The sequence below is a fragment of the Dermacentor albipictus genome, chromosome 4, assembly GCF_038994185.2.
Source record: "Dermacentor albipictus isolate Rhodes 1998 colony chromosome 4, USDA_Dalb.pri_finalv2, whole genome shotgun sequence".
NCBI classification, from domain to species: Eukaryota; Metazoa; Arthropoda; class Arachnida; order Ixodida; family Ixodidae; genus Dermacentor; species Dermacentor albipictus.
In genome coordinates this window covers 105,648,582-105,792,760 of record NC_091824.1, presented here as the reverse complement: position 1 = coordinate 105,792,760, position 144,179 = coordinate 105,648,582, and the positions used below count along the sequence as shown (strand labels likewise).

Here is a 144,179-nt window from a genome sequence, read left to right as displayed (position 1 = left end):
CATTTTTCCGAGAAAATTATTCTGAGCTTAATCGGTTATTTATCGCGTAAATACGGGTTAGAGCGTGCGTGCGGAGCCCCGTACGCGAAGAACTAGCGCTTTAGAGATGACTTATTCGACATCGTTGAAACAATAAATTCATGGGCTATAGGCTTACCGTTTTTTTCATTTTTCCGAGAAAATTATTCTGAGCTTAATCGGTTATTTATCGCGTAAATACGGGTTAGAACGTGCGTTCGGAGTGACGTACGCGAAGAACTAGCGCTTTAGAGACGACTTATTCGACATCGTTGAAACAATAAATTCATGGGCTATAGGCTTACCGTTTTTTCATTTTTCCGAGAAAATTATTCTGAGCTCAATCGGTTATTTATCGCGTAAATACGGGTTAGAGCGTGCGTGCGGAGCGCCGTACGCGAAGAACTAGCGCTTTAGAGATGACTTATTCGACATCGTTGAAACAATAAATTCATGGGCTATAGGCTTACCGTTTTTTCATTTTTCCGAGAAAATTATTCTGAGCTCAATCGGTTATTTATCGCGTAAATACGGGTTAGAACGTGCGTGCGGAACGCCGTACGCGAAGAACTAGCGCTTTAGAGACGACTTATTTGACCTCGCTGAAACAATAAATTCATGGGCTATAGGCTTACTGTTTTTTCATTTTTCCGAGAAAATTATTCTGAGCTTAATCGGTTAGTTATCGCGTAAATACGGGTTAGAGCGTGCGTGCGGAGCCCCGTACGCGAAGAACTAGCGCTTCAGAGACGACTTATTCGACATCGCTGAAACAATAAATTCATGGGCTATAGGCTTACCGTTTTTTCATTTTTCCGAGAAAATTATTCTGAGCTTAATCGGTTATTTATCGCGTAAATACGGGTTAGAGCGTGCGTGCGGAGCCCCGTACGCGAAGAACTAGCGCTTTAGAGACGACTTATTCGACATCGCTGAAACAATAAATTCATGGGCTATAGGCTTACCGTTTTTTCATTTTTCCGAGAAAATTATTCTGAGCTCAATCGGTTATTTATCGCGTAAATACGGGTTAGAACGTGCGTTCGGAGTGACGTACGCGAAGAACTAGCGCTTTAGAGACGACTTATTCGACATCGTTGAAACAATAAATTCATGGGCTATAGGCTTACCGTTTTTTCATTTTTCCGAGAAAATTATTCTGAGCTCAATCGGTTATTTATCGCGTAAATACGGGTTAGAACGTGCGTGCGGAACGCCGTACGCGAAGAACTAGCGCTTTAGAGACGACTTATTTGACCTCGCTGAAACAATAAATTCATGGGCTATAGGCTTACTGTTTTTTCATTTTTCCGAGAAAATTATTCTGAGCTTAATCGGTTAGTTATCGCGTAAATACGGGTTAGAGCGTGCGTGCGGAGCCCCGTACGCGAAGAACTAGCGCTTCAGAGACGACTTATTCGACATCGCTGAAACAATAAATTCATGGGCTATAGGCTTACCGTTTTTTCATTTTTCCGAGAAAATTATTCTGAGCTTAATCGGTTATTTATCGCGTAAATACGGGTTAGAACGTGCGTTCGGAGTGACGTACGCGAAGAACTAGCGCTTTAGAGACGACTTATTCGACATCGTTGAAACAATAAATTCATGGGCTATAGGCTTACCGTTTTTTCATTTTTCCGAGAAAATTATTCTGAGCTCAATCGGTTATTTATCGCGTAAATACGGGTTAGAACGTGCGTGCGGAACGCCGTACGCGAAGAACTAGCGCTTTAGAGATGACTTATTCGACATCGTTGAAACAATAAATTCATGGGCTATAGGCTTACCGTTTTTTCATTTTTCCGAGAAAATTATTCTGAGCTCAATCGGTTATTTATCGCGTAAATACGGGTTAGAACGTGCGTTCGGAGTGACGTACGCGAAGAACTAGCGCTTTAGAGACGACTTATTCGACATCGTTGAAACAATAAATTCATGGGCTATAGGCTTACCGTTTTTTCATTTTTCCGAGAAAATTATTCTGAGCTCAATCGGTTATTTATCGCGTAAATACGGGTTAGAACGTGCGTGCGGAACGCCGTACGCGAAGAACTAGCGCTTTAGAGACGACTTATTTGACCTCGCTGAAACAATAAATTCATGGGCTATAGGCTTACTGTTTTTTCATTTTTCCGAGAAAATTATTCTGAGCTTAATCGGTTAGTTATCGCGTAAATACGGGTTAGAGCGTGCGTGCGGAGCCCCGTACGCGAAGAACTAGCGCTTCAGAGACGACTTATTCGACATCGCTGAAACAATAAATTCATGGGCTATAGGCTTACCGTTTTTTCATTTTTCCGAGAAAATTATTCTGAGCTTAATCGGTTATTTATCGCGTAAATACGGGTTAGAGCGTGCGTGCGGAGCCCCGTACGCGAAGAACTAGCGCTTTAGAGACGACTTATTCGACATCGCTGAAACAATAAATTCATGGGCTATAGGCTTACCGTTTTTTCATTTTTCCGAGAAAATTATTCTGAGCTCAATCGGTTATTTATCGCGTAAATACGGGTTAGAACGTGCGTTCGGAGTGACGTACGCGAAGAACTAGCGCTTTAGAGACGACTTATTCGACATCGTTGAAACAATAAATTCATGGGCTATAGGCTTACCGTTTTTTCATTTTTCCGAGAAAATTATTCTGAGCTCAATCGGTTATTTATCGCGTAAATACGGGTTAGAACGTGCGTTCGGAGTGACGTACGCGAAGAACTAGCGCTTTAGAGACGACTTATTCGACATCGTTGAAACAATAAATTCATGGGCTATAGGCTTACCGTTTTTTCATTTTTCCGAGAAAATTATTCTGAGCTCAATCGGTTATTTATCGCGTAAATACGGGTTAGAGCGTGCGTGCGGAGCGCCGTACGCGAAGAACTAGCGCTTTAGAGATGACTTATTCGACATCGTTGAAACAATAAATTCATGGGCTATAGGCTTACCGTTTTTTCATTTTTCCGAGAAAATTATTCTGAGCTCAATCGGTTATTTATCGCGTAAATACGGGTTAGAACGTGCGTGCGGAACGCCGTACGCGAAGAACTAGCGCTTTAGAGACGACTTATTCGACCTCGCTGAAACAATAAATTCATGCCCTATAGGCTTACCGTTTTTTCATTTTTCCGAGAAAATTATTCTGAGCTTAATCGGTTATTTATCGCGTAAATAACGGTGAGAACGTGCGTTCGGAGTGACGTACGCGAACAACTAGCGCTTTAGAGATGACTTATTCGACCTCGCTGAAACAACAAATTCATGGGCTATAGGCTTACGGTTTTTTTCATTTTTCCGAGAAAATTATTCTGAGCTTAATCGGTTATTTATCGCGTAAATACGGGTTAGAGCGTGCGTGCGGAGCCCCGTACGCGAAGAACTAGCGCTTTAGAGACGACTTATTCGACATCGCTGAAACAATAAATTCATGGGCTATAGGCTTACTGTGTTTTCATTTTTCCGAGAAAATTATTCTGAGCTTAATCAGTTATTTATCGCGTAAATACGGGTTAGAACGTGTGTGCGGAACGCCGTACGCGAAGAACTAGCGCTTTAGAGACGACTTATTCGACCTCGCTGAAACAATAAATTCATGCGCTATAGGCTTACCGTTTTTTCATTTTTCCGAGAAAATTATTCTGAGCTTAATCGGTTATTTATCGCGTAAATACGGGTTAGAGCGTGCGTGCGGAGCCCCGTACGCGAAGAACTAGCGCTTTAGAGACGACTTATTCGACATCGCTGAAACAATAAATTCATGGGCTATAGGCTTACCGTTTTTTTCATTTTTCCGAGAAAATTATTCTGAGCTCAATCGGTTATTTATCGCGTAAATACGGGTTAGAGCGTGCGTGCGGAGCCCCGTACGCGAAGAACTAGCGCTTTAGAGACGACTTATTCGACATCGCTGAAACAATAAATTCATGGGCTATAGGCTTACCGTTTTTTTCATTTTTCCGAGAAAATTATTCTGAGCTTAATCGGTTATTTATCGCGTAAATACGGGTTAGAACGTGCGTTCGGAGTGACGTACGCGAAGAACTAGCGCTTTAGAGACGACTTATTGGACATCGTTGAAACAATAAATTCATGGGCTATAGGCTTACCGTTTTTTTCATTTTTCCGAGAAAATTATTCTGAGCTTAATCGGTTATTTATCGCGTAAATACGGGTTAGAGCGTGCGTACGGAGCGCCGTACGCGAAGAACTAGCGCTTTAGAGACGACTTATTCGACATCGCTGAAACAATAAATTCATGGGCTATAGGCTTACCGTTTTTTCATTTTTCCGAGAAAATTATTCTGAGCTCAATCGGTTATTTATCGCGTAAATACGGGTTAGAGCGTGCGTTCGGAGTGACGTACGCGAAGAACTAGCGCTTTAGAGACGACTTATTCGACATCGTTGAAACAATAAATTCATGGGCTATAGGCTTACCGTTTTTTTCATTTTTCCGAGAAAATTATTCTGAGCTCAATGGGTTATTTATCGCGTAAATACGGATTAGAGCGTGCGTTCGGAGTGACGTACGCGAAGAACTAGCGCTTTAGAGACGACTTATTCGACATCGCTGAAACAATAAATTCATGGGCTATAGGCTTACCGTTTTTTTTCATTTTTCCGAGAAAATTATTCTGAGCTTAATCGGTTATTTATCGCGTAAATACGGGTTAGAACGTGCGTTCGGAGTGACGTACGCGAAGAACTAGCGCTTTAGAGACGACTTATTCGACATCGTTGAAACAATAAATTCATGGGCTATAGGCTTACCGTTTTTTTCATTTTTCCGAGAAAATTATTCTGAGCTTAATCGGTTATTTATCGCGTAAATACGGGTTAGAACGTGCGTTCGGAGTGACGTACGCGAAGAACTAGCGCTTTAGAGACGACTTATTCGACATCGTTGAAACAATAAATTCATGGGCTATAGGCTTACCGTTTTTTTCATTTTTCCGAGAAAATTATTCTGAGCTTAATCGGTTATTTATCGCGTAAATACGGGTTAGAACGTGCGTTCGGAGTGACGTACGCGAAGAACTAGCGCTTTAGAGACGACTTATTCGACATCGTTGAAACAATAAATTCATGGGCTATAGGCTTACCGTTTTTTTCATTTTTCCGAGAAAATTATTCTGAGCTCAATCGGTTATTTATCGCGTAAATACGGGTTAGAGCGTGCGTACGGAGCGCCGTACGCGAAGAACTAGCGCTTTAGAGACGACTTATTCGACATCGTTGAAACAATAAATTCATGGGCTATAGGCTTACAGTTTTTTCATTTTTCCGAGAAAATTATTCTGAGCTTAATCGGTTATTTATCGCGTAAATACGGGTTAGAACGTGCGTTCGGAGTGACGTACGCGAAGAACTAGCGCTTTAGAGACGACTTATTCGACATCGTTGAAACAATAAATTCATGGGCTATAGGCTTACCGTTTTTTCATTTTTCCGAGAAAATTATTCTGAGCTCAATCGGTTATTTATCGCGTAAATACGGGTTAGAGCGTGCGTGCGGAGCCCCGTACGCGAAGAACTAGCGCTTTAGAGACGACTTATTCGACATCGCTGAAACAATAAATTCATGGGCTATAGGCTTACCGTTTTTTCATTTTTCCGAGAAAATTATTCTGAGCTCAATCGGTTATTTATCGCGTAAATACGGGTTAGAGCGTGCGTGCGGAACCCCGTACGCGAAGAACTAGCGCTTTAGAGACGACTTATTCGACATCGCTGAAACAATAAATTCATGGGCTATAGGCTTACCGTTTTTTCATTTTTCCGAGAAAATTATTCTGAGCTTAATCGGTTATTTATCGCGTAAATACGGGTTAGAACGTGCGTGCGGAACGCCGTACGCGAAGAACTAGCCCTTTAGAGATGACTTATTCGACATCGTTGAAACAATAAATTCATGGGCTATAGGCTTACCGTTTTTTTCATTTTTCCGAGAAAATTATTCTGAGCTTAATCGGTTATTTATCGCGTAAATACGGGTTAGAACGTGCGTTCGGAGTGACGTACGCGAAGAACTAGCGCTTTAGAGACGACCTATTCGACATCGTTGAAACAATAAATTCATGGGCTATAGGCTTACCGTTTTTTCATTTTTCCGAGAAAATTATTCTGAGCTCAATCGGTTATTTATCGCGTAAATACGGGTTAGAGCGTGCGTGCGGAGCGCCGTACGCGAAGAACTAGCGCTTTAGAGATGACTTATTCGACATCGTTGAAACAATAAATTCATGGGCTATAGGCTTACCGTTTTTTCATTTTTCCGAGAAAATTATTCTGAGCTCAATCGGTTATTTATCGCGTAAATACGGGTTAGAACGTGCGTGCGGAACGCCGTACGCGAAGAACTAGCGCTTTAGAGACGACTTATTCGACCTCGCTGAAACAATAAATTCATGGGCTATAGGCTTACTGTTTTTTCATTTTTCCGAGAAAATTATTCTGAGCTTAATCGGTTATTTATCGCGTAAATACGGGTTAGAGCGTGCGTGCGGAGCCCCGTACGCGAAGAACTAGCGCTTCAGAGACGACTTATTCGACATCGCTGAAACAATAAATTCATGGGCTATAGGCTTACCGTTTTTTCATTTTTCCGAGAAAATTATTCTGAGCTTAATCGGTTACTTATCGCGTAAATACGGGTTAGAGCGTGCGTGCGGAGCCCCGTACGCGAAGAACTAGCGCTTTAGAGACGACTTATTCGACATCGCTGAAACAATAAATTCATGGGCTATAGGCTTACCGTTTTTTCATTTTTCCGAGAAAATTATTCTGAGCTCAATCGGTTATTTATCGCGTAAATACGGGTTAGAACGTGCGTTCGGAGTGACGTACGCGAAGAACTAGCGCTTTAGAGACGACTTATTCGACATCGTTGAAACAATAAATTCATGGGCTATAGGCTTACCGTTTTTTCATTTTTCCGAGAAAATTATTCTGAGCTCAATCGGTTATTTATCGCGTAAATACGGGTTAGAACGTGCGTTCGGAGTGACGTACGCGAAGAACTAGCGCTTTAGAGACGACTTATTCGACATCGTTGAAACAATAAATTCATGGGCTATAGGCTTACCGTTTTTTCATTTTTCCGAGAAAATTATTCTGAGCTCAATCGGTTATTTATCGCGTAAATACGGGTTAGAGCGTGCGTGCGGAGCGCCGTACGCGAATAACTAGCGCTTTAGAGATGACTTATTCGACATCGTTGAAACAATAAATTCATGGGCTATAGGCTTACCGTTTTTTCATTTTTCCGAGAAAATTATTCTGAGCTCAATCGGTTATTTATCGCGTAAATACGGGTTAGAGCGTGCGTGCGGAGCGCCGTACGCGAAGAACTAGCGCTTTAGAGATGACTTATTCGACATCGTTGAAACAATAAATTCATGGGCTATAGGCTTACCGTTTTTTCATTTTTCCGAGAAAATTATTCTGAGCTCAATCGGTTATTTATCGCGTAAATACGGGTTAGAACGTGCGTGCGGAACGCCGTACGCGAAGAACTAGCGCTTTAGAGACGACTTATTCGACCTCGCTGAAACAATAAATTCATGGGCTATAGGCTTACTGTTTTTTCATTTTTCCGAGAAAATTATTCTGAGCTTAATCGGTTATTTATCGCGTAAATACGGGTTAGAGCGTGCGTGCGGAGCCCCGTACGCGAAGAACTAGCGCTTTAGAGACGACTTATTCGACATCGCTGAAACAATAAATTCATGGGCTATAGGCTTACCGTTTTTTCATTTTTCCGAGAAAATTATTCTGAGCTTAATCGGTTATTTATCGCGTAAATAACGGTGAGAACGTGCGTTCGGAGTGACGTACGCGAACAACTAGCGCTTTAGAGATGACTTATTCGACATCGTTGAAACAATAAATTCATGGGCTATAGGCTTACCGTTTTTTCATTTTTCAGAGAAAATTATTCAGAGCTCAATCGGTTATTTATCGCGTAAATACGGGTTAGAACGTGCGTGCGGAACGCCGTACGCGAAGAACTAGCGCTTTAGAGACGACTTATTCGACCTCGCTGAAACAATAAATTCATGGGCTATAGGCTTACTGTTTTTTCATTTTTCCGAGAAAATTATTCTGAGCTTAATCGGTTATTTATCGCGTAAATACGGGTTAGAGCGTGCGTGCGGAGCGCCGTACGCGAAGAACTAGCGCTTTAGAGATGACTTATTCGACATCGTTGAAACAATAAATTCATGGGCTATAGGCTTACCGTTTTTTCATTTTTCCGAGAAAATTATTCTGAGCTTAATCGGTTATTTATCGCGTAAATAACGGTGAGAACGTGCGTGCGGAGCGCCGTACGCGAAGAACGAGCGCTTTAGAGATGACTTATTCGACATCGTTGAAACAATAAATTCATGGGCTATAGGCTTACCGTTTTTTCATTTTTCCGAGAAAATTATTCTGAGCTCAATCGGTTATTTATCGCGTAAATACGGGTTAGAACGTGCGTGCGGAACGCCGTACGCGAAGAACTAGCGCTTTAGAGACGACTTATTCGACCTCGCTGAAACAATAAATTCATGGGCTATGGGCTTACTGTTTTTTCATTTTTCCGAGAAAATTATTCTGACCTTAATCGGTTATTTATCGCGTAAATACGGGTTAGAGCGTGCGTGCGGAGCGCCGTACGCGAAGAACAACAATAAATTCATGGGCTATAGGCTTACCGTTTTTTCATTTTTCCTAGAAAATTATTCTGAGCTTAATCAGTTATTTATCGCGTAAATAACGGTGAGAACGTGCGTTCGGAGTGACGTACGTGAACAACTAGCGCATTAGAGACGACTTATTCGACATCGCTGAAACAATAAATTCATGGGCTATAGGCTTACCATTTTTTCATTTTTCCGACAAAATTATTCTGAGCTTAATCAGTTATTTATCGCGTAAATAACGGTGAGAACGTGCGTTTGGAGTGACGTACGTGAATAACTAGCGCTTTAGAGACGACTTATTCGACATCGCTGAAACAATAAATTCATGGGCTATAGGCTTACCGTTTTTTTCATTTTTCCGAGAAAATTATTCTGAGCTTAATCGGTTATTTATCGCGTAAATACGGGTTAGAACGTGCGTGCGGAGCGCCGTACGCGAAGAACTAGCGCTTTACAGATGACTTATTCAACCTCGCTGAAACAATAAATTCATGGGCTATAGGCTTACCGTTTTTTCATTTTTCCGAGAAAATTATTCTGAGCTTAATCGGTTATTTATCGCGTAAATAACGGTGAGAATGTGCGTTCGGAGTGACGTACGTGAACAACTAGCGCTTTAGAGACGACTTATTCGACATCGCTGAAACAATAAATTCATGGGCTATAGGCTTACCGTTTTTTTCATTTTTCCGAGAAAATTATTCTGAGCTTAATCGGTTATTTATCGCGTAAATACGGGTTAGAACGTGCGTGCGGAGCGCCGTACGCGAAGAACTAGCGCTTTAGAGACGACTTATTCGACCTCGCTGAAACAATAAATTCATGGGCTATAGGCTTACCGTTTTTTCATTTTTCCGAGAAAATTATTCTGTCCTTAATCGGTTATTTATCGCGTAAATACGGGTTAGAACGTGGGTGCGGAACGCCGTACGCGAAGAACTAGCGGATTAGAGACGACTTATTCGACATCGCTGAAACAATAAATTCGTGGGCTATAGGCTTACCGTTTTTTCATTTTTCCGAGAAAATTATTCTGAGCTTAATCGGTTATTTATCGCGTAAATAACGGTGAGAACGTGCGTTCTGAGTGACGTACGCGAACAACTAGCGCTTTAGAGATGACTTATTCGACCTCGCTGAAACAATAAATTCATGAGCTCTAGGCTTACCGCTTTTCATTTTTCCGAGAAAATTATTCTGAGCTTAATCGGTTAATTATCGCGTAAATAACGGTGAGAACGTGCGTTCGGAGTGACGTACGTGAACAACTAGCGCTTTAGAGACGACTTATTCGACATCGCTGAAACAATAAATTCGTGGGCAATAGGCTTACCGTTTTTTCATTTTTCCGAGAAAATTATTCTGAGCTTAATCGGTTATTTATCGCGTAAATAACGGTGAGAACGTGCGTTCGGAGTGACGTACGTGAACAACTAGCGCTTTAGAGACGACTCATTCGACATCGTTGAAACAATAAATTCGTGGGCTATAGGCTTACCGTTTTTTCATTTTTCCGAGAAAATTATTCTGAGCTTAATCGGTTATTTATCGCGTAAATAACGGTGAGAGCGTGCGTTCGGAGTGACGTACGTGAACATCTAGCGCTTTAGAGACGACTTATTCGACCTCGCTGAAACAATAAATTCATGGGCTATAGGCTTACCGTTTTTTCATTTTTCCGAGAAAATTATTCTGAGCTTAATCGGTTATTTATCGCGTAAATACGGGTTAGAACGTGCGTGCGGAACGCCGTACGCGAAGAACTAGCGCTTTAGAGACGACTTATTCCACCTCGCTGAAACAATAAATTCATGGGCCATAGGCTTACCGTTTTTTCATTTTTCCGAGAAAATTATTCTGAGCTTAATCGGTTATTTATCGCGTAAATAACGGTGAGAGCGTGCGTTCGGAGTGACGTACGTGAACAACTAGCGCTTTAGAGACGACTTATTCGACATCGCTGAAACAATAAATTCGTGGGCTATAGGCTTACCGTTTTCTCATTTTTCCGAGAAAATTATTCTGAGCTTAATCGGTTATTTATCGCGTAAATAACGGTGAGAACGTGCGTTCGGAGTGACGTACGCGAAGAACTAGCGCTATAGAGACGACTCATTCGACATCGTTGAAACAATAAATTCATGGGCTATAGGCTTACCGTTTTTTCATTTTTCCGAGAAAATTATTCTGAGCTTAATCAGTTATTTATCGCGTAAATAACGGTGCGAACGTGCGTTCGCAGTGACGTACGTCAACAACTAGCGCTTTAGAGACGTCTTATTCGACATCGCTGAAACAATAAATTCATGGGCTATAGGCTTACCGTTTTTTTATTTTTCCGAAAAAATTATTCTGAGCTTAATCGGTTATTTATCGCGTAAATAACGGTGAGAACGTGCGTTCGGAGTGACGTACGTGAACAACTAGCGCTTTAGAGACGACTTATTCGACATCGCTGAAACAATAAATTCGTGGGCTATAGGCTTACCGTTTTTTCATTTTTCCGAGAAAATTATTCTGAGCTTAATCGGTTATTTATCGCGTAAATAACGGTGAGAACGTGCGTTCGCAGTGACGTACGCGAACAACTAGCGCTTTAGAGATGACTTATTCGACATCGCTGAAACAATAAATTCATGGGCTATAGGCTTACCGTTTTTTCATTTGTCCGAGAAAATTATTCTGAGCCTAATCGGTTATTTATCGCGTAAATAACGGTGAGAACGTGCGTTCGCAGTGACGTACGTGAACAACTAGCGCTTTAGAGACGACTTATTCGACATCGCTGAAACAATAAATTCGTGGGCTATAGGCTTACCGTTTTTTCATTTTTCCGAAAAAATTATTCTGAGCTTAATCGGTTATTTATCGCGTAAATAACGGTGAGAGCGTGCGTTCGCAGTGACGTACGTGAACAACTAGCGCTTTAGAGACGACTTATTCGACATCGCTGAAACAATAAATTCATGGGCTATAGGCATACCGTTTTTCATTTTTCCGAGAAAATTATTCTGACCTTAATCGGTTATTTATCGCGTAAATAACGGTGAGAGCGTGCGTTCGGAGTGACGTACGTGAACAACTAGCGCTTTAGAGACGACTTATTCGACATCGCTGAAACAATAAATTCGTGGGCTATAGGCTTACCGTTTTTTCATTTTTCCGAAAAAATTATTCTGAGCTTAATCGGTTATTTATCGCGTAAATAACGGTGAGAACGTGCGTTCGCAGTGACGTACGTGAACAACTAGCGCTTTAGAGACGACTTTTTCGACATCGCTGAAACAATAAATTCGTGGGCTATAGGCTTACCGTTTTTTCATTTTTCCGAGAAAATAATTCTGAGCTCAATCGGTTATTTATCGCGTAAATACGGGTTAGAACGAGCATGCTGAACGCCGTACGCGAAGAACTAGCGCTTTAGAGACGACTTATTCGACCTCGCTGAAACAATAAATTCATGGGCTATAGGCATACCGTTTTTCATTTTTCCGAGAAAATTATTCTGAGCTTAATCGGTTATTTATCGCGTAAATACGGGTGAGAACGTGCGTGCGGAGGCCGTACGCTAAGAACTAGCGGTTTAGAGACGACTTATTCGACCTCGCTGAAACCATAAATTCATTGTTGGCTTACCGTTTTTTCATTTTTCCGAGAAAATTATTCTGACCTTAATCGGTTATTTATCGCGTAAATACGGGTTAGAACGAGCATGCTGAACGCCGTACGCGAAGAACTAGCGCTTTAGAGACCACTTATTCGACCTCGCTGAAACAATAAATTCATGGGCTATAGGCTTACCGTTTTTTTCATTTTTCCGAGAAAATTATTCCGAGCTTAATCGATTATTTATCGCGTAAATACGGGTTAGAACGTGCGTTCGGAGTGACGTACGTGAACAACTAGCGCATTAGAGACGACTTATTCGACATCGCTGAAACACAAAATTCATGGGCTATAGGCTTACCGTTTTTTCATTTTTGCGAGAAAATTATTCTGAGCTTAATCGCTTATTTATCGCGTAAATACGGGTGAGAACGTGCGTGCGGAGCGCCGTACGCGATGAACTAGCGCTTTAGAGACGACTTTCTGCAGCTCGCTAAAACAATAAATTCATGGGCTATAGGCTTACCGTTTTTCATTTTTCCGAGAAAATTCTTCTGAGCTTAATCGCTTATTTATCGCGTAAATACGGGTGAGAACGTGCGTGCGGAGGCCGTACGCGAAGAACTAGCGCTTTAGAGACGACTTATTCGGCATCGCTGAAACAATAAATTCATGGGCTATAGGCTTACCGTTTTTCATTTTTCCGAGGAAATTATTCTGAGCTTAATCGGTTATTTATCGCGTAAATAACGGTGAGAACGTGCGTTCGGAGTGACGTACGTGAACAACTAGCGCTTTAGAGATGACTTATTCTACATCGCTGAAACAATAAATTCATGGGCTATAGGCTTACCGTTTTTTCATTTTTGCGAGAAAATTATTCTGAGCTTAATCGCTTATTTATCGCGTAAATAACGGTGAGAACGTGCGTTCGCAGTGACGTACGTGAACAACTAGCGCTTTAGAGACGACTTATTGGACTTCGCTGAAGCAATAAATTCATAGGCTATACGCTTACCGTTTTTTCATTTTTCCGAGAATATTATTCTGAGCCTAATCGGTTATTTATCGCGTAAATACGGGTTAGAACGTGCGTGCGGAGCGCCGTACGCGAAGAACTAGCGCTTTAGAGATGACTTATTGGACCTCGCTGAAAAAATAAATTCATGGGCTATAGGCTTACCGTTTTTTCATTTTTGCGAGAAAATTATTCTGAGCTTAATCGCTTATTTATCGCGTAAATAACGGTGAGAACGTGCGTTCGCAGTGACGTACGTGAACAACTAGCGCTTTAGAGACGACTTATTCGACCTCGCTGAAACAATAAATTCATGGGCTATAGGCTTACCATTTTTTCATTTTTCCGAGAAAATTATTCTGAGCTTAATCAGTTATTTATCGCGTAAATAACGGTGAGAACGTGCGTTCGGAGTGACGTACGTGAATAACTAGCGCTTTAGAGAAGACTTATTCGACATCGCTGAAACAATAAATTCATGGGCTATAGGCTTACCGTTTTTTTTCATTTTTCCGAGAAAATTATTCTGAGCTTAATCGGTTATTTATCGCGTAAATACGGGTTAGAACGTGCGTGCGGAGCGCCGTACGCGAAGAACTAGCGCTTTACAGATGACTTATTCAACCTCGCTGAAACAATAAATTCATGGGCTATAGGCTTACCGTTTTTTCATTTTTCCGAGAAAATTATTCTGAGCTTAATCGGTTATTTATCGCGTAAATAACGGTGAGAACGTGCGTTCGGAGTGACGTACGTGAACAACTAGTGCTTTAGAGACGACTTATTCGACATCGCTGAAACAATAAATTCATGGGCTATAGGCTTACCGTTTTTTTCATTTTTCCGAGAAAATTATTCTGAGCTTAATCGGTTATTTATCGCGTAAATACGGGTTAGAACGTGCGTGCGGAGCGCCGTACGCGAAGAACTAGCGCTTTAGAGACGACTTATTCGACCTCGCTGAAACAATAAATTCATGGGCTATAGGCTTACCGTTTTTTCATTTTTCCGAGAAAATTATTCTGTCCTTAATCGGTTATTTATCGCGTAAATACGGGTTAGAACGTGGGTGCGGAACGCCGTACGCGAAGAACTAGCGCTTTAGAGACGACTTATTCGACATCGCTGAAACAATAAATTCGTGGGCTATAGGCTTACCGTTTTTTCATTTTTCCGAGAAAATTATTCTGAGCTTAATCGGTTATTTATCGCGTAAATAACGGTGAGAACGTGCGTTCTGAGTGACGTACGCGAACAACTAGCGCTTTAGAGATGACTTATTCGACCTCGCTGAAACAATAAATTCATGAGCTCTAGGCTTACCGCTTTTCATTTTTCCGAGAAAATTATTCTGAGCTTAATCGGTTAATTATCGCGTAAATAACGGTGAGAACGTGCGTTCGGAGTGACGTACGTGAACAACTAGCGCTTTAGAGACGACTTATTCGACATCGCTGAAACAATAAATTCGTGGGCTATAGGCTTACCGTTTTTTCATTTTTCCGAGAAAATTATTCTGAGCTTAATCGGTTATTTATCGCGTAAATAACGGTGAGAACGTGCGTTCGGAGTGACGTACGTGAACAACTAGCGCTTTAGAGACGACTCATTCGACATCGTTGAAACAATAAATTCATGGGCTATAGGCTTACCGTTTTTTCATTTTTCCGAGAAAATTATTCTGAGCTTAATCGGTTATTTATCGCGTAAATAACGGTGAGAACGTGCGTTCGGAGTGACGTACGTGAACAACTAGCGCTTTAGAGACGACTCATTCGACATCGTTGAAACAATAAATTCGTGGGCTATAGGCTTACCGTTTTTTCATTTTTCCGAGAAAATTATTCTGAGCTTAATCGGTTATTTATCGCGTAAATAACGGTGCGAACGTGCGTTCGGAGTGACGTACGCGAACAACTAGCGCTTTAGAGATGACTTATTCGACCTCGCTGAAACAATAAATTCATGGGCTTACCCATGAATTCGGCTTACCGTTTTTTCATTTTTCCGAGAAAATTATTCTGAGTTTAATCGGTTATTTATCGCGTAAATAACGGTGAGAGCGTGCGTTCGCAGTGACGTACGTGAACAACTAGCGCTTTAGAGACGACTTATTCGACATCGCTGAAACAATAAATTCGTGGGCTATAGGCTTACCGTTTTTTCATTTTTCCGAGAAAATTATTCTGAGCTCAATCGGTTATTTATCGCGTAAATACGGGTTAGAACGAGCATGCTGAACGCCGTACGCGAAGAACTAGCGCTTTAGAGACGACTTATTCGACCTCGCTGAAACAATAAATTCATGGGCTATAGGCATACCGTTTTTCATTTTTCCGAGAAAATTATTCTGAGCTTAATCGGTTATTTATCGCGTAAATACGGGTGAGAACGTGCGTGCGGAGGCCGTACGCTAAGAACTAGCGGTTTAGAGACGACTTATTCGACCTCGCTGAAACCATAAATTCATTGTTGGCTTACCGTTTTTTCATTTTTCCGAGAAAATTATTCTGACCTTAATCGGTTATTTATCGCGTAAATACGGGTTAGAACGTGCGTTCGGAGTGACGTACGTGAACAACTAGCGCTTTAGAGACGACTTATTCGACATCGCTGAAACACAAAATTCATGGGCTATAGGGTTACCGTTTTTTCATTTTTGCGAGAAAATTATTCTGAGCTTAATCGCTTATTTATCGCGTAAATACGGGTGAGAACGTGCGTGCGGAGCGCCGTACGCGATGAACTAGCGCTTTAGAGACGACTTTCTGCAGCTCGCTAAAACAATAAATTCATGGGCTATAGGCTTACCGTTTTTCATTTTTCCGAGAAAATTCTTCTGAGCTTAATCGCTTATTTATCGCGTAAATACGGGTGAGAACGTGCGTGCGGAGGCCGTACGCGAAGAACTAGCGCTTTAGAGACGACTTATTCGGCATCGCTGAAACAATAAATTCATGGGCTATAGGCTTACCGTTTTTCATTTTTCCGAGGAAATTATTCTGAGCTTAATCGGTTATTTATCGCGTAAATAACGGTGAGAACGTGCGTTCGGAGTGACGTACGTGAACAACTAGCGCTTTAGAGATGACTTATTCTACATCGCTGAAACAATAAATTCATGGGCTATAGGCTTACCGTTTTTTCATTTTTGCGAGAAAATTATTCTGAGCTTAATCGCTTATTTATCGCGTAAATAACGGTGAGAACGTGCGTTCGCAGTGACGTACGTGAACAACTAGCGCTTTAGAGACGACTTATTGGACTTCGCTGAAGCAATAAATTCATAGGCTATACGCTTACCGTTTTTTCATTTTTCCGAGAATATTATTCTGAGCCTAATCGGTTATTTATCGCGTAAATACGGGTTAGAACGTGCGTGCGGAGCGCCGTACGCGAAGAACTAGCGCTTTAGAGATGACTTATTGGACCTCGCTGAAAAAATAAATTCATGGGCTATAGGCTTACCGTTTTTTCATTTTTGCGAGAAAATTATTCTGAGCTTAATCGCTTATTTATCGCGTAAATAACGGTGAGAACGTGCGTTCGCAGTGACGTACGTGAACAACTAGCGCTTTAGAGACGACTTATTCGACCTCGCTGAAACAATAAATTCATGGGCTATAGGCTTACCATTTTTTCATTTTTCCGAGAAAATTATTCTGAGCTTAATCAGTTATTTATCGCGTAAATAACGGTGAGAACGTGCGTTCGGAGTGACGTACGTGAATAACTAGCGCTTTAGAGAAGACTTATTCGACATCGCTGAAACAATAAATTCATGGGCTATAGGCTTACCGTTTTTTTTCATTTTTCCGAGAAAATTATTCTGAGCTTAATCGGTTATTTATCGCGTAAATACGGGTTAGAACGTGCGTGCGGAGCCCCGTACGCGAAGAACTAGCGCTTTACAGATGACTTATTCAACCTCGCTGAAACAATAAATTCATGGGCTATAGGCTTACCGTTTTTTCATTTTTCCGAGAAAATTATTCTGAGCTTAATCGGTTATTTATCGCGTAAATAACGGTGAGAACGTGCGTTCGGAGTGACGTACGTGAACAACTAGCGCTTTAGAGACGACTTATTCGACATCGCTGAAACAATAAATTCATGGGCTATAGGCTTACCGTTTTTTTCATTTTTCGGAGAAAATTATTCTGAGCTTAATCGGTTATTTATCGCGTAAATACGGGTTAGAACGTGCGTGCGGAGCGCCGTACGCGAAGAACTAGCGCTTTAGAGACGACTTATTCGACCTCGCTGAAACAATAAATTCATGGGCTATAGGCTTACCGTTTTTTCATTTTTCCGAGAAAATTATTCTGTCCTTAATCGGTTATTTATCGCGTAAATACGGGTTAGAACGTGGGTGCGGAACGCCGTACGCGAAGAACTAGCGCTTTAGAGACGACTTATTCGACATCGCTGAAACAATAAATTCGTGGGCTATAGGCTTACCGTTTTTTCATTTTTCCGAGAAAATTATTCTGAGCTTAATCGGTTATTTATCGCGTAAATAACGGTGAGAACGTGCGTTCTGAGTGACGTACGCGAACAACTAGCGCTTTAGAGATGACTTATTCGACCTCGCTGAAACAATAAATTCATGAGCTCTAGGCTTACCGCTTTTCATTTTTCCGAGAAAATTATTCTGAGCTTAATCGGTTAATTATCGCGTAAATAACGGTGAGAACGTGCGTTCGGAGTGACGTACGTGAACAACTAGCGCTTTAGAGACGACTTATTCGACATCGCTGAAACAATAAATTCGTGGGCTATAGGCTTACCGTTTTTTCATTTTTCCGAGAAAATTATTCTGAGCTTAATCGGTTATTTATCGCGTAAATAACGGTGAGAACGTGCGTTCGGAGTGACGTACGTGAACAACTAGCGCTTTAGAGACGACTCATTCGACATCGTTGAAACAATAAATTCATGGGCTATAGGCTTACCGTTTTTTCATTTTTCCGAGAAAATTATTCTGAGCTTAATCGGTTATTTATCGCGTAAATAACGGTGAGAACGTGCGTTCGGAGTGACGTACGTGAACAACTAGCGCTTTAGAGACGACTCATTCGACATCGTTGAAACAATAAATTCGTGGGCTATAGGCTTACCGTTTTTTCATTTTTCCGAGAAAATTATTCTGAGCTTAATCGGTTATTTATCGCGTAAATAACGGTGCGAACGTGCGTTCGGAGTGACGTACGCGAACAACTAGCGCTTTAGAGATGACTTATTCGACCTCGCTGAAACAATAAATTCATGGGCTTACCCATGAATTCGGCTTACCGTTTTTTCATTTTTCCTAGAAAATTATTCTGAGTTTAATCGGTTATTTATCGCGTAAATAACGGTGAGAGCGTGCGTTCGGAGTGACGTACGTGAACATCTAGCGCTTTAGAGACGACTTATTCGACCTCGCTGAAACAATAAATTCATGGGCTATAGGCTTACCGTTTTTTCATTTTTCCGAGAAAATTATTCTGAGCTTAATCGGTTATTTATCGCGTAAATACGGGTTAGAACGTGCGTGCGGAACGCCGTACGCGAAGAACTAGCGCTTTAGAGACGACTTATTCCACCTCGCTGAAACAATAAATTCACGGGCTATAGGCTTACCGTTTTTTTCATTTTTCCGAGAAAATTATTCTGAGCTTAATCGGTTATTTATCGCGTAAATACGGGTTAGAACGTGCGTGCGGAACGCCGTACGCGAAGAACTAGCGCTTTAGAGACGACTTATTCCACCTCGCTGAAACAATAAATTCATGGGCTATAGGCTTACCGTTTTTTCATTTTTCCGAGAAAATTATTCTGAGCTTAATCGGTTATTTATCGCGTAAATAAAGGTGAGAGCGTGCGTTCGGAGTGACGTACGTGAACAACTAGCGCTTTAGAGACGACTTATTCGACATCGCTGAAACAATAAATTCGTGGGCTATAGGCTTACCGTTTTTTCATTTTTCCGAGAAAATTATTCTGAGCTTAATCGGTTATTTATCGCGTAAATAACGGTGAGAACGTGCGTTCGGAGTGACGTACGCGAAGAACTAGCGCTATAGAGACGACTCATTCGACATCGTTGAAACAATAAATTCATGGGCTATAGGCTTACCGTTTTTTCATTTTTCCGAGAAAATTATTCTGAGCTTAATCAGTTATTTATCGCGTAAATAACGGTGCGAACGTGCGTTCGCAGTGACGTACGTCAACAACTAGCGCTTTAGAGACGACTTATTCGACATCGTTGAAACAATAAATTAATGGGCTATAGGCTTACCGTTTTTTTATTTTTCCGAAAAAATTATTCTGAGCTTAATCGGTTATTTATCGCGTAAATAACGGTGAGAACGTGCGTTCGGAGTGACGTACGTGAACAACTAGCGCTTTAGAGACGACTTATTCGACATCGCTGAAACAATAAATTCGTGGGCTATAGGCTTACCGTTTTTTCATTTTTCCGAGAAAATTATTCTGAGCTTAATCGGTTATTTATCGCGTAAATAACGGTGAGAACGTGCGTTCGCAGTGACGTACGCGAACAACTAGCGCTTTAGAGATGACTTATTCGACATCGCTGAAACAATAAATTCATGGGCTATAGGCTTACCGTTTTTTCATTTGTCCGAGAAAATTATTCTGAGCCTAATCGGTTATTTATCGCGTAAATAACGGTGAGAACGTGCGTTCGCAGTGACGTACGTGAACAACTAGCGCTTTAGAGACGACTTATTCGACATCGCTGAAACAATAAATTCGTGGGCTATAGGCTTACCGTTTTTTCATTTTTCCGAAAAAATTATTCTGAGCTTAATCGGTTATTTATCGCGTAAATAACGGTGAGAGCGTGCGTTCGCAGTGACGTACGTGAACAACTAGCGCTTTAGAGACGACTTATTCGACATCGCTGAAACAATAAATTCATGGGCTATAGGCATACCGTTTTTCATTTTTCCGAGAAAATTATTCTGAGCCTAATCGGTTATTTATCGCGTAAATAACGGTGAGAGCGTGCGTTCGGAGTGACGTACGTGAACAACTAGCGCTTTAGAGACGACTTATTCGACATCGCTGAAACAATAAATTCGTGGGCTATAGGCTTACCGTTTTTTCATTTTTCCGAAAAAATTATTCTGAGCTCAATCGGTTATTTATCGCGTAAATACGGGTTAGAACGAGCATGCTGAACGCCGTACGCGAAGAACTAGCGCTTTAGAGACGACTTATTCGACCTCGCTGAAACAATAAATTCATGGGCTATAGGCATACCGTTTTTCATTTTTCCGAGAAAATTATTCTGAGCTTAATCGGTTATTTATCGCGTAAATACGGGTGAGAACGTGCGTGCGGAGGCCGTACGCTAAGAACTAGCGGTTTAGAGACGACTTATTCGACCTCGCTGAAACAATAAATTCATTGTTGGCTTACCGTTTTTTCATTTTTCCGAGAAAATTATTCTGACCTTAATCGGTTATTTATCGCGTAAATACGGGTTAGAACGAGCATGCTGAACGCCGTACGCGAAGAACTAGCGCTTTAGAGACCACTTATTCGACCTCGCTGAAACAATAAATTCATGGGCTATAGGCTTACCGTTTTTTTCATTTTTCCGAGAAAATTATTCCGAGCTTAATCGATTATTTATCGCGTAAATACGGGTTAGAACGTGCGTTCGGAGTGACGTACGTGAACAACTAGCGCTTTAGAGACGACTTATTCGACATCGCTGAAACACAAAATTCATGGGCTATAGGCTTACCGTTTTTTCATTTTTGCGAGAAAATTATTCTGAGCTTAATCGCTTATTTATCGCGTAAATACGGGTGAGAACGTGCGTGCGGAGCGCCGTACGCGATGAACTAGCGCTTTAGAGACGACTTTCTGCAGCTCGCTAAAACAATAAATTCATGGGCTATAGGCTTACCGTTTTTCATTTTTCCGAGAAAATTCTTCTGAGCTTAATCGCTTATTTATCGCGTAAATACGGGTGAGAACGTGCGTGCGGAGGCCGTACGCGAAGAACTAGCGCTTTAGAGACGACTTATTCGGCATCGCTGAAACAATAAATTCATTGGCTATAGGCTTACCGTTTTTCATTTTTCCGAGGAAATTATTCTGAGCTTAATCGGTTATTTATCGCGTAAATAACGGTGAGAACGTGCGTTCGGAGTGACGTACGTGAACAACTAGCGCTTTAGAGATGACTTATTCTACATCGCTGAAACAATAAATTCATGGGCTATAGGCTTACCGTTTTTTCATTTTTGCGAGAAAATTATTCTGAGCTTAATCGCTTATTTATCGCGTAAATAACGGTGAGAACGTGCGTTCGCAGTGACGTACGTGAACAACTAGCGCTTTAGAGACGACTTATTGGACTTCGCTGAAGCAATAAATTCATAGGCTATACGCTTACCGTTTTTTCATTTTTCCGAGAATATTATTCTGAGCCTAATCGGTTATTTATCGCGTAAATACGGGTTAGAACGTGCGTGCGGAGCGCCGTACGCGAAGAACTAGCGCTTTAGAGATGACTTATTGGACCTCGCTGAAAAAATAAATTCATGGGCTATAGGCTTACCGTTTTTTCATTTTTCCGAGAAAATTATTCTGAGCTTAATCAGTTATTTATCGCGTAAATAACGGTGAGAACGTGCGTTCGGAGTGACGTACGTGAACAACTAGCGCTTTAGAGACGACTTATTCGACATCGCTGTAACACAAAATTCATGGGCTATAGGCTTACCGTTTTTTCATTTTTACGAGAAAATTATTCTGAGCTTAATCGGTTATTTATCGCGTAAATACGGGTTAGAACGTGCGTGCGGAGCGCTGTACGCGAAGAACTAGCGCTTTAGAGACGACTTATTCGGCATCGCTGAAACAATAAATTCAGGGGCTATAGGCTTACCGTTTTTCATTTTTCCGAGGAAATTATTCTGAGCTTAATCGGTTATTTATCGCGTAAATAACGGTGAGAACGTGCGTTCGGAGTGACGTACGTGAACAACTAGCGCTTTAGAGACGACTTATTCGACATCGCTGTAACACAAAATTCATGGGCTATAGGCTTACCGTTTTTTCATTTTTACGAGAAAATTATTCTGAGCTTAATCGGTTATTTATCGCGTAAATACGGGTTAGAACGTGCGTGCGGAGCGCTGTACGCGAAGAACTAGCGCTTTAGAGACGACTTATTCGGCATCGCTGAAACAATAAATTCAGGGGCTATAGGCTTACCGTTTTTCATTTTTCCGAGGAAATTATTCTGAGCTTAATCGGTTATTTATCGCGTAAATAACGGTGAGAACGTGCGTTCGGAGTGACGTACGTGAACAACTAGCGCTTTAGAGACGACTTATTCGACATCGCTGTAACACAAAATTCATGGGCTATAGGCTTACCGTTTTTTCATTTTTCCGAGAAAATTATTCTGAGCTTAATCGGTTATTTATCGCGTAAATACGGGTTAGAACGTGCGTGCGGAGCGCTGTACGCGAAGAACTAGCGCTTTAGTGACGACTTATTCGACATTGCTGAAACAATAAATTCGTGGGCTATAGGCTTACCGTTTTTTCATTTTTCCGTGAAAATTATTCGGAGCTTAATCGTTTAATAATCGCGTGAATAGGCGTCAGCTTATGCGTGCGGAGTGAGGTCTGTAAAGAAACAGCGCTTTAGAGAGGACGCATGGAACCTGGCTGAGACAGGATTTTCGTGGGCTATGGGCTTAGCAATTTTTTGCTTTTTGCCGAAAAAGTTTATCTGAGGGTATTATTTGATTTATCTAGTTATTCGACTTTATAACTTGCATGGGGAGAGATCTATGCGAAAAACCAGCTCCTGAGCGAGAGCTCATAGGGCCTGGCTGAAACAATATTGTCCTAGGCAAGAGGCTTGACGTTTTTCTCAGATTTGTGAGAAAATTCATCTGAAGTTATTCGTTGATTTATCGCGAAAATCGGGGTCAGCATGTGCGCGGAGAGTGATGTATGCGGAAAGGTAGCGCTTTAGAGAAAAGTGCTGGGCCAACATATTTATGGGCTTACCTTTTCTCTTTTTCGGGCAGGTCGATCTGCGCGTATTCGTTCATTAATCGCACAAATCAGCGTGTGCACGTGCATAAAGTGTGAATTATGCGGCAGAAAAGTAATTGGACTTGGCTGGGCCAACATTTTCGTGGGCTATATGCTTAGCTTTTGTTTTTTTTCGGCCAAGCCAATCGTCGCGTGTCCGTTTATTAATCGCATAAATCAGCGCGTGCACGTGCTTGCGGAGTGATTAATGCGGCAAATCAGCGCTTTCGAGAAAAATGATTGGACAGGGCTGGGCCAACATTTTCGTGGGCTATAGGCTTAGCTTTTCTTTTTTTTCGGCCAAGCCAATAGTCGCGTGTCCGTTTATTCATCGCACAAATCAGCGCGTGCACGTGCTTGCGGAGTGATTAATGCGGCAAATCAGCGCTTTCGAGAAAAATGATTGGACAGGGCTGGGCCAACATTTTCGTGGGCTATAGGCTTAGCTTTTCTTTTTTTTCGGCCAAGCCAATAGTCGCGTGTCCGTTTATTAATCGCACAAATCAGCGCGTGCACGTGCTTGCGGAGTGATTAATGGGGCAAATCAGGGCTTTCGAGAAAAATGATTGGACAGGGCTGGGCCAACATTTTCGTGGGCTATAGGCTTAGCTTTTCTTTTTTTTCGGCCAAGCCAATCGTCGCGTGTCCGTTTATTAATCGCACAAATCAGCGCGTGCGCGTGCTTGCGGAGTGATTAATGCGGCAAATCAGCGCTTTCGAAAAAATGATTGGACAGGGCTGGGCCAACATTTTCGTCGGCTATAGGCTTACCTTTTCTTTTTTTTTCGGCAAAGCCAATCGTCGCGCGTCTGTTTATTAATCGCATAAATCAGTGCCTGCACGTCCTTGAGGAGTGATTTATGCGGCAAATCAGCGCTTTCGAGAAAAGCGATTGGACGGTGCTGGGCCAACATTTTCGTGGGCTATAGGCTTACCTTTTATTTTATTTTTCGGCCAAGCCAATCGTCGCATGTCCGTTTATTAATCGCATAAATCAGTGCCTGCACGTCCTTGAGGAGTGATTTATGCGGCAAATCAGGGCTTTCGAGAAAAGCGATTCGACGGTGCTGGGCCAACATTTTCGTGGGCTATAGGCTTACCTTTCCTTTTTTTTTCGGCCAAGCCAATCGTCGCGTGTCCGTTTATTAATCGCATAAATCAGTGCCTGCACGTCCTTGAGGAGTGATTTATGCGGCAAATCAGCGCTTTCGAGAAAAGCGATTGGACGGTGCTGGGCCAACATTTTCGTGGGCTATAGGCTTACCTTTCCTTTTTTTTTCGGCCAAGCCAATCGTCGTGTGTCCGTTTATTAATCGCATAAATCAGTGCCTGCACGTCCTTGAGGAGTGATTGATGCGGCAAATCAGCGCTTTCGAGAAAAGCGATTGGACGGTGCTGGGCCAACATTTTCGTGGGCTATAGGCTTACCTTTCCTTTTTTTTTCGGCCAAGCCAATCGTCGCGTGTCCGTTGATTAATAGTATAAATCAGCACCTGCAAGTGCTTGAGGAGTGATTTTTGCGGGAAATGAGCGCTTTCGAGAAAACTCCGTTTGCGTCAGCGAGATGTCCAAGGACGGTAATCTGGCGACGGCCGAATTAGCACTTGGATGCGTCGAGATGCAGACCGGCTCGACGAAAAACGTCCAGGACTGCCGAGAGGCGCTCGAGGTGCGTAGCGAACATTGGGAAGAATACTATAACGTCGTCCAAGTAGCACAGGCACGTGGACCATTCGAAACCATGAAGAAAGGAGTCCATCATACGTTCAAAAGTGGCAGGAGCGTTACGTAGACCGAACGGCATCAGTTTGAATTGCTAAATACTGCCGGGTGTTACCAAAGCAGTCTTCTTGCGGCTGAGATCATCCACAGCAATCTGCCAGTAGCCGGAGCGAAGGTCAATAGAGGAGAAATAGCGAGCACCGTGGAGGCAGTCAAGGGCGCCAATTCGAGGTAGGGGATACACATCCTTTTTGGTAACCCTGTTAAGGTGCCGATAATTCCCGCAAGAGTGCCATGAGCCATCCTTCTTTTTTACAAGTACAACAGGTGACGCCCATGGACTACATGACGGTTCAATGATGTTCTTGGCAAGCATTTTGCGAACTTCGGCGTGCATAACTTGATGCTCAGCCGGTGACACTCGATACGGGCAGCGATGAATAGGAGGGGCATCGCCGGTATTAATGCAGTATTAACAGCCGGTATTAACAGCCGTAGTGTGGCCCAAAGGACGATCGTTAAAGTAAAAGATATCGTAATAGGAAAATAGAACGTGGTAGAGCTCACGAGCATGCTCAGACGGCATGTCGGGCGCAATCATTTTCTGTAAGTCGGCGATGGTACAAGTTGCCCACTGCGATGGTAGAGGAGAATCGGCTGAACCGTTGTCTACTGCAATAGATGCTACTGAGTGATCCTGGAATGAGCTAAGCTGGGTCAGAGACATTCCTCGTGGCAGCACTTCTGTCGTAAAGCCAAAATTGACCACTGGCAGGCAGATGCAATTCGCCATAGTAGATAAAACTGTATGAGGTACTGTGATCCCGTGAGTAATGAGGACGTCTTGCATAGGAGCTGGAATGTAGTGACCGTCGGGGACTCGTGGGGACAACACTAAGTCAACGTAAATCAGTGCCGACGGTGGCAAGCGAACGAATTCGATGGAACTGAGGCGACTGGGGTGTGGTTCAGTGGTATTTAGAACAGACAGGTCAAGGCGGAGAGTAATGGCGGAACAATCGATGAGAGCAGAATGTACGGAGAGGAAGTCAAAGCCGAGGATGATGTCGTGGGGAATGTGGGGAATGTGGGCAATGACTGTGAATAGCACGATAACGGAGCGATCGGCGAAGGATACGTGGGCGGCACACATACCAATTACGGGGGCTGTTCCGCCATCGGCGACATCGACAACAGGCGTGGTGGCGGGCGTGATTATTTTCTTCGGCCGGTTACAAAGGTCAGCGCTCATTACTGTGACAAATGCGCCCAAGTGTCTGTAACAGCAGACACAGGAACACCGTCGACTTGTACGGCAAGAAGGTTCAGATGAGTGGGCAACGTTAGTAGAGGATTTGGCGGCGTAGGGGCAATGCAGCGTCACCTCGAGGCACTGCATCGTCTAGTTTTCTGGCTGGGAGCGGCGTCCGAAGGGAGTCGACGAATAGGAGCGACGGGGCTGGGGAGAGCGATTGTCGTCGCTGGGGCGAAGGTGAACGAGAATAGGGGCAGTTCGGCGCAGGAGAATCAGTGGCAGCATTATCGGAGCGTGCGACATAGGGACGACAAGGGCCACCGGGGGGGTGAGAGTAGGCAGTATATGTAGACCGGGTCGAAGAACTCCAGCGACTGCGATGGTGCCGAGAAATGTGCCCGATTTGATGGCAGTGAAAACAAATGGGCTTGTCGTCAGCAGTGTGCCATTCAGATGGGTTGCGGAAACGTGGTGGGTAAGAAGATGCAGGACGGAGCGGAATCGAAGAAGCCAGGTGGGTATCAGGGCGATGAGCCGAGCAGATGGTGTGAAGACTTATGTTTGCGAACTTTTGGAGGACAACTGCCTGGATCAGGGAAACCGTGACTGCAGGTGCGTTAGAGGGGCTGGACTCGAAAGCAGCCGGATAGGCGGCCTTGATTTCACGCCGGATGATCCTCACGCCAGAACCTCACCAGTGTTGTTTGGACAAGGAGCATCGGCACAGGAAGATGCCGCTGGGGTGTTGGACAGACGGGCAAACTGGTGGTCGATACGTCGGCTTTTAGCAAGTTCCAGGCGGTGGCACTCTTTTATAACTGCATCCACCGTCGCCACATTGTTGAAAACGAGCAAGTTGAAGGTGTCATCGCCAATGCCTTTGAGGATGTGGGAAACCTTGTCTCACTCAGTTATGTGTGCGTCAACTTTGCGGCACAGAGCCAAGACATCTTGAATGTATGTGACATAGGGCTCTGTTGATGTCTGCACACAGCTGGAAAGCGCCTTCTGCACAGCAATTTGGTGACCGTAGGAGTTGCCGAACAAGTCTCGGAGCTTTTGCTTAAGCAAATTCCAACTGGTGAGCTCATCTTCGTGCGTCCGAAACCGAACTCGAGGTGTGCCACCAAGGTAAAGGACTAGGTTGGCGAGCATGACAGTAGGGTCCCACCGGTTATTGCGGCTGACGTGTTCGTACAGGCTGATCCAGTCCTCAACGTCTTCCCCATCTTTGCCAGAGAATACACCAGTACCATGGGGAGCGGAGAGAGTGATATAGGAGTTTGAAGTGGTGTCGGAGCAGGCAGAGTCGAGTTGTCGTCGCCGGGAGCCATGAAGGAAGGCTCGACATACCGTCCACTGCAAAGCTCCGCGACGAGGTACAGGGAACGTCCACCTCCACCAGATATGTTACGTAGGAAGACACAGACTAAAAGCTATATACAAGTATATATACAATGAAATACGCTGCACTTGGTCAAGAGGCAACAGCTCGCGCTAGCCTCTAATCGTCGTCGTCGTTTTCACATTGCTCGCCTCTTCGTCATCGCAAATACTGTTTCGTAGCAATATCTCCTGCCTCCCCTAAATTCAAATCTTCTGCTGCAGCTGCCGTTTGTTCGAGTGGCATAGACTGTTCAGGCATTCTGCGACATAACATCGAAGTTGAATTCTCTGCTACTTGCAGTTTATGCAAGTTTCGCAAGCCAGCAAAACCAGCGCAGCATTCAAAACAAAACCTTTTGACCACCCGCATCGTTGTCAAGGCTAATTTCAATTTCTTTTTTTTTCTAAGAGTAGATAACTAGCATTTTATTTTGTCTTATAATACATACAATTATGTTTTTTGCACGAGTGGTTGAGTACTAGTGACAGAATTTAACTGAAGAGTGCTTTCGTCCTCAGGCAAGTGCTTGAATGTCCTGGGGGAGTCTGTAATCATGTCTTGCATTTACCTCAGTTTCTCAATTATTAAGGCCCTGTTCGCGATAATATTGACGCCTTAGAGATTCTCAAGCACTAACCTAACACTTTATCTTGACTTATTATTTGCCTTTAGTGTCCCTTTCAAGAATAGAAAAATTATAGGCCCATTAGCTTACCCATACCAAAACGAAGGGACTATGTCACATTTATGCCACGAGCCCCACCTCCATTTTTGGCACATTCCATTTTGCTGCACGTGACAGCTTTGTGTTTCTTGTGTGGCAGTTTTGCGACTTTTGAATCAGATTACTTACCACAGTCATGTGCCATAATTGGGGACATTTGAGGGAGTGCACCTAATGTAAAGGTGTTTATGGGTACGGCCTTGATTCTAGTGCAGGAAGCAGGGCTTCGTCGAGAGGGAGTGCACATTGTTTTGTTTGAAATTTTGGCAGTTTTCACACTGTGCAGTAGTTTGATACATTAAGGATCCAATCATCAGCACATGATCTACACACCGCACTTGTCTGTTTGCAATGCCCAAACCTGATGAGTGGTCCTTTGAAGAACCACTATGATAATACTGGCTACAGACATCATGAAATAAAAAAAGGCACTCTTAACAGATATCGCTATGGAAAACAAAGCATCCGAATTTGCTTAGCAGTAGGGCATGAATATCACCGACTTGAAGGCACGCACATTTTGTCAGCCTTGCTATGAATTAAAAGATCCTGACCCTCTTTTAGCAAAATAACCTACTAACAAGAAAATTGAAGTTACTGAGTCTTCTATCCTTGAAGCAGTTACACGCAGAGTAGGTGACCCGTGCTATCTAGCGGGCTATCACTACATTCACACAATGTTGCAATCTGCTTAACGACACTATGCTTGCAGAAAGTTCTAGTTTTGCAACTTCAGTGTTGCTAGATGTGAAATTATTCCGAGAACTTAAGGGATGACTGCGATTCCTTTAAACTATAATGGCATTTCGGACAATGCACAATATGTAAGGAACGTCGTATTTTGAGAGGCTACAAGGACAGTGTTTTTGCCTACGGGCAATACAAATGTGGCTGCAGACCCTAATTGCCCAAGCAGGCAGAGTACAAATGGTGGTCTGAATGGGCTGGCCATGTTTGCAGGCTAGTTAGTTACACACTGCTTAAGGCAACAATGCCCACTGCCTAGCACAGACTATGCATAGCTGTTAAGAAGGAGCGATTTCTATACCCTCAGGATAGCTGTGGCTCGCAGAGTGCTTATAATCAGTCACTTTGTGGACCTTCTATGCAGCAGAAAAGATCTTTCTCTACACTGCCCCAATCTGAGAAAACAGCTTCAACAACAACAAAAGACTGCACCAGAAATGTGCTTGTGAACTCATTTAATAGTAGTTCTTTAATAGTGGAGGCCTGGGCTCTGTTCTGTATGTGCACGGAAGAAAAGTTGTGGAAATGGCACTGCAAATTCCTTGAGCACTGGAAGGAGTCGAAATGAAAACATGTAACTTGAAATTCGAACCAATCTTGCCTTACGTGACTGTACAGCTTTCTGTGGGATATCTTCTTTGCATTCTTCGCCAGAGCTATTACAAACTTGAATGGCATACAAGCCACAATCCCAGGGTTTTACTGCCATCAGCTGCAAAGCTGTCTTTCTAGCACTAGGTGGCTTTGCAAAAGCTTGTACGTAATCATGAGCTTGGCCTTCTTTGTAAACCAACAACAGTTCCCTCAACGTTCAATGTACCACGTCCTCCTTCTTTGATCAGCAAAGGAACCTGTAAAACATGAATGCATTGGCTCCATGTGTAACCGCAACATGACGTATTTTTTCAGCAAACATATAGTACCATATCTGCTGGTGTACAGGTTGCACCTTTGTATAAGGCTCCTCCCCTATTTTTCACAACCTTTGAAAAAAAATTGGTGTATAAGACTGACCTGTGTATAAGGTGCACTTATTTTTTGCTCCGTAAGCATTACCAAACATGATTTTACACGCTCGTACACTCACTGCAAAATTTGTAGTTGCCCATTTCAGGGCACTAAGTTTCCATAATAAACATTTTTACAAGCTCCTAATTCTAGCAGGATAAAACTTGAACCAACTTTTCTCTTAGGTGCAGGAAAATGAGAATTATTGCACCTAATTCGAACTCACCAAAGGTTTCATATTCCAACACACTGTAAGAAGTTCAGACACTTTGTCTGGCAGCATCGCTGGGATACCGTTGTGGCCTCTGAATAACTTGTACGCAATGTTGTAAGCATCTTGAAGCATGTCGCTGGTATGACCTCTGAAGCGCAGCATGCTTGGGCCGAACAGATAAACAATGATTGCATCACGCGTCAAAGCGAAATGGGGACTAGAAGCCGGAAGCACCGTGACTACTGCTGAACTGCCGAGACTTCTTGCATGGCCAAAATTTTTTAGCGGGCTGATGTCGGGCGCTACAACCTAACAACAAAAAATTGTGGTGCCTTTTTCTTGCTTACTGCATTAGTCCAGTGGCTTCAACGTCCTCTCTAAAAGAAAAAACAACCTGTTACAGCAAACCATGACCTCTAATCACAGAGGCACCTTTACCACGGAGGCCACGATGGCTGCGGCTACACTAGCTGTGCTGCCTACATAGTGAGCCCTTGGAGCTGCAATCTGTTGCCACTGTCGCTCCGCTGTTAAAACAAGTCACTCCACTGTTAAAACAAGATTCGATTTCTTTTAGAATGATGCCATGCCTGATTATTTGCACTTGTGAAAAAACATGCATACATTGATCAAACCAGCACGCTTAGTTTTATACATATACAAGATGCCGCACCAGTTGTACAAGATGCCGCACCGGTTGTACAAGAAACACTGACAAAATTTTGAGGGAAAGCTGCATCTTATACACTGGGAAATATGGTATATATACTAGGATTGCTTGGCTGTTTATTAAGACACAACCAGTGACATTTCACATGTTAAAATTTTGCATGTATCCTTTTCTGCCGCTGCACTATAAATAGAAATATTTTCTGCACAGCACACTTTACTGCAGTTAGCCACTAAAATGTGGCACACTTAAGCTCAGTCTATGCGCTCCACGGAACTCGGATTGTAGTCAATGATGTCTTTGCTTGATCTCAACACTACGGTTTGTCAAGAATAATTCAATGAAAATGCACTCAGGTTTCCCTGTGCCAAATTCCCACAAAACTTAAGTGCCGCAATGAGAGCAAGAAAGAAACCCTCAGTCGAGATACACAAGCAATAGTAAATGCTCATTTTCTGGCAATTCTAATTTTTCAGTGTGCTGAGTTATCTGCACTTCCTTTTTTTTTTTCATTGACTAGAGAGTTTGTACCTTCGTGTCTTCTGTGCGCACGAACTGGACTCTGTACACCGAGCGAAGGAGGCACAACTTGATTGAGAGCAATGCAAGGCGCATCCCAATGCAGTTTCTTGGTCCAGCACCAAAAGGAAGGTAGGTGTATGGCCGGATTGATCCTACATTTTCTTCACTGAACCTGTAAGCAAAAGCAGGTCAATTACACCATTAAAAAATTCACTGGGCAGTTTTCTTTCACTCATCGTTTTTCTTCAGTAAACATAAGCTTCTCCAACATTTTTCTAAGCTTCTTTCATGCCATTGTCCCGTAAGCATTTTTGTACACCTCACTGTTGCACCAAGAGTGTGAGAATGCTATTTAGACATCTATAAATGGTAACGGGGCTTTGTAAGAAAGGTAGGCCAAACTAAGTCATACTATAAAATTAACTTTGAGTGCGACACGTACTAAAGCTGTGAAATTGTACTGTAGGCTGAATTCTCTGATAAGCTCCACCTTTTAAAATTTTTCATTATTAAAGGATGTGAAATACTTTCAGCTATGGGAACTAAGCATGAAAAACTGAAGTCTAAGCTGCAATTACTAAAGTTCAAATGTCTGATCAATGCATAACATTTTTCACAATAGTATCAAGAAGTGCATTTGCCAAATACTGCACTAATTCACGTTACAGCTAGTGGCAGGAAAAGCAAATTACAGTAGTGCCGACTAATAAAAGTATTAGTTAGATTTGTGTATATGATATAACAATGGATGCCTGCAACATTGTAAGCTTGGTGATGTGTACTAAAGCAAAATATGCTGCCTGTTGCATAGCTCTCATTCCACACTGTCACAACTATTGAATGTGACAATTGTAAGCCAGCAACAGAAAGAAAAACACACAATATCCAGAGACACACATAAGAGATGCCATACCACATCTGCAACACACTATAGCTCTAACAGACCTGTTAATTGGAAACAGCGACTTACTGCTGTGCATTATATTGTCACATGGTGGCGACATTGAAGAACACAGTAGCAATACTGTGAAAGACAAAACTAATTTTTATTGGGCGAACCTGTGCCCCAAAACAGGCTACACTTATAGCACAACGATAACGGCAAACACGGTCGGCGATCGGCAAAAATCTGATCAGCGGGTCAAGCACGTCCACTTTTATACATCAGTCGTCGAATGTTCCACAGTAATCGCTGGGACCCGCGTGCCTTCTACAAAGTTCTACATTATTCGTGTCGTGCACACATGCGATCAGATTACATAAGGTTCGGTCACAGACAGCGGATGGAAGCATCGATAACATTCCAGAAACTTCCGATACATGCAGGCGCGTCCTGCGCTGTACGATAACATTTGTTAGGTGGTGAAACGTGTCGCCCGATAAAGAGAAACAAGTACACATGTCAATATGTAGTAATTGAAGGCAGCAAATATTCCTCACTGTAAAGCAGTGAATCTCAAAACTTGCCTTGCATTAGATATAGCAAACTTTGCATGCTATTACGTTGTAAATGTCACTGCTATAATGTGGGCATTCCCTCGTTGCACTGCTATTCGTTCAAGTACAATAATTTATAGGTAATGAGTTTCTCAAATGCACAATTTTTTTAAAAGCTAATTTGCTTCACATCGCTCTTTTAAGCACACTTTATTAGGTCGAAATGAGCTGCGAAGGATTGCATGCTGTTTCCTAAAATTATGTGTGTTTGAACACATAAAACATAACTTTTTTTCTTAAATGTGTCCTCAATTCACATATGGTCATGTCCTCACTGTGAATCACCTGTCTGGATTGAAGAGTTCAGGTTCAGGGAAGTATTCTGGGTCATGGTGCATGGCATAGATGGGAATGACGGCAGCAGAACCTTTGGGAAGCTTGATCCCAGTGCCAGCTAAGACATAGTCATCAAAGGCACATCGTTGAGTCCTGCAGCCAAAGAAGAAAAAAAAAATGCTTTTGTTTAGCTTAATCAACTTCCCAGCATTCTGTGCACTGGAGTACACATGCTTTACCATTCCCAGCAAGCATGTGTGTCACTGCTAATTGGTTGATTTATATTGTTGCGAGGCGGAGACAAACATGAATGTTCTTTATGCAAGGTGAATGCTGAAGGCACCAGCTGACAATAGAACATGGCGCCTGAAGCGGCCCAGCAAAAACTACACTTCCTCTTCATCATCTCTTGTCTGCATGCACGTCCTGTTCTGCATCGCGACACTATGCCACCGGAGTTGGAGCGCCGACCCGGTGCCAATGATTAGAGCCCGGCAAAGGCATGCACATAGGGCTTTAAACGGGAGAAATGAACAAAATCGGTTCCTGGCCGTATGGACGATGGGCCTGGCTCTTCGGGAGCAATCTCGTACATCACATCCAAGAGCTGTCACAGGATTCGGTAGGGACCTGAATAGTGCGACAGAAGTTTTTCCGATAGACCCGCACGACGAGATGGTGACCACAGGAGTACAAGGGAGCCAGGTAAATATTGCATGTCCTGATGGTGCGTATAATAATGGGACTTCTGGGAAGACTGAGTATCAGTAAGGCAAGTGCGGGCAATCTGACAGGCCTGTGCTACCATAGAAATCGCATCACGGGCATAAGCAGTGTGCGACTGTGTGAATTATGGAAGTACAATGTCCAGGGGCAAAACAGGATCACGGCCAAACAGTAGATAAAATGGTCAGTAACTTGTGTCATGGCAGGATGAATTGTATGAAGAGGTGACATATGGCAGAGGTGGCATATGGCAGAGCGACGTCCCAGTCGCTAGCATGTCGGTAAGCGTTCTGTTCGGTCGCTCTGTCAGACCGTTAGTCTGTGAATAGTAAGCAGTGGCTATTTGATGCTCAGCAGAGCAGAGGTGGAGTGTATCACCGATGACCTTAGACAAGAAGCAATGCCCGCAATCCGTGAGGACCTGATGTGGAGCACCGTGGTGCAGAATGACATTGTGTAGGACGAAATCCGTGACGTCAGTGGCATAACATATAGGCAGTGCTCCCATAATAGCGAATCACATGACGTAATGGGTTGCAACCGCAACCCATTTGTCGCCCTTAGTTGAGAAAGGGAAAGGGCCAAGTTGGTTGAGTCCCACGTGAAAGAAAAGCTCTGTGGGAATCGATGGGTTGTAAAAGCCCAGCTGGAGCCATGGGAGTGGGCTTTCAGCGTTGGCACAAGTCGTAAGCAGTCACATACCGGCGCACAGAGCGGTAGAGGTCAGGCCAGAAGAAATGGCGTCAGACTCGGTCAAAGGTGCGAGTCACACCGAGATGCCCAGCAGTGGGTGTGTCGTGGAGTTGCTGAAGCATGGTGCGTTGAAGGTGCCTCGGTATGGCCAGCAGTAGGTCAGCACCATCAGGGAGCAAGTTGCGTATGTACAGGACTCCGTTGGACAAACAGAAGAGACGTAGGGAAGGATCAGGAGTTGGTGAGCTTAACTGATCTATGATGGTTCGCAGGAAGGGATCATGGTGCTGTTCATTGCCAATGTTGAGGAAGCCTGAGATGGACATAACGCTGGTGTCTGATTCTAGGTCTGTGGCTTCCGGTGGGTCAACAGGGTGGCAGGACAGGCAGTCGGTGTCCTGATGTAAACGGCCGGATTTGTACACTACAGAGAAAGTGTACTCTTGCAAGTGCCATGCCCAATGCCCAAGACACCCTGTGGGGTCTTTCAGTAAGGAAAGCCAGCAGACGCGTAGTAATCGGTAATTACGCAGAAATGGCGACCAAATAGGTATAGACGAAACTTCGCTATCACCCAAACCAGCGCTAGGTACTCTCGCTCTGTGATAAAATAGCTGCGTTTGGCCGTGGACAGAAGAAGGCTTGCGTAAGCAAAAACACACTCTTGACTATGCTGAATTTGGTCAAGAACAGTGCTAATGCCGTGACCTCTAGCATCTGTGTGGATTTCAGTGGGTGCTGAAGGGTCAAAATGGGCTAAAATTGGGAAGCTCATCAAGAGTCTGATGAGTGCTGTGAAACTTCAGCCTGTCGCTGTCAACACGTGAAAGCGACATCATTCTTTAAAAGCTCGGTTAGAGGCTGCACAATGTCAGCAAAATTTTGGACAAAGTGATGAAAGTACAAGCATAAGCCTATGAAGCAGCGAACGTCCTTAAAGGGACCCTGAAATGATTTTGACAATTTTTTACAAATGTACCGAGTTGTTAGAGTAGGCCCTTTCGATCATTAACTGACGCATTTAAGTGTTTCGCGTAAAGTGTGTAATTTATTATAAGGTTTTAAAGATGTACATCGCTGCCGATCGCAGCACATTGTTCGGCTGAATTTTAAACTGCTCCTTCCCATTTGACATCATTTGCCCCAATGACGTTAGTAGGGCAAGCTATTCGATTGGCTGCCAAGGGCACATCATCAATAATTTTTCTAACTTTACGGTGAACAAATGTTGTTTGTAATAGTTGGAATGTTAGTTAATTTGTTTCTATAAAGAAAAGTAACAGAAAGAGAATGCACAAGAACAATTTCTCACTGCACTTAAGCACTTCCGGCACACAGCAAGTGTCGTCTGCCGGTGTCACACGTGCTCCATTTTGACAAGAGCTCTGCAATCAGAGTCGGTCTCAGTCTTTTCGCGACCACCACGATTCGACTTTGTTGCATTGTGGGCTGCAACTGTAGCGACTGGCAATATGTCAAGCTGCAACATTGTGTCCCTCTGGAAGGCAGCAGATGAGCGGACTGGCTGCAGTGCATCGGACTGGCACTATCTGATCGGTGACAGGATTTGTGCGTTTGCAGCCGTCACTTTACACTGGAGGATTACTACTGCAATAGCATTTCACGAGTCCGGTATTCGGGTAAGCGCAAGCGCAAGGGGACAGGGCCAGGCCGTTTGACTGTGCCATTTCACGGGATGAGCAGAAGCACAAATGTGAATGGTCTGCACGGTGCAGCCACTTGGTGGCACAGAGCTTAACCACCCACAGTAGCAGTAACGAAATTTATTCTTCTTTGTTACCGGTGTAAATTTTTTGCAGGAGTGTAATCGTTAATGCATTGTTTTTGTAAATGTTTAAAATGTTTTACACTTGGTTAGAGCAACATTAGCAGTTTGTTTGACTGGTTAAGCTCTGCACCACTAGGTGGCTGGACCGCGCAGACCGATCAGGCCGCTCACGTACGTCTACGCTAAAGTTCCTTCCTCGGCTTGAGTTTATGCCTCTAGCCATCTGTCGAAATGCCCAGCTCGTGCGACAGTGGTTACCGGAATACCACACACACTTGACGCTCCGACAGATGCTCGCAACGCACACTGCTTCGGCAGCACTCGCTTGGGGTCGATTGCCAAGCAGCTGGCAGAGAGTTTGGAGAGGCTTCACGCGCTCGCTCCTAGAGAACCGGAAGTCGATGACACGACGTGCCATCATGATGCAGAGCCAGTGAAGGCGGAGCTTAGCCTCGATCACTCAGCGAACGAGTCGAGGAGAAAATGCATGACTATAGAGGAGGGTAACATGTAATCGTCCGTAGCTCTCTTAATATGAGACTCTTCCCAAATTGTGGTGCGAATGATTAACTTTATTGCCCTATGCGTCCACATTATTTGCCCGCACTGTTTCAGGAGCCCTTTTACTGAGAATGGCACAGGAAAGCCTTGCATGACTCGAACTTTGGCCGGGTCAGGTTGAATTCCGTTAGCATTTAGAAGGTGCCCAAGAACGGTTATTTTACGACGACCGAAGTGACACTTCAACGAGTTGAGCTGAAGTTTCGGAGCGCGAGACTTGGCAAAGACAGAAGCAAGACGTCCAATGTGGGTTTCAAAGGTTGGATCAAAGACGGATTACGTCATCGAGACAACACAGACAGATGGTCCACTTCAAGCCTCGGAGAAGGGTGTCCATCATCCTCTCGAACGTCACTGGGGCAGTGCAAAGCCTTCGAAAAAGTACATCAGGCATAATAAAGGCTGTCTTCTCGTGATTCTTCTCATCATCAATGATCTGTCAGTAGCCCGAGCGGAGGTCAATCGATGAAAAATATTTCGCCCTATGCACAGTCAAGTGCATCATCGATACGAGGCAATGGATACACGTCTTTCTTGGCTATCTTGTTCAGATGGCAATAATCAACATACAATCTCCAGGCGTTGTCTTTTTTCTTGACCAGGACTACTGGTGAGGCCCACGGGCTAGAGGAAGGCTCGATGATCTTCTTCAGCATCGTTGTAACTTCGCTTTGAATGATGCTGCGCTCTGCTGCAGACACGCGGTAGGGGCGGTGACGAACGGAACTTGCGTCGCCGGTGTAAATCTAATGAGTGGCTAGGGCTGTCTGACCAAGTGGGTGGTCATCGGAATAAAAAATATAGCAGTAACTAAACAGAATGCGCCTAAGGTCCTCAGTTTGAGCTGGAGAGAGGTCGGTAGCGATCATTTTATAGACGTCGTGGTAGGGTGACGAAGCCGAATGGGAACACGTGACGATAGGGCTGACAGAGGCAGAAATATTGGGCACAAGCAGAGACACCTCATACTAGTGCACAGGTGTCAGACAGGCCACTGTCATGTTACTAGGAAGAACAGGTGCAACAGATCCAAAGTTGAGAATGGGAATCCAAGCAGAATTATTGACAATGGTGACAACAGTAGCAGAAGCTTGATGTGGGTGAGTTGGTTATGCATACTTGAAGAAATGAGCGCTGCGAAGACGCGGACGAAAGAACACATGTACGACAGACAAGGCGCTACTTCCAACTAAATGTTTTTTGAAGAAACAGAACTTTAAATAGATGCAACCAAGAATGGCCCAACGTGACATCACGACCTCCCTATCTCTTCAGAAAAGCTATCTCTTTTTCAGAAAGCGTCACTGAAGGGCAACTAATGCACGTGCCCTCGGCCTTAGCAATGCGAACCATGCTCTAAGAAACATGCTGCACCGTACACTGCTTGCAAAAGTAATGTCGTATACGAAATACCCCTAAGTTGCCAACAGGTTTATATCGGGCAAACCGGACGGTGTTTTAATGAAAGGGCGCGTGAGCACAATTGGGCCGTAAATAACAATGCGGGGGGCCATCTGGCGGAACACTGTAAACGCCACAAATGCCGTCCGTATCTTCGCGACACCAGGTTTCTGGCATGGTCTAGAGATAGACTAGAACGGGAGATATTGGAAGCCTTTTACATTGCTAAGGCCGAGGGCACGTGCATTAGTTGCCCTTCAGTGACGCTTTCTGAAAAAGAGATAGCTTTTCTGAAGAGATAGGGAGGTCGTGATGTCACGTTGGGCCATTCTTGGTTGCATCTATTTAAAGTTCTGTTTCTTCAAAAAACATTTAGTTGGAAGTAGCGCCTTGTCTGTCGTACATGTGTTCTTTCGTCCGCGTCTTCGCAGCGCTCATTTCTTCAAGTGACAACAGTACTTGGAAGTGTGACACCATGCTGTAAAGTAACGTCGACAAGCGCAGAGACAATGTGTAGTTACTATCAGGAACATGTGATCGAGCGTTAGAAGGTATAGTAGTAGCGGCTTCAGGCGGCAACCGGGCAAATTCGGCAGAACCCAGGGACAGATGATGTGCATCAGAAACAAAGTAGCCGTCAGAAGGAAGGAAGTACAGAAGGAAGTACAGAAGGAAGTACAGTCTATTAGGGCAGAATGAGTCGAAAGAAAGTCCAGCCCCAAAATCGGGCCATGTGGACAGCCCTCCAACACAATAAATAAGACGGTGGTTTGATGGCCGGCCATCATTACTCGCGCTGTACACATGCTGACAACTGGTGGCGTACTGCCATTGGCAACGCACACTCTGCATGGTACGGCAGGCGTGAGGACCTTTCTGAGTCTTTTGCGAAGGGCGGCACTCATTACAGAAATCTGCACACCAGTGTTGACAAGGGACTTCACTGGGGCCCTATCCACCTAAACGTCTAATATACTTCCAAGGGTAGGCAATGTGATAAGAGGATTTGCAGGCTGGGTCATTGATGCAGCGTTACCCCTGGGGGCTGCACCAACTAGTTTTCCTGTAGCATGAACGCGGGGCAAGAAGAGTGGCGAACAAGACTGATGATTCAGGGGCGATGGTGACCGGCTGGTTCGAAAGGTCGTAGGTACATTGTTTGTGTTCGTAGATGAAGGATGCATAAAGAAATGGGGAGCATGTTGATCTGGACGATCGAACGGGAAGCTCTACCTAAGGGGCGATGACGAGCGATATGTCCAACACACTAGCAACTGAAACAAATCAGCCTATTGTCCAGTGTTCTCCAGTCAGCCGGGTTACGACGGCGAGTTAGAACCGCTGAAAACGGGGAAGCAGTGGTTGCACGGGGCCGGTCCTGACTGACAGCAGCATCACAAATAGGGCAGAAAGACGGGAGGCCTAAATTTGCTATCTCTTGTCTGATAACGACCTGTATAAGCGATACAGAACATGCATTGTCTGGGCAAAGCTGACGAAGAACTGCGGGAGACATGGCATCGAGCTTGCGACGAAATAACTGCGTCAAAGTTTCTTCTCCAGATAGAGGAGGTCCATGTGGCTGTTCTTCACACAAAGACGTCAAAGCTGTATTTGGCAGCTTGTTGAACTGCTGAATAATGCGACGACTCATCATCAGTTCGAAATTGCGGCACTCTTTGATGATCGCGTCCACCGAGTCATAGTTCTTGCAGATAAGCAGGTTGAATGCATCATCTACTATGCCCTTCAGGATGTGGCCAATCTTGTCGGCCTCGTTCATGTTTTGTCAGCTTTACGACAGAGCGTGAGGATATGCCACGTAAGATTCTGTTGACGTTTCAGCCTGGGTCGATAACTCCTTTGCTGCAAGCTGATGGCCAAAGGGCTTTCCAAAGAGGTCTAGAAGCTTCAGCTTGCAAACGTCCCAATTCATTATGTCGTGCTCGTGGGTCTCATACCATGTTAGCACAAAGTCTCGGAGGCAAAATATCACATTCGCTAGCATTAGCGTTGGGTCCCACCAATTATTTGCGCTTACACGCTCATACCCCGAAATCCAGTCTTCGACGTCCATACCATCGATGCCATTGAAGGTCCCTGGGTCTCGCGGCTGGGACAACGCGACAGAGGTAAAAGTCTGCGGCACCAGAGGTGGGCGGTCAGTCATTGTGCCGCTTTGGCTGTCGATCAGCATGTCAGGGCTCACGCGGCACCCGCTGCGGAGCTCCGTGTTGTACCCCGCACGTCCACCAAAATGTCCCGATGCAGAGACAAGCACAAATGTTCTTTATGCAAGACAAAACATGAAGGCACCAGCTGACGCTAGAATATGGCAGCTGAAGCGGCCCAGCAACAATAACCCTTCCTCTTTATCATCTCTTGTCTGCATGCACATCCTGTTCTGCATTGTGACAATATCAAAGAATGATAAAAATGCATTTTTCTAAAACTATGTACACTTTCTTTTTGATGTTTTTCGTGATGGCTGCAGTAAATGTGCTCATGTATAATGTACACGAATGTAAAGATTGTATGAATGTAAAAAATTGTATAAAGGGCAGGGTCTTTTGTCAGGCTACATGCCTTCAGTCCCTGACCTCTCTTGATCATATGACAAATCAAGAAATCAACTCAGAATTGCAAGAAACATTTTCTCATACAGTGATGTGCTGTAAGAATTACCTTGGCACAGGTGGGAGCATCCGCAACGTCTCTGACACAACACAGTGCAAATAGTTCAGTTTAGAAATGGTGTCGAGGCTTGGTTCTGGGCCCTGCAGAATAAGATTGTGTCACTAGACCCAGAAAGTGATATTGTAAACCAAATTCAACACTGGTTTCGTTCTGCTCATAAAGCAGTGTTGTTTATTTTGGCTCATACAGGACTCCGAGAGAGAGCTCAGCTGGATTTAGTGGTAAAAGTGCTCTAACGACATCCAAATAATAAGTGTAATCTTTTAAGAGGCAAAAGGAGAGACTCTGTAGGGAACTTGCAATGAGCTTTATGTATTAAGAGCATTTTCCATGTTGCTCCAAATAAACTGAAAACAAGAAACCACAATATTGATGTCAGAGCAGACTACTGTATCCGTTCTAACTGCCTTCCACTGAACTTGACATAAGAATCCTTGTTTCCAATATGGAACACAAAATTTATTATTAAGATTGAGTGGCATGCAAAGTACCCAAAATGCTATCCTGGTAGCTGCTAATATCAAATGTTCCCTATCTTGACATCTGCTGCTTTGTGCACTTAAACTTAAAGCATTACCGTTTGCATTTAAAGAAGAAAAAGAAACCATATTTGAGGAGGCCTCCAGCAAGACCATTAAGCTTACAAAAAACTGCCAGCAATTATCAAATTATTTGTCAGCACTTATGAGTAGTGCTGATAATGCTTGTCACTTACCATTATGATATTTTATGCATTGGAATTATGAAAGCATTAAATCACTCCTGCAGTGACTCCTCTGCTAAACAAATTACTAGTGACTTAGACCAGAATGAACATTGCTTGGCTTTAAGCAACAAATAGAGCCCCCTCTGTACCCCAAACAGGTCAGGATGCTACCAAATGATGCTGTGTGTCCCAGCAGTGCGCCCTACTCCCCCCCTCCCCCCCTTCCCCCTTTCTGCCTAGCATAGCCAATCCACAGCAATGAGCAAGAAGAGTAAGAGAATCCAAGGGGCTTGAGTTTTTGTTAATCACAACCATGCAAAGAAACAGATAATGAAGCCAGAAAAGGATAGGAAAGTTAATTGCTATGTTTAATAAGGCAAAGGAGAATGAAAGTGGATGAAACAATAATTTACCACACTCAGGAGCTGAACACACATTATCTGCACTGCACGTGTGGTGCTTTATGAATTGAGCTCCCAAGGAGCACCGTCCTCTCGTCCACTTTCTTGGGTATTTGTGTATGTCTACAAGAGTAGCCCTGGCAGTGTTAGCTAGAGCCCCTCATGGCTAAGGCGGTAGATGTCGGACATTCCTTTAATTACAGGTGCGACACTGTGCATAAACTTAGTAGCAGGCAACTAACCAATAGACCCTCCTATGCTACCTCATTCCAGAGAAGTTGTACCATAAAACTGGTGGAAAATGCTTCAAAAAAATGGGATAGATGGATGATGCAAGGTCATGTGGTTTTTGCATGGCCAGATTATAATAAACCACTGTTGTGGTGATGCCTTATATGCAGCATGCTTTGATCATGGGGGGGAGGCAAACTCACATATGTTGCAAAGCACTCATCTGCTTCTGTTCTGAGCTTCTCCTGCACATCGGGGTTCAGTGCGAGATAGTAAGCGGCTGCAGCCAGTGTTGAAGAAGTTGTGTCTTGCCCAGCAAGGAAAAAAACCACACACTGTGCCAATGCCTCATCTTCTGTGAGTGCTAAGAAAGCATAGAGATATACAAGTGTACTATAATGTTACAAGTAGAATATTATGCAGTATATCCCATTTAACAGCCATTTGGTAACTAATCACCACAAATAAGCAACACAAGGACAGGATACACACAACAATTACTGTTTATGAATTAGCCAGCTGTTTGCAGGTGCACAGAGCCCGTAAACTTTTTATGAAGGTTCTGCAAAACACGGAACATGTACGTGTAGAGGTCGTTACAAGCAAAGCGTTTCAGAAAAGCTTCTACCATGAGAGTGTACTGAGCCTCCCTCTATGCTCCACATGACAGTTCATTAATGACACAAGTGCATGGAGAAGTCAGTACAGTGGTAAAAAGAATTGTGCATTCGTGATTGCAACACAAGCAAGCACATTCGCACACAGACTTATGAGAGTGATTTTAATACAGATTATCCCAGCACCAAGAAAGCACTGTCTGACAAAAGGTGAAGGTGAAAGTGGATCACAAAATGGAGAGGGGATAGGTGTTATGTGGAATCCCTCAAGTGGGCTTCTCAACAGATTTGAATCATTATAAGCATTATGGAAGGCATCACACTCACAACAGCATCCAAAGGTAGCATGCTAGAAACTAAGTGCAATCATTAGCAGGAACTATCTCTCTGACAGTACTACCAACATCCGCAATTATATTGCACTTATAAATGCAATATATTAACCAACTATAACACTGTTTGGCGATTGCAAATACCAAGGTTAATGCATGACATCACATTTTAACTACTGTATGATAACTTTGTTGGCATGATTACAAGCTGCATAATAACTAAAAACTATTCTTGTTATTGTACTTAGCTCTTGCATAAATGTCCCTTATTTTATTGCTGTTGTTTGCTAGCTTTTCATAAGCAGTAATAGATTGTTTGCTTGCTTTTTATATGCAGAACAAAAAGCAGGCGTGCAGAAACAATGTAATCAGCTCATGCGACCGTGCCTTTATTTCTGTATGTAGTATGATACCCAACAGTTCAATCAGGTCAAAGAAGCTGTGAGAATCTAACTTGCTCAATATTACATAAGGTTTCTTAATCTAACTCTGAGGTGCATTTTCCACTGCCTTATTAGCTTGTAAATTACTACAGTTGTATTCAAAATGCACAAGATATCTGTAAACACAGAGTAAAAAATGTGCTCATGCTGTTCACCTAATTGCTGCACTGAGAATATGCCAACAGAAATGCCAACACTACAGTAAAGATTCACTTCACAGTTGCTATCGTCACCTTTACCACTTACAGATAAACACAACTAAATCACTGGTGCCTTGATTGTTTTCTTAACTTTATCTAATGAATTTACTGCCTGGAAACTCTGTAGCTCAATTGCATGGCACCAAGAAAACTAAAATTTTGTAGCAGACATGTACAGCCAGAGAAAGAATATACAATTTCAGTTTTTGCATGAAACTGTTCCTCCATATATGCATCATCAAGGTATAAAGCACATGATAATCATAATAACATCCCCAGAAGACTGTCTAACAAAAGCTGCCTAACACTAGGTTGGTTATAAGTGACACTACTGTATTTATTCAAATCTAGGCCGATAGTTTTTTTCAAATAATCATATTCCAAACTATAGGGTCGGCTTAGATTCGAGGATTTTAAAAAACGCATCAGTTTTTCATTGAAACTGCTAAATATGGTGCATAGCTAGCGCCATCTAGAAAAGTCAGCATCGCAGCCGCTACTAGCCGTGTCAGTAGCCAACCGTACACAAGCGAGGTCACTATTTTGACCTGTGTTGTGTCGGTCGTATCAATGTGCGGCGTGGTGTTATCGCAATGGCACCAAGCAGGAGATACCACTACAGAGCCAGGTACTTTGATCGTGCACACCTTTACAAAGTGCAGCATATCTAATACGCTTGTCGGTACCGAAGATAGTGGACTGTTTGAAGGTGACAGTGACAAGGAACACAGCGACGAGTTTAGCAGCAATGATGACGTTGAATGAGCTCTGCACGTTCAGATTCAATAAATGCTGTTTGCATTTTGTGAACGCTGTCCTCGCTTTTTTTGTTCAGCCTTCATTCGAGGTAATATATATATATATTTTTTTTCCTTCGGACTTTAAGGGGTTGGCTTAAAATCGGGGTCGGCCTAGATTCGAGTAAATACGGTATGTTAAAATATGTGCGGCAGGAATAATTAGGATGTTGTTTGAGCACTACAACTGGTGCATTACAATATCAACAAGATAAATTTACTAAGAGCAGCTCAGAGGCAGCTGCTCAAGAGCTGTGCAAGAGCTGTGCAGCAGTGCAATCTCATTATATGTCTCTTTCATTACAGAACTGGCGGAAATGTTAAAAAAAATTGAAGACATGGCAAGCACATATTACGCCAAATATTAACAGATTACAGGGATAATTCTGTGAAAAGTGCTCAAAGACAAAAGGTACAACAAAAATGCACAGAAATGCCCATAAGATCAGATTGGACAAATTTCTATCTCCTTGTCATTATCACTGATACTTAAGAGTTTCTGTGCTTTGCGGACACAAGTTCCCCCAATAAAAGTTCAATATTTTTATTAATTCCTCTTGAAAGTGCTTTTGCTTCACCATCACTGCGCTGTTGCAATATCTGTTTACTCTAAGATCATCTGTACACACCATTCAGTTTCTTTGCTTCTCCATGTACTTCTGATCCCATGTTGAACAGCTGGCTTTCCACATCAGTTGAATTTTCAGTTGTTGCAGTGAAGTGGCCTTCCTTAGCTTCTATCATGAGCTGGAGAAAGTCTTCAGCACGCTAGAATGTAGAAACAGTCATCAATAACAGGCACATCAGCACTGAACTTCACCGGAAGAAACAGACCTTGTTCTTCTGTTTCCTTTCATCCATGATTTGCAGAAACAGTCTCTTGAAATACATGAACGGTGCAGCAGTTTTTTCCTTAATTCTGAGGGATTTCAGAAGACCAGGGAACAACACTGAAAGGAAGTTTGTATTGCTAAAATATTACAGTAAATTTTGTTAAACATGTGGCAAGGTGTATATCTAAACTGTTATTCCCACAGCACTACTACTAGCACTACGACTACTAGTACTACTAGTAAGTGGTGTCCATGAAGAAGCCTCACTTGACAATATCTGCAGGGGCGAAAAACCCATCCTTAATGCCTTCTGGGATGCGATGACAAACTGACTGGCCGTGTCAGTGTGAGAGTCCACTATAGTGCCAAATGCACAACGAGCTATGACATCCAAGGCATAGTGGCCGTAGACTCTGTTGCATAAAGAAAAACAGAACAAGAAAGCGACTTAAAAACATTATTGCAGTTTGTGTACACTTGGGAAGGAGTACACCACCCTCTGCCAGTTGAACATACGCTGGCATGGTGTTCTGGATCTTGTGACCCTAGACTGCAATATGAAGATTACAGCATATATTTTAAAAATGCCTATTAAAAGCTAGCAGTACAAGTGAATGGTAGATGTGCTTTGTTGTTCAAATCGCTTGCATTGGAAGTGCTAGACCCAAAGTTTGTCTTAGTATAAGCCAGAAGCAGAGCATTTGTGCCAAATGCTTATTCACTTTTCAATGTAGTCACAGTGCTGGGAATGGACTTTTACAAACAGCTTCAACGGTAACTTGGTCGCAAGGCCACCACAATAAGTGCCCACAAATGGAGGAAGTGTTCCACATAACGTGACCGAAACCCTACAATATCTTGAAACTGCACCAACTAAAAAAATAAAAATAAAAATAAAATCTGAGTATCACAAAGCACAGTCTCGGAGCTAATTGTGGCAATGAGGAAAGTCACATGCATGTTGATTGCACAATTTCAACGAGCTAAATATGAACATTTAAGAACACTCAAAAGCGATCAGCAAAAGTGACCTACCTGCCTACTTGTGAATGTTAAAATTTGTAAAGATCCTGCGTTTACGAGAAAGCAGGGAGGGGGGAATGGGGGGGTAGTACACATTTGTTTTTTAATTGTTTGCCAAGAGCCCACACATTTTGTGGAATATATGCAAACATTATTTATGATTATTTTGCTTTTATACACAGCACGCAAAGCAGCAGCAAACTTGAAAAGCGAAGACTGTAGAGCAACACAGTGTTCTTTATCACAATTACTTTTCCAGTAACCTTGTCGCTAAAGATTTAGCCTGCTTCAGAGACTTCTCTGAATAAACTTTGTCGAAGCAACTATCCTTCATGTATACATGGCGTTTGCATTGCCACAACAGGTCGGTACAAGTACTATCCCAATTACTTTCTTGTGTGCAGTTATTTTACAAAACTGCGCTGCCCCACCCTTAGACTGAAAGTTAGTCACTCATGCTGACTACTTGGCAAAAAATGAAAACGAGCAACATCACGAGAATTGCAGGCATACAACATATTATTTTGGCCCCTTAACTGATTTATGCATTTACTGAGGATAGATCAGAGCTGGTGCATTGCCGCAAACACAATCTATTTTTGTAAAACTTGATGCAACATTTCTAATATTTTAGAAAGAGCCCAGCATCGTAAAGATTGTGAAAAATTTGCGAGAGCTGGCAGGTACGGAACTGTCCACACTGTGCTGGCAATCTTGGAGGCCATGCTCTGCCAGGTACCACAACTTTTGACAAACCAGGACTAGTATAATTAATGTATAATGTATAATGTAATCCCTTTTGCTTGATTACATTTCTTATCATCCATTGCTCACGGCCAGCCTAACCCAGTGATAGCATAGATGCAGTGCCCCACAGATCACTGTCGAAACATGACAAGTGAAAACAATTGCAATAGAATCAGTAGATTACCTCAGCCCGAAGCACTACACCAAGAGATTACCACATTCTCATGAATAACGCCAACAGCGCAGCACGAGATGGGAGCATTAGTGGGGTCAGGTGCAAGAAAAACAAAAATATTTAACAAACTGCACTTCCTTTTGTGTTCTACTGCAGTCCAACTCTTTTCATTATCCTTAGTTGGCTATACTGTATACATCAAGGAGTGACTTCTAACCTTGTTGGCACGGCATCTTTGATATAGCATTTTAGTGCAGAAACTTTTTCACGTGAGCACAGGACCACACACAAGCGCTACTTTCAACAGAATGTTTATTGGAAGCATATTATATAAGCATATTTATATATGCCATCTTAGTCAGAAATACAAAAACAGAGATGCATCGAGATACAACAGTCCTCTCCCAGTTAAACATGGTGAAGGCATGCTAACACAACCTTGGCCTAGCTTCTGAATAGTTACAGTTTCAATTATCAGTCTCGTTATTTCTTCTTTGAGCATGCACACAACAAAACATTGGAAAACGTTGGAAAAGAGGTCAGCAACCATATGTGCTGCAGTGGGCTGCTAACCAGCCATCACCACATTTTCTTACATTGTTGCAGTGCTCTCTGAGTCTATCGTTTAGTTGTGCGCATCTCTTCCTGAGTCCACGTGAAAAAGTTTCCAAGCTAACACACTATATCAAACTATATACAATTTATAAATGGGACTTGATATATGTATCATTAGTAGCTGGCATGTTTTTGTTGCAGTGAGTGCCCCTGTTTACATAATCTTCTTACTTATAAAAGCTAAGCGACACTTTAGATTGTTTGGAGCACATTTTAGGCTTTAGCTTGACTTATCGCTACACTTTTGTGTCTCATTAAATGCCGATGTCAGCCTCATGGTTTTGGTGTACAAAGAGCTAATGCAATTAATTCAAGGAATCGTGTGCTCACTGCTTCATGTCAGCATCGTTGCTATTTTCCGCAGCAGCTTCCAGGTGGTTGCAGGTAACAGTCACGCACCCCGCGATTAAATGATGCATCTGCACAAAATAAGTGGTTACTCCCTTTGAGAGCACATATTCCTTTAAAACCACAAAATATTGAAATGATAATGAGCTTTGTTAACACCCCTAAATCAGTCTTGGTGTGAGCAAAAAGTAACGCAGCAGGTGCACATTTTTGGCAGAAACTGAGAGAACAGCAATGCTGGAAGTACTATTCACGTTCATCCTGCAGAATGTTTTTCTTTTTCCATTTTTAAAGGGTCCCTGAAATGGTTTTCATTGTACGCTTAGACATAGAGGGTATCTCTCACAGAATGCTTTCTCACAAGGGTTATGTGTCAGCATGCTATAATAAAACAGGCACAACTCTCCTCTCCAAGCCACGGCATCCCCCCTCTTCTTTTACACCGTACAGCCATCGCTATGTCCTGCCTCCTACGCGTGGTGATGCAAGTGTCGTCAATTTTCGGTCGATTTGAACTGAGTGTGTTCCCGTGTCTCTTTCCTACCCAGTTTTTCTTGTTAAAGGGGCAGTGAAACACTTCTTGGACATAATAAAAAAAACTTGCCGATCTTTCAGCGAGACGCCCGTGAACATGCGAGACAAATATTATTGTACTGCATGCAGCGGGGAATTGAAATCTCCTGTCAAAAGCAGCAAACAGTCGCTTGCTCTCGCATTGGCAACCATTGAAAGCAGTTGGTCCACCAACACCATCGGATGATTTTGTGATCGTGAGAACTTTCTCAGTAATACACACTTGCTTATGCTGAGTTAAATAAACGAAAAATACATATGTCTGTGATCGAAAATAGAGAGAAATATCATTTCCTCTTTGCACTGTGCATAGCTGCGTTTGCTGTGCTTGGCCTCTGAAATGACAGAGGCGTGCTGCGTAGCATAGTCTACCACGGCCGTCATGGGATGCCGCGATGACCCCTTTTGCAGCTGCGACCCTCAACTTCTGGCCAGGGCTGTACCCTCATGGCTTTTTCACTGTGTAGCTTCCAGCATGATAGCAGAGACAAAAAGAGAGAAAAAGCCAGGTATCTGAGCGATAGCTCTACTTATAGTTGAACAATTGAAAAAATTTTTGCACCATGAGATTCGTGAGACGACATCCCTTGATTAGTTATAAAAGTGTTTCATGGCCCCTTTAAGACTAAGCTACAAGGAGCAAACCTTCATGACAAACTTCGCGCAGCAAATGGAGATGTGATGACCTGATATGCAATGTTCACTGGCTCGCAAAAAAGAGGAGGACCCCGCGAAGTGTTCGCTGCATTGCTGCAAGCATATCAGGTGTTTCTGTTAAGCCTTTAACCAATTTTTAAATATCATCTGTGGCAGACAGCACATTTCAAAACTTGAGCTGGATTTATCAAACATGCAGAGATTACTAGCACGAGAAATCTAAATGCATATTCATCTAACTTTTAAGAAATAATAAAGCTTTCAATCAATTACCTTATGCCACATATTTTGCAATTACGAATGGTAGCTGCTGATTTCACAAGATGTATCCACATAGAACAAATTTTGAGGAAGAATTTTTCGTGATATAAGGTAAATTCCCGAAGTTGCCGACGAAATACATGGGCATTTCAGTTACTTTTGTGCTTCAATGCATGAAATGTTTTTTTCAAAATAGTAAGTGAAGCAACTGTGCATTTTTACCTCAAGTTCGACTATGCATATCTTGAAACCAGTGCCATCATTAGTATTCACTCTAAGTGGGTATGTCTTGCACGCTTACTGGCTACAATTTGCAATTTGCAAATCGCAACATATACTGTAAATTAATTGATTTAATAGATAATGAGAGATTTTTGTTAATTAGTCGATTATACATATTGATTTTTCGGGTGAATAATATCCACCTCTTCAAGTAGACCAACTTAAGGACTAGAATTGTGCTATCTGGCACATACAATCTTTAAATATTTCTTAATGTTTTCACAGAAACACCTGGTATATCCAATGTACAAACTAGAAAGTAGCTTGGTAAAGGATTTTGAATAGCGCAAGTATGTGAGAGGAATACAAGGAAAGACAGGGCGCTAACTTCCAGCAAACTTCATTCGTGAAAACGGCGGCTGATATACATTTCAACAACAGCACGTGACAGCAACTATTCAGCTTTTTAGGAAGTCAATCTCTTTATCAGCCTCTTTATCAGTCAAAAGCACTGACGGAGAACTCACACAATTTCCACTAGCACATACAGCATACAGTGCGTAGCGACAATGTTATTGCCCTTGCACTTTATAAGGAACATCACGGCGACAGCGACGCCAATGGCAGAAATGCACTTGGGGTGTCCATCTAATTGCTATTGCAATAAAGAACAAACATCGAATCGACACTTCTTGAGTGGGATGCACAGAAGGTACAACTGCGACATAGTCTAACTCAAGATGACGGCTTTCTGGCAGATGTTTTTACACATTGTAAGGCATGTTCAATTCCCTTCACAACTTTTTTTTTCAGATTTCAGCTTGTTAGGATATTTTTCTGCTACCATTCTAGGCAAATTACACATAAAGGTTGGTTCTCTGACAAATGTGAAACCTGTAGCTGCCACGAAAGCGCCTTTTGTTTCAAAACTGCAGGCGATGGTTGTGTTGACCATGAAGGTTGATGTTGACACTGGCATGCAGGGCTCGAATACTTTATAGCATGCAGTAGCTGTAGTTTACTCCCTACACACACCAGCTGTGCAAGACAAGCGCATTCTCAAGCGGAAGTCGACCACTCCCCTTCCGAGCCCACGCCAGGGCACTGTAATGCCGCAATTCCATCGTCCACCGCCGCCATCACCAGCTCGCCCGTCTGCCACCATGCGCCACTACCCAAGGAAGACAGATCTTTGGCATGCCCCCAACTACCGCCCGCTGTGCTATCACTGCGGAGAAACAGGTCACGTCTACCGCCAATGCCCATACCGCAACTTGGGACTGCGAGGATTCACCGTCAATGTGCCATGGCCGCAGCAAGGTGAAGGTCCTCGCGATATCGCTGAATACCTAGCCGCCACTAAAACCTCTTTCTGGGCAAGTTGGTGCATGCTTGATTACGTATATACTTATATACTTGAAGATTATATACTTATACTTATGTACTTGAAGATTATATTATATATACTTATATACTTCAAGACGGATATCCTTATATAAGGTCTCTGTCTCCCGCTAATAAAATTCAGTTGACAGTAACAGCGCCTGTGTCTCATCTTTGTTACTTTGTGGATGCCTATGTTAGCGCTGTAACAATTTTCAAACCTAGCCGCCACTCAGTGGAACCCACGACGACCATCCCGTTTGCTATCATACGGCCGCTACCTGTCCACGGACAACGCCGACAATGCCCAGCCTGGGGCCGGTCTGCAAGCCCATATCCGGAAAACTAAAAGCAGCAACCAATAAAAGTGCGGTTGCTGTTTGTTGAACTAACGAAGATCCTCTGCCACTGCCGAAGACGCCGAAAAGCCTGTTTCGACGACATACCATCGAGACGCTGCTATCCCGACAAAGTCTGGAAACAAAGCATATGCCAATGAAAGACAACCTAACGACGTGACGTTACAGCTTCAGATCAACACAACGCAGCCTTGATGCGACACCAAGACATAGCTGCAACGCAAGACAAAGAGCCACCAACCTTGATGTGCTTCTCGACGGCCACACAGTCACCACCTTAGTGGACACAGGAGCTGACTACTCCGTCATGAGTGGACACATCGCCACCCAGTTGAAGAAAGTTAAGACTGCATGGGAAGGCCCTCAAATTCAGACAGCTGGAGGACACCTAATAACGCCAATTGGAATGTGTATGGCAAGAATTACCGTTCATGACCGGACTTACCCTACCACCTTCGTTATCCTCCAGCAGTGTTTATGAGATGTCATACTCGGCATGGGCTTCCTGAACCAACACGGTGCAATCATAGACCTGAAGTCGAAGTTGATAACGCTGTTGGAAGATCAATCAATACTGCTGGACAGCTCTCGTAGTCACCACACCTTGAGTGTGCTCTCAGATGAAGTGAACATCCAGCTTCACTCTAGCATTGTCATTTCCATCAGCACCCGCAGACGTAGAAGGCGCCATCAAGGGTGATCAACGTCTACTGCTCGATTGTGAAATTTGCGTGGCAAGAGGGATCGTTCAAATGCCTGGAGAAAAAACGAAAGTGATGCTGACCAACTCAGCCAGGAGTTCAAGCACGTCAACAAGGGTACGATGATCACATACATCGAAGAAATTGTGAATACCAGCAATGCGTTTGTCCTCTCGGATTCTGCCGCATCTAATTCGACAACCATAGTTTTCGAACCAGACTTCGACATAAATACAAGCGTCCCCGTGAGTAAGCAACAGCAGCTTAGAAGTCTTCTCTGATGATATAAAGATTGCTTTTCGACGTCATCGAGGATTCGACAAACATCAATTGCTACTGGCAAATAGAAGTCAACGAGAGAGATTGCGAAAAGACCACCTTCATCACACCAGACAGACTCTATGAGTTCAAGGTCATGTCATTCGGACTGTGCTAGATGCCAGCAATGTTCCAGCACGTGATGGACACGGTGTTAGCAGGATTGAAGTGGCAGACCTGTCTTGCTTACGTAGATGACGTTGTCGTCTTCGCGCAAAACTTCGACAATCACCTTAGGCCACTTGTGACAGTACTAGGGGCCATCAACTTATCAGGGCTCACTCTGAAGCCGGAAAAGTGCCGCTTCGTTTACGATGAGTTTCTGTTCCTGGGCTTTGTCATCAGCAAATCTGGAGTCCACCCCGACCAACAGAAGACAGCTGCCATCACAAAGTTCCCGCAGCTCATCAACAAGAAGGCAGTGCGCAAGTTTCTTGCCATGTGCGCCTATTACAGACGCTTTGTCAAGGACTTCTCATGCATCGCTGAGCCGCTGACACATCTAACTATATGTGATGTCGAGTGCAAGTTAGAAACGCTGCAGGCCAACATATTTCAATAACTCAACCGACGCCTGCAGTCGCCACTGGTACTTGCACAATTTGATGAGGACGCCAATACAGAAATCCACACTGACACCAGTAGCCTAGGACTCGGTGCTGTCCTAGTCCAGAGGAAAGACGGACTTGAACGGGTTATTGCTTATGCTAGCTGGTCACTGTCAAAAGTGGAAGACAATTATTCTACGACCGAAAAGGAATGCCTTGCCATCATTTGGGCTACAGCAAAATTCCACCCCTACCTATATGGCAGGCCATTCAAAGTTATCAGCGACCATCATGCGTTGTGTTCGCTAGTGAATTTAGAGGGCCCTTCAAAACCCCTGGCCAGATGGAGCATCAGACTACAAGAACATGACATCACTGTAATCTACAAGCCCGGACGAAAACACTATGATACTGACTGCCTATCACGCGCCCCCGTTGACTCTCCGCCGCAAGACAACGAAGATGATGACGCCTTCCTTGGAATAATAAGCGTGGAAGACTTCGCTGAATACCAACGAGTAGACCCCGAGCTAAAAAGCCTTGTCGAGTATTTGGAAGGGAATACCAATGTCGTCCCTAGGCCATTTAGGCAAGGATTGTCTTCATCTTAACTTCAAAATAATCTACTCATAAAGAACTTCTCACCAGTCCACGCCAACTACCTTCTTGTTCCCTCAGCATTGGGTCCAGAAGTACTGCACGCCCTACATAACGTTCCGACCACTGGGCACCTTGGATTCTGCCAGATGCTATCAAGGATACAGGAAAGATATTACTGGCCACACCTGACTGCCGATTTCTCCCATTATGTCAAGACATGTCGAGACTGCCAGTGATGCAAGACACCAACGACAAGGCCAGCGGGATTACTACAGCCGATCGAGTCTCCTTGCAGACCATTTCAGCAGATTGGGATGGATTTGCTGGGGCGCTTTCCGACGTCGACATCTGAAAATACGTGGATCATCGTGGCCAAAGACTACCTTACCCGCTACGCCAAAATGAAAGCTCTGCATAAAGGTAGTGCGGCCAAAGTAGCCAAATTTTTAATTGAGAGCATCCTGCTGTGGCATGGTGCGCCAGAAGTCCTCATTGCTGACAGAGGAACAGCTTTTACTGCTGAGCTTACTCAAGCCATCCTGCAGTACAGCCAGACAAATCACCAGTGGACCAGTGCCTATCACCCGCAGAAGAACAACCTAAAGGAATGACTGAACAAGGCGCTTCCCGGCATGTTAGCAATGTTCGTCGACGTCAAACACAAGATGTGGGATGTGATGCTTCCATATGTCACCTTTGCTTACAACACGGCAGTGCAAGAAACAACCCAGATCGCGGCGTTCAAGCTGGTTTACGGAAGGACCCCAACAATGACTCTCGACACAATGCTGCCGCACGTCACCAACAAAGAAAATGTTGATGTCACTGCCTACCTCCAGCACACCGAAGAAGCCCAACAGCTTGCACACCTGTGCGTCAAGAACCAGCAGAGGACCGACAGTCGACACTACAATCTTGGACGACGTGACGTCGAGTACCAGCCCAGCGACTGTGTTTGGGTTTGGACCCCGATACGCCAACGAGGATTCAGTGAGAAACTATTGCGACATTATTTCGGACCCTACAAGATCATTCAACACAGTGGCACACTTGATTATGAGGTCGTGCCAGACAGCATTTCGCTATCACAGCGGTGCCGCTCATGACCTGACATAGTCCATGTTGTACCACTTAAAGGGAAGCTGAAACACTTTTCGAAAAAAATGAGTTCTCTGCGGCATTCTACAGTTTTGAGTCCCCTGAACACGAATATCTCGTTCAAAAAGGGCGGAAACAAGCGCAAGCGGCTGTTTTTTCATGAAAACGCGCACCAGCGCCTCAGGGTATCGCGCGAACGCCGCTGTTGCCCGTGATTGGTCGGAGCCGCTGTGACGTCAGTGGCGGCAGTCGCCGGTCGGCGCCGCCGCATGCCGCCGTTTCAGAGCGTAGCACGCTGTTCTGTTCTGGCTGCATAGCTGAGTTGTAAGCATTATGGAACGTTCTCGCTGTCTCGGACAGCTTGTATTTTCGCCGTACATGTTCGAACCGACAGTCGATACGGAAAACGATGGCGGCAACGGCGGCAACGACGATGTTGAGTGTGCCAAAAGCGAGAGCGATGTGTACACCTTCTCGCGCGCTGGAAATCTTAGCTGTTATGTATGCTTTTTTTTTTCATGTAGCTGCACGTTCCAATGGCGGGAGAAAAAATGCGCTAAAGTGTCACTGGGAACTTGCTGCTGGAAGAATGCCGAAGCACTAACTTCTCATTAGATTGTAAACACGGGTACAATTCCGCGATGTCAAGCACCTTGCCGCTGCTTGTCTGAAGTCCCGTGGTTTTCTGAGCGTTGATACACGATCGCTAACATAAGTGCCGCGTTTCAAAGCGCGCACATGCAGTGCTGCGAGGTACAGTCATGGAAGTTGCTTATCATACACATCCAGATCGATATGGTCAGGGGGATTATATGTGCAATATTCAGAATATGGTTTGACGACTTTGCGATTGTGGCTCGATCAAGAATCGGTATGCTAGTGTTGGTATGCATAATCGGTATGCTCCATGCTAGTGTTGACATAGATATTAGGCAGTTTTAGCACCGCCGTGTGGTAAACATAACTGCAACCGTACGTCGAATGTCACTATAGGCAAGCCTATACTCCAATTTATACCTCAGGTGCAACGCTGTGGAAGCTACGCACGAAGTCCGTTTACCAAAATTTATTACTGCGCGCGTTTCCGTCTATGGTTCGCGGCGTGCCAGCGGCATTTGCTCGCACGAGCATGCACGTGAAGCTGCCGCGACGGGCTGCAATTAAAGAATGCCGAAAAGAAAATTGATTTAAAAGAACGTGTTAGCAGCCGTATAAGTACACGGATTGTTTCTATGGGTAAATTCTTTTTTTTCATTCAGAACTGAGCTTATATATGAAAAGTTTTCTCAAAAATCGGGTCAAGAAACACCGAACTTTTTCTAAGTGCGAACGCAGCCACTGCAAGAAGTATCTCAAGCATCCACAGCGTTGCACCTGATGTATGAAACGGAGTATAGCAACGCTAGCAACAACGCGTTTCCGCATTTGTCGTAAGGCTATCCGGCTATCACGGAAATGGTCCGAGCACAGCACAGTTGATTTCGTCGGCACGAACTTATCTCTCCTCACCGCACTGCGCTGCAAGCTCCTTGTGCTTCGGGAACCTGTGAAACACCACATAGTCTCGCCCGCGTGTGTTGCGCAGCCGAATGCTGCACAGAACGAGGGCATGTTGGGCGCCCTTGGCTGTAGGCACTCACGCAGCACAGAAGGAAAGAACAGTTTACGAAAATCGCAAAACAAACGTGAGCGGCGGCGGCGGCAAATCTCTCGTAGCGTCGTTCAGTAAAGCGCAGGACGGAAAGAGGCATGCCAGCACGCCGGTCCGGCAGCTCAGTCCCTGCCAGTGACGTCACTCTCACCGGTTCTCTCCTCTGGTAACCTCCTCACCCGGCGCTCCGGGAAGCGATGGGGGCGTGTCCGCGGGGGTGATTTAGAAAGCGATTTCCGCCCCTTATGTTAACAAAACGAAGAAAAAAATTTCGGAACCGTAAATTATTAGGTCTGTTCTTCCCAATCCCAGCAATTCATGGAAATTGAAAACCGCTTCAGCTTCCCTTTAAGCTGTTCTACCAGTGCTAATGAACTTGGGGCTTTGCATAGCTGAATTCAGGACTTTCTTTTTTTGGACTATGTTACTTTGGACTTTGTTTCTTTGTTAATTTATTCCTTTTTTTTTATTAAGTGTCCTTTTTCATTCTCCTAATTGAAGCATCGGGACAATTCTTTTTGAGAGGGGGGACAGACACGTATGCTTGTTTGTGTTTTTTCGGGTGACTCCTTTTACCCGTCTAACAAATGTTATCGCTCAGCATGGGACGCACTTGCATTTATCGGAAGTTTCTCGAATGTTATCGATGGTTCTATCTGCTGTCTGTTTTCACTCAAGCTTGTGCAATCTGATTGCATTTGCTACGTGAATTGTGTCGAATTTTCTGGCAGACACACAGGCATCAACAATTACTCTGGAACCTTTGATGACCCATGTATAAAAGTAAATGCGCTTAACTGGCAGATCAGATTTTCGGCAATTGCCGACTGTGTTCGTCTATATCATTGTCCTTTCAGTGCAGCCTGCTTTTGAGGGCACAGGTTTATCCAATAAAATTCTAGTTTCGTCAATCACAGTTTTTCTACCTTCTTCACAGTCACAACTACGTGAGAATATGCTAATAAATATAAGCTTCATGAAGCAACATGTTTATAGCAATCATGGTGACGTGTGGATAGCCGAGTGGATTGCTCGCCCAAGTGACATCACGCTATTTAGCATGGAAAGGAGCGGCTGAAAACTCAGGGAAGCGGCACCGCTGCTATTGGTAGCTATACCACATTTTTAAAACATTACATTACGCGCTTTACATGGAGTGCTTAAATCTCTCTCCTTATGATCAGAAGTGTTGTGAAGTGATGTCAGCCGTAATCAGACTGCCTTGCAAGCGCTGAAGGTGCGTGCATTTTTCATTTGATATGTTTTCTCTTGTCCTTCCTTCCCTCTCTCCGTTTCGTATGCATACGCTCCGAGACGGAAGCACTAAACATTCATGTTTCAACCGTCGAACTGCATGCTGTCGTATTCAGTAGACATGCCACATGTATCTTAACGATCCAACAAGGAGGAACCAACCTGCCGACCTAGTGCTCTTGTACACAATCGTCAAAATTGCTCCAGGATCCCTTTAAGTATCTGTCTTTATTAATGTCAATGGTTTCTGCATTACCATGCCATACATATAAACAACCTAAAATGCTCTGGCCACATGCACACTGAACTCTCAGAAAGGGTGGAAAGTTAGCTAATCCTAATTAAATGATCTCAATGATCTTACGACATAGTAATTACACAACTTGGTTCCTAAATTTTCACTCACAACCCAAAAATAGTTCACAAGATCTGCTGAACTTAAACAGTTTGTCCATTAATATCTCATTGTCTTTCGGTGCCGCAGCAGCACTAAACACAACTCCTTACTTAGGGCAGTGAATGCTCGACAATAAACTGGGAGTCTAATATAAAGGTCAAACCAAAGGCGGCTTTAATAATTAATTAAAGCACATGTATCACACAACCTTGGGAATGCGTTACACACACAATCTGACCTAGCCAAAGACATTGTTTTCTAGTAAACGTTTCATGTCATACTTTGGTTACTGATCTTTCAACGTGTGTTGATCCCTTCATTTGACAGAATGTGCGCTCTTGACTAAGGTTTTGTAGCAACCAAATGGGGCTATAAGGTTCAAATGACTGAACAAATATCTTTCTTTTTAATATTCAGCATGGCCAGAAACGTGGTCTAAGAATGATACCTTTTCCCTTCTGCACTAACGCCGTTGAATATTGATTTTTTTTTTCCAAATCATAAAATGTTGCTATAATCTTTGTAGCAACAATGGCTTGAAATGTTTATTATATTTGCCCCTCATCTCATCCACCTAGTACTGTACAACCTAATGGAGTGTTACAATTTGTTTCGGACAGCGGGCTTAATTGTAAGAGTTGGAAATGCCTCCGAGGGAAGCAAGACAGGAATGCCAACAAGCACGGCACACAAACATATATTCCAACAAGAAAAACGTAAATACGAGGACAAAGGGCATTGGGGGCAAGCAAGAAATATATCCAAGTGTGACTACAAAGCATTCTGATCAAGTAACACTTCACAGTTTGGCTGGCGTCCCACAAAGCTGGCATGGCGTGTCGCCCTACGATTTTCCTGAGAAGAAACAGCAGGCGACCTCTCCTGGGCTCTCGTTCGTCAGTGGGTGATAAGTGCGGAAGACTTGTCCTTTAGAGGTCCCCTTATCCATCAGCACTTCACCAGGTCCCTCTGGCAATGGTTGGCCTACCGATTGCTGACATCTGACATAAGCCGCAACGCATCTTTCTTGCTCCATTTTTCAGCTCCGTCTGGCTCTACTAATGTGATCCCTTTTTCTTCAGTAGGCTGCTTGAGCCATGCATAATTTGCAGATTTGCTGAGTACTCTTTTAGAGTGCTCCTTGATTCATGGTTTTCTTTTTGATGCTTATTTTTCCACACCACGATCACACATGCAAGAAAATGTCATCCTGTTGTAAATGGTGCACGCGCCTTGGTGCATGTGCTTGCATGGTTCTGCCACCACTTTGTCGTCCCCTTTGAAGCGTCGTTCGCCACTGCACCACACAGACCTGTACTTGGTTGTTATGATGGATTTGTATGCTCCCTGTGTAGCAAATGCTGGTTTTAGAACACGAATAATTCCCCAGCTTTTATTGGTGCATCTTGTAACATATGCCTTTGTAAAAATGAACATTTTTGTAGTGCCTGTTGATGTGTGCTATAGTGCCACCCTGCTAAGAATTGCGAAGTGAGGGACTACTGCACACAAAAATAAGTTTGGAAAAATTGGCTGTTTTGCCTGAAGGCAGACCATTGAAAGCAATAGCAAGGTTTGGTGTTGCACTCGTGCTCTCACAACACGCAGAGGTGACATGGTATGACACAGCAAGCAAGGCAACTGCTGCTTCCCAGCAAGAACAGCACCCTGGCAGATACCAGGCACATAACAACACAGGCACAACGAATAACACTGGCAGCAGTGTTACAGGTGTCACACCTCAATAGTGCGCGAGATAACACAGACAGAAAATTGTTGAAGTTTGTCTGCGCCCAATCAAAGGATTAGATAGATGTAGCTTGACATTTACCCTCCTCTCAAACCAATGTATGCACTACAGTGCCATGTGCACAGAGCTGCTCAGCAAGAAGGCTAATGTGCATGCGCACAATGCTCACACCAACAATGGAAGCTGGAATGCGGCCCTGGCTCCAGCAGAGCTGAGTGAGCATCATGGTGCATCCACTTGGCTTCATAGCTTTTGCTGCCAAATGCACTGTGTGCCTCAGGAGAAATTCTAACCCTCCATGCATGGGCTGTGCATGTGCCATCAATACCAGAACAGCATGGTGCGTGGTGAAATGAACACACCTTGAGTGTCCGTATAATTACCATCGCATGAACAAAAGTAGATGATGATATACTGTAAAACAATTACACAAGCTAAATCAGAAGACATAAATGCATGAGATTCCCATGAACAAGAAAATTGTTTGATCTCTGTCTTGCTTACTGTAAAGCATGCAGAGCATTCAGATCACCAAAAACTAATACCTCTAATGGCAACGTCAACCTCATCTCTCTTTCCTTTTCAGTTTTAGTAAGTCACTAACACACAACAACAAACCCCAATTTACACAGAATTTCAGAATCAGAATGAAAATTTATCATTAAATGCTTGGTCATATACAGTTATTCAGTATGCAGAAGGAGGTCCCATAGACTGTATCGGGACCTCCTGTGAAAAAACAATTACGATAGTTAACTCAAACCAACAGTAGCACATCAATAAGGTAATACACAAGGAAAAGAAAAAGAGCATAAACAGAACAAAATACAGAATCAATTACAAAGATCAAGGTTTTAGCATATCTCATGGTAGCAAGGCAAATCCCAGCATAACAGAAAATTGTATGGACACGAAAAAAATACAAGTGTTAATTCCTATCTTTATAAGCATACTCTAACCTTTTTATGGTAATTTGCAAATGCCAAGTGCTTACCTTTTTTTTTCTTATTTTTCATGGCCTGTTATATCAAAACAGCCATGGCTTTTTAAATTCTGAGTAATAATTTCACAACAAACGTTAACATAAACCCTTCTGACTACTTCACACTGACTGGCCTGCAGCCCCTTTTTGTTACCTTCATGTATAGTAACTTCTCCTCTCACGACTATAATTGTTCAATGGGAAACAATGACGATAATGACACACCTTTCGAAGCTTACCGGTCGTGAATGCTGGGCTACATGCCGGCCTTATCTTTCTCCAGCGTTCCACATGTGCCATGACCATCATGTTGTTGACTACAGAATCCCCAAAGTCAATTTCCTGTGAAAAGCAGCAAATGAGAACTAGCACAAAGACCTAATGCATCCAACTTTCTGAAGGCCTTGGCTATCAATTCCTGCTTAACATTTTTTAGTTACTGAGACTATTGATACCCAAATTGTAGGAGCATTCAAAAAGTGAAATTTTGTTAGCGAACGTAATACTGACACTATGAAAATTGATCCACGTATCAAATGAAGTACCAAATACTTTATATTTAAGCTTTATTTCCACTAATTATCAAGAAAAAGATAAAATCAAAGCTGCAAGGCTTATTTGTGGCCTAAAATGCATCTACTGCTATTCAAACAAAGATACAACTGAACAGTTTGTAAACAAGGAACTAAAAAAGGGTGACGATTTTTGCATGATGACTTAAAAAGATACAGACGTAGACACGTTCGGCACCCTTAAGTCATTTGCTGTACAAGCCATCATGACAAAGGCAACGGCATGACAGAAAATATTTACATAATGATGATAGTGACAACAGCAATACACTAACAATGACTGCTGTATGATATGACAATGACAACACGATAAGAACAGCCTCATGATGACATGACAACAATGATGGCATGTTGACAACACTTTTGTGACTGAAATTGAAGACATCATATTGCTGTCTTTTGTGAAAAGGTTACCGAGAATGACTGCTGACTAAGAACCAAACTGAAAATAACTCTGCATCACTTAACATTGAATTAGATCATTTGAGCAATCAATTGACTACATTTTAACCTGCCAACCTTGAAATTTTGTATATTTGATCTTAGAGTCTTTTAACTCGCTTCCACATCTTATTATCATATCCCTTTTAACCCCTTCCATGCCATGAACAAGTTGGGCCTGTCCACGCGTTTCTTGTAAAAATGGCCAAGGATGAGCTCAGCTCATCAACGATACTTTTCATTTTCTAGCAATGCCACAGATGAGCTGGTTTCGTCTCAGTACTTTGTCAGGCTTCTGGTAGATGCATTTGTCCATCTACCAGAAGCCTTGTGCTGCCCCATGGACTAAGTACCTTAGTCCATGGGGCAGCACAAGCAAAAGTGACTTTATTCTGGCAGAGGAAAACATGTTGGCAACTGGGGTCCTTAAAAATAATTTGGCTATTTGGTGAGTGTGGCACGGAGGAGGTTAACCTGCCCATGAGAATGCCTTAAAAAGTGTGCAGTTTGAGTGTTATACTACAATGTCACATTACATTAGATTCTCGAAGTTGGCACTTAGTTATGGCTATGCTAACTATCCTAGTTTGCCAATCTGTTCTTCAATTTGTTTAATCTATCTACATGCCAAATATCTCCACATCTCTTTTATCCACCCCATGAGAAAGACTTACACATGTACTTATGCCATTCCATCATGATGCTATGGCAGCTCAAACACAACCTTTTAGGTTATTGCTGCTTCCGCACAGTAAAATATTTTTATTTGTGCCTTGTGTGAGCAGACTTATCGACAATCAACTTTTACTCCCACTAAGCTCCCACCAGGCAGTCTTTGAGAAATAACGCATGTATTCTGCAGCGCATATACAAATATTGAGTATAGGCATTAATGAGAGTGTTATTTAGTGACCAGGCAGGTTTATTTAGCATATTCAATATGTGTTCTAGTTAACATTAACAGTTACTCAAAAAAGCAGCACATCTCTCACCATTCTGTTTGGCAACAAGTTAAAGTCCTTCACGAGTACCTGCTTCACCAGTTCTGGCTCTGCAACTATCAAACTTGGCTTTGCAGCTTCAAAGAACCTAAGCAAAAAACACAGAAATCCATCCACTAACATTTTCATTAGATGAAGCTTCCCATTTGCTTTTAATAAATACAGATGTACACTGCAAAAGCCCCCGAGAACCTCATGTTTCACAAAATGCAAGAAGACTTCCACACATAATGGATTAAATTATTACACTAAGTTTACTGTAAAGCTGTTTAAACGAAAAGAGCAGGTGCAATACTGTCAAGGGTACGCCTAATTTCTTTTAATGCCAATGTGAGCGAGAAAGAAACACTTTAATGGAAGCTTGAGAGCCTCACCTAGAAGCTCACCTAGCATGTTACTACAGATAAAAGTGGTGACACATAAAACGACATACATAAAGTACATCGTACTTGGACAGTATTTATTCAAAAGAACCTTACAGGCCCTATGGCAGGGCATAAAGTAAGGGGGGCATATTAAACAGTAAAATGTACAAAAAGTACAAATTTCCAACAGGAACAGTGCTATAAAAAGATTACCGTGTTACACAATATTGAAGGCACTAGGAATACAAAGCAATATCTGAAGGCACACGAACACTTGTTACTGTTAACAGAGCAAAGGAATACCGTTTATGAAAATGATATACAACATGGCAAAAATGCACAATAACATACACTAGATTGGTCACTCGTGAACGGTATTGAATGGGAAAAGCATGAGTAACTGAGAGCGGAATGTGTCGGGATTAGATATGGAGGCTATGTTATCAGGGAGGTCATTCCAGAGACGGATGGCACGTGGTAGCGGAACGTATAAAGATGCACTCTTTACACTGGTCACAGTATCTGACTTAGGTCAGTGTCCTGTAAGTATTTTCATGGCCCCTTCATAGGACGGGACGCAACATTGGAACCACTCCCGGGTTTAAGTACATATTCTATCTGAAAACAGGATCTGCAGCATGTGTTCAATGAAAACATGAGCATGACACTACTTACAGCTGGTCAGGCCTAGTCTCAAGTGAGCTAAAGCTTTTAGCCTGTTTCAGTTATTTTTTTCCTTAACTAATATCAAGCATTATGTTGAAACGGACTTGCAAATTTAGGGATACAAGTGTCACAATAGGCTATACTGGCCAGTTGCCTGTTCTCAACAATTATTATGTTCAGTGTGGCACCCATCACCGGTAGCATGCTTCCCCTGCAATATGCTACAGCACTTGTAGCTCCAGTTCATTCACGTTTTTCCAGGCAGAATCACTACTCTCAACAAATGCTTACACACCACACACAAGCTGCACCAATGTTGCCTTCAAGAACTTCATTTGTTTCTCTTCTAACACAAGGAAATGAGATGTCAAGACTGCTCACCCAGACAGTCGCCCATACTTTTGGTACCTCTCTTGGTCGGGTAAGTATACAGGCTATAAATAAAACCAAAGCTATGTTAGCATAACTAAGTGCCTAGGTATATAAAATAAGCATGCTGCGATGCAATGAAAGATGATCAGAAAGGAACTTCTTCCTATAGTCTACCTCAGTAGTCCCTTGCAGCACTGTGGAAGCAACACAAATTCTTGGCCAATAGAAAGGTCGAATGCTCCTCGAAATGTACTCATCTGTGCCACGTCGTCTGCTCTGCATCTGCTTGGCATCCTCCATGACACACTCCATGAGTGGTGGATTGACGCAAGAAATGTTTTGATGCCATAACTGTAAGCTGTGTTTGCATGTAGGCGACAGTGGGATCTCGCGTCATGTGCACGCTTTCTCTGCAGTTGCCTTGCATCTTCCATAGCAAGTAGTGAGGGCAAATGCCCTTATAAATGTTCGCGTGCACCACTGCACCTACTCGGCATTTACTTTGCATTTGCTCACTATACCGGCATCATGTGCCATGCTAGAGCGGGGCAGCAAATTAATGACACAGTGAACAATAAGGCCTTTCCAAAGCAAAAGAGTTAAAGTTGCCCTTGGCGACGTGCCTTAGTAGGACGAATTCAAAGCTCTGTATACTGTTGCCTGATGTCTAGTGGTTTGCTAAGTGATGCTCGAGAGAGGCTCTCAAATTGTTAATATAGGGAATGGACTTTACTTGCCTGTCGTAATTCTCTACTGAGCAAGAAGAAGAATTGGCCCGATACTTCCGTGTGCCGACCATGCACCCACAGTACTTCACAGTTTACTTCGAAGTCGGTCGCTTTGCATGTATCCAAAACTAAGTTCCTCTGCTTGTATAGAGGAGGAAAAGGAACCGCAATACTGATACTAGATGCTCTTGCTTGAAAGGAGCAAAGACTTTAACCATAGTAATGTTGTTTAGTTGCCTGCTTATGACCATTTGTATATATTGTCTTTTTTTTGCATGCAAGTGGGTGTGCATCTCTCAAAGGAGAGAAGTTAATGTATCACTACTTGTATTTCTATTCAAAGAGTTTCATGTCGGGATCGGTGGGTAGGGGGGGGGGGGGGGAGGGGAGAAGGATAGGGCGGTCCCGATGGGCACCCCTTGAAGACGTGCCTGGTTATTGATTTCCGTAGTATTATTGCTCAATGATTAAAGAAGCACAGTCTGCACCAGGCATGAGCTGTTGTGAACGATTTGAGGCAGAAAGATGCCATGTGAGCTAAGTGATGGCATTGCAGTGAATAGGAAATAAATGTCTTGCATGTTTCTGTAGCATTACATCTACATGGAATTACTGCATATAATCCAAGAAGCAGCAAAATTTGATATAAGTCTCCCATCTTTAGCATCAAATGAACCTGTAGTTGTGAAAGAAAGCCACACCTCATGTTCGCAGGAGCCAGGATGGACTCAAGACAAGCAATAAATGTGTCTGTCTTAAGACATTAAAGCATGCTTGAATACAAGCTAAATACATAACACATTCAACTGATGGCAGCTGAAAGATTTCTCGGCCAGCAATAGAAACATGCCATTGCAGCATCCTTTGCCCCTAAAAGTTCAGTACTGCCATCTGTCAAAACACATTCCAATCAGTGAAACGATGGAGATAAAAATAAGAGAGCAATAAACCTCTGCTCTGCTTTTCCCCGTTGTATTCAACAGCTAGAAATCAAATGCAACTTGGTTGTCCCCTGTGCTGCTACTCATTGCACAGCTCGATGTAGCAGCATAGCAAACCAAGGAACCACCAAGGAACTGCCAAGGAACCAAGGAACCAAACAGCCCAGGGGTGAATGCCAAAACATCCGAAAGTTCTGCTCTCACATGACCACCTTCTGCATTGTAGTGTCATGACACATAAAGCCACAGGGAAACAAAAACAAATCTGGTTAGTAAAGAAAGCTATTACATTAAGTTATTCAAGAACCTGTGAGGGTTGTCAGTATTTTTTTCTACAGTTTCGAGGAACTTCATTTAATACAAGAAATTGAAAGTTACAAAATGTCATATCAGTGCTTTTTTAATGCTATTTTTACATTTCAGATAAACTATTTTTTCTTCAGCCCTTAAGACTTGTGAACTTTTTTTCAATATTTGTATCTCCTTTGTGATGCATAGTTGTTGGTATCAGAGTATGCTGTACCTTTATGAGAGTGCGGTACAAGGGACGAAGAATAAGTGACAGTGTTTCATATGGCACATTTTGTTTTTTCCAGTGGTTGCTGTGCCTTGCGAGGTAGCTGCAAGAAATGATGAAGGGAGACAGTCCAGCATGCGCACGTTGTCAGAACATCAATCCAACTAAAGTACCTTAAAATTATTTTATTTTATTCTTCACATGTAGCAGCTGTCAAGCAAAAACGTAATTATTGAAGGAGATCCCTATTAGCTTATTGTCTCAGTCTATAAGCTCTCGCTAGCATAAGGTAGCACCATCATACTGCATCTAATTCATGTACTTACATCACACTAAAAAAGAAAGAAAATTGGTCTCATCAATGACTTTTTCCTTTTTCCACCATAGCATCTCTCATAACGCAAGGTGCAGTCTCAGGACCTTACATCCCATAATTTGAAGCTGCAGTGTTTGAATTCTGACTAAACTGGTTAATCTATTTAGATAAGAATCAGAGTTGTGCATTGGTGCCCACCATTCTATTCCCCACTTCATATTAGAGTGTGGACATCCTCATTAATTCAACTCCTTTTAACTGCTCGAAATGGTGAGAGCCAGACCATTCCCACTCCTGGAGTGCCTGAACTGAACCATTCCATTCATGCAATCCCAGTATATGAAACACTTTTTCTATAATTGTTTACTACTTGCACCTTGCATGCCTCTTAACTAAAAGCATATTTTTGAAGTCCTAACTACTTTACAACAATCCCTATGTACAATCTTATCGCACAAAGAACATGCTCATGGCCTCTTTACCTCTGCAGCCCATTGTTACCTGTAGTGTTTCAAATATGTATTGCTCTAATGTGAAGCTTTCTTTGCGAATCCTCCCAGAGATTCCCGATAGGGGTTGGTTGTTGTTACCTTGTTGAAAAGCTCATACTTACAAAAAAGAAAACTCAATTAGGTTCCGCGATGATGGGATCACGATTGAGGTTTGACCCACAGCAGAATGATGCTCTAACCATTAGGCCACATCGCAGATACACTTCAATGGTGCCACCACCAACTACCTCTTTGAGAGGATCACCACCTGCCACAATGCATAGAACAAGTGCACAAGTGCACAAGAGCACTTGAGCGTATGTCAGTTTCCTTTACAGCAAAGACGCAGGAACAAAATATGTAAATTTATAGCATTTGATTAACTGCATCATGAAAGCATCGCTTTTCATAGACTTCAATAGGTGCATTGGACTTGCATAATTTTTTTTAAAGAAGCCTTTTGTGAAATTTGGTTTCTGCAAGAATATCCCTGCCTATGTGCTGTGAAAGGGATCATCAGTCCTCAAATCAAGCATTGTGCTTACACTTGGAAGGTAGAGCACATACCTAGTTAATACAGCACCCATACATAAAAAGCTATTTTGCAAACACATATACAACGTGCATACTCAAGATAATTGCATGTGCCATAACACTAGACAAAAATATACATAAGACATTATTGCAGAAACTTAAGTGTCTTGCTTATCATACAGCGTCAACAAACATATGTTAGCTGCACGGGTTACAGGTCATTGATATATGATGTGATTGCAAGATACATTCTCTTCTTGCAATCAAGATAACTCGAAAAGATGTCAATTTATGATGACAGCCTGAATTGCGGTCCCTTCTCTGAAACACCTCCCTCCTTACAATAAAAAAGAAAGAAAAGAAACACGCAGAGCAATGGCTCACTCTCTAGGCATGTTAATTTAAAAAATTGCCTTTAATAATCGAGGCCTTCATAAGTGAACTTATGCCTTGTCATGTTTATACAGTTTTTCTTCAATCTAGGATTAAGCCAGAGCTGACACTAATTTTTGACATCATGATACAGCTGCCAGCTTGTGACTGCTGAAGTTAGCTTCACTTTAGCTGCACATATGTTGACTGTTTCGCAAACACATTGCACGTGGTGACCCAAGCAAGGTTTGCATTCTAAATAAGATCCACCATTAACAAAAATCCATAATTCATTCGAGATTCAATCACATAAGGCAAAGTAGAAAATAGTTTTACACTGCCAGATAAGTATGCCAGATAAGCATCAGGGCAACACGTGCAAATTGTGTCAGGAAGGGCCAGCAACACTCAAACACGTGTGGGAGTGCAGTGTAATTATAGGAAGGATGGCAGTTACTTCGGAGACCCTTTCATTGAGGTGGGCCGTTGCTCTGCGCAGCTCAGACCTCGGCATCTAGACACGGGCAGTCCGGCAAGCCCGTCAAACGGCATTGAGGCAAGACCTTGACATTCCCTCATGGAAACCTATGCCCGGGTAGCATTAAACCTTGCCGGAAGTTCATTAAAGTTGTACCCATGCATTCACTGTATGTGTCATGCATTCAGCTAAATTATTTTGCGAGCTTCAGGTCTAGAATAAGCGAAAGATATTGATGTGTTTGGCAAGGTCATCTTTCTTTATTTCATATCTACTGGCATATTAACGAGCACCATATGTTCAAGGACATGTCTGTAATCCTTCTGGACACTCGACAGTGTGCAAAAAGACATTGCGCACATTCTGAATCACTGTGGACTCGTGCAGGGTACGACATTTAGTGACATAATTTTTCGCCTCCATCCTTTTGTCATGGGTGAAGTGTGCTCTTGCTAAAGTGAATCATATGTTTTCACAACTAGAAGTTGCGATCTTTAAAGACACTTCATTCTTGTAACATGTAAAGGTTAATGCCTTCAGAGCTGTTGAATGCGCAGAATATAGTGTTGTTTGTAATCACTGTGGCACAGGTAGTCATTGGTAAGTAGATACTGAAAGAACTGGTAGAAGAAATACAATACATTCGCCATGTCTAGTTTAGTTGAAATGGCAAGTTTGCTAATTTGGTTGCCTCGCTCAAAACTAACATCTAGTACTAGCGCTCCAGGACTATGTGCCCTTACCATTCCAACTCCACTACGGAATCTCACGCTCCCATTCCATCTGTCCAACTGATGTCATCATTCCACTCCTATTCCATCCCGCTTGCCTAAAAATTTTGAATTATCCCGGAATCAAATCAACTCCACAGTTGCCACGCTGCAATTCTGATATAAATAACTATAAGTGAATGAAGTACAATAGCAAGACATCAAGCGGCGAATTGGAATTGGTTTTTGAGCCAACCAATTCACAGTGGCAGAGTGGATAAATTCTCACACATACGTGAACCTTAGCAGTGCTTAAAATGAGCCCCCCCCCCCTCCCCCCCTCCCAATTTCTCCTTCCATTCTTTAAGGAGGGGCTCGGCCTACCCTTGATAGATCAACTGTAGCACTGCTGCCCCCTTTCGCCAAACACTGGACATGATTTTATTACCAGTGGTGCCTTGTGTGAGGCAATCCTAGCTCTCAAATTTTTCACTTAATGATTTAATTGCAATTAATCGTGGGACGTGGAAAACAGGAAAGCAGGCATTGTCGTACTACTGCATGCATTTCCCAGAGGCAGCGCACAGTGCACATGACAATCACCGCCTTTGTTTGACCAAGATTCTTGGCATAGCACATTGTTTCATGAGCTACCCGAGCGTGAAGTTACCTGTTCGTCAATTAGTGAAGGTTCACCTTTGTTTCTTTTGGTTACCAGTTAAGTTTCATTCATTTAGTTGTGCATTACGAGTGCTGAGATATACCAAATGTCTGAAACCATAAAATGTATTGTTGTAGTGCCTGAGATTGTCAATGAAGCAAAACAACTAAGTTCTGTTTTGCAATTAGACATATTTACTTTGTGTTCACATATCTTAAACCCTTTACCTCCAGAGTTATTTTTGAAAGAATGTTTCCAATATATATATATATATATATTAGAAGGCAATCATATGAAAGATAACTTTACAAACATCTTGGCAGGTGGCCCTGCCTTCATCAGAGTAATCACACTGATGAAGACAGAACCACCATATATATATATATATATATATATATATATGCACATCAGTGAAGCCTTCAATCGCCGGATCTGGCAGTGAAACAGGTCATACAATAGCAGCCCATTGGAAAAAATACTAAGGTTTTACTGATGCTTCGGCTGGGGACCAGCCTTCACTCTAACCTAGGCCAGTCCCCGGCCAAAACCCCAGTAACATCCTAGTATTTTTCATACGTGCTTCTATTATTCTTATATATATATATATATATATATATATATATATATATATATATATATATATATGAGCGTGTGGACATGTTATAGTGGTTGCCGCCCTATGAAGACCCCCCCTTCTCTGAAGGGAGACTTTCAGCCGTGCACATTTGCAAAAGCCAAGCTGCACCGGATGAGGTTTGACTGCATCACAGTCAAGATCGCTCTGTAGAGTGCTGCAGAGTGCTCTCTGGCATGAGCTTGTGGTCTCAATATGGTAACCCAAACAGATAGAAAATCTTATGTGCATCTTTACTTTTCTATACTACATTTCTTACTGCGGTGCTTTTGTAGAGCACCAAAGCAAAACACACACACACACACACACACACACACACACACACACACACAAAGAAATATTAAGAAATAAGCACTTTCATCCCGTTGGTGCGCACTATATTTAAATGACAATGAGTAGAACAGTCAAATTTAACAAAGCACAAAAGGCTATAGGCAAGCTGTATCAAATAGAAACATTGTACCAAAAATACAAAACAATTCTTGAGAAGTTGTCATACTGGCTGTAATTACAGTAAAGGCCAATAACCCCTAGAGGGTACCTATAAGTTTTATTCTTTAAACTACCTTTAACTGGAGGTTTGCAGAAAGGGGTGTTTCGACAGGCATGCGTGCATAAGTTGTGCGCCGTGACGTACGCCCAGCACACACACATAATCAACAGATGCACGTTTGTCAGCGCTGCTGCTGCAGCTAAAGGTGGTTGCGTCGGTGCTTGTGCTGCTGCTGTTACCTTTCTCCGACACTACAGATACGCTCTTTTTGGTTCGTCCGGGCAATAAATAAAATTCTGCCACTTAGCTCATTCGATACTCTATTCTAGTTGTCAGTCGTCCAACGGTGCTGCCGGTATAAGTGCGCATACGTCTCATAGCGCGACTTCCCTTTTACTTCTTTCTTATATTCCTTTTTTCGGCTCCCGACAAGGCACACACGGATGTACATGCAAGAACAGCAAGTCTACACTCACAAATAGACACTTGCGCAGATCATCGCAGCAAGTACAATCCAATCGGCTACGCTGAAGAAGAGCACCATCGTTACAATACTTGATGGTTTAAAATGCTGTCAGCGGGAGGTCCGAAAATGATTACAGAACCTACGACCGCCGTCAGACTGCCAAACGAAAGCTTATTTGGGACCGCTTATGGGCCGCATGATTACCGCTTCGAATAAAGGCTCACTACTGAATGTACGCGGATATGTAAACAAAGTGGCAGCTGCGATGTGGACGAGCAGCTAGCGCCAAACCACAGGCCAAATGGCCAAGCTCTGCGGCGTTATTTGTTATAAGATATCGCATGGCCTCTGAGATTAAGACGCGACTATATTTTATTACAAAGTTACGGCACAGAACACCATTACGAGACATTTATGCAATCACAGTGATACAAAAGTGGGCATATTCTACAAAATTGTGGTCTATTATCCGATTGCGCATGTTAATTCATATCGGAAGCTGACGCTGACATGCACTACGCCGCCACACTGAGTGCAGATATCTCTTCCAAACATAGTCTTTTCCATCTTCCATGCTTTATAGAGATTCCAACGCCATAATTTGACGGAAATGAGATCGGGGATACAGGACACCTGCGATGGAATGGATCGAAATAAAGCTAGAGCGAAATAAAGCGGCACAGGCGGCACAGGCGCTCTTTTTCCAGCCAGTTTCGGTTTGAAGGAGCCTAACTCCCACATTAAATCCGCTATTAAAAATTTCATCGTTGGGATAGGTAGTGTCGAGGACGGGCCCCAAAGTACACGACCCAAAGTACTCATTTGCTGTAGCCACCTATTGTTCATAATTAGAAAGTTAATTACCACAACTTCGCTAATTAAGTACGTAATTGCGGAAATTGCTCTATATCTATTCAAAAAATAGGGGCCGCCAATCCGTACAGACGAATGCTAAAGATAACGTTACCGTGATTTATATTTCACTGATTTTAAAAATTTGGTGCAGATAAAAAGAAAAACCCTGTATGGTGTACTGGTTGCGGCACAGAACTTCACCGAGAAAAAACGGGCAACCTTTTATTGTTTTCCAATTCTGTCATTTGGCTGCACCGAAGGGTTAATGTCATTAGAGGAGTATTTATAGCACTAGGAATATGTACAATTACAGCTGATGTGGCTCTAAACAGGTGCGTTTCGTGCAGCCTGCCAGTAATTTACCATAAAGCAATGCAAAGAAAAGACACAACAATCGTGAAAATGCCCTGTTCTGCGGCTTTCCTCTGGTCTCATCATTTGAATTCTCACTGCAGAGTTTGTCCCTGTTCTAATGGCATTGCTTAAATTGTTTTCAGGTGAATTGGTCATACCATGCGTTCCTCATGTATAAGATATCTGAAGGCTTAAGGGAGTGTGGCCTTTCACCATGGCACTTCTAAGGGCTACGCCAAGGCACATTTCAATTATCAGGAACTAGAAAACTAAAGTATACTGTGAACGTTGTGGTTGTAGTTGTGTTCGGCAGTTTCACACTTCTTTTTGTTCGTTTGGTATGCTTGCTTTAATTCCTGCTGTAGTGCCTTCGGGATTTTGCGACTCATACCATTTCTTTACGAGACATACACCAATGGGAGCGCACCATGGCCCGACATGTATGCAAACACAGCACACGTAAAATTTCTTCGTCGAAGTACAACAAATCAACTAAGTACATCTATTAAGATATGGATACTCACACCAGTGGTCACTGCAATAACAATGTACAAATTTATATTACTGTGCCATCGCGCATGCTAACGTTGTAGTGTCATTGCGTTATTTTTTTTCACGTTTATCTGCAATTAATTATCCCCATGCGGACAACACCAATAGATATAGGCAGATTTGTTAAATTCCAAAGAAATCCAATGGATGTATTAGTGATTTTCTTGCAGTGGCATCACTACAGAGCAGAGCATCGCCGACTGGTAAGAATCTTCATTTTTCCGCGATTAATTTTCTAACTGATGTGGAACAAGTGAGCGAGATGCAAGCACAGCAGTTGGCGTGCGATAGAATGTCAGACTTGCTGCCAACTGCATTTTATAAGAAACCAATACCAGCACTCGCAACCAAAAGCGCACACTTTCACAGTGGTTCAGAAAATCGCACCCTTCGAATCATCTATCGCCAGAAGCAATGGTGCACGCTCGGCGACAGCACTGCAGATAAGCAACTATATTGCATAAAATTTATAGAGATTTATTGCATTACTTATTGATGTAAGTAAACATATGAAAGTACATCTTTCTGGTGGTTGTACTTTTGGACTTCATTCTGTAAACTAAATATAAGTACACACGTGTACCTTTATGCTATAGCATAAAACACGCATGTATTCTCATAGGCAGTGTAACGGATATGTGATACGTATTCTATAATTTTATGTGCAGCATAAAAATGCGCATGGTCATGTAACACTTAGTGTTACAGCTACGTAATGTATTCTATAGATTTATTCTGTAGCATACGATACACCTACGTGCTTATAGTTAGTGCAACTATATTCCACATGCATTCTCTAACTTCTTGCTGTAGCATAAAATTACGCATGTGGACTTTTAGTTAGTGTTAGAGCTATATGTCATAATCAATAACTTTATGCTATAGTATTAAATATATGCGTTGGTCTTTAGTGTGGTGCAGCTTTATGTTATATTTTATAGCTTTCTGCTACATCATAACTATATGCATGTGTGCTTATAGTTATTGTTATAGAAGCACGTCCAAAAGAAGGAATGTCATGGGGACCTCCTATCATACTTGGATTGACATAATACGTTATAGGCATAAATTTAAATTTTGAAGCACAGTAAAGCGCTGTCTTGCTTTGCTGCACTCGATCCAGCCATGACACAGAAATACGCACACAGCTGGGAGATATACACACCACTGAACTTTCTTCATTAAACTTTCCTCTTTGGTTAAAATATGGGCCAGCGATCCAATGCCTTTAGTTGTTAATATATAGAAAACGAAACTACGTGAGCTTTTATGCTTTAAAGTCCAGAATACTGCATGCCTTAGACGTGCGGTAGTATGTATGTGCTAGATCTGATAAAAACGCAGTATGAATTCTTGCAGACAGGTTAAAATTAGCAAAAACGAAAAACAACAACGGATAAAGAACAACGTGGTTATTTCGTCACACGAAGCAAGACGCACTTGCAGCAGAAAAATTTGTACTATGTGTCTCAAGGTGAAAATTATGTTTTCAAGACCCTTCTACTGTTATTGGCATCAAGAACGTATTTACGCACGAGGAAAGTGAAAACATGATTAAACCTTCATGTGATAACTTTTTGACAATGCTCCTTTTGAAAACAGTTTTGAGTATCGTACTCCACGTAAGTCCTTCTGAAATTACTTATTATAGTTTAGTTGTCTTGTGCGTTTCAGCTTAAGTATAACTCATTCAGAATATTTTACTAAGACTGTGAAGCTCTTCGGAATAAAATTAATGTTAAATATTGTTTTTTGTCTTCTCAGGCACGCCTCAAATGTCCGTACCAGGTATGTATTCTTCACTAATGTGCTCTGTTTTAGTTGTACATCCGGGAAACAAATAGCTGTCGTTAGTGTCATTCTGCATTGCAATATTAGGCCTGTCGTTCTCGTTTTTTAGAAAGTTCGTGCACATTGAATCTACTTCATCAGCTCCTTAATATCAGTTCTTTTTCCTTCTTCAGACTCACAACTGATGTCCGTATGAGTGAGAACGCTTCACTTTGTGTGAATCATTTTGTGCAAATTGATGTGACTGTCCTTGCCATAACGTAAACGTAAAGTTGTTGCATGTTGTTGAACTCACAGAGAGAGCTGTGTTTTCGTGTTAACCAATAAAAAAAAGAAGCTTGCGCTTACCGCGTTTTCTCTGTTCCCGCTCAAATTTATAAGCGATATCGCAAATTTTTTAACAACACCGTTCAATAACGAATTTTACACTACTGTGTGCCTTGTTCGACCGAAAAACGGAGAAAATCACTGTTGTATGCACACAGCATGCCATTCGTGAAGCAAACTTCTGCAGAGACATGAATACATTGTTTAGCGCAAAACAACAGACACAAGAAAGACGACAGGACAAGGCTAAACAAAGTATTCATGGATTCGCACCAACTAGCGCGTCAACGCATTGTTCTGCAGAGACCACAACAGTTTTCGCCTCCTGTCGCCAATGTAAAGGCTGTACAACGAAACCAAGCGCATCATTTCATGACGCGGGCAAAAAAAAAAAATGCAGTCTAAAAATTTTTCTGAAAACAAATTGGTAGCATAAAATACTTTAAGGCTGGAATGAAAACAGATGCCATTGTATTCCTTCCAGAAGGTTCCGATATTGCGCGTATAGCTTATTATCAGCCAATCAAGATTTCGTTTTGTATTTCATATTTTTCTAGCTTCGCCTTAAATATCCGGAAATAGGTACGCCTCTTCTTGTATTACGCGTTCTCGAAAGCAGCTACTATAGGCACCTTGCATCGTGCAGAGGGCGCTACGACGCTCTCATTTATCTCCCTGGTGTCGCCGACAGAGGCCGTCAGGGATGCGAATTAAATGAGATGGAAATCAAAGAACGACAACGGGACCCACGGCTTCATCGTTCGCTATAGTGTTATGCACTGAGCTTTGCCAAGGTGAAGCTTGGAAATTATCGCGTTTCTAATCTCGATCGCAAGCATGCTGAGTCGTGCGGAGCATGCACGCTTAGACATTTTCAGATATCGGATATTCTTGCCTTGTGAGAAGCGATCAACGTTGTCACGGCGAATGCGAATGCGGAAGTAAGGATCTCCTCACATGTGACGGAGAACCCGATGCAGTCATCTTAGCGTACAGCAGGAACATCCGTTCAATTTTCGTAGCTTCGTTGTTTCTGGGAGTAGCGAAAGTTCACCTAATAACTGAGGACACCACGATATTGTTGCGGGAAGAAAGCAGGCCCACGAGTGTAAAATAACTTATATTTACAAATGATGGATATGGCGTTCAGGCAACCGCCAGACTTCGTCTTTCTCTAGTCCAATTCAACGTCTTCCTTCACTTCACCGTAACATCACCCTCCCGGTGGGGGAGCTCCGTCCCGGTGCAAGTTAAACAGCCTCACTTATTGGGGGGACATAGGGCTTGAGCCTGGTGACGTGAACAACATCACTGGTTAAGTTGGGAGGCACGGAAGGCTGACCGAGTGGGGCGATCTCGTAGGTCACGTCGGACAGTTGGCGTAAGATCTGGTACGGACCAGAAAAACGGGACAGTAATTTTTCCGACAAGCCGACACGACGTGAAGGCGTCCACAGAGAAGGACAAGGGAACCAGGTGAAAAATGGTGGTCTCGGTGCCGAAGGTCGTAGCGTCGCTTTTGAGAAGCTTGCGAGACTGTGAGGCGATGACGGGCGACATCTCGGGCCTGGGCGGCTAAGTCAATAGCATCGCGAGCGTAAGCAGTGCTGGGTGACTGTACTGCGGAAGGTAGCAACGTGTCAAAAGGCAAGGTGGGGTCGCGGCCGTACAAAAGGAAAAATGGTGAAAATCCGGCAGTGTCGTGACGGGACGAGTTGTATGCGAAAGTGACGTATGGTAAAGCGACGTCCCAGTCGCGGTGATCGTTGGAAACGTACATGGCGAGCATTTCAGTGAGTGTGCGGTTGAGTCGCTCGGTGAGGCCGTTCGTTTGAGGGTGGTACGCGGTAGCAATCCGATGTTCTGTAGAACAGGAGCGGAGCAGATCATCAACGACCTTCGATAGAAAGTAGCGGCCGCGATCCGTCAGCAACTGGCGAGGGGCGCCGTGGTGCAGGATGACGTCTTTTAGTAAGAAGTCGGCGACATCTGTAGCGCAGCTGGTTGGCAGGGCTCGTGCGATGGCATATCTAGTGGCATAATCGGTTGCTACAGCAATCCATTTGTTTCCTTTGATGGAAATTGGAAACGGACCAAGGAGGTCGAGGCCCACACGGAAGAAGGGCTCTGTAGGTATATCAATGGGTTGAAGCAAACCAGCGGGAGGCATAGCAGGCGTCTTCCGGCGCTGACACAGGTCGCAAGAAGCGACATAACGGCGCACAGAGCGATAAATGCCAGGCCAGAAGAAGCGGCGCCGCAGGTGGTCGTAAGTACGAGTGACGCCCAGATGTCCAGCAGTAGGAGCGTCATGAAGTTGCTGGAGCACGGTGAGTCGAAGGTGCTTGGGGACGACTAGGAGGAGCTCCGGGCCGTCAGGACGAACGCTACGACGGTATAAAGTTCCATCGCGCAAGGTGAACATCCGAAGGGACGGGTGATTGGGCGAGGAGCTTAGGCGTTCCATAAGTGTTCGAAGAACAGGATCCTTGCGCTGCTCGTCGCCAATGTGGAGGAAGCCGGAGAGGGACAGAATACTGATGTCCGAGTCTGCATCGGTATCGTCCGGTTGATCCACGGGATTGCGGGACAGGCAGTCAGCGTCTTTATGCAGGCGTCCTGACTTATATATAATAGAAAATGGATATTCTTGTAGGCGCAATGCCCAACGTGCAAGTCGTCCAGTTGGGTCCTTCAAAGAGGAGAGCCAGCAGAGGGCGTGATGGTCGGTGACAACGCAGAAGCTCCGACCGAAAAGGTACGGGCGAAATTTCGCGACCGCCCATACGAGCGCGAGACATTCTCTCTCAGTAATGGAGTAATTTCGCTCGGGCGTGGAAAGGCGGCGGCTAGCGTAAGCGATGACACGGTCTTGGCCCTGTTGACGCTGAGCGAGGACAGCGCCGATGCCATGACCACTCGCGTCAGTTCGTACTTCAGTGGGCGCAGAAGGGTCAAAGTGGGAGAGAATCGGGGAAGTGGTAAGCCGCTCAATCAGGGTAGAGAAGGCTTTCTCCTGTAGCGGTCCCCAAGAGAAAGAGGCGTCTTTCTTAAGAAGGTCAGTGAGAGGGTGAGCGATGTCCGCAAAATTTTTCACAAATCGCCGAAAATAAGAGCATAAGCCCAGAAAACTACGGACATCGTTCGTTGAACAAGGTACAGGAAAATTTCGCACGGCGTGAACTTTCTGTGGATCAGGTTGGATTCCGGCGGCGTTGACGAGATGACCAAGCATGTTAATTTCACGGCGACCGAAATGGCACTTGGAGGAGTTTAGCTGAAGGCCAGCCCTGCGAAACACGGAGAGTATGGTTGTGAGGCGCCGCAGGTGGCTCTCAAAGTTCGGCGAAAACACAATCACATCGTCGAGGTAACACAGGCATGTAGACCACTTCAAGCCGCGCAAGAGAGAGTCCATCATGCGCTCGAATGTAGCTGGCGCATTGCATAATCCAAAGGGCATGACTTTAAATTGGTACAGACCGTCCGGTGTGACAAAGGCGGTTTTCTCGCGGTCCATCTCATCGACGCTAATCTGCCAATAGCCGGAGCGGAGGTCAATTGATGAAAAGTATTGGGATCCGTGAAGGCAGTCAAGAGCGTCATCAATGCGAGGCAAGGGATAAACATCCTTCTTTGTTATCCGGTTGAGGTGACGGTAGTCAACGCAGAAGCGCCACGAGTTATCTTTTTTCTTTACTAAGACAACCGGTGATGCCCACGGGCTACTGGAGGGTTCAATGATGTCCTTGTCGATCATCCTGTCTACTTCTTTCTGTATGATGGCCCTTTCTGTTGCCGAGACACGATATGGCCGCCTATGAATGGGGCTGGCGTCACCGGTGTTGATGCGATGCGTGACAACAGATGTCTGGCCAAGTGGACGGTCGTCCAAATCAAAGATGTCCCGATAGGATGACAGGAGATGACGAAGAGCTGTTGTTTGCTCGGAAGGAAGGTCGGGGGCGATCATCTTAGAAACATCGTCCGCAGGCGTCGAGTACGAAGGAGTGGATGACAAAGGTCCGTTCGTACTGAGGAAGGATTCAGAGGTCAAAAAAGAAATCTGAAATTCTTCCAAAGGAGTGATATGCGCTATGGCGATACCGTGTGGCAAAACATGTGACGAGAACCCAAAATTGAGGATGGGCACGCGAGCGCAGTTTTCGCGGATCCGAATTAAGGTGCTCGGTAGGGCAATATTACGCGACAAAACCACGTCAGTAAGCGGCGACAGGACGTACTCGCCATCAGGTACGGGAGGACAGGGCGTCAGCAGGACATTTGTAGCAGCCTGTGGAGACAGCCTTGCAAATTCAGCAGCACATAAGCGGTGTGGAGCACAAGTGGTTGCGTCGGCAGGAAGCGGCAGGTCCAACTGTACAACACCTGCGGAGCAGTCAATTTGGGCAGAGTGTTTCGAAAGGAAGTCGAGGCCGAGAATTAGGTCGTGTGGGCAGTGTTCAAGGACGATAAATAGAACAACGGTATAATGGCCCCCAATGGTCACACGTGCTGTGCACATTCCAAGGACAGGTGACGTACTCCCATCGGCGACTCGCACGGTGCACGGTACGGCGGGGGTCAGAACCTTTTTGAGCCGGCGGCGGAGAGCAGCGCTCATAACTGAAAGCTGCGCTCCTGTATCAACGAGAGATCTAACAGGAACGCCATCGACTTCAATGTCCAGCAGGTTTCCACATGTAGGCAGGGTCAATAGAGGATTTGTGGGCCGGGTCGGAGTTGCAGCTTCACCTCCGGGAGCTGCACCGCCTAGTTTCCCGAAGCGAAGCGACCGGTTGCAGAAGGGGACGAAGAGCGGTGAACGAGAGGCGAACGGGACCTACGACCTTGCGGAGACGGGGATCGGCTGGATCTTGGTGGAGCACTGTCGGCGTTGATGTTCCTAGTCGGCGTATAGGGCGAGAAAGTGCGATTGTCGGGTACTTGGCTGTAGTGACTCGGAGACGACCACCGAGGAGGCGACGACCAGTGGTTGCGGCAATGACGGGCGATGTGTCCAATACCGGAACAATTAAAACAGATGGGTTTATCATCCGCTGTGCGCCATTCAGCTGGGTTGCGACGGAGTGGTGGAAAGCTTTGCGTCCGGGAGCGAGCGGTCGGAGAAATTTGGTAGGTGTTGGTATGGCGGACTGAGCAGAGAGATGGAATGTCCAAACTTGCTATTTCCTCCCGAACGACCGCTTGTATAAGGGAGATAGCGGGTACGCTTCCCCGACAGTCTGAACGAACGGGAGCCGGGGCCATGGCCTCAAGCTCACGGCGAACGATGCGCGTTATTTCTTCCGGTCCTGCGGGCTGAACGAACCGCGGCGGGTCTTCGCAAGAAGATGTCGCGGCGGTATTGGGCAACCGGTCGAAAGTTTGAGTGACGCGGCGGCCCTTCGCTTGTTCGAAGCGCCGGCACTCCTTAATAATTGCATCCACAGTGGCACAATCCTTACACATCAAGAGATTGAAGGCATCGTCTGCAATACCTTTCAATATATGGCCAATCTTGTCTGCCTCGGTCATGTTGTCATCAGCCTTGCGACAGAGGGCCAGCACATCCTGTATGTACACGACATAGGATTCTGTGGACGTCTGAGCGCGGCACGCAAGTTCTTTTTTAGCTGCCAGCTGACGACCGACAGGTCTGCCGAACAGGTCTCGCATTTTTTCTTTGCAAACATCCCAGCTCGTTAGGTCAGCTTCATGTGTGTCATACCATTGCTTCGCAGTTCCCTTCAGATAAAATATTACGTTTGCAAGCATCATTGTAGGATCCCACCTGTTGTTGTCGCACACTCGCTCGTACATCGTAAGCCAGTCCTCGACGTCGACGTTGTCCGTGCCACAAAATGTTCCCGGGTCCCGTGGGTGAGTGAGGATGACCGTAGGCACGGGCTGCCGAGGCGTTGTCGCTTGTGTCGGTTGATTTGCCATTGTGGCAGCAGGTAGATGACGTCCGCTGCGAAGTTCCGTGGTGGTACCCCGCACCTTCCACCAAAATGTTGCGGGAAGAAAGCAGGCCCACGAGTGTAAAATAACTTATATTTACAAATGATGGATATGGCGTTCAGGCAACCGCCAGACTTCGTCTTTCTCTAGTCCAATTCAACGTCTTCCTTCACTTCACCGTAACAATATCACCACGATATCTCACGGATCTTATTATACGATACTGCTCTTCGTTCTGAAAGTTTTAATCTTGTGTGATCCTTCGTATACAAGTTTATCTTCCCTTCTTTCTTTTTCTCCTTCCTCAGCTTCAGCCATATGTCCGTGCTTGGTAAGTATATACGCTTGTCCTCATGCTGCACTTTCTTCTGTGTGAATTGAGAGAGCTGTAATTTTCATAACGTGAGCGTAACTTTGTTACGCGAGATACGCATTACTTGAAGAAACGTCTGATATTGTGAAGCTCTGCAGATGCAAAATAATGTTTCCATTTTGACTTTTGCTTTCTTTAGATTCACCACAAAACTCGGTACCTGGTATGTATGCGGCTGCTTGTACTATACAAACATTCGCTACTCTTTCCCTACCACGTTCCTCTTTGTCATCATTTTGGTTCGTTTCTGATGTCGTTTGTTGTTTTTTCCCCCTTCCTCGGTTCAGTACAAATGTCTTGGTACGTATATATGCTTTTCCTCGTATCGCTATACTTCTTTTTGTGTGAATTGAGATCGCTGTCTTTCTGGCCTTCCTTGTTGGCTCGTGCGCTACGAAGATTGTTCACATTCCCGCATCCTTAACGCGCTTGGAACGCTCGTCACCGGCGTAACAGCACAATAACCGTTCAGACGTGCTCCTCTAGGGCTCCACACTGTCCAGGTCGCCTCCAATTTCATGCTGCGTTTTCGGTACCCTAAATGGAATGCTTTACATGTTTCTAGGTCCCTCGGCGTATGATTCGTCGGGTAAGAAAACGCCAGTGCAGAGAACGCGCCGGTCGCGCCTTATTACCTGGTTCGTAGTGTGCCACTGCACGTCATGAAGTATAGTGAATGTCGGCCGTCAGTTGGCTCAGCAGTTTAACACATGCCTTTCTTTTTCTTTCTCCCGCAATAAAATGAGTACCTACATTCACTGTTCTTCTTTCATAAGAACCCACCTAACCTTTGTGTACACAGCAGCGGATAAATGCTTGAAGCATTCAAAAGCCATTGCGAAGGTTTGCTGTCAACAGTGTTGTTAACAAACAAATAAATAAATAAATAAATAAATAATAAATAAATAAATAAATAAATAAATAAATAATAAATAAATAAATAAATAAATAAATAAATACTCTTTTTATTTATTATACCCTCTGGTCCAGAGGCACTGCAGATGGAGGGATTACAAACTTACAAGAAAATACAAACGTTTATAGTGGGTGACAATTATGAACTAAGTGCTACCTACACAATGTTATCTAGGCTTTGTCTAGATTTAGGAAAGATCTATGCACTGGCATATATCGGAATAGCAGCGAGGACTACTGTCATCATGGTGTCGGCAGGACCACTGCGGATGCATCCCAAACGTAACTACTGGCTAACGTCACTCAAACAAACAGCTGTTTGAGTGAACCTGTCTGCAGTTAGAACACTGCTGAAACGTATCGCCGGATCCGCAATGATCACTGTCCTCTGAATGCGGGATGTTACTTTCCCACGCACGCTTGCCGCAATTGCGGTTGACTTACGTTATATTGTCTGTGGGTTTGTGGTCTCTCGTGTTGAATTTCTATCTCCAATGATGTTTCTTCTATGGAAAGCGATAAATGGACTTCACGACGCGTAGAGTCACAATCTTTTTGTATATAAAGACGCGAAAAATCTAAGCGATGGTGCCATTCACTCGGGCTGGTGGAAAACCGTCACGAAGGTGTACAGGCCGTGCACAAAGTGCATTATCCCGCAGCCAATTCCGGAGCCCTGTCAAGAAAAAAAAATTTTGTTGGCATGGTGCGATCCTTTCTCTAAGGTTTTCAGGGAGTGAAAAAAAATAATAAACAAACGAGAGAAAGCAGATCCGACTAATACTTTAGAATATATGCGAAGCAAAGCTTTCATAATGTAATTAGATCAGTGCTATTAAGCTTCTCGTCTTCTTCACCGCATCTTCAGCCTAACAAATACGTGCCTGCCTGACAAGCCAGAAAGACGCGGAGACAGCCAACACGTGACTCGCGTGATCAACGCCACTTCGCATTTCACTGAATCCGGGATCGGCTGCCTTTTCACACGCCATCTCCGGGATCAGCCCAGTTTACAGAGTACTATCACCAGGGCCGACCCGCCTAACTGGGCATGAAGCTGACCGAGCAGATGCGCAAGAGCCCTAGAAAGAAGGCATACAAAAATTCGCTTTATCTAAATAATTATGGGCTTGAAAGACTAAAGCACTTGCAAGCGAAAAGTCGTATCGGCATTTTTTTTTTCGCATGGTTTTTTTACGCAAAAAAAGAGCCACAGACGAGATAGCGCGCCGCAATTTCAAATTAATGTTTACGAATTGTTCTAAAATATATAATTGACATTTGTGCCATATATATGATAACTGAGAAGTTCTTTATTAATTATCTTAAGTTAAGAACAATAAATACATCTAGACGCTTCTTCCGGTTGCTACTGCTAATGAAGGATTTCAACTAATTAAAAAGAATACAGAATACTAGACTCTTCTACAGGTTGCTGTTGAAGCACACAGTTGGAGGTTTCATCCTTAGGGAAGGCTTCGCTTTTCCTAATGATACCTCGAACAGCCTGCATTTCTTATCCTATAATAAGCAAGAAGGGACCAAGACTACCGTGCGTGCGCACTCACCGCCGCGACTTGCATGAGGAACTCGCCCTTGGCGACGCCCATGAGCCAACCGCCGCTGAGCAAGAGGAAGGCGCTGCCAATGAGGTGGTAGAGCAGAAACTGTGACAGAGTGACCCGAATGCATGCATGGAGAAACTTGCTAGCACACTGTGATCAAAGGACATCAGTGATGCATACCCGGTCATTGCATTCCTAAGTTTCAAAGACTCACTAGTGAGTGCTCGAGTGCTCGCGTATTGCCCTTCTTGACATCTTTGTCATCTGCTCAGCTTATTGCCATTGCTGCGTCGTCCATGACATGGTCGTATTATCTATCTATCTATCTATCTATCTATCTATCTATCTATCTATCTATCTATCTATCTATCTATCTATCTATCTATCTATCTATCTATCTATCTATCTATCTATCTATATATCTATCTATCTATCTATATATCTATCTATCTATCTATCTATCTATCTATCTATCTATCTATCTATCTATCTATCTATCTATCTATCTATCTATCTATCTATCTATCTATCTATCTATCTATCTATCTATCTATCTATCTATCTATCTATCTATCTATCTATCTATCTATCTATCTATCTATCTATCTATCTATCTATCTATCTATCTATCTATCTATCTATCTATCTATCTATCTATCTATCTATCTATCTAAAGATGATTTAGACCTCGTAATCTCCAACAAGCCATCGAAACCACTGGGACACGTATGCTTCATTTCTGAGCGATTGATTTCTTGCTTGATTGATTATTGAGTGATTGATTGATTTTTCAATTGATTGATGATTTATTTATTTATTTATTTATTGGAGGCTATGACCTGGGTGATTGATTGACTGACTAATTTATCGATTGATTGAAGGGGTTATAACCCGGGTCATCTGTTTTTTTTTTAGTTCTGAACATTGAAAGATACAGCTCAAAAGATCCACGCACATCTGTACCCTTCGTGCATCCCTTCGTGCATCCCTTCGTACCCTTCGTGCATTGTATCGACAGCCTTTGTTTATTCGTTATTCTATATCTTCCTTTGTCTTCTTTTTTAATCCTTTCTTAGACATTTCAAATTTTTTGTCGCATAGCCTATATAACATTTGTACTTTGCGTATTGTAAGCATATATTTATTTATCTGTTGCAATAACCCCGTGTTCTTTGACATGTGTCATTTCCTGTGTTTCATTAACGTGTCAATTACCACATATTTATTTATGCATACGCTGTATCTGTTTTATTTGCTGTATTTTGAACTTCAATTATTATAAGCAACTTTTTGTATTTGTTTATTTTTTTTCATTAACTTCGTGTTTTCTGATGTCTGTCGTTGCTATGTTGCCAAAATGTATTAATTCATGCAATGTTAAATTACTAATAGGAGGTCCCCCTGACAGTTCTTGTAACTCCGGGACCTCCTTCTGTACTAATGATGAATGATGAAAAAAAAATCTCACGTCCCGTCCCCTGCGCTGTCCACCATGTTCGTTGACGATGCGGTTTAACTCCTCAAAGTCACACCTGGGCTTTTGGAATCCGTAGCGGGGGCTCCCCAATAATTTTGGCAAGGGTTGCTTAGGGAACCTAAACCTTCGAACAGAAGCTTTTTTTTTTATGTTGGCGTTCTTCCCCCGATTGGACCGATGTATCTGCGGTCGGAAGCTGAATTTGCAACCTCGTGTTCAACAGTAAAAAAGCAATAGAGGGGCCGCGGCGGATAACTCCGCCCATTGGAGAGCTTTCCACTCACGTATAGCGACAGCGGCAGCAATGCTTGCGTGTAAGGGGACACGATGCCGCCCGCGAGCATGATGAGCGATACGTAGCCGTAGGCAAACGACGACACCACCATCAGCTCGGCAGCCAAGGTCTCGTTGGAAGACAGCATGACGGCCACCAGGGCCGCAATGGCCGTCACCTGCGTAGGGTTTCGACTGGCGGGTAGTCCACCACTTGCGCACTTCACTTGAAACAGCACAATTACACGGAACCTAGAGGGAAACGTTTTCCCATAGCCGTCACGAGTTGATTGGAAAGAAAAGCAGCGCATAACACGGGAGAAAATAGAGAGACAGACAAAGCGCTGGAAAATCGTGCCTAGAAAGGTCGGACGCACTAGAAATTAATCAGGAATTTTTGCTGTGCTTATTCCATTTTGTAGTCTGGCCGTTTTCCTAGACTCACGAAGAAAGGAAGGAAGTGAAGGGGTACATGTCAGAAAATGCGTGTACGAAGTTTACTTATTTTGCTGATCAAAGTTGCCTTAGTCAACTATCCAGTATAATCGAACAAAATTCTTCAGGTGGTTTGGCACAAAAGCGGCTCCACAGCTCCAACAACAAGAAAATACGATGTACGTGCATTTGCAGTCGAGTCCTACAGTGTGATAGTTCCGTTGTGGTGGCAAGTTACATTAAGCCAACTTATAGAGTACAAACGTTGTTTTGTGCGACAACGAAAAATAGTGAAGTGACGGAAATAAGGCACTCACTATTTCAGCAATGTTCAGAAAGCCATGCCACGTGACCGTATACTTGGGGTTCACACTCAAGTTGCTTTGTCGCTTGGCTTCTTTCAGTGCTGCCTGAGGCGTGTCTGCCATAGCTTTTCCCTGCAACAAAGCACCAGAGGACAAATCACAGGATGATGTCCATGAGCTCTTATATGTGAAAGACCAGTGCCCATCCTTCAGAAGTGCTTCCAGATGGTATATTTGTTCTTTTATAAAGGTCACCGCAAATTATAACAAAACGACCCTCTCGCTGGCTTACTCGCGTTCCTGTACTTTCTTGTGCTTCAACTTATGATAAGCTAACTTACCTTATGGTATATTCAACTGGTTAATATCGCACTCTAACTCGGTTTGTAGCGTTGCATAGCCCTCTCGAGATTGGAGCCAGGGAAAGCCTGCCCCAGGGCAATCGAAGTAGCCACGTGATCAAGTTTCTGTGGGATCTAGGTAGCGTTACCAGGTTTAAAGTAGGAGCACCTCCGTGCACTCTAAGCAAGAGCGCGGAGCTCTGAATGAGTTCAGAGGGCTCAATTTCGACCAACCGAATGTAAAACGCGCCGCGTGAACGCTCTAGAGCGCTGGAAAGCGACCAGTCGAATGTACCATTATTAAACGCGTAGTGGATTAGTGATCAAACGGGCGTAGACAATAATTTTGTTACATGTAGAAAGACAGAGGTGGAAGAGACTATTTACAGGCTATTTACACTGGAGCCAAGCACCAGGCCAACATTCGCTCGCACCAAGCGCACAGACCCACTTCGTCGTTATCGCGGCGGCTCGTCTCTTGAGCCTCTCGCAATAATATCGTAATACTACCCCCTCCCCCTCCCCCTCCACGGCGGCAAAAGCACCTTCACGGTGCTGTTAAATATCCAAGACGCGTGGAGAGGTGTAGGGCTTGAGTCGGGCGACGTGGACAATGTAAGTGGTTGTCACAGCGGAGGACTTAGTGGGCGTGGCTAGAACGATTTCATAGGTGACATCGGTCACTTGCCGGAGCACGCGATAAGGGCCTGTGTAACAGGAAAGCAGTTTTTTACAAAGGCCAACTTTACGCGACGGTGACAAAAGCAACACGAGGGGGCCGGGCGCAAAATGGACATCACGGTGATGGAGGTCATAGCGTTGTTTCTGTGGAGGATGTGTGGATGAGGACGGCAGAGAAGTAGGTGGTTGCGATGAAATTAGAAAACCTGTAGGCATAATATGGCGTCAGCGCGCGTAAGATAAGGGTAATTATCGATTACTGGGAAAATTTTTTGCCTCAAGTAGGCTGATGATTAACCACCGCAAGCAACAATGAGTAGAAATACGGTCAGCAGCGGCCCCAATGTAATATTATCTGAAGCAACATTACATTCCGTTAACGCGTTTTGGTGTGTTATGGATGACTCGTCATGCTGCATGACTGATCTCATAAGGTTCCATTAAGCTCTCTATCTCTCGTACCAATCACATGTTCAACTATCAATGCTCTTACCAATTGTATCTTGCAAAGGAAATGGACACTTATTTTGTTTACCTTGAAACTCGGTGCAACAACTCGCGTCTTTAGTACACAAAATGTGCCATCACCGTTCAATCACAATGTCGTCGATCAACTGATTTCGCAGCTATGTTAAGTTTCATCACGTGTCGATGGCAGTAGTGTAAGGCAGCCGTTCCTCGATGTCTCTATGACGTGTTCTTACATTTTTTTATGCTAGACACCCTTGCTGAGGGGAGCCACCTTTCCTCATCTATCGCCACTACAGCCGGCTCACCGTCATTTAAGACTCCTATAACCAAATTTTAGAGCACGGCTCTTAGGCTCCCGTTGCTTCGATGAGTGTCGGTGTTGCAACACCTCGTAACCGAGCGAACGCGGAACTCAGCGGGAGATGAAAGTACGCACGAGGAGGAAAGCGGATGAGAAGGCTACAGTGAGAGCATGAGGCGGGAGCGGAGGAGGAGCGGAGGGGAGACGGCCTGCGCATGCGCTGAGTTGCCGGTGGCCACGGAATCTTCAGCCGCTTGGGCGATCTTATCTGCGCTTCCGAGGAGGAGGGCAGGGTGGCGTGAGCTGGGGAGGGCTATGCTCGTCCACGGCGCCAGCTGCTGAAGTCAGACCGTGGTATCAGCGTGTGTGAAGGGGATCACTGCTCCCGCAAGGGTCGATGGCGAGTGGCTGCGAATAAAGCTCGATGTGACGCTCCCTTGGGTGCTGTCGCCGTTGACACTGGTTGCACGATTTCCCCGCGACGAAGCCCCGCTCTGGTCGTTGGTGGAACAAAAGCGTGCGAAAAAAAAAGCGCAGTGCCTTGCAAGACGGGCTGTGCGGTGACGATGGCTACGATATGACGTCAGAGTAGGGCCCATTGTCTGTATGGAAACAGCGCTGCATGAGTGCATGGCGGCTGCTGTGAATCGCGCCCACGCATCGCCTACGCGCTGCCTCTCGCGATATCCCGATTAGCGAGGCAGTCGCGCCACACTTCACTCCGTTTGCATTGTGCTGCACGAGACATTGTCGGCGCCAGCTAAGCTACTCACAGCTTTCTCTTCACAATGTAAACCGTGTACCTATATAATCATTACACGAAATATTGACGCGCGAAATGAAAACGTATAGAGCTGTCCTCAAATTTCGCATTAAGTAGTACCGTAATCGTCGGTGATTTTGGCGGGCCAGGGGGGGGGGGGGGGGACCTGCATTTTTTTTGCTTTCTTTTTTTCATGTACTTCTTGGTACCTATGGAATGCTTTGGAATTGTTCACTGTCTTTTCTTATTATTCATATGTGATTGTTTGCAAGCCTATGTGCCTACTCCTTCTGCGCTGCGTACTGGACCTTCTGAAGGTATGATAACACGTAAATACATCATAACATGAACAGTGTCAGGCACACATCGCAGTCGGATGGCGCCTCAGCTATCGCTGTCACTTCTATGGCAGGATAAGCAGCGGATCGCCAATTCAGCGCCTTAGAAATCGGATTTAGATGGCGGCGGCAGCCCGATCTATAGATATTTCTAATTTAAGGCCACGCTTACCTTTTGTGGTAACTGCGCGCTAACGGAAAATGCCCAACTGCTGCTTCTCAGCGGCCTCTCACTAACGTGGTCTTGTCTTCGTCTTCATCAGCCACGAAGCGCACGCAGTAGAGACGATCATGGCGATGATGATCCTCAAGGATGGGGCGTATTGCCTATAAAATCAGGGATCGGGTAAGAGTCGGGCTAGTGGTATAGAGGTTTATAAGTTACAATAAATAAAAGAAATGATAGAATGATGAAACCTAAAAAGCAAGGACTAGCGTCTAATTGAACAATTCCATCAGATGAATACACAAATAAAATATATTTAAAGATATGCAAAACCAACGCACACTTTTGAATATCGGTGAAGTAAAGCTTTAGTAAAGCGGCTAATTAAACGCGTTACAACCAATAGTGACGCGTACATTTTTCTTATTCCCCGCAACATGTAATCCCTTGGAGTGTGTATTTGTGTCCACCACGAAGGTTACAACTTTATTATCATTCAATCTTTATGTTTATGCGCTACGTCATTCGCAGGCTATGCCGAAATGCAAACTCCAAATCAGGTGGATGCACATTGTGAGATGTATACGCATCGATGCCTCAAGGACAAAGACGATGTGTCATGCTTGTCGAGGGAAGAATGCTAATGATAGCTTTATTTTTTTTAGTATTCCTATCAACGCAAGGCTTACTATAGTATTGATAAATACTTTATCTCATGTATTCACAGTTTATTTTTCATCTTCGACTATATATTGTTACGAATGATGTTTATTTACAGGATGAAACGGTGAGACGAGGTCCGAGAGGGAAGCTACAGGACAGCCCAGCCGGCGCAGAGTACCGCGAGGTCACACGCGCCCACTCCACTTCTTCTTTCTCTGCCTCAGCCGCGGAGTGCTGCGACATTTTCCCCGGGGGCAGACGAAGCTGGCTGAGCGAGTGAAAGGGACCTGTGATGGCACTGCTTGAGTCTGGCCACGTGAACAACTTGCGTCGCCCGTGAACGCCGATTACTTGCCGTCACTTTGGCGACGACATAGTTCACATCGCTCAAGCGGTTGAGTATAACGAATGGTCCGGTGTAAGTGGCGAGAAACTTGCGGTACAATCCCTTTTTGCGAACAGGTATCCACAACCAAACATAATCACCGGGAGTAAAACTGACGGGGATATGCCACGCATCATAGCGAATCTTGCTGTTGCCTTGTGAGGACAACGTCCTAAGATGCGCCAGTCGACGTGCTTCCTCAGCACGACACAGAGTTTGGGCGATGGAAGGATCTTCTTGGCACGATAAAGGTAGAATAGTGTCCAGAAAGCTCTGGGGTGCGCGGGCGTACAGCAAAAAGAACGGCGCATATCCAGTAACTTCGTGCTTGACACTATTGTACGCGTACGTTACAAAAGGTAAGACGGCCTCCCAATTCTTGTGGTCAGCAGCGACATACATTGATAACATGTTGGTAAGGGTTCGATTCGTCCGTTCCGTGAGGCCATTGGTTTGCGGGTGGTAAGGAGTGGAATGACGATATGCAGAACCACAAAGCCGTAAAAGTTCTTCAACGACGTCGGCGGTGAATTGCCGTCCACGGTCACTGATGACAACACGGGGAGCGCCGTGACGGAGTATGACGTGATGCAACAAAAATGAAGAGACATCTGCTGCAGTGGCAGATGGAAGTGCCGCCATTTCCGTGTAGCGAGTAAGATAATCTACGCATACTATAATCCAGCGGTAGCCAGCTGACGTCTTTGGGAGCGGGCCAAGCAAGTCGATGCCCACTTTTTCAAAGGGTAACGTCGGTGGCTTAACTGGTTGTAAATAGCCTCCTGGGGCCGTCGTTGGTTGCTTGTGGCGCTGGCAAACAATACAGCTGGCGACATACTGTTTCGTTGTTTTCCAGAACTTGGGCCAGAAAAATCTCTGTCTAAGTCGGTGTAGTGTGCGTGTAAAGCCAAGGTGCCCGGACGTGATATCGTCATGCATAGAACGAAGGACAGCAGGGCGCAGGTTTTCGGGCACAACTAGAAGCAATGGGGGAATATCAGCCGAGTAATTTTTTTTGTACAGCAAACCATTACGAAAAGTAAACGGTGTTGTTCGTGCTGGCTCACGTGCAGCTTCCCAGGGATTTCAAGGTAGGGTCGCAACGTTGCTCGCTCTCGAAGGTACGCAGGTCTGGAAAGTCGGAAGAGATGGAAACTAGGTAGTCGTCGAAGTCATCATCCTCAGCTTTAGTGTGCGGCGAAGGGAGACGGGATATGCAATCAGCTTCCGTGTGACAGCGTCCGCTCTTGTAGTTAACGGAAAAGCTGTACTCTTGAAGGCGCAAAGCCCAGCGGGTCAAGCGGCCAGACGGGTCACGCAGCCCAACCAGCCAACAGAGTGAATGATGGTCAGTCACTATCGTGAATGCGTGGCCATGTAAATATGGACGGAACTTCTGAATGGCGAAGACGACTGCTAGGCATTCGAGTTCAGTAACGGTGTAGTTTGTCTCCGCTTTTGTAAGTGTCCGACTAGCGTAGGCAATGACATGCTCACGGCCATCGCAGAGCTGAACAAGCACAGCGCCAACACCCGCACCGCTGGCGTCAGTTTGCAGCTCATTTGACGCCTCTGGATCAAAATTCCGCAGTACCAGTCCAGAAGTCAACAAAAATTTCAGCTGTTGAAGCGCCGACTCGCAGTCAGCAGTCCACAAGTATGGGGTGTCTTTGTGAAGGAGAGACGTGAGGGGAGAGGCAAGCTGTGCGAAATTCTTGATAAAGCGTCGGAAATATGAGCAAAGGCCCAAAAAGCTTCGCAGATCTTTCACCGTTTGTGGCTGTTGGAAGTCGCGAACCGCTGCTATCTTTTCAGGGTCTGGTCGTATGCTGTCTTTGTCGACCAGAAAGCCTAGTACGAGGGCTTGACGCTCACCGAAATGACATTTCTTCGAGTTTAAAATAAGGCCAGCTTGCTGGATACAGCCAAGAACGATCGACAGGCACTGATTGTGCTCGTGAAATGTCCGGCCGTAGATAATGACGTCGTCTAAATAGCACATGCAAATTTCCCATTTGGGTCCGCGGAGCACGGTATCCATAAATCGCTCGAATGTTGCTGGAGCGTTGCATAAGCCAAAGGGCATAACGTTGAATTCAAAGAGACCGTCAGGTGTCACGAAGGCTGTCTTCTCCTTGTCTGAGGGGTGCATATGGGAATTTGCCAATATCCTGACCGCGAATCAACAGAAGAGAAATACGACGCGGAGTGGAGGCAGTCGACGGCGTCATCTATTTGTGGTAGGGGGTACACGTCTTTCTTTGTGACGGCGTTTAGGCGGCGATAGTCCACACAGAATCTCCATGAGTTGTCTTTTTTCTTGACGAGGATCACAGGAGCAGCCCAAGGGCTAGATGATTCCTGGATCACTACTTTATGTAACATTTCTTCGACCGGCTCGGCGATGACTTTTCTCTCTGAAGGTGAAACGCGGTAGGGCTTCTCACGAATTGGCGTTGCTTGCCCTGTATGGATGCGGTGTTGCATACGCGACGCCGGTGGTGTATGGGACGCTCGTTGGCCTTGAGCAAAATCAAACACTCTGGCGCAGCGAGCGAGCACAGCTTCCAGCAGACACTGCTCACTAGAAACATCTTCAGCGATGCCTTTAAGCAGATGTCCTACTTTGTCTTCGTCTGTCATGGTAGCGCTGACGATTCCGCGTAATTTCAGAACAGCCTCGATGTACGTTGTACACGTTTCGCCAGGTAATTGAGCTCGTCGGGAAAGCGTCTGCTTAGCCTTATTTTTCTTAGAGACTGGGTCCCCGAAGCACTTGGTGAATTCTTCTACAAAATTATCCCAGCTTGTTAGGATGCTCTCGTGGCTTTCAAACCAGAGGAGCGCGGTTCCAGCGAGAAAAAAAACCACGTTATCGAGCTGCTTCGTAGTGTTCCAGTGGTTGTGGCGACTCACTCTGTTGTAGTGTTTAAGCCAGTCGTCAACGTCTTCGTTGGCCTTCCCCGAAAAGGTGGGTGGCTCTCGCAGCGGTGTCCAGTAGCCAGCCTGACCTGCGTGATAGCTGTCTGGTCCGCCGCAGGTGGGGTCGTCATTGCATGCCTTCTCCGGAATCGGCCATGTCCGCTGCTTATGGTCGTAAACCGGCCAAGCGCCTACTCCGTCGGACAGTTGGTAGAGTTGGGTCGTCCAGGATCGTCCAAGATTTACCCCGCACCTCCACCAAAGATGTTACGAATGATGTTTATTTACAGGATGAAACGGTGAGACGAGGTCCGAGAGGGAAGCTACAGGCCAGCCCAGCCGGCGCAGAGTACCGCGAGGTCACGCGCGCCAACTCCACTTCTTTCTCTGCCTCAGCCGCGGAGTGCTGCGACAATAATTATTTTCCTTTTTTGTGCTATTTATTTATTAAACAATTTCTTTTATTTATTGAATCAAATTACCACCCGATTCGTGGCCTATTCCCCATAGTGGGTTTGTGCCACTAATTGAGACTTCTTCATCATCATCATCATCATATATCTCCAGAAAAGTAGGACACATATCGAACAACACTTAGGGATTCTTTACGTCTTATTGTGGCATAGAGGGACTTACCGATTCTGGGGGGATTGACCAAGGATGGGAAAGCCCCACTGACACATACTGAGTCGTTAAATAAATTAAAATAAAGTGAAAGATTTCGAGATATATAATTCAGCATTCCATAAAAAAAATGGCGTGCTTTAGGGATACTTGTGCGCCGACATTATGGGTATGGAGGTTTTATGAGGTATTAAGGAGGAAGTTTTTGGTACGCAGGACATAGGGGCGCATACTTGCTCAGCCTACAAGGTTCATACGCATGACCTAGTTCATTGGTACTTTCATATAACTTTCGTATAGAGAGAGAAAAAAGAAGTTTAATGACACGAAATGCCGAGAGGACGGCCTGAGGTATATTCCTCTAGCCAGCTACTCGGCATTGGGGGAAGGGGAAAAGGGAAAGAAAGAGGGAAGAAAGAGGTGCAGGATGGGTGACGATGACGATAGAAGGAAGATGTAGAACATATGGCAAGCAATTTGGCATGCTCAAAGTCTGCAAATCCAGGTCCGTAATTTTTAAAAAGTTCAGTAATGCCTTGATGGCCTTGAAACTCGACTGAGCGTCTGGCCAAGGGCCTAAAATAACGTCCTCCGACAACGGTGCGCTGTCGAGACGCGTAAGGTCCTTGACCAACCTATCACGCTCTTCCACAAACTTAGGGCAGTCACAAAGCACATGACCTATAGTCTCAGTCACATTGCACACCTCACAGTGTGGAGACTCGGTGCGTCGCATGAGGTGCACGTATCCGCGCGTAAACGCTACCCCCAGCCTTAGTCTGTGCAGAAGACTGGCACAGCTTCGTTGAATTTTCGGTGGTAGCCTAAAATACCTCCACATATATATCCACCGAGATAGCGGTCGGCCCAACAGCAGCCAGGCAGCCATGTCAGACCTTGTAAAGTAGGCGAAGAAAATTTCGTTTTAAAGGAGGAATTTAAAAGTGTTCTCTTCGCCCCCTTTTTTTCTCGATACATGGTATTTACTGCAGCTATTTAATCAGCCCATGCAATTATTTCACAGGCAAAATGCAATAGATCACTTTATTAATAATCAAAAAGCGCGATTTCTATGGGCAGGAACCGATAAAGAAAACCAGCATAGTTGCCTCTAAGAGGGAGGCAGCGTCAAACAACTTATCAATCGAAGGCAACAGCACGGTTTAAATTCTGTTGGGACATAGATATATCCTTCAGGTGAACACTCATTTTATTAAACTGTACTGACGAAGAAACAACTGGCTCAGCAATGTGGCCCAACGTTCGTGTCTTCCATAAACTGCGCAAAATAATTAGTAAAAACATACAATGACACATTACCTCCATCGGGTACAATAAAAAATAGAACGATATGTGAATCCAAATGAAAGTTTTTCTACAAAATCCTTTTGCTGCACGCCCTTGCAAAGCTTCTCCCTTTTGACCACTTCGAATCGTAAGCATTTGGTTCGCGCTTCGGTCTCCGAGCTTTGCGGTAACAATATTACTTACTTTTGAAGGCAATCTTGATGTAACTTTTGAAAGCAATATTGAGGTGGGAAAAAACCAGGACTTCCAAAGACAAGGCTGCACAAATAGGAAATTGAATGAGTAGCTACAAATAGCAAAATTCAGGAAAAAACAAGTTAAGGAACACGCTTGATAACGAAATATCGCGATAATTTTAAAATATTTCAAAGAAGATTAGGCAAAAATGACAGCAGTGAGAGGGCGCACCATTATTAGTTTTTCAGGTGGTGCCCCTAACAAAGGAAAAAGAAGAAATCCAGACAGCGAGAAGAATGGGCAAGGTAAGCCGAAACCTTGATAATTAATATTACTGCCAGTATACTAATGTTTCTTAAGATTTACGGGAGGTATTGAAGGCTCTGACTTCATTTAACAGGCTGGGAAAACTGAAGCCTCCATTGGGTCTTCCAATGTCGCTTCCATTCTAGCTGTTAGTGCATTCGCGACGACACTAATTCTCATCTGGTGGGGTGCTGATATAATCGACACGCCACTTGCAAGTACGGAATAAGGATTTGACCAATGTTTGCTCGCACAAGATACATGCGCGAGCACACATTATTCGTAAGCCATTTCAAACAAATTAGTACGAGTCTACACACGCTAGCAGTGTGTCGTTAAATCTTGAGAAGCTGCTACGATAAGTTATAATTTCGGTGGCTGCGCAAACGTTAACACAATATTTGAATATCACAATTAGGTCAGCATACTTACTCATGCTTACTCGAAGTCGGTCACATTTATTTCTCAGGTGCGACTGTAAGCGGACGCGAGTGCAGACGCGAGTGAACGCCGGTGACTGGGAGTGAGCGAGTACGTGCATATGGGTGACTACCTGTGCGTGTGAGTGGGCGTGAATGGCGAGTGTCGCTGAGTGTGTGACGTGGACGTGGGTATGTAAGGGAGTGGTTGCCTGCAACAGATTGGGAGACGTGAGAGTCAACCTGAGGTGCTGGTGGAGTGAATGGGCTGGAGCATGAGCACGAGTGACTGACTGCCGGTGAATGTGAATGGGCCTGAGGGAGAACATGCGCATACGTACCGATGAGTGGACGTGAGCCTGCGAAGTTCGAGAGAGTGCGTGGCCGATAGAGATGTTGGCGACCAGGCGCTAACCTGGTTTGCCTATCTGTAGAAGAAGCAATCAGTGAAATAATACGGTAGGCAAGTTAGAAGCTGCATGAACTTGACCGGCCATGTCTGTGTCCTGATTCGGATTTCTAACGCCACCTGAATGACTTGCAGGGAGGCGTGGAACTCAACTTCGACTACTTTTGCTCGAGAAGAGGCATTGCGTGCAGTCTTGTCACGGTAAGCTAAGCTTTCATGTCGATTTTGTCGAGCTAAATAAATAATGGAAACCTCCATGCTGCCTCCCGCTCAGATTAAATATTATAAGCAAGCTATATGCCAAATGAAATTTACGCTACTTAAGCGCCATAGTTTTCTAGGCATTCTTCATATGTGCATGCAGTGCTTTCGTTTAACAGCAATATAAATAATGTCGAGGCGTATCCAGCCCAAAAATATATTCACATCGTGGCATCCACGTAGAAAGCTATTTCGAGTTAACAAAGAACACAACTTTTAATTCATAGCCGCATGCTTGGGGACCAGGATTCCTGAAGCTCTCCAATTATTCACATTCGCGGCTCTTCTTTAGCCTAAGTAAACATACCTATATTGATGTTCGTGTGTTTAGTTCTCATAGCACTGTTGAAATTCAACGCTCAGAACTCCTTTAATATATCTCTTTTTTATGGTGACATTCGTTCGAATCACTTTTATGTGCCACGACACTTCTTTTATTCATTCATTAAAAAATGGTCCACTTCCTAAATGACACTGAAATGAACTAAGTGGCTGAGTCAATGAAGAACTTGCGGCATAGCTAGTGTCAACAAGTATTACGGGCTGTGTCGAGTTCGTGAGGCATCGCATCAATACATCTCTCGTCTACAAGCAACCGTCTGCGCGATTGCTTCTGTCTAAATTGGCAGCTGGTTACCTGTCGTACGCAGTACACAAGGTAAAGAAAGACAGCGCTCGTCCTGTACTTTCTTTACCTAGTGGCCTCGTATTTTTCTTTTCACAATGTGCAGCTAGACGATGCAGGATGATGCATGCATGCATATGCTGCAGAAAAAAACTGCAGTGACGACTCAGTACATTGTGATGGAATGCCAAGGTATTCGCCCAGCCGGGACCCCAGGGAACGTCCACATTTCAAAAGCGCTGGGGTTCAAAGCTGATTGGACCGTTAAGTGGTCAGCAGTCAAGAAAAGCAAGCGAAGTTTAGAGTACCACTGAAAGAAGGAGGGAAGAAGTGGAGCTGGAGTCATTATACATTTACAATATGATATAGAGATTTTGAAGAAGAGAATGAATGTAATGTAGACATAGGCAAAATGCTAGACAGCAATAGACGCAGTAAAACCTGTTCAGCTCAAGCAGGCTAGGTTACTATTTCTGGCAGCCCCCGTTTCAAATAGAGTGCCATTAGAGATTGTCATCATCAGTTTATGTTGCTCCCATCCTGGGAGGGTGCTCAGCTGCAACATTTAGTAACATTTACGGGACCTTCAGTTGTCCCTGTCTTTGTTGTAAGATGCAAGATAGCTGCGCATGGGCCCTTATGGATGGCAGGCCAGAGTTCTTCCCACCGTTATGCTCTGCACAACTAACTGCTGGTATAATACTGTCCTACGCAAATGTCTTTACCACGCGCCTGCGTTCCGCTTTCGCTGAACAAGGACATCACTTTTCCTTCTCCAGCTCTTCTCAGCGATGTTGTTCATACTGCTGCATATCACGAGCAACACTTCCGGCGTCTACATGTGGCTGGGCTACGTGAGCTTCACCTACTCCCTAGTGGGCATCTACCTGGCGGTGCACAGCCTCATCAGCTCGATCGACAGCACCACCACGGTCTTTGTGAGCAGCTGCTGCATTGGGACCCAACTCTTATAACGTTGTGCTGACGGCAGCACAGCCGACAGGATAGCAATAGGGGCTTGTTGGTACGGCATATCTTATTTTGTTATAGCGCAAGCTTGACGAGGAACACAGAAGGCACATCTAGTTCTCGTGTTACCTATATTACTCTGATAATATCTCCCTTCGTTTTTTCCACTGTTATTTATTTATGTACATGGAAACTCTCTACAGCCATTTTAATACTTACAATATCGCGTTCTCAAGCGCTGTGTGTGTCAAATGTGCCTTCTGTTGTACTTGTCAAGCTTGCGCTGTAACAAAATAAGCCCCTACAGACCTCCACTGCAGAGGTGTATATATTGTATATAGTGTTGATCCGTTGACGGCCCATTTCTTGTCTTCCCCGATGAAGAATACTTTCACTCTTTTTGTGCGCAAGGCAGGGTGAATGTATGCTGTGCCGAATACAACACTACAGATTCCTATGATGATGTATTTGACGAGCAGTTACTTCGAAAAATATTTTCCGCAGTTTTTATTGAAGCACATGCGATAAAACTATATTATGCAATGCTGCTCTTAAAGCTTTCACATCATGTTCCGACCGCTTGCGAACTCAAACTAGGCTCTTCAGAACTATAGTTTGGAAATCATGGGTGCGATCTTGTACGCGTTCCAAAATTGAACGGAGGCGGTTCGTTCCACCAAGTCAAATACGATTCGTCAATTTGAACCGTGCCGAACGCCATGACGTCAATTGCGGCGTGATATCTGCTATCAATCATTCCGTGTCGTCTGCTATCGGACGAACGGATCGGAAGATACCGCCTATTTCGTGACGTAAAGAACGAACCGCCTCCGTTCTATTTTGGAACGCGTACAAGATCGCACCTCATATTACGGATTTAAAAGTGTCTTTTCTCTTGCGTTTCAAGCGCAGATGAATAAAATACAGCTCACAAAGGTTATTTCTCTAGACACCGAGTTCTTTCACTATAGTTCTCGTGTTACCTATATTTCTCTGATAATTATGCTAGGAGAATGCCAGCAAACTTGAGAGTAGGAAAAATCAAGAGGCAGACATAGACAAAGAGACAGGAAGGTGACGTAACGTGTCTGCCTCTTGATTTTTCCTACTCTCAAGTTTGCTGGCATTCTCCTAGCATAACCATGTACCAACTAGCCCAACAAGCCACTCTCATGTTCTCTGATAATGTCTCCCTTCGTTTTTTCCACTGTTATTGTTATTTTTTTATGTTCATGAAAACTCTACAGATATTTTAATACTTACACTATCGCGTTCTCAATATGATTAAATAGTCATGCCTCGCGGGAAGTGTTGGGGCATGGTGCCCGCAGCTGCCCTTCTTGACGATACAAAAGAACGGGATGGACTGCAGAAAGGCGACACACGACGGCGCCGTAGGCTTTTCGAGAGGCAAAAACGAAATCCGGCCGTGCTGTTTAAGAGAGGAAAAACGAAACCTTAGAACACGCAACTATAAAGCGAGATGAAGAAGAAGCATGTGCTTGCGGCGGTAAAGCGTGGGAAACAATGGAGCATGTTTTCTTAGAATGTGAAGACGTCTGATGTCGATTTAGGCGCCACTAGCCTCCTTGAATCCCTTGGGTTTAGCGAGAGCAGCGACACACACACACACACACACACACGCACACACACACACACACACACACACACACACACACACGCACGCACGCACACACACACACACACACACACACACACACACACACACACACACACACGCACGCACGCACGCACGCACAATCATCATCGTTCATTCGAGCTGTTCCGAAAAGAACCGATACCTATTCGTCCGACTTTCAGCTCAAATGTCTCATCGTTTTGAACTGCTGCCAATGTCCTTGCACTGTGCAGAAAGCAATGACCGGGAGGCTCACAATTCCTTAATATCCGATACAGAGAGTAGCGTGAGACACATATTCTACATTATTCTTTGCTAAATTGCACAATGAATGCGCGACCTAACATAGTCCGCGCGTTGTCTTCCTTAGTCGGTGCTGTACTACGGCTCGGGCTCCATCTTCTTTCTCGCCGGTGGCGTCGGTGTCCTCTCCAAGGGCTACGATGGCTTCCTGAGCCTTCTCATCGGCGTACGTGTCTCTCTGGCTTCAGCCCTCGCGCCTTTACAATGCTTGGCCCGGTAAAACATTAATCCTCCGTGGAAGTTATAGCTTGCGTCGACTAGTCAGGAACAGAAAACATGAGCACGACAGTGTCCGGGCGGCTGTTAGCATTTACTGATTGACTATCGTACTTGACTATTGTTACGAATAATGGAAAACACGTCTTATCAGTTTTGCGCAATTATGTTGATGCGGTGACTGCAATGTTACGTGTCATTCAACCAAGAAACACTTTTACTTTAAACTTTATATTGATATAAGTTGACCTTCTCAAGCTCGACAACATGCTAAGAACCCGGCAAACGTATCTATCTTTCGTTTATTACGCTTTATGTACCGACATCGGCGCCTAATACTGCACTTGCAAAGATTATATTGTCATACAGGGTCTGTCCGGAAAGTAATGTCAGTAAGGCCATTAAAAATAATTATTGAATTCATCGTTACAAGTGTTTAAAAATCTTCAAAATACTCTCCTTTTGCGTCGATACGTCATCTATACCGCGAGACTTCCAGCCCTCGAATGCATTGCGGTAGTCCTCCTCCTGAATGGCCTTTAATGTGTCGGTGCAAGCTGCTTTGAGCCCGTCCACCGTCCCAAAATGCTTGCCTTTCAGATGAGATTTGAGGCGGGGAAACAGAAAAAAGTCGAGCGAGCCAAGTACGGGCTGTACGGGGGCTGGGGGATCGTTGGTACCCCTGCTTTTACCAGGTGTTCGGTGACGATGAAGGCACTGTGGGCCGCCGCATTATAGTGGTGCAACTTCCAGTTGTCTGCGGTGTCCGGCCGTATGCGTTGAATCCTGCGTTTCAGTATTTTGAGGACTTCCACATAAAATTTGGAGTTCACACTGATTCCAGGTTCGACAAACTCGTGATAAACCAGTCCGTGGATGTAAAAAAAAAACGATCAGCATGATCTTGATCTTTGATTTGCTCATCCTGGCTTTCTTCTGGCGAGGGGACGAGTGTGTGTGCCACTCCGAGGATTGCCTTTTGGTCTCCGGGTCATATTAAAATATCCAAGTCTCGTCACCTGTAATGACGTTGTCCAAAAATTTGAGATCTCGTTTGCACATGTCAAGGTTTTCTTGGCACGTTTCAACGAGGCGTGACTTTTGGTCGTCAGTGAGCACTTTTGGAACCATTTTTGCGCACACCTTCCGCATGCCGATATCGTTTGTTATGATTTCATGAACTTGAGTTTTCGGAATGTTTTACATGTCGGCCATTAAACGAACACTTAATCGTTGGTCTCAGTTCAACAGTTCCCTCACTCGCGTCACATTGTCAGCCATAGTGGTCGTGGATGGCCGTCCCGCGCGGTCCTCGTCGTCGACTTCTTCCCGGCCTTCCAAAAAGGCGTGGTGCCATAGAAACACTTGCCGATCTGGCAGGGCATTTTCTTTGCAAGCAGTCTTGAGCATAGTAACAGTTTCCGCAATGGTCTTGCCAAGTTTCACGCAAAACTTGATCGCAAATATTTGTTCTAACGAGCGCAGCATTTTTGCTTGCACAATAATTAAAAACAACTCTCACGGACAGGCCCGTCCAACACTCTCCGATGCTCGAAGCACACTGAGCGACGGTGCGCTGCTTTAGATGGGTACCCCACTAGTTTTACCTGGTTAGACCGTGCTCCGACGAACAGTCGCGTCACAATAAATTCGCTGACAATACTTTCAGGACAGACCTTGTATATTGCCTTGGGTGGCACTCCACCTTGTTATCAAATGTCTTCTCTTCATCTTTGCAAATAATTAGATCTGAAAATGGTCTGAAAGTCTTATTGCAAATAATTAGAGCCGAAAACGATCGAAAAAGCTTATCAGTATTTTATTCCAGCCCGGTGGCTGGTCTTTCAATGTTGAGTGTAATATTTATATAGCTTCTTTCTGTTGAATTTTCTCAACCGTTCGTCACGTTATGCGCGAGTATAATGCCAATCATTGCAAGAGAAAGACGTTAATATTTTCACTGTCCGTGTCGTAATTTTGTCTTTCTCTTTCTTCCACAGAGCTTTTCCTTGGTTCTGGGGACGCTTATGTCCGCCTTCACATTGTGTGGATCCAAAATGTAGATTTCGGCGGTCGCCATGCCTTATCCTGCAAATACATTTATTGACATTTACTATCATATGCGCTGTACATTATATAACAAAAAATTGTCACAAATAAACTCACATTTACGACTCATGCTGAACTGATCCGAAGTCTTTAAATTACGTGTACACCAGTGTGTCTGTGTGTGTTTTGGTCTTATCTCAATTCAAAACGTCCAACCGGATCACGAATGAGATTGCGCATCACGTGCTCTGTCAAAAAAAAAAGAAAGGAAAGAAAGAGTGAAAAACGTGGTTGCGCCACGACAGTTAAACAGGATGCCCCTCTTCCATCACCCGTTGAATACTCCTTTCCGTCAAGGACGTACATTCGTGTGTCGTGCGACTAAGTGATCTCTCCTTTCATGCAACGAGTCTCGACTGCAGCTCCCCTACGGGGCAGGCCGCGCGTAGTGCTTGCGTGAGCACGGTGGCTTGCAAGGAGCGCACAGCTCCTGTGGACTTTCACGTGCTTCAATACTATCGATAGGGCTTTGTTTTCTTCTCGCGTTTATCCGCACCGCGCCCGAAGAGACCCACGTGTCGAGAACATCGCGATTGGAGTGGCGTTTGTTCCGAAGAAGGGCGAAGCGTTGTCTCCGCCGAGCTGTTTTTCGAGCCAACATTTCGCATTTGCCCTTGGCTCCTCGATTGCGCTCAGATGTGAGCTCACCGCGCGCGAGCTGCGAACCAAGCCTCGCGTTCAGACGCAACGGCGCTGAACACGAAAACGATGGCGCTGATGAACATTCCTGAGTGGCTGCTCCTGGTTGTGACTGCCTGCGTTTTGTTTTACCTGTAAGTTATCTTGATCGCCTTTCGACGTTCTTTCGCTTGTTTCATTCAGCTGAATACGCGGCTTCGTCTATGTTTCGGTCTGCGTCATTTTCAGGCTGGAAAGAAGCATTTTGTGCCTCGTGCCAGAATGTTAGATGCGTGTGCTCCTGAAGTACAGGTTTAGAGCGCAGTTCCAAATGGAACACTCCCGGATATTAGCCACGTTCGCGTTTTTTTTTTCTTTTCTTACGGGCTTCACAAAAATCTGCGACTGCGGAGATGCTGGCTACCTTTTCGGGTCCTGTGCAGACAAATGAGAAAAGCTATCCATGAGACCTTGAGACTTTATTAGATTACTGTTAGCACTGCAACGCCTTCAGGATATTTGTAGCGGCTGCTTCTTATAAATATTTAATAATGACGATAACTACGACGACGACGACGACGATGATGACGATGATACTGAAGATCCTCAAGTATGGCACGTGCCCGCAATGGAAGATGGGCCGTTACATGTGTAGTTGTAGGAAACATGCAGTTGATAACAAACGTGAAGTGGAGAACTATAAAAAAACAAAACTGGACAAAAAGGAATATATTGTATAGTTGAGCAGTCAGAGAAGATCAGTGGAAAGTTGCATTTTAGCGAAATAATAGGTTCATTGAATGATTTAGGTATATAATGATTTGGAAAAAATGGAACAGGGATCGCAAACGTTTTGTTGTTTCAAGAAAATCACACACAGCATCAAACACATCCTTGTAGCTTAAACCTATTGCTTAGACCCAACGGTAAAACATGCTCTACTTCTGGGCTTCGGCAATAGAAAGACGTACACGCGGCCATTACACTTGATTCGAATTTAAGTGTGCAGTGTGTACGTATTTAGAGAGATTGTTTCGGCAAAGCGCTGAGTCAACTAAGGTAACACGTATAAAAAATACTGCTAGCTTCAAAGTGAAAAGCCTTCGAGCCTGTGTTTTAGGCTGCTTTTCACGCACTCATGCTACAGTTCCGGCTAAACATTTCCGGTAAGCAACATGCCATCGACAAAACGCTGAAGTTTTCTTCCGCTTTTACAACACTATCAGAAATATGGGAGTTCTGACTGCATTAGTGAAAGTAAGTTTTTTTTGTGGAGTCATGGTCTATATTTAACGGTTCTTTCGAAAATTCTGACGCCTTCTGACAAATTAACGTGCACGGTAAAAACCAGAGCGCACGCCTACCGCCGGATAGTACGTTCACTCTTCTAATGTTTTCAGTGTATTCTCCTTAATTTTAGGCCAAAGGAGGAAACCCACAGACTGGTCATTGGTTTTGTGCTTTGGTTATAAAAAAATGTTTCTATATTTTACTTTTACTGTTCGCGCTTCCGTCTGTCGGTATAGTATTTAATGACGTCTTTCCCGCCAACTGCCATCTTCAGTATCCTGAATAATTTGACAGGTATGCAGCAAGAAGCAAAAATTACTGGAAAAATCAAAATGTGGTTCACGAAAAGTTCTCCTGGTTGCTTGGACCAGCGACCAGCCTTCTGTACAAGGTAGGCCGTATGATTCACTTACAAACGATTATCAGCGCACCAGAGCTCGTAGGTGAGCTCAAACCGCTCATTTTGCTTTGTTTCCGGTGTAACTGTGACTTCTTCACAGAATCCCGATGATGGCGGCATGAACCCGACACCATTTTGCTCTGTCGGTCTCGAGGCTACCATATAAGCGTTGGTATTGAATGTCGCTCTAGTTTTTTCGGCAGCGTAAAGTAAAATAAATGTGCATGGGACAGGCGCTGACTCCCAAGTGATCGTCCAGAACTGAAACACGCGAATTTAGATTCGGGTCAAATTACGCTTAAAATTTCCTGACCCAGCGAAAACTTCGACCCTCCTAAGCAATGTACACAAACTATAAATAAAGGATAAGACACCTTCGCTCTCAGTAAATTGGCTGCACTTTACAAATAATCCTTCCAGATGAAATTCGGCACAAGCATACGCAAACACTTACAAATTAAGAAAACACGAAGAATTGGGGCAATAAAGAGCGACACCGTTCAGGACGACTGAGACAAAATTTTGACACTTGGATTTCTTGAACGTGCGCCTAAATCTTGAGTACACGCTGGTTTCTGCAATACAATGACTACACGAGAACGAACCTTTTATTTCTGACAGACTGATTGATATATGTGCAATATTTTTTAACGTTTTTGTCATGTGAGATTTTCTAACATACTTTCTCTCTGCATGGCCTGCAGTTGGCCAGTTAGACGGCAGAAGACCTCCATTACTTTATTAATTTGTTTTACTGCTTTCGTAAAAGCCCTTTGAAAGTCTACTTATTATATATTATATGTCATGTGTTTATGGAGTGAGTAAACAATAAGCATTAATTATCTGCACGCATCACTGCAGTGTGGGTTCTTCGAGGGACAATCATTTGCGAAATGTCAAACTATGTCCAATTTTGCGTTTAGTTTCCGCTGAATAATACACACCCCTCTTTTATTTCCTTCTCCTTTTTTTTCACTTGCGATGTACTAATATTTTCATTCATACAACGAAACGCACGATCACCGTAATATAGCGCGCAGTGTTATGCAAACGAAGTTGGAGACAGCAGAATATTTACTATGTGAGAAGATTCGCCCCTGAAGTGCTTTCACTTGTACATTCTTCAATAAATGGAAACATTAAAAAAATCCCAATCAGGATAGGAAAACCAAAAGAACGCGCTCGAATATTCCAAGCTTATCGTGTTCAATGTGAACGTCGTACGATGGATCTATATTTGTTGAGAAAAGATCCAGCGAGAAATTTATTTGAAGTCCTGGTGGCAAACATGCCCCTTTATGCCCCTGTTTGAGCTGCTACGTTTGTTTCTTTTAACTGTTGCCCGTATTACTGCGTTCTGAGCAGCAATAAAGAAAGGTACATATGACGCAATGCCAATGATGCGTTATCAATGTTCTTATGTCGCGGGGGAACAAAAATGAAGAGAAAGGGGGTCCGCGAAAAGACAAGTTTATTTTTTTAATTATTTTATTTTGACCAGCCTGTGCACGCTTTGGATCAAGAACGCTACCTGAAGATGGGAAGGATATTTGGGTATGTAGCTTTACTTGCTTGCCAAGGACATGTGAACCATCGCAGATGATTCTAACTTGAAGATATGCACGGTTCATTCTTTTTAACACGTACTTCAACAATTCAGGTATTTCGAGGGAGGCAGGCCCGCATTGGCGGTTGCTGAGCCAGAAATGGTGAAGCTTGTGCTCGTGAAGGATTTTCCAGTTCTCTGTAACAGACGGGTACGTAAAGAGATGAGCTTGCATATGCTCTTGGCTTAGTTCTTACTGTTGTCTCTTTGCATAGGAAAGCCCACAACAGGTTATTGAATTCGGGAGAGGGTTGTTATACAGTCGGCACTAGGTACACACCGTGCATAGGGAGAGTAGAATAGGCAGATAGGCCGTAGCAGACATAAAATACCACCTAAGAACGAGTACAACAAAATAAGAAAAAAAAACTGTGTAATAGAGCAAATATATTCGAAGTATATTCCAAAGCGGGGCAGTAGTAACGCAAATATATAAAAGAAGAAGTAAATGGGCAATGCTCCACGCCCATCAATATACAAACAATATAAACTTTGAAAAATCGGAAGTCAATGTGGAACACAATAACGGAAATAATGAAGTAACAATTTCACGAAAACACGCCCTGTATTCATAACTATACGGATAGCGCGAGGGGAACTAAATACGAATAAATGTACTGGAGAAGCGCCTGTACTTGTTGAGCGTTTGTCCAGTGTATTTCATTGCATTTCGTTACCCTTACGCTACCCTTAGCTTTGGAATCGTGCCTATTACCTCAATAGCAATGCTTGTAAGCGGCATTAGCAGAACCTCTTACGCGAGAACATTTCCTTATCAGGCGTCGTTCGGGCATATCCAACATTCTAGATAGTGATTAGTGTGAAAATGATACGATGGCCACGGCGATGGCCAATGTGATGGACAAAATTTACATATAAGAGAAGTTTTGTAACTATAAGTCAAGGGGCCGTACTTTGTGAAGATTCTTTTCGTGCGGTTATATTTATTCATTATCAGTTGTCTCGCTGAATGTCCAATCTCGGCAATAAACATGGGGCGTGGCTTCGTTCGGACCAATGACAAAGTCGGATGAAACGAACTGTTACACAATACGGACCCCGGTTCTCTTTCCTGTAGATGGTCAGTAGCGTGTCCCAAAAAGAAAATGGTTCATGGTATGAAAAGGCAGGCTTACAAAGCACTGACACACGAGTAACGAAAGGACATAAAATATTTGATCTAAAGAGCACTACAATGAGCGATGTTTCTTGGAATTAGTTATTCTTATGCAGTGCCAATTTGTACTCTCGTCTTTTGGTATACTGAAGCTAGAGGACAGATGACAGAGAACTCGGTCCCTAAAGCACACACGCGCTGGGCTGCGTTCAATTGATGTGACATCTGGAGTACTAACGACAAATGCTTTTTCTTGCTGAAGTTTGCAAAGGAAAGTGAGAGAAAAATGTGATGTGAATCGTCAAATGAACGCTTGCAGTGCCAACTGCTTGTTTTTAAAACGTTCGACTAATGCTAAACCTTGGAAGCATGCGGACGTCTCTAGTCATCGTCGTCAGCATATCAGCACAATAAAGCATGCGTAAGTATCCGCTGTTATAACTATCTACATAGAGAGAGAGAGATAAAACTTTATTGTGTCCTTGATGGGGTTAAGGGGTGGCGGGGGTCGGGAGACTAACCCCCAATCCACCCCTTCCTCAGACGGCGGCCAGTTCTTGCTTTCTGGCGGCGTCTTCGGCCATCCGGACGGCCCAGAGCTGCTCCTCTGGGTCTAAGCTGAGCAGCAATGTCTCCCACTGCTCGGCCGTACTAATGATGCGTGTGTTAGTGCGGGAGGTGTTGGTGGGTGAGGCTTTGGGGCATTGCCAAATAATATGATTGAGGTCGGCGCGGGCTTTGCACGCTTTGCAGAGTGGTGAGTATGCGTCGGGGTACATGCGGTTGTAAAGCACGGGGTTCGGAAAAGTTCGTGTCTGAAGGAGTCGCCAAGTGGTGGATTGAGACTTAGTCAGTGATTTGTGTGCTGGGGGGTAGCGTAACCGCTCTCTGCGGTAGTGCAGTAGAATTTCTCCGAACGTGACCATTCGGTCCCGCGCGTGACCGCGATGCAGAACAGAGGGCTGGTCGGGATCGGAAGACGCAGGAGAAGGATGATGCGCCCGGTGTGCGAGAGCTCGGGCGGCATCGTGTGCGGCTTCGTTTCCAGCCAGACCCGAGTGACCAGGGGCCCAGATGATCTGCACGCGGCGTTGCCTTGAGGGAGGAGTCCCAGAGAGAATCCTCTGCGCTTGGGGTGCTATTAGTCCTCTTGCGTAGTTACGAATGGCCGTTTTTGAGTCGCTGATGATGCAGTGTGCATTGGTAGCCGCGTAGGCCAAAGCGATGGCCGTTTCCTCTCCTACTTCGGGTTGCGTGGCGAATATTGATGCGGCCGCGGAGAGGTGGTACTGCGAACCCGCGACTGCGACGACCGCCATGGCGTTTTGGTTGGGGTAGTCTGCTGCGTCTACGTAGGTTACGTCAGCGGCTTGGTCGTAGCGCTTTTGTAGTTGTTTAGCTCTTTCTGCACGTCGCTCCGGATTGTGTTCAGGGTGCATATTGCGAGGTATGGGCGGGATAACTAGGTGATCACGAATGTTTGGAGGGATGGGTACTTTTGGTCCGAATTGGGTGGTGTAGGTTATGCCTAGGGTGCCTAGAATGTGCCTGCCCGTGGTGGAATGGGCAAGTCGTTCGTATTGGCTAATACGGTGCGCTTCAATAAGCTCGTCTATGGTGTTATGAATGCCTAGGGCGTCCAGTTTCTCGTTAGAGGTGGTGATGGGAAGATGTATACATAACAGACGAAGCCTGACGGACACTTGCTATTGAATTGGCCAAGCTATTGTCTGTGCGAGTGGGATAGCTACATCAGCTCATGTACTTGGAAAATAATACTGGCAAACCTCACTTACAACTATAGAATGACTAACTGTGTTTTTACTGCGCCAGATAATAGATTTTTTCGATCCAATTTTGGACAACATGATGTCTACAGCGCCTGTAGACCTTTGGAGGAAAATCAGGCCCTCGTCAAGTCCTGCATTCACCATGGGGAAGCTGCGCAGGGTAAGTTCTTTTCGAACAGGATCACCAGGACACGTATCAGAGGCAAACAATATTGATTTCACATAAAAATTAATAATAAATTCTGAGTTCTTGCGTGCCAAATCCGCGATATAATTATGAGGGATGCCGTAGTTGGAGACTCCGGAATTATTCCTTTCGGTCCCTTGGGGTTCCCTAATGTGCGCCTAAATCTAAGTGTGCGAGCGTTCTTGCATTTCACGTGTTCTTGTGTAAGCAAGCAATAGACATCCACTTTAGTGTTTGAAAGGTAATACGTGTACCATCGGCATAAAACGAAGCGCTAATGTGTTGAAAGACGCGTGAACAAGCTCTGGTATTTCCATGCTTTCCCGTTTATGATACTGACGAAATTGATTGTCGGATATTGAGCTTCTAATCTGTAGAATGTTTAAGTGACCAGCCACTCTGAAATTCCACATGACAGTTTCGAGGGTTATGTGAAAGTTGCGTTGCTCCTCTTGCACTTCAACATTGTTTTTACACATTTCTGTGCGAAGTAAATCGTTGTTTTTGAATATTACACTCTGCTTCAGATGAACGACATGATTCAGGACTGTGCCAAAATTACGTCGGAGCACCTTATCAAAGCCGCTGAAGAGGGAAAAGACGTGAATCTCAAGTGGTAAAGACTTAGTTCCCTGTTCTCCTTTAAAGATCTAGACACCAATAATCCATAGTTAAATGTTTTATTTCCGGAAATATACTGTATGCCAAGCAAATACCTACAGCGTATTTTTGACGATACTGTGAATTACCATCAATATTATCGCTCTTGCATCTGTAAAACACCCTCACGAGGAGAAGTTCTTTTGTCGCAACTTGACTCCAGAGACATTCTTTGTTCAACAACTGTTGATCACTCCAGGTGCGACCTTCCTGTGAACCTGTCATGCATAGATCTACTTTTACATCTAGCATCGAATTAACAAAGCCTTCAGATCGAAAACTTATGTTTCAAGACAATGTCGTTCTTAGTGGCCTCCACTTTTTTTTGTATCGGGTATTTATGCTTCTGGCCTCTTTTGGGTATTCGAGAAGGCATGTATTTCACCCATTAGCCCCTAAAATTTAGGCGATTTGGGCTGCTCAGGCGCTACATTATTCAGCTGTGATAGCGACGTTAAGAATTTACACAAACCTATTTTCTATCATAGAACTAGTTGAAGCCATATTTTATTTTTTAGTTCCGTGAGCGGTTTAGAGCTTTGCAACCTATGACTACGCGAAAAAATTTCTTGCTCAGGTTTTACAGCCATTATGCACTGGACGTCATAGCGAAGGTCGCTTTTGGCACAGAACTTGACTCGTACAGAGATGCAAGCAACGAATTTGTGACAAAAGCCTCGAAGGCATTCTCTGGTGGGACGAGACTGGCTGTCATATTGTTCAGTAAGGGCAGATCTGTCTCTACATCTCTCCACTTTTATTTAAATAAAATGGTATGGCACCTGGCCATCACAAATGTAGGGATGCATCCTCTCTTCCCCATCTTGTAGGTGTCATTTGCTTCTCTTTTTCAGTTTTATGCCCGGTACTATTGAAAGTCTTTAAGGTTAAACTTCTCGACCCTGAGCCATTTCGATACTTCAAAGAGGTCTGTGTGGCAATTATTCAAGAAAGGAAGCGGAGACCGCATGTAAGTATATTGAATGGTCGTTTTTTGTCATCAGGACAAAATCCAGGACAACCTCCAGGATTGCAGGGGGGGGGGGGGGGGGGTTGCAGGGCATTATCTCTGGACCCATTTGTGCTTCTCACCATGGTCTCCTTGTTGTACACACTGTCGTACACACCGTTGTACAAAGTGCCGAGCAGAGTGAATGCATTTGCGTTTAATGATTTTATCTTATTATGTAAAATATGTCTCAGCACAATGCGTTGGCGGGCTAGTTGGTGCGAATCCATGCATACTTTGCATCGTTTTGAGCTAAACAAAGTATTCATAAAATATGGCTGCCGGCCGAATGTATACAAATAAAGAAATAAGCGTTGAAAGAATGTACGTGGTGGCAAATCGAACATGAATTCCATTCACAGCGTCACGAAGACTTTTTGCAACTCATGATGGATGCCCAGGAAGGAACTCTTGGCGATGGTGTTGAAACTGCGCCCGGAAAGGAACACAGAAAAATGTTTGACATTGACTCTGAAGTAAAGAACGACGTGACGTTTGTCACGAAGGGTGAGTGAGTAATTAAGTAGCAATGACTTGAGCAGTTCCTTAACATATCATTGGCCAAGCAACAACAACATGGAATGTATCTTCAGCGCAGCTTCGGTACGCCTAATTGTGCCTGTGAGTTCATAGTGGGCTGCCTTATCAATAATAATTATATCCACCTTATCATGGCTAATGTGCATACCATTTGGTATCCAATTATTGGCAAATCAAATGGCACCTATTTCTGCCGGGATGAACAAACGATTTCGTGGGAAGGAAAAAAAAACGCAGAAGGAGAGGGTGGGCTGTGCGCATTGACACCCAGAGACGCTGCGTGAAGATTACGCCTGAGATATGCGCTCCAATGGGGTTGTCTAATTTACACGTGTACAGGGGATGTATTCTGAAACGTTCGCCGCGGCGAACTTTTCGCACTGGCCACGCCTCCGCCGGAGCGGCGCGCGCTGAATGGCTGCTTTGACAAAACCGGAAATTCAGGTGGCGCAAGTGAATTTCCGGTTTTGTCAAAGCAGCCATTCAGTGCGAGCCGCAACGGCGGAGGCGTGGCCAGTGCGAAAAGTTCGCCGCGGCGAACGTTTCAGAATACGTCCCCAGCATGAGCCTAAACGGTTCGGTTTGTCCTGGAGGTTATAATACTTAGGCATCCATCGCTAGTAAGCTAATGTGTTATTCTTGACTTAAGCAGCAGGCTTTAAATATAAGCATGGGTACACATTGCAAAAATTGTCTCTCTCCTTATTTAATGAATGTCGTCTTTTCTTTCTTTTTGTTTTGCAAGCACGCTGCTTCAAATGAACTACATTATTTCAAGGAAGCTTAACTGGGAAATAGTAAAGCTGCGTCTCTAAAAGCTGCCATTTAAAGCTGCCCTCACTTCCATTGGTTTCACAATGTTCTTGTAGCAGGAGCCCGTACTTCCTGTACAAGGGTAAAGCCGGTTATATGAATTGCTTAGACTTATCCTTTGGCATTTTGTTGGCGTAAAACAACGGCATGCGGTCGCGGTGCAACGCAGTTGGCTTTGAGCATGTGGTCAAACTCGCCCTTCAGCCTTGTCAGAAGACGAAGCCCTGGCGCAATGCGTGCTGTTCTTCGCCGCCGCCCACGATGCCACCTCATCCGTCCTCGCATGCGCCGCCTATCTTCTCGCTCTTAATCCCGATGCGCAGGACAAGCTCCGCAGAGAAGCGGATGAATGTTTCGCCACACATGTGAGTATATTTTGACGGTGTGGATGAGCAAATACGGTTATATATTGTTACGTGTGAAAAGACAGATGAAAGAGGCTATTTACAGGCTATTTACACTGGAGCCATAGAGACAGCTGGAGCCAGACATCCAGGCCGACCCTCGCTCGCGCTAAGGGCCGATTTACGCTCGAGCCGCCTATCGCCGCCCAACCGCACCACACGCGTGCGGTTGCGCGAAAGATTGCACGTATCGAACACTTGTGCACAAATTTCGGTTTACAATGTGTAAGGTATACACAGTGCACACAGTGTAAATAGTAATTTGTGCACAAGTGCTGGATAAGTGCAATTTTTCGCGCGACCGCAAGCGTGCGGTGCGGCTTGCGGCGATGGGCGGCTCGAGCGTAAATCGGCCCTAAGGGCAGCTACCAACTTCGCCGTTCTCGCGGCGGGCCGTCTCTTGAGCATCGCTTGATAATGTCGATATACTACCCCCACCCCTCCCCGGTGGCAAAAGCGCCGTCACGGTGCTGTTAAAAGCTCCAAGGCGCGTGGAGAGTTATAGGGCTTGAGTCGGGCGACGTGGACAATGTCACTGGCTGTCACAGCGGAGGACGTAGTGGGCGTGGCTAGAGCGATTTCATAGGTGACATTGGTCACTTGGCGAAGCACGTGATATTGGCCTTCGGAACAGGAAAGCAGTTTTTCACAAAGGCCAACTTTACGCGATGGTGACCAAAACAACACGAGTATGCCGGGCACAAAATCAACGTCACGGGGACGGAGGTCATAGCGTTGCCTTTGTTTGCCTTGAGACACTTGTAGACGAGCGCGCCCAAGTTGGCGAGAATGTACAGCATAGGCGATTGCATCACGGGCATAATTGCTAGTTGAAGCTGTGGCGGACAGAAGCACAGTGTCCAGTGGTAGCGTCGCTTCACGGTCATACAAGAGGTAAAACGGGGAAAAGCCAGCAGTTTCGAGACGGGAAGAGTTGTACGCAAAGGTAATGTAGGGTAGAGCGTGGTCTCAGTCACGGTGGTCGTCTGAAACGTATTTGGATAGCATGTCTGTAAGGGTGCGGTTCAAACGCTCAGTGAGGCCGTTTGTTTGGGGGTGGTACGAGGTGGTAAATTTATGCTGTATTGAGCAGGCACGCATGATGTCGTCAATGACTTTGGCCAAAAACGTACGGCCACGGTCTGTTATCAATTGACGCGGAGCACCATGCACCAAAATTATATTATGTAGGAGGAAGTCCGCAACATCAGTTGCGCAACTGCTCGGAAGAGCGCGGGTTACGGTGTAGCGGGTCGCGTAGTCCGCCGCGACTGGAATCCACTTGTTTCCTTATGTAGATTCCGGAAATGGGCCGAGAAGGTCTAAGCCGACACGATGGAAGGTCTCAGCAGGGATGTCGAGCGACTGCACGTAACCAGCGGGGAGCTGGGAAGGCTTCTTGCGTCGTTGGCAAAGTTCACAAGCGGCGACGTAACGTCGTACGGAACAGGCAAGGCCCGGACAGAAAAAACGGCGACGTACACAGTCATAGGTTTGAGATACGCCGAGGTGTCCTGCCATTGGTGCGTCGTAAAGCTCTTCTAGAACGGTGGAGCGGGGGTGTTTAGGTAGGACAAGTAGGAACTTAGAGCCATACGGATGAAGGTTACGATGGTACAGGGTACCATCGTGGAGGACGAAGAGGCGTAGAGCAGCATCGGCCGGAGAGTGTTCAAAATGGTCGATGAGTGCTCTGATGTAAGCGTCACGACGTGTCCCGTCGGCGAAATGAAGCAGCGGGGATACAGAGAATACGCAAGCAGCACTGGTAAAATTGGAGGAGTCAAGAGTCGTAAACAGGGTAACGCGACAAGCTGTCAGCGTCTTGGTGCAGGCGGCCAGACTTCTACAGCACGGAATATGAAAATTCGTGTAGCCTCAAAGCCCATCGACCAAGCCGGCCTGTAGGATCCTTTAGCGATGAGAGCCAGCAAAGAGCATGATGGTCAGTGACTACGGAAAAAGGGCGACCGTAATGGTAAGGACGGAACTTCGCAACCTGCTAGACAACAGCAAGGCATTCTCGTTCCGTAATGGAATAGTTGCGTTCCGATGTTGCTAGGATGCGAGCCGCCTCCTAGCCATCGCCTTAACCATGGCCTTAAAGTTAAAGAAACTTTTTGTAAAGCTTACCGGTTAAGTAAGACTTTTTCTCTCCAAAACTGCTCGAGATTGGAGTCAATTACCAAGTGACGGGAACATACTTTCAAATTATGTGCCTGTAAAGTCGCTTGAATATGCTGTTTAGCTGGTTCTCGGTATTAGTATAGACACGAATTGTATACATTACTACATTATTACGTTTGTATCTGTTTTCCCACCAAAATGGGTATCTGTGTAGTCCATGGTCGAATGGTGAGAGCATTGGGCTGCCGCGGTGAGGGAACAGGGTTCGAAACCAACCTTCGGAACAACTTGAATCACTGAGTATCTGGCAATGTGTGCATATGGGCCACTCGTCAACGAACCTCTTCCCGCACACATGGGTCAGTGTAGATGCCGTAAAGGGTATGTGCCGCTCTTTAATGAAACTCCTTGACGCCTACTTGGAGCATAGGTTGGGTATGCGCCAGTCGGTCTGTGCTGGTGTTCAACGAACCTCTCTGTCACTAACTTGGGTCTCAAGGTGAGTGCCACTGAGAATGGGCCGCTCTACAATGACAAAAATGTCCTTTAAATTTTCTGATGTGGGAGGGTGGGGAATCAAGCCCACCTCACAAGTGTTCCCCGTGCCATTTCACACCATCACTTCACTAGGGCGTCATGAATGCGCTTGGTATTATTCCAGTCTTCAGTGAACCTCTCGCCAACTTGGGTCACTGTGAATGTGCCCCTGGGTGTGTGGCAAGTGAGGGAACAATTCTCAGCGTTCGCACGTACCGGTGCGCCACGCTTCTCGTCTCGGAGGCTATGCACGAACTTCTCGATAGCGCCACCAGACGGCGCAGCGTGACCGCAAAAAAAAAAAACATTCTGAGAGAGGAGTCCGGCTGCAGCATGACGCGTTCATCAGCGTTCACACGCACCGGCGCGTTATTTATTCCAGATTCCATGCGCAGGCTTGGTGGTGGCATCACTTGGTGCCGTCCAGTGTTCTTAGGGAAGCGCGAATGTAGAGTCCTGCTGCAGTACATGCCTCATACATGACTCGGTTCGACGGTGGCAGTACGTTGTGTCGCCATATTGGTTCAATGCTAAAAGCATTACCGTCGACAGCCCGTGTGGGATGGGTTCTCTCTATTTTTCATACCCAGTGGCCCATGTTGTCTACTCGGCAAGACAGTAGTCATCACATGCCTATTTACCTAGACTAATAAGCAACATGGGTCACCAGCAAGGTGACTGATTGGGCTCGCTGGTGATCCAGCGCTTGTCCTTGTCTACGTCCTCGTTCATCCTTCGCGCTCTACACTTACGACAATGGGCCACTGGGTATATGAAGAAGGAGATATATACCGCAAACTAGCTGAAGTTTGCTAAGAATGCTAACTGCAATATAAAAGCACAGGAACTTGCATGCTCTGCTGTAGTTCTTGAGGATGAGGGATATAGAACTCGTACAACTCCATTACTGAAAGTAGCTATGCTGCACTACTGAAGGTTAAATGTTTTTAAAAGTACTCGCTACACAAAGTCATTTGTCGCGTTTAAAGTGGAGCGGTGTGGCCGTGACCTCCTCGTATTAGGTAGCATGTACAAGTGAACCTTCATTGCTGTCTTGCCAAATGCCCCTGAACGGGCGATACCTGCTGTCGTTGGTTTCATTCATGGGCGATCACTTAACTGGTGCTTTCGGAGATGGTCATGTGATCTGGAGAAAGCGATTAAGCCAATTCTTGCCTTAACGTTGGCTTTTAGCTTCCTAATATGCACGTAGTTCTTCGCTATCCCGAATATCACGGAGCGTTTAGTTCAGGTACTTATTCACCAATTTAGAAAATCATGGAATACCTGCAGCGATGGCAGAAATTTTTTCATGGGTGTATGCGTGCACTCACCGTCTAGACTCGTGTGAGGGCTGTAATCGTGTAACGGCCACACCTTCAACTTGGCAGCCAAAAATTTGGAGAAAAAAATTCCAAAGGAGAAGCAATAGCGTTCGGTGCCCTGGTGCCACACGCGCGCGCGCATCGGCGAATTTTTGCGCACTGCGTACTTCCGCTTGCAATCACTAGATGGTGCGAGCTGCGCATTGACCTCTGATTCAATGGTACATCCGGTTTGTGCACAAGTCACCGGCATCATCTAGACTGAAAGGTTTCGTCCCGTGTAAGGGCCGCAGCTCGTCAAAACTGGGAAAAAAAGTGCGGCCTTTACACGGTTCTCCACGGTAGTTTTATCCAATAGACGCAGCGCAGCTAGAATTACTTTTGCGCGTATAGTTATAGCCGACACTATATGTGGCACAAACGACGTTGTCCAGCAGACTGTTGCAATTTCATAAATCGCACAAAATGCCAGTAAGTTCAACATGCCCTTATTAACTGTGTGTCAGTTTGTACGTGGATTATATGCCGAGGACACGAGTCGCCTATGCGAACTAAGGTGCTATGCGCCAAACACGAGAAGGGGGGTGTGGCTGGGAATGCATCATGGCATGTTTATAAAGTCTGTCGGTTCTCTGTACGCTACCGTAATCTTCAGACACCAAAGTTACAGTACCTGTGGAAGAAAGAGTGTTTTTTGCTTCAGCAAGGTACTACTGTCGTTTCAAACTAGAACAGAGACACTGTTGTTTTATTTCCACACATTGTCACCGAATATTTCTATATTGCCTGCAAAGACAATTTTGGCTGTATACATAGGATATATATTATGCGATAAACATTAAATTCAAATAAAGTCTTTCTGTACTTCCAGGGGACTAATCCAAGTCTTGACGTCATCTCTAAGCTGCCCTACCTGCACTGTGTCCTATCGGAAAGTATGAGGCTGTATCCACCGGTTCCGAGGTGCGCTCTATTTGTCTCTTCGCGGCTAAAGTTAGCACGTGAATACGATTAGTTTCTTTTTCACAGGAAGGTGCACATAAACGCATCTTACGTGTGGATACGTTTTTAAAACCACAATACTTCGGCATTGGATGTTCTAAAGCCTTATTCTAATTTTCTATTTGTTTCTAGACTTGATAGGACCACGTGCCAGGAGTATGTCCTGGGTGACACTGGAATCAGGGTGCCCAAAGGCAGCGTTGTTACGATCCCCATATACGCTATGCATCGGGACCCGGAGTTCTTTCCTGATCCTGAAAAATTCATTCCTGAGAGGTAATAAATTTTCTAAGCGTGACACACCATGAACAGTCAGGCAATGACAAAAAACTTTAGCTGTAGAGGGATTAGGGGTTCAGGCGAGTTTATTTAATAACCCTGACACGAAGGTAAACCTTTTTATTTATGCTGAAGGACTTCTTGCCAAAAAGAACTTCGCCTCTGGCACATGGTACTGCGCGGCCTCTTTTCTTTTCAGGCGCCACAGAACATACGGCGTGGCCGTTTAAAACTGCAAGTGACAAAGCATTTAAAAATGACGTGTCTGGCCAATTCCAATTGAAAAGAAGAAAAAACAGAAATAACTCCAATTTTGTAAAAAGCTTCTACAGCTTTGGGGTAAGCGCCGCTGGGACATGGTTGGGACAAATTTTGTAAACGCGTTGAGTACAGCTGCAGTGAAGCATTCACGCTACGATTTAAGTGAAGGGTTTGATAATTAGAGAGCTACGGACGATTAAAAGTTAGTCTCCTCTCTATACCCATGCTTTTGCTCCTCAACTCGTTCGCCGAGCGATCGGAGCTAAGCTTCGCCTTGACTGGCGTTGCGTCACGATGTGACGTCTATTTTCGGTGTTTTGCACACAGCGCGCGACATCTCTCAACGTCTCCGCCAGCCGCCTGGCCGTCAGTCTCCAGCCAGAGTTAGGCAAGCCGCATGCGTTGCGAGCGTTCTGTCGCAGCGCCGAGCATGCCCTCTATTCCGGTAAGCGCAGGTGAGCCGCATAAGCGGAGGCGTTTTGACGGATGAGCGGAGGTGTAAACGTAAGCGGCCATAACGTTGCAAGCGCCTGGTGGCGCAAATTCAACCAACTAGCTAATATTGATGTAACCAAGTGGAAGACATTTGAAAAGACAACGTGTTCACAATTACGCTGCTGCCAAAAATATAATATTAGCAGCAAAGTAGACTACACTTTAGTACTGCTGTATTAGTTATGTATTCGTCTCGCTGAGTTTCACGCCACCAGGTGGCGGTCCCCCTCAATTTCCGCGTGGTAGGCGCTTAGATGATAGCCTGTTCGTGCTTACCCAGTGCATAGAAATAGCTAAGGCGGAAAATAGACCTCTGTATTTAGCCTTCCTGGACATAAGTGGTGCGTACGACAATGTGAACAGGGAACTCCTGTGGAACATATTAAAAGCTGAAGGTATCGGTAATGAGGTAATTGATTTTCTACAGGAACTATATCGAGAAAATAATGTTGAAATAACATGGGAAGGAATCAAGAGTACGACAACTGTCGAGGTTCACAAAGGATTAAGGCAAGGTTGTCCTCTATCACCGCTACTGTTCATGCTTTATATGATAAGCATGGAAAGAAGGTTACAACGAAGCAATCTAGGGTATAATCTGTCGTACAGATTAGGCGAAAAGGTTGTTGAGCAACGACTACCGGGTTTAATGTATGCGGACGATATTGTACTGTTAGCAGATAGCCAGGAAGATTTGCAAACTCTGGTTAATTACTGTGGGGACGAAGGAGACAGTTTAGGTTTAAGTTTTAGTGCAGCTAAGTCCGGTGGGATGTTTTTCAACGATACAACTGATCAGGAGCTTACAATACAAGGCCACGAAATACCCCGAGTGGCCGAATACAAGTATCTCGGGGTATGGATAAACAAAGGGCAGATGTACACGGAAAAGCACGAACAGTCTCTAATAGCAAAAGGGCGAAGAGATGCCGGGATAATGAAACATAAGGCATTGTGGGGTTACAACAGGTATGAGGTACTGAGAGGCATTTGGAAGGGAGTAATGGTGCCGGGGCTTACTTTCGGGAATGCGGTCCTGTGTTTAAGGGCAGAGGTTCAGTCGAAACTAGAAGTAAATCAGAGAGCTGTGGGAAGGTTAGCACTAGGTGCCCACGGGAAAACCACAAACGAAGCAGTACAGGGAGATATGGGCTGGGCATCATTCGAAGCACGGGAAGCTCAGAGTAAAATCCTATACGAAAAACGGCTGAGGAAATTGGATGATAACAGGTGGGCAGCTAAGGTGTTTAAATACCTATACAGAAAGAGCGTTGACTCACAATGGCGGAAAAGAACTAGGAAGCTAACCAGTAAGTATGCCAGACACGAGGACGAAGAAGGACAGAGCATTAAACGACAGGTTAAAAATGCGGAAGGTAAAAATTGGATAAATTCAATGGAAAAGAAGCATAGCGTAGAACTATATCGATACTGGAAACAGCAGATCAGGAAGGAAGCGTTTTATGATAACTCAAGAGGCAGTGCCCTACTCTTTGAAGCTAGATCAGGATGTCTTAGAACACGGAGCTATAAAAAGAAATTTAACGAAGAAGAAGACACATGTACTGCGTGTGGTAAATATGTAGAAACAATGGAACACCTCATACTAAAATGTGATGGTATCAATCCCGATGTCGATGCGGCCACAGTCACCCTTCCTGAGGCCCTAGGGTTCAGAGATAATGATAGTCATGTAAATAAATGTGCGGTGGAAATTAGCAAAAGGCGATTGGAGGATTGGTGGCTCAAAAGCAGAGAGGTGACATAAGGTTAAAAGGGTAGGAAGACGTATTTAAAGAAAATCGAGAAATTCAATAACACACAACACAGATAAAAATAAAAGGCAAAATAAAAATCTGAGCATGGTGGCAACTGCCATCGCCCCGTTTCAAAGGGGACGCTCCTACTTTCCAGCGGTCGATTTAGGCACCACTGGCCTCCTTGAAGCCCTTGGGTTCAGCGGGAGCAGTGGTAAAGCAAACAGGTCCGCAATAGACATCAGTAAGAGGCGATTGGAGGATTGGTGGAAGAAAAGTAGGGAAACGACAAAGGACGGAGACGTACAAAAGCACAGTTCGCAATAGGGTATCAGAAAATTTGGACGTGGTAGTTCATAGTGTGTTTTTTTTTTTCTCATCGGTTAACCTAGGTAGGATATTAGGCAGCATAGTAGCAAGAGCTTGGTGGCGCAAGCCACCGCCCCGTTCCAAAGGGGACGCTCATAACATCCATCCATCCATCCATCGCGTGTCTGGCAAAACGCGCAGTCAGCCTACATTTACCGGAATACACTGTAAAATAATTTACGCCCTAAAAAGTGAGAAAGGGTGTGAAAGTGTCTATAACTCACACCCTGAGGGTGTTATCTGTATACCGGACACTCTAAGGGTGTGAGTGATAGACACATTTACACCCTTTTTCAATTTTTAGGGTGTAAATTATTTTACAGTGTACCGGACGCGCTAAAGCTCTCTACCGTGGTAGCAATCCTCCGGCGTGACCGACCACCCCTCCTTCAAATCTTTACAATTACAATAAAGTTTCTCTCTCTCTCTCTCGCCTCTGACACATGGTACAGCGCGGCCTCTTTTGTTGACAGGCGCCACAGAACATGTTGCGCGGCCTCTTCAAACTGCAACTGACAAATCATTTAAAAATGGTTTATCCGGTCAATTCCAATTGAAAAGAAGAAAAAACAGAAATAATTCCAATCTTGTAAAAAGCTTCTACAGCTTTGGGGTAAGCGCCGCTTAAGGTGTCCCTGAAATGGTTGGGACAAATTTTGTTGTCGCGTAGAGTACAGCTGCAGTGAAGCATTCACGCTACGATTTAAGTGAAGCGTTTGATAATAGGAGAGCTACGGACGATTAAAAGTTACTCTCCTCTCTATACCCATGCTTTTCTTCCTCAACTCGTTCGCCGAGTGATTAGAGCTAAGCTTCGCCTTGAGTGGCTCTTCGGCACGATGCGACGTCTATTTTCGGTGTTTCGCACAGAGCACGCGACGTCTCTCCAACGTGTCCGCCAGCCGCAGGGACTTTAGTCCCCAGCCAGAGTTATCCAAGCAGCATGCGTTGCGAGCGTTCTGTCGCAGCGCCGAGCATGTCCTTTATTCCGGTAAGCGCAAGCGTTTTCCCGGATGGGCGGAGGCGTTTTGACGGATGGGCGAAGGTGTAATCATAAGCGGCCTGAGCATTGCCAGTCGCCTGATGGCGCAGAGCGCAACCAGCCAACCACAAAGCTAATAATGATGTAACCAAGTGGAAGACATTTCAAAAGACAACATGTTCACAATTACGCTGCTGCCAAAAATTAATATTAGCAGCAAGTAGACTACACTTGGGTACTGCTATACTAGTTATGTGTTCGTCAGGCTGAGTTTCACGCCACCAGGTGGCGGCCCCCCTCAATCTCCACGTGTCTTGCAAAACGCGCAGTCAGCCTACATTTACCGGAATACCGGACGTGCTAAAGCTCTCTACCGTGGTAGCAATCCTCCGGTGTCAAGTGACGACCGTAAACACGTAGATTCTGGCGCCTATCGGATACCGACAGCCCGATGCTCTGCAGCCACTCCGCTCGCCTGTTGCCTTGCGGAGGGACACGGTGTCGCTGTTTTACATGCCGCCAATCGCTAGACTTGCAGCCCACAACGCCACAAGGGCGATTAAATGGTCCTCGTGAAAAGAAACTTCGAGGCCAACACTGACCGCGCAGCTCGCGGCAACACGGAGCACGTTGTAGCACAAGTGGACGGCACTTGCTGCATGCCGGAAGTGCTCGAGTGCAGTGTTAAGCTGTCGTTATGTATTATCTTTCTGTTACATTTTAGAGAGACAAATTAACCAACGTTTCAACTATTACGGACAACATTTGTTCCCCATCAATTTGGAAAGATTATCATGACGCAACCTGAGTAGCCAATCGAATAGCTCGCCTAACTGACGTCACGAATGCCAGATACGTAGATTGCAACAGGGCAGTTGAAAACCCAGGGGAGCGCCGCCGCTGCAATCGGTAGTGATGCACACTTTAAAATCTTATAACAAATTACACGCTTTACGCAGAGTGCCTATATAAGTGTCACTGCGCATGAGCACTGAGCACTGCGCATGTGGAAATCTTTGTGTACCTGTGAACGTTGAAAACTCATGAAATTTCACTGCGTTTCCCTGATTGACGCGGAAGTGATTCGTTCAGTAAACGTGTTATTGGAGCTAGCACGGGGGAGGGGTAATGAAAATAGAAGAAAAATTCATTTAAGAAACATTCTACCTAGTATTCATCAAGTTCGCTAACCCACCCAAAAAACAGGCGTTGCGGAGATACAATGCCTTGATTTTCTATTGCGCAAGAAAAGAAGAAGAATCAGATGTGAATCATGTGCTTTTTTTTTTTCTAGATTCAACGAAGCAAATGCTGATTCCATACGACCGTACACTTACCTGCCTTTCGGAGCAGGGCCTCGCAACTGCATCGGTATGCGTATGGCCCTGCAGATCACCAAGTTGTGCATACTTCACTCTGTGCACACCGTGCAGTTTGTACCCGCGAGAAAAGCAAAGGCAAGTGTGAATTATGACTTGTATGATTGTAGTTTTGCGAAACGCATTCATCCAACCTAATAATGAAGGTATATTTTGTAAATTCTAGTCAGGAACCCACTACCAGTATAGCCTTTGAAGGGGCTTACGACCGGCCTATGCAACTGCCGCCGCTGACCTTATCGCATGTGCAAAAATGTTTTCGAAGTTCAAGTCAGACGACTTGCTGTGACATGGATCAAAATTTTTTAAGTGATTGTTTTTCAGTAATGGCGTCTTCTGCAGAGTTCGTCGACGCTTGGAGTACCAATACCGATATTATTATTAAATATAATACAATGTTAGATTAAATAATATACTAATAATTACAATAATAAATACCAATATTACGAGGTTTGCAATGAACAGAAACTTTGTTTTACACAAAACACATACTAATTACTGTAAGCAGAGCGTTCATTTTTCATCTGTCGCGTTCTGGAGGACACTACCATTAGATGTAGAAACACTTAAAATGCACGAGTTCAAGAAACAACTAAAAGAATATATTTTCTCGAATAGTTATGTCTAGTTCATACTCACAACCATTCTTTCAGTCTGCCTTCATTTCATTTTCATACAATTAGATTTCTGCTTGATGTCTTTTCCATGCATATATATTCGAGTCCACAAATGATGTTTTGTACGTCGTCATTTACGCCAATTTTTTAGAGTTTAACGAGATTATCCTACGGTGCTTTTTTATAAACCTCTTATTTATGCAAATTTAATTCTTCAATTAAGCTATTTATACTAATACTGGTAATTCTTCCTTGTTAATGATTTGTTGAAACTGCCTGTGATCTGTGTTTTATTACGCTCAGGTTGTAAAAGAGGTCCCATTGCAGTATTTGCCTTCGGGACCTCCTTCTGTATATTAACATCCTGTAGCCTTTCTAGTTATCACATTAAAATCAGTTCTGATTCTGATTCTGACAAGATCAGTATGGGAAAAACATATCACAGTGGTAGAATGTAGGTGTGCCTTTTAAACAGAAAAGAAAAAGAAAAGGAAGACGTGTCAGCCAAAGTTGACACGAAAGTAGAAAGGGTTGGCGTAATCGCAGTGTATGTATACTTATATCTACTGAAATTGGAAGCATTAAAGATGATACAATGCTGCATCATTGCATTGTACGTTTGCGTCCTTTGTATTATTTTCTTCGTTCCATTGTCGCACATTACATATTTTTCCGAATCCTCTATTTCCTTTATTTATGCCAAGTTTCTCCATTCGTTTCTTTTGCGCGCATGAACGTCGACGTTGTTTTTCTTTCTTTCTTTCTTTCTTTCTTTCTTTCTTTCTTTCTTTCTTTCTTTCTTTCTTTCTTTCTTTCTTTCTTTCTGACCAAGAGGCCAGGTGGGCTCACCCCGGAGATAGTGGTCTATGGTGCAATGTGGCTACTTTTGGACTATATATTAGGGCAAGTTACGCCCACACCGTTAACTTTACATGCACTGACACTATTTCTCAGTTTCTGTGTCGTTCTGGAGATGCGAAACTGCTGTTTGGTGAAGAAGACGCCAGATACGTAGATCCCACGTACGCCAAACATGTGTGAAGTCGCTACGCTGCCAGAAAAGCAGACAGCTCACACAGTTTACGATGTCTACATCTATTTCCCATATCATCACTTTTTTGAGGCTTGCTTGCACTTGCTAATGATGAACTGCTCGTTGTTTTGTTTCGTCCACCCATTCTAGGCACCTTTCGAGTTTGTTAAAGGCGTTGGACTCCTGAAACCAAAAGAAGTCGCCGTTGGAATAACTAAAAGATGAAACTTCTTCCTGATGCAGCCTTCTTACGGTCTTTTTTGCATTCTCCATCCATTTACAAGCTATAATTAAATGCACCAATGTGTGCTACTAGTTCCCAGAAATTTATGTTGTAAAATTACTAACCGATACGCTTGCACTTTCGTGAAATCCAAATAAAAGAAACATGGACAAACTGCATCTACGTGACGACCATCCCATTTAATTTACTTATTGCAGCTGCGCATGACCTTTACGCTAGACTCTATGTGTAGTGGCCAGCAAAAGTTTAGGCATCATAAGCGCAGCAAGAAAGTAGTTCTTCTTAAGGAATGCAGGCTGAAATTAAGTGCTACAGCCCGCGTGCGCGTGTTATGCAATGAATTCGTTATGCTAGAAAAAGAAATGCTCAGTTTGCTGCTGATGCTTTGGTTTCAAAACATTTGCTTCCGAGAGTACGTAAAACCACTAATTCACATACGTGGAACACCGCATCGGTGTGCTGTGGACATCGTTAGACCCTTCATGGTGGCTTACTGGCTATGGTGTTGCGCTGCTAAGCACGAGGTCGCGGGATCCAATCCCGGCCTCGGCGACCGCATTTCGATGGGGGCGAATTGCAAAAACAGCCCTGTCCCGGGCATTGGGGACACGTTAGATATTCCCTGGTAGCCAAAATTCATCCGGAGTCGCCCCACTACGGCGTGCCTCATAATCGAATCGTGGGTTTGGTTCGTAAATCGCAAGAATCCAATTCAAAGCATCGTTAGTGAAGTCTGCCGCAGAAGTGGGCACTGTTTGGGACACAGTATTCAACCAAATAGGCTAGATGTCACAACTCGGCTTTATAATCGTCCCTTGTCGGCGCTCTGTTTGCTGAATACTTCATCTTAAGGGAAGTTAAGCACGGCGTATAGTGCTTTTCGTGTATGACGCATATTGCCATAGAAATTGGAGTAGGTGCTGCGGCAGAAACCGGCAGAAGCCTGCAGGGCACAGCCTTTGGAGAGCAAGATGAACGTCTTTCGGAGAACACGCTTCACGTCCACCAAATCAAGTGGTTTAATTAACTTTATCGTGAAAATGGGGGTCTGGTCCTGCACTAATAAAACTTACTATTACTGGGTAAATGACACTCACATTGCGGCAGTGCGGAAATGCGCGCAAGTCGACACACGCTGTGGATAGAGTTAGAATTAAAGAACATGAATAGCCCGGCTTTTAGATTCTTTTTGCAAGCTGGATTGACAAGCAAACTTCCCATAGGTAGAGGAGCGCTTTCTTGGCGCACCTGGAGTTGCACACGTCAGCCTGGCTTGTCTCGTAGCGGGTGAAGGGCCTCACAATCCCGCAGGAGGCGTTTAATGTCTCGTGGAGGCATCATTGGAGCTCGGGCAGGGGTTCGGGTGGCTGTCGTGGATGGCATTGCCATGTCCTATGTCTTCGTTTCTGTCGACCACCTTTACATAGGAAATGATAGCATTGGGAATAGAATTACGCACCATTGATGAAGCCGACACCTAAGATGGCACTTCACCGACAATTAGGCGATGGGCCCATTAGCACATGCGTACGTTGTCAACGAGCTATTGATTTTTTTTGGAAGCCCGAGGAATACATCGAAGGGTAAGCACCCAGCCGAAAAGAAGCTGAAAACGCGGCTTCGAGAATCTTTTGCTGAAATAATCATGTGAAAACACTCCGCTAGACGCTGGAATAGATGCAATCTAATGCCATCTTCGGCTGGTCGTTTCTGAGCACTCTGGAGCGCTCTCGCGAGCGGTGTTGTCTTCGGCTGGTTGAAAGAGGGTGCGCGCCCTGCGTTCGGCTGGTTCTTCTCGATTGCTGTCCTCTATCTTGGAGCGCTCTGAGGCGCTCCGAGCCCTGTCGTCGGAGCAGTCATCGAGATTGAAACGTCCTCGCAGCGCCGCGTCGCTGCTGTTGGCGACGGCCCACCGTAACCTTGGCAACCTAGGCCTCTGCATGCTGGCGTCAGGCCCCGTACACTCTCAAGTTCAACTAATGGCCACAGAGGGCGAAAAAATCGACCGCGCGCCGCTGCTAACAAAGCCGACCTAGTAGCATCACCTCGGGATTCGTTCGTTAGTTCCAACATTTCCCGGTAGAGGCGTCGTAATAAGCGCAATTTTATCTTACAAACTTTCTCTTACAATTACCGAAGCATTTTCTTTTACATAAAAACAGGGCAAAATTATCATTGCTAATTAGATATTGTACTCTTTGTTAGTAAGTTTATTGTTTCTTCGCCATTATGAACGCAAATAGCGTTCAGCATCATCGATCTTTCACGTGACCTCTGGCCTGGATTTAAAATTTTTACCGGTATTTCCGAGTGCACGGCGGCACGGATTCATTCGTTCGTACACTCAAGACTGGTTGCTTCTTTGTTTCTAAAACTAGTTTCTTGCGCTTCTATGTAACTTGGGGTGAAGTTACGTGTTTGCAAGCGGACATGTAAGCCCGGCAGTTGGGTTTCGGTCGTGAGCCATTCGGAACAGGTCTGCATCGAAACGGGAGCTGGATTTTGCTGCGGCTGACAACGGCAATAACGGTGAGTCGTTTAACACCGCTGCTTCAATCGTTATATAATATCTGTCTCATTACCTTCCAGGCGGGCACAAGTTAACGAACTAGATCCTGCATTACATATGGGCAGTGAGGATCTCAGTTGCTGTTTCCTAAATAAACCTTTACTTGCGAGGCTGTCGTTTGGTTTACACACACAACCAGGAAAGAAAGAGCGATATCGGAACGCGCGTCTCATTTTTCATGTTATTGTAGCCGTGGTTGTAGGTGACTGAGTAGCCTTATCAATATACAGATTAAACTTTTTTTCGAGTCGGCCGGCAACGTCTTTCGTCCACAAAACCGAATAATCCTTTGGTAAAATGAAGTGAAAGTACAGAATTTAATGTATTAAACAGTTGCAAGCATGATACCCATATTTCGTACTTGTTGGTTCCAAATGTTCTTGCTGTTCAGATTGGTTTACCGTAGGGCATTTATTTTTGCAGTAGTGAAGCGGTGCATCACGTTCGTGGAGAAAAATAATGCATCAGTTCTAATAGCTTCATGACTTTCATGCATTTGCTTGAGTAACTAGCAGTGTGATCACTTCTAGAGCATAAATGAACCCACAAATGTTCTCATTTGTGATCTTAATAGTACTTGCGCTGTTGACATGCATTGTAGTTAGGCAGACATCAATTTTATGGGCAATAGCAATATTTATTTAACATGCTGCTTAAGCACCCTAGAATAGACAGTGTACATTTGCATGTGTTCTGTAGTCGCAAATCATTACAACATATATGTCACACCTTTTTGCATTTCATATTGCAAAACTTTGCTTTTTCAATTTCTGATTCAGTCAAAATTTCTGTTCCAGACATGCAGTAATGAGGACGGCACCAGTATAAAGCAACACACTCCACGCACTAAACAGAAGCTGCTGCCTGCTACGACAAGGTCATTGTGTGGACATTGGCTACTACTACAAGGTAAACAACATATGGTTCAGAAATAAATATGTTTGATCTATGCTGTATTGGCTTGCCGTTTGCAGCAGATATGAATGTTTGTTCATATATATGGTTCAGTATAATTGGTTCGAACATATAAAACCCACATAAATTTGGCTAATCTGTGCTATATCTCACGTGTCACCGTTTTGCCCCAACAGAGTCTATGCCAAGCACATCTTGGTCATCACAGGAGCTCCTATCTGCACCAACAGGAAGGGGCTGGAGCCGAATTTGCAAGGCTTTTACACCAAGAACAAAGAAGCACATGCACAAGAATATGGATGAGATATCAAGTCTGCAAAGGACTGTGTTAAGACTGCAAAGAGCTTCAGCCACCATTCCACCAGCACGGACATTTGGCTGAGTCATCCAAGTAACTCAAAAAGGACTTTCTAGAAATTCTTCGTCTTCAGATGCACCTGCAACATCTGACCAAGCACGGACGACGCTGGCCGAAAGATTGAGTTTCATCAGTTCGTCCTTAATCAGCTTCCAAGCCATGTTAATTCCGTTTGTGCGAAGTGTAATTTTTCTTCTATAAATGCAAGCTTTCTCATTGCCCATTTTTGTTAGAGGTTATTCATCCTCATCCAAATATAAAGGTCAACCTTTATATTTGGATATTTCGCTGATACTTAATACCAGTCACTGTCTAGCAGCCTAACATATCTGTAGCAGTATCTTCTAGTGTATGTTGTCATGCGCAATTACTCTCCTGAAATAGCTGATGCAGCATCGGCATGCGTCTTGCATTAACCTATGCACATGTGCTATGTACCATTTTACTTTTCTTGGTGTTTTTAGCCTTCAATGCTTGCAGAGCAGAGTGGCTTCTCTCTTGAATGCAAGCTTTCTCATTTTCCATATTCCTAGTCTCGTTGATGATTGCTCCTCTTCCTTGATAGCCTGGGTCTTTGTGCAAGCTACAGTGAAGTGATTGATTGCAGAATCTGGTTTTGCTGCCACACTTGGTTGTGGTAACTGTGTTACAGATGTGGGGGCCTGGTCAGTTGCATTGGTAAGCAGTCCCTCGAGGTAAGCATTTGCTCCTGCAGTCCGCAAAGCGACATAGACTCCCAGTATACGCACACCGTAACTGGTGCGCCCCGTTCGTTCTGGCCTGCTGCAGCCATGGGCAAATTGTGCTTGTGGCCTACCTCGGCCATGATTTGCTCAAAACGGAGACCAGCATATGTGCTTACATGGTTCGAAGTGTATGAAGTTGATAGCCGTATGGGTGGAAAGGCCCGCAAGAATGGCTGCCGAAGGTGATGCCCACAAAAGCGACTTGTCCACATTGCGACAAAGTGGGACACAAAGTGTGAGCCACACATAGCGGCCCCCGAAAGAAAATAAATGTGCAGGTTGGAAAGGAGTTAACGCTAAAATGCCGGGTAGTCCATGCCGCTGTGTTGGTTGCGGCAGCAGATGCCTGCGTCACCTGATTGCTTCGCAATGGAAGTTGCTCATCTTCAACGGCAACTGTTGGTTCAAACAGGTGCAAGGCTCTGTCCAATCTGTTTGTACCGCAGGTTGTCGCTCGTTACCAGACCACCACATGTGACAAAGGCAAGCATTATGCCTGTAAGATGGTTCGTAGCCAATGTATAATGTATTGTCAACCTCAAGCGGTGACTGATTGCCATTTAATTTTGCTGTTATGTCACTTGGTTACGGTCGCAGTTTTATGTTTTTCGAATATTGCTGCCTGGTCGGTTGCACTGGGAAGCAGCCTCTCGAAGTAAGAATTTGATCCTGCAGTCTGCACAGCGACATAGACTCCCAATTTACGCACACCGTGATTCGTGCTCCCCGTTCACCCTTTCCTGCTGCAGCCATGGGCAAATTGTGCCTCTGGCCTTTCTCGGCCGCGATTAGGCATGAACGGAGACCAGCATAAGTGCTTACATGGTCGGACGTGTATGAAGTTGAGTGGAAAGGCCCGCAAAAGTGGCCGATGAAGGTGATGCCCACGAAAGCGACTTGTCCATATTGAGACAATGTGGGACACCAAGTGTGAGCCACACATTAGCGGCCTCCAAAAGAAAAGAAACATGCAGGCTGGAAAGGAGTCAATGCTAAAATGATGGGTAGTCCATGTCGCTGTGTAGGCTGCGGCAGCAGATGCCTGCGTCACCCGACTGCTTTGCACTGCAAGTTGCTCATCTTTAACAGCGACTGTCGCCGCAAACAGGTGGGACACTCTGTCCAATCTGTTTCTGCTGCTGGTTGTTGCTCGTTAGTAGACCACCACGTGCGACGAAGTCGGGCACTACGGCTGTAGGTAGGCAGCTCATTGTACCCTAAGAGACCCGTGTATGTGAATGCTCACTGTTGCCATATGGTTCGTCGCCAATGTATGATGTATTGTCTGAACCTCATGCGGTGACTGATTGCTGTTTAATTTTGCTGTTATGTCACTTGATTATGGTCGCAGTGTTATGTTTTTCGAATATTGCGGCCTGGTCGGTTGAACTGGGAAGCAGCCTCTCGAAGTAAGAATTTGATCCTGCAGTCTGCACAGCGACATAGACTCCCAATTTACGCACACCGTGATTCGTGCTCCCCATTCACCCTTTCCTGCTGCAGCCATGGGCAAATTGTGCCTCTGGCCTTTCTCGGCCGCGATTAGGCATGAACGGAGACCAGCATAAGTGCTTACATGGTCGGACCTGTATGAAGTTGGGTGGAAAGGCCCGCAAAAGTGGCTGATGAAGGTGATGCCCACGAAAGCGACTTGTCCATATTGAGACAATGTGGGACACCAAGTGTGAGCCACACATTAGCGGCCTCCAAAAGAAAGAAACATGCAGGCTGGAAAGGTGTCAATGCTAAAATTATGGGTAGTCCATGTCACTGTGTAGGCTGCGGCAGCAGATGCCTGCGTCACCCGACTGCTTTGCACTGCAAATTGCTCATCTTTAACAGCGACTGTCGCCGCAAACAGGTGGGACACTCTGTCCAATCTGTTTCTGCTGCTGGTTGTTGCTCGTTAGTAGACCACCACGTGCGACGAAGTCGGGCACTACGCCTGTAGGTAGGCAGCTCAATGTACCCTAAGAGACCCGTGTATGTGAATGCTCACTGTTGCCATATAGTTCGTCGCCAATGTATAACGTATTGTATGAACCTCATGCGGTGACTGATTGCTGTTTAATTTTGCTGTTATGTCACTTGGTTATGGTCGCAGTGTTATGTTTTTAGAATATTGCGGCCTGGTCGGTTGCACTGGGAAGCAGTCTCTCGAAGTAAGCATTCGCTCCTGCAGCCTGCACAGCGACATAGACTCCAAATTTTCATGCACCGTGATTCGTGCTCCCCGTTCGCGCTTTCCTGCTGCAGCAATGGGCATATTGTGCCTCTGGCCTTTCTCGGCCGCGATTAGGCATGAACGGAGACCAGCATACGTGCTTACATAGTCCGATGCGTATGAAGTTGATAGCTACATGGGTGGAAAGGCCCGCAAAAGTAGCTGATGGAGGCGATGCCCACGAAAGCGACTTGTACATAGCGAGACAATGTGAGACACCAAGTGTGAGCCACACATTAGCGGCCCCCGAAAGGAAAGAAACGTGCAGGTTGGAAAGGAGTGAACGGCTAAAATCTGGGGTAGCCCATGTCGCTGTGTAGGCTGCGGCAGCAGATGCCTGCGTCTCCCGATTGCTTCGCAATGCAATTTGGGCATTTTTAACGGCGACTGTCGCTGCAAATAAGTGGCACACTCTGTCCAATATGTTTCCGCTGCTGGTTCTTGCTCGTTAACCTGACCACCACGTGCGACGACGACGGTGAGCCGTTTACGAGCTCGCGTCAATGATTCCAGCGTATCTCGACATGCAAATTTTATTTCTGCTATTGCACGAGGATGTACACTGCTTGTCTTCTGCCAATAAAGTCGCGCGTTCTGTTCACTCACTTGTGGCTTGTTTGTATGGGCGTCAGTAGAGGCTCTTGGCAATTAGAACGCACCAGCTAAGCGGCAGCGAAGGCATTGAGGCATGCCGCATAGCCTGCAGGGCAAGCACGGCACGTACCAGCGTACGCGACCGGCAAAAAACGGCCATATTGAATTTTGCGCTAAAAAAAAAAAAGTTTGCACTTCCGCTTCCGGATTGAGCAACGTCATCTGGCGTCCCCGAAAGTTAGTTCCATGCGCTGCCGCTGCTTATTTTCGAACCACTGCCAAAGGTACAGTTTCCCTTCTCTAAAGTTGTTCTTTATTCTATGCTGGCGTCTCGACGAACGTTCGCCCCGCCAGCACGTCCGCCGGTTTTTCAGGCAGCGCTGGGAGCTTTGGATAGGCGGAACATCGGACGTTGGCAGTAATCACGTGGCTTCGCATGAGCAATTTCCTCCTCCGCGAGCGAGTCGCACGTTCGGCTTGCGCGCTTGTCCCCTACCTTTGAGCTCGGGAAACGACCGATATACCCGACTCTGCTTCGGGGCATACAGGCGACCAGTCGAAGATACCATAAGTGCGCGGTAACAGTCATTTTATAACTAGCGGAATCCTGTGACTGTCGCTTTTTCGGGCTAATATATATATATATATATATATATATATATATATATATATATATATATATATATATATATATATGCCGTCAGTTCGTCCGTCCGTCTGTCTGTTTTATTCATAACGTACCCTCTCAAAGCGGTTGCACCCTATATTTTTCCCACAACAACAATCGTCATCTAGCTTGCTTGCGTTTCCTTTCTGCCAAAACTCGGCGCTCGTTCCTTTCCTGTCGAGGATGCTGTGTCACGCTCGTAACGCGCACGTCATTCGTGACTTGGAAGTAGCGGCTCGCAGTGTTAAAGAAAAAAAAATGCGGGCAAGTCATATGGCGATTAATGTTGTGGGACAAGCTAAGCACCAAAGGGTGCAAATATTTTTTAGGAGTATAATACTGATATCACTACTGTATTTTTGTTTTGTTGCGGGTCACTAACGCTGGCGTATCACTCGCTTCGTCTGCGCACGGGGAGAGATATCTGCCACCTTCCCCTCGCGATGAGAGCCTCGCCCTCCCCCTTCGCAACGCAAGTCGCCTGGCGCTCCGTAAGTTCATTCGCGTTCTTGAGGTGTGCTCATTATCCACCTGGACGGTAAGTCTCGAAGCGAAGTACTACTTTGACAAGTTGCAAGAAGATCGTACCTGGGAAGTCAGAGTCTCGGGCTCTTGAACCAAACTGTTTGGAATGGAGCACTTCGCCATTTTGGACTGGGCGCTCCTCGCAGTCTTCCTCTGCGTCCTGCTTTACTTGTGAGTACTTTTAGCGCGTCTTTACATATCAGTCTGCACATGCCTTGTCGCTGTTGTTTACTTAGCATATTGTTCTGAATCACTCGGCAGTTGGTCTCTTTAAATAAATAAACAAGAATAGGGCAGAAATAAATAAATAAATAAATAAATAAATAAATAAATAAATAAATAAATAAATAAATGAAGTAAGTAACGATGACAGTAACTGAGAAAGCAAAATAAAGAAAGAAAAGAGAAGAGAAAAAGAAAGGCAAGGTTCTTTCTTTTGAGCATCCGCAAACAACACTATGTAAACATAAGCAACAGTATGGCAACACATGCCGAAAGTTGCATACCCAGCGACGCAAGTTGGTCTAACGGTTGGTTTTGAACCCGGCTTCCCTCAGCACAGCTGACCGATGCTCCACCCATTTGAACTTGTCCCTGCGGCCCAAGTTGGCGGGAAGGAGGCTGGCGGGGACGTACATACACAGACTGGGTGAAATTCCCAAAGGATGCTAATAGCAATTAAAATAAGTATTGATGGTGGCTCGTCTAGACTTTGCGATAAGCGCAGAATGAAGGTTGGCCCAGAGTAAATTGTTATTCCAGAAATGGACTTTCGTTGTGGTTCACCATTACGACGAGTCTGACCCTCCGCGCGATCTTTTTGGCGAGCCCATAACAGCAGACTCGCGTAAACACGCCGCAGATTTCAAAGTGCAGCTTCATCGTCGGACGTCGGCGCCAACAACCGCTTTCAACAACTTCCCTTGTCCGGGTGAAAACCGAATGCGTGCCCTGATTGGCCAGTGTGCCGTAACAACCGAGCTAACTGGGGCCACAAATACCTATCGGCAACGAGACACGCAGCAGCCGGATCAGTTCCACCTCTAACGTGGTGAAGGGTATGGGTGTCTATAGCGCTAAATATATGAGGTGATGTGTGTGCAGCTTTGAACTCTGATAGCTGCTTGTCGTCGCGAAATCCCGCTTATGACCTAATTTGGAACAGGGCGCTTAAACGGTCACCAAAAATAAACGGGTAATAAGTTTAGATTGATAAATTATTTCGAAGCTCCAAATTTGTTATTTCGCGTTATTCGGTTGGTTATTAAAAGAAAATACCACAGTAGTGCAACATAGACAACGATGCGGCCATGACTTATATTTGCCCGATTTCGCGCTCTTTGACGTGCAACCGCAAGCTAGTTCCTGTCACAGCTTGAAATATTTAAGTAAACCAGTATTCGGTTGTATCTCTGGTTGCAGAACGACAGGAATATTGCAAAGCACAGAACCTCGTACAAAATTTAAATAAGAAATCTGACTGGAAGCATTCATTCATTCATTCATTCATGTCCTGGCGTGTACATGGTCTGTGTGTCTCATAACGCAGGTATGCTGCGAGGAACAGGTGTTAGTGGAAAAACAGAGTGTCCCGCATGAGCCATTCTCCTTGATCCTTGGACCTGCAATGCGTCGTTTGTTCAAGGTATATTTTCTGCTCCGTTTCTGGGCAGCACAGTCCACGCCGATGATGCACCCACACGCGCGATGAATAAGGAGGGCATACACATGATGATGATAATGAGCAGATGATGAAGAAGTGCGCCACAAATGCGCACCCACAACCAGTTTTGACTGGTGAGCGCATATGAAATAATTACAGTATGAGCACCCAGCACAACCCGCGGGAACTCTGCTACGACAGCACACGTTGCACCAAAATATGCATTCTCGAATATGTCGTGTCTGTAAAACGTACCGTTATGTAATGTCGAATTTATTACTTGAAAACGTCACATCATACGATGTGCGAAATACTTGGGCGTGTTCAAGGAAGTGTTTCTATCATAGAACGCTTGTACCTTTGTCTCGCTTTGTTTCTTTCGAAACTCTGGGAGCTGCCGCTCCCTTGTTGCGGCAATGGATGAAGAAGCCCTCGAAGACCTTCCTGGAGTCAAGCCATCACGTGGTGTCGCGTCCAGGAAACGTGGAAATGCGTCAAGTGACATGGACAGCGAGGCAACCGAGTTGTACTCGGACAGCGTCGACTCGTCGGACGATGATTTCACACTTGTCATGAGCCGAACTACAAAAAGAAGACTGCTACGGAGGTCATCGTCGCCAAGTGTCTCCACCGTGAAGACAACACCTCAGCGCTGGCCGCACACCATGCTCTTCATGCCTGTGGACCCAGTGTCCAATCTTCGACTTCTAAACAGGCAAGTCCTTTCTGCGTTTCTTGAGGGAATCGCGCCAAACGAGATAAAGGACGTGAGAATAAATGCACGGAAGAATATCCTAGCAGTCGATGTGCTACACCGTAGTGCGCTGCAAAGCCTACGGCACGTAACGGAGATCGACAAAGTACAAGTGCGATCCATGGTACCTACAGGCTGCAATGGCACTGTCGGCGTCATTTATGATGTCGATATTTCTATACCAACTGACGACTTACCTATATTAATAAAGCCAAGTACAGAAGGCACTCTTATCACGCACATCACACGACTTGGCAACACACGTTGCCTGAAGCTGTGGTTTGAGGGAGACAGCCTTCCCTCACACGTCAAAGTTGGCCACGTCCGCCATCCAGTCCGCCCATACGTACCGAAGCCCCTGCAATGCTACAAATGCTGCAAGATGGGACACGTAAAAGGTGTCTGTAGGAATAACCTCGTGTGCCCACGGTGCGCCGAATCTCATTCAGCAGATGCCTGCCGCGCAACTGTGTTGAAGTGCCCTAACTGCCATGGTACCCATGAGGCCTCATCCAATGATTGCCCGCGGGTGAGGAACGAGCGAGCAGTACTCAAACGTATGGTACGGGACCATTCAACACACAGAGAGGCTGCCGCTACTCTCAGGCGACGACGACATCGGCACCGTGGAGCAGCACGAAGAGTTACGTCTACTGAGAGATATACGCACTCTTCCGGCAAAGCGGCTATCGTATCAACGCCAACTTCCACAAAGACCGACAGTGCGAAAACGAAGACTGGGGCAACACTCTCACCTCCTGAAGAGTGGCCTACACTTCCACGAGCACAACCTGCATCGGAGTCACATCAAATTGCGCCGCCCTCAATGACCTCACGAACCGAGGATGCGACGACGCCTGAGGATCGCCAAGTCGTAGTGATGCTAAAGTCACTTATGGACGCCATGCGCATTCTACTACGCAACATGAAAACCCCGCCGGCACAGAGCGCACTGCAGGTGCTGGACACCTTGAGTCCGGTGCTTGCGGCTCTAGGGTAAAACCACGGCCCGAGAATCACCGTCGTTTCAAGAGGAGGTCAAGAATGCATCTGTATTTCAGTGGAACGCCAGAGGGCTTAGGTCACGCATGTCCGACTTCAGACAGTTTGTATTTACGCACCAATTCCCCATTATCGTGATTTGCGAGCCCCACCTGTCAGCTCCCATCAGACTGTCCGGGTATGAGTGCTTTATGTCCTCTACCCACGGAGAATACAGCAAGGTCGTTGTGTTTATACGCCGTGACTTGACTTATGTACATCACCTAGTGCCTCCTGACGAAGCAAATCAATACGTTTGCTTAACAGTGAAGAAGAAAAAGCTCACGTTCACAATTCTTGGAGCTTATTTATCTCCAACAAGCCGTCTAGATTGTGAGCGCTTACGGGGAATTTTGACATCGACTCCACAGCCGTGGGTGCTCACTGGTGGCTTTAACGCCCACCATTACCTATGGGGAAGCTCCAAAGTGAACTCTAGAGGCGGAACGTTGGTGTCCTTTGCCAATGACCTCGAATTTTGCCTGTCAAACGATGTAAGCCCTACTTATCTGCGTGGATCAGCGTATAGTAGCTGTTTGGACCTTACCTTCGTTTCACGTTCGCTTACGAGAAAACTGCACTGGTTTTCGGATTTAGAAACGCGGGGTAGTGACCACATCCCAACCTATTTGAAGATTGAAGGTTTCACTAGCTCCAAGTCCTCCAGAACCATCCAGTGCACCGATTGGCCAAAATACAAAATAATAATGGAAGACTGTTGTCGTGACGGCACTTCGTATAACCTACAGGGCGCGATAAAGGATGCCATACAAACAACCACGCATTTGCTTTCGAAGAGTTCTTCCCGCACCGATTTCGACATCGAACTAGCGAAACTTCGAGCAATTCGCCGTCGCGCGGAGCGAAGATATAGACGCACGAAGTCCAATTATGATTTTAGATTGGCTAGACGAACACAAAAGAAAATACAGCGTCGCATGAACAAGCTGGCTTCACGGCAATGGGTATCCTTTTGCGAGTCCCTGGATCCGCGAAAACCTTTGTCGCTTATATGGAGGACTGTTCGTGGCCTTCGCACAACCTTTGGTCAGCGCCACCCGTTTAAATCTCTAGCACTCCATCTACAATGTAGAGATATTGACGTCGCTGAATCTTTCTGCAGAAAGATTGCTGGCGAAGCAAATTCCGATGGAACGGGTACGGGAACGCTCGACCACCCACCGTTCTCACGCGATCCCCGCATGGAATGCCCTTTTTCTATGGAAGAGCTAGAAGCTGCGCTGGCTTTGTGCAGGCGTTCTTCAGCGCCAGGACCTGACGGCATTACATACCGTGCCCTGTGTAAGCTAGGAGACCAAGCTCGGAAGGCACTCTTGCTCCTGTACAACGACTCCTGGCAGACGGGTACGGTTCCGCAGGAATGGAAGTCAACACGCCTCATTCCACTTCTGAAAGCTGGCAAGTCGCCTTTGGACATTTCCTCATACCGTCCGATAGCACTTGCCAGCTGTGTCGGAAAAACAATGGAAAGAATGATTTTAACACGTCTGGAATGGTACTTAGAGTACTATGAAATCTACCCAGATGCAATGGCTGGATTCAGACGTGGCCGTTCGTCAACAGACAACGTTGTTGACTTGATAACGTTTGTGCAACACCAAAAGGCCTGTAAGCGACTATCTGCTGCTTTGTTTCTAGACGTTAAAGGGGCATATGATAATGTCACCCATGAAGCCATCCTTAGCACGTTAGAAGCCGTCGGACTTGGTGGTAAGATGTATATGTGGGTGTGCAGCTACTTACAGAGAAGACCATTCTATGTCGACACAGAAAATGGCCCGACATCCGAGCATTACGGTAGCCGTGGAGTCCCTCAAGGCGGAGTGCTTAGCCCGACTCTTTTCAACCTTACCCTCTGTGGATTAGTTGACAACCTGCCAAGCACCGTACGACTTTCCATCTATGCGGACGACATCTGCATTTGGGCATCAGGTGTGACACGACTTCAGCTTCGCGCTCGACTTCAGAAGGCTGTCACAATGACATCTTGCTACCTTCGTGAACAAGGACTTGAAATTTCATGTGGGAAGTGCGCAATGGTGGCATTCACGAGGAAGCGAATGTCTGCTTACGGCGTCTCTATTGACGGGCAAATTACACCATACAGCAGAAGTCACAGGTTCTTGGGAGTCGTAATTGACAGAGACCTATCTTGGACTCCGCACGTGAATTACGTGAAAAAGCGGCTGACTGCTATCTGTCACCTGTTCAAGTTCCTTGCAGGAAAAAGTTGGGGAGTATCTGTACACGCTATGTTACAGCTGTACATGACGTTGTTCGTTGGATTCCTGCGATACAGCCTGCCTGCAATATCCAACACCTGCAAGACTAACCTGCGTATGATTCAGAGTATTCAAGCCCAAGCCCTTAAGATATGTCTTGGCTTACCACGCAGTGCATCAACGGCTGAAACCATTGCCCTTGCGCAGGATTACCCAATCACGACACACATTACCGTTGAGACACTGCGTATGTATCTCAGGCATTGTGCTAGGACCCCTTCCCACCACTTGGCAAGCCTCACTGCTGCAAGGCCCTGCTCGACATTTAGCGGCATTGTCAGTGCACATCGTGCGTCGTTTACTTCAGGGTACGCACCTGCGGCCAAGCCAGCGTTTCCTCCGTGGTGTTTGAGCCGTCCACAAGTACATCTAATGATTCCAGGAGTACAGAAGAAGACAGATCTACCGGCCCCTGCTCTAAAACAGCTGAGCTTACTTCTTTTGCATGAAAAGTACAGGAACCATGTGCACATCTATACCGATGGATCGACTACGTCGTGCAGTTCTGGTGGTGCCGTGGTTATACCAACGCGAGGAATGACACTACGCTTCAAGACATCGCATGTCACGACCTCAACGGCGGCAGAACTAACGGCCCTGCGTCGAGCACTGGAATTCATCGAATGTGAAAGAGCTAGAAAATGGGCTGTGTTCTGTGATTCAAAACCGGCATTACAGTGCACGCAGTCAGTTCTCCGACACGGATGCCATGACCAATTGACATATGACATCGCGAAACTTTACCATCATGTCCAACAAAAAGGTCACGAGGTCGTTTTTCAATGGGTACCTGGCCATTGTGGAATCAGTGGCAATGATTGCGCCGATAACGCAGCTCGCACAACACATCATGACGAGCACAGCGTTCCAATTCCGCTTTCGGGGACAGACGCCGCAATGCAGCTTCGACACCTGGCACGCAGTCTCACACTGACCGAGTGGAACTCGCCAAACTTGCGACTTACACGACTGCATCGATTAAACCCCTCCCTGCAACTCCGACCTCCACTCAGACTTCCTCGACGTGAAGCTACGCTTCTCTGTCGCCTTTGGCTAGGAGTTGCCTTCACAAAGGCATACTCTGCATTAATTGGAATGAGTGACAGCGCAGCATGCGAGGTCTGTGGCACCGAAGAAAACATCGACCACCTGCTGTGCCACTGTCCACGATACACCCCTGAGAGACAAGAACTTGCCAAAGCCTTTCAAAAACTGGACAATCGGCCGCTTTCTGTGCAGGTGCTGTTGGAACAGCGCCCCCATCGCCCGTCGGCCCATAAAGCGGTGAAGGCACTTTTGTGCTACTTAAGGACGACGGGCTTGTGCGACCATCTGTGACTATTCATGAAATTTCTGTAAGCCCACACACGTCAGCGAACTCACCGCAATTTCCTTCTTTCCTTCCCTCCTCTCTTTCCCTGTTATCTTTGTTATCCCCTTTCCCATTCCCCCGGTGTAGGGTAGCAAACCGGACGTTATTCTGGTTAACCTCCCTGCCTTCTCCTTATCTCTTTCCTCCTCCTGGACGTGTTCAAGAAGTGCTGAAGCAATAAGCGAACTAGTAATCGCACTTAATATTCTTATTCCTAAAATAACTAAATTATTCATTTCTTTGCTTACTTATTTCAATATACTTCAGGCCATACTCTTGCCCAGGCAGGAGTGGATTGATATAAAAACAGGCACAACCACGAATGGGGGCAGTAGATACATTCACGGCGACAAGCAAGCAAAAATAAGACATTAAGAAAGCTTTCTGACAATATTCAAGCAGAAAATAACATTGAAATGCAATATTCATACACTTATACACGCACACAAAAGGATGTAAGATATTACAAAATTTAGGTACCACACTAAAAATATGGTTGGAGTTAAACCAAACAACTAACTTAACTCATGAAATATTCTTCAAGAGCTGGGGAAAGCTTTTGCGCTTCAACAACTCCCCTTGGAAAGAAATTATACTCGGAAATGGTCCTCGGAAAAATGTTGCGCCCAAATGAATTCGTCCGGAAACAAATAGTCTTTCATACATGCTCCTGAGAGGGCCAAGTCTTTCGTGTCCCTGAAGGGGCAAGATATGACGGTACAGGTATCTCGAATTGGCTTTCAAAAGCTTATGCAAAAAAGAAAGGAGAGATATTTTTCAACGAAGCTCCAGGGCAGAAACATAACTCCTGGTCATACGCTGTAAATGAGAGTCGAATCTTTTGTATTTCCTAAAAAAAAAAGACGAATCTAATTGCCTTTGTACCATTTCTAACTGTGGCAGCCGCATGTTATCGGCTGCCAAAAAGACAGCAGATTACAGCAGCATAAAAAAACGCATAAAACATAATAAATACATCTGATTGCATATATTTTCGCTTATCTTCCTTTCTAGCCGATTCCCCTTATGGACGACGAAAGATGCCGAAAACTTGGAAGACTGCTCGGGTAAGCGACATAGGCATTGATTCAGGCTTGATTGACTACCAGAACCAAACTTTATTTCCAATTTTATTGCTTTTTAATTTATTTGATGCACAGTTCCTATATCTGTTGTCCCTAGTCCACATGTGAAATGTTAAACTCGATTTTCCCTGCTGAAAGTTCGATCAATCCCCCATAACGATAATATCCTACACTGCCTTATTTTGACATTATAAAAAATCACATATAATTTTATAGGCTCATACAATGTTTTGACATGATGATATTACACGGTGCTTAATTATTCAAGGAATATAAACAAAGCTCCATTTTCTTTATGGTACTTACATGAGTTTTACTTTTAGATTTCCGCAAATTCTGTTATTTGTTCCATGCTAAGTTCTATCTGTATCATGGAAGAAGCAAGGATGTTTTAAAAAAGAACAACTTCAGCATTTCCATTAATTCTAACTGGTGTTTTCAACAAGTATTTTCAGCATCTACGAAGGTAGCAAGCCGGCACTGGTGGTTGCAGAACCGGATTTGATAAAGCAGGCTCTCATAAAAGACTTCGCCTCACTTTCCGATAGACTGGTATGTATGAGTCTTTGAACTGCACATAATCTTAACCAGATCTTTCCACTGCATACGAGTATATGCCACAAAATTCTACGGTTCTCAGTGAGAGAATCGAAGTCTTGTACA

General features: G+C 44.7%; 4 protein-coding genes and 1 long non-coding RNA gene across 11 annotated transcripts; 3 read left to right on the top strand and 2 right to left on the bottom strand.

Moving 5' to 3' along the window:
- Nucleotides 1-29,681: 29,681 nt before the first annotated feature.
- LOC139059227 (cytochrome P450 3A8-like) lies at nt 29,682-72,524 on the bottom strand. 5 transcript variants are annotated; one of them, XM_070537355.1, is made up of 14 exons: nt 72,288-72,520; nt 67,129-67,225; nt 64,946-64,998; nt 63,525-63,621; nt 61,745-61,861; nt 48,748-48,836; nt 46,125-46,270; nt 45,859-45,974; nt 45,654-45,792; nt 42,839-42,999; nt 41,286-41,377; nt 33,440-33,583; nt 31,667-31,829; nt 29,682-30,094 (listed from the first exon to the last, which is right to left on the bottom strand). In XM_070537355.1, the coding sequence occupies exons 1-14, from the start codon at nt 72,353-72,355 to the stop codon at nt 30,008-30,010; spliced, it is 1,569 nt and encodes a 522-aa protein (XP_070393456.1). In that variant the 5' UTR covers nt 72,356-72,520; the 3' UTR covers nt 29,682-30,007. The 5 variants fall into 5 exon arrangements, with proteins under 5 accessions (XP_070393456.1, XP_070393460.1, XP_070393459.1 ...); XM_070537356.1 differs by lacking the exon at nt 29,682-30,094 and adding an exon at nt 30,156-30,992 and having other exon boundaries at nt 72,288-72,524; XM_070537359.1 differs by lacking the exon at nt 67,129-67,225 and having other exon boundaries at nt 72,288-72,518.
- An 11,423-nt stretch (nt 72,525-83,947) lies between these two features.
- LOC139059229 (uncharacterized) lies at nt 83,948-90,681 on the bottom strand. Of its 2 annotated transcripts, none has more exons than XM_070537363.1 (5): nt 90,531-90,681; nt 87,476-87,595; nt 86,735-86,902; nt 84,977-85,049; nt 83,948-84,084 (listed from the first exon to the last, which is right to left on the bottom strand). In XM_070537363.1, exons 2-5 carry the CDS (start codon nt 87,584-87,586, stop codon nt 83,987-83,989), a joined length of 450 nt encoding a protein of 149 aa, XP_070393464.1. In that variant the 5' UTR covers nt 87,587-87,595; nt 90,531-90,681; the 3' UTR covers nt 83,948-83,986. The 2 variants fall into 2 exon arrangements, with proteins under 2 accessions (XP_070393464.1, XP_070393463.1); XM_070537362.1 differs by having other exon boundaries at nt 84,977-85,075; nt 90,531-90,680.
- A 6,181-nt stretch (nt 90,682-96,862) lies between these two features.
- LOC139059228 (uncharacterized) lies at nt 96,863-103,935 on the top strand. Of its 2 annotated transcripts, none has more exons than XM_070537361.1 (5): nt 96,863-96,908; nt 97,873-97,938; nt 99,403-99,561; nt 101,602-101,700; nt 103,751-103,935. In XM_070537361.1, the coding sequence occupies exons 1-5, from the start codon at nt 96,900-96,902 to the stop codon at nt 103,811-103,813; spliced, it is 396 nt and encodes a 131-aa protein (XP_070393462.1). In that variant the 5' UTR covers nt 96,863-96,899; the 3' UTR covers nt 103,814-103,935. The 2 variants fall into 2 exon arrangements, with proteins under 2 accessions (XP_070393462.1, XP_070393461.1); XM_070537360.1 differs by having other exon boundaries at nt 101,602-101,750.
- Nucleotides 103,936-104,395: 460 nt separating this feature from the next.
- Nucleotides 104,396-126,839, top strand: LOC139059677 (cytochrome P450 3A24-like). The gene is made up of 14 exons (XM_070538110.1): nt 104,396-104,632; nt 106,062-106,158; nt 107,669-107,721; nt 107,828-107,924; nt 110,724-110,840; nt 111,395-111,483; nt 112,105-112,250; nt 112,382-112,497; nt 112,899-113,043; nt 114,094-114,254; nt 119,154-119,245; nt 119,417-119,560; nt 124,722-124,884; nt 126,607-126,839. The coding sequence occupies exons 1-14, from the start codon at nt 104,568-104,570 to the stop codon at nt 126,679-126,681; spliced, it is 1,560 nt and encodes a 519-aa protein (XP_070394211.1). The 5' UTR covers nt 104,396-104,567; the 3' UTR covers nt 126,682-126,839.
- A 2,260-nt stretch (nt 126,840-129,099) lies between these two features.
- Nucleotides 129,100-130,954, top strand: LOC139059676 (uncharacterized). The gene is made up of 3 exons (XR_011514305.1): nt 129,100-129,229; nt 130,067-130,178; nt 130,361-130,954. It is a non-coding gene; the product is annotated as an uncharacterized lncRNA (long non-coding RNA).
- Nucleotides 130,955-144,179: the final 13,225 nt, after the last annotated feature.

Bases quoted from the DNA above. Each gene is read 5' to 3' on its own strand.
- LOC139059227 (XM_070537355.1), bottom strand. From the start codon at position 72,355: ATGGTGCTCTTCTTCAGCGTAGCCGATTGGATTGTACTTGCTGCGATG. The intron at 45,793-45,858 runs GTCTGTTTCTTC...TCTACATTCTAG, and splicing joins AAAGGAAACAGAAGAACAAG to CGTGCTGAAGACTTTCTCCA. The intron at 31,830-33,439 runs GTGATTCACAGT...TTTTGCTTACAG, and splicing joins GAACTCTTCAATCCAGACAG to GTTCAGTGAAGAAAATGTAG.
- LOC139059229 (XM_070537362.1), bottom strand. From the start codon at position 87,586: ATGGCAGACACGCCTCAGGCAGCACTGAAAGAAGCCAAGCGACAAAGC. The intron at 86,903-87,475 runs GTGAGTGCCTTA...AACCCTACGCAG, and splicing joins TTCTGAACATTGCTGAAATA to GTGACGGCCATTGCGGCCCT. The intron at 85,076-86,734 runs GTGAGTGGAAAG...ACTCTGTCACAG, and splicing joins TGCTGCCGCTGTCGCTATAC to TTTCTGCTCTACCACCTCAT.
- LOC139059228 (XM_070537360.1), top strand. The intron at 99,562-101,601 runs GTGAGCAGCTGC...TGTCTTCCTTAG, and splicing joins ACAGCACCACCACGGTCTTT to TCGGTGCTGTACTACGGCTC. The intron at 101,751-103,750 runs GTAAAACATTAA...TTTCTTCCACAG, and splicing joins CCTTTACAATGCTTGGCCCG to AGCTTTTCCTTGGTTCTGGG.
- LOC139059677 (XM_070538110.1), top strand. From the start codon at position 104,568: ATGGCGCTGATGAACATTCCTGAGTGGCTGCTCCTGGTTGTGACTGCC. The intron at 106,159-107,668 runs GTAGGCCGTATG...TATTTTGACCAG, and splicing joins CGACCAGCCTTCTGTACAAG to CCTGTGCACGCTTTGGATCA. The intron at 119,561-124,721 runs GTAATAAATTTT...TTTTTTTTCTAG, and splicing joins GAAAAATTCATTCCTGAGAG to ATTCAACGAAGCAAATGCTG.